At 38.8% G+C, this 133,557-nt stretch overlaps 8 protein-coding genes across 19 annotated transcripts; 5 read left to right on the forward strand and 3 right to left on the reverse strand.

The window, feature by feature from the left end:
- The first annotated feature begins 4,104 nt into the window (after positions 1-4,104).
- On the forward strand, positions 4,105-9,271 carry LOC103458813 (cannabinoid receptor type 1B-like). Its single transcript, XM_008399883.3, has 2 exons — positions 4,105-4,476; positions 6,388-9,271. Exon 2 carries the CDS (start codon positions 6,435-6,437, stop codon positions 7,842-7,844), a length of 1,410 nt encoding a protein of 469 aa, XP_008398105.1. The 5' UTR covers positions 4,105-4,476; positions 6,388-6,434; the 3' UTR covers positions 7,845-9,271.
- Positions 9,272-10,368: 1,097 nt separating this feature from the next.
- Positions 10,369-14,170, forward strand: LOC103458811 (akirin-2-like). 4 transcript variants are annotated; one of them, XM_008399881.3, is made up of 6 exons: positions 10,369-10,552; positions 10,818-11,019; positions 11,106-11,246; positions 12,215-12,364; positions 13,406-13,477; positions 13,583-14,170. In XM_008399881.3, the coding sequence occupies exons 2-6, from the start codon at positions 10,848-10,850 to the stop codon at positions 13,591-13,593; spliced, it is 546 nt and encodes a 181-aa protein (XP_008398103.1). In that variant the 5' UTR covers positions 10,369-10,552; positions 10,818-10,847; the 3' UTR covers positions 13,594-14,170. The 4 variants fall into 4 exon arrangements, with proteins under 4 accessions (XP_008398103.1, XP_081459139.1, XP_017157852.1 ...); XM_081603013.1 differs by having other exon boundaries at positions 10,369-10,528; XM_017302363.2 differs by having other exon boundaries at positions 10,369-10,528; positions 10,846-11,019.
- Positions 14,171-15,697: 1,527 nt separating this feature from the next.
- orc3 (origin recognition complex, subunit 3) lies at positions 15,698-26,463 on the reverse strand. The gene is made up of 20 exons (XM_008399882.3): positions 26,316-26,463; positions 26,186-26,240; positions 25,998-26,095; positions 24,755-24,893; positions 24,573-24,677; positions 23,589-23,761; positions 23,369-23,508; positions 22,706-22,865; positions 21,790-21,903; positions 21,577-21,710; positions 20,869-20,932; positions 20,666-20,782; positions 20,487-20,566; positions 19,620-19,753; positions 19,465-19,556; positions 19,290-19,387; positions 18,886-19,027; positions 17,549-17,665; positions 17,341-17,420; positions 15,698-15,882 (listed from the first exon to the last, which is right to left on the reverse strand). The coding sequence occupies exons 1-20, from the start codon at positions 26,337-26,339 to the stop codon at positions 15,777-15,779; spliced, it is 2,172 nt and encodes a 723-aa protein (XP_008398104.2). The 5' UTR covers positions 26,340-26,463; the 3' UTR covers positions 15,698-15,776.
- Positions 26,464-27,642: 1,179 nt separating this feature from the next.
- znf292a (zinc finger protein 292a) lies at positions 27,643-44,119 on the reverse strand. The gene is made up of 8 exons (XM_008399878.3): positions 43,773-44,119; positions 39,149-39,303; positions 38,244-38,322; positions 36,313-36,448; positions 36,019-36,221; positions 35,012-35,148; positions 34,377-34,518; positions 27,643-34,132 (listed from the first exon to the last, which is right to left on the reverse strand). Exons 1-8 carry the CDS (start codon positions 43,920-43,922, stop codon positions 28,082-28,084), a joined length of 7,053 nt encoding a protein of 2,350 aa, XP_008398100.2. The 5' UTR covers positions 43,923-44,119; the 3' UTR covers positions 27,643-28,081.
- Positions 44,120-45,483: 1,364 nt separating this feature from the next.
- cga (glycoprotein hormones, alpha polypeptide) lies at positions 45,484-48,255 on the reverse strand. Its single transcript, XM_008399877.2, has 4 exons — positions 48,151-48,255; positions 47,955-48,066; positions 46,488-46,675; positions 45,484-45,744 (listed from the first exon to the last, which is right to left on the reverse strand). Exons 1-4 carry the CDS (start codon positions 48,151-48,153, stop codon positions 45,667-45,669), a joined length of 381 nt encoding a protein of 126 aa, XP_008398099.1. The 5' UTR covers positions 48,154-48,255; the 3' UTR covers positions 45,484-45,666.
- Positions 48,256-54,036: 5,781 nt separating this feature from the next.
- On the forward strand, positions 54,037-62,600 carry LOC103458808 (heterogeneous nuclear ribonucleoprotein Q). 3 transcript variants are annotated; one of them, XM_008399875.3, is made up of 12 exons: positions 54,037-54,194; positions 55,682-55,841; positions 56,594-56,712; positions 56,907-57,014; positions 57,140-57,253; positions 57,481-57,657; positions 57,814-57,949; positions 58,342-58,547; positions 58,968-59,117; positions 59,206-59,327; positions 59,497-59,822; positions 61,038-62,600. In XM_008399875.3, exons 2-12 carry the CDS (start codon positions 55,694-55,696, stop codon positions 61,064-61,066), a joined length of 1,635 nt encoding a protein of 544 aa, XP_008398097.1. In that variant the 5' UTR covers positions 54,037-54,194; positions 55,682-55,693; the 3' UTR covers positions 61,067-62,600. The 3 variants fall into 3 exon arrangements, with proteins under 3 accessions (XP_008398097.1, XP_008398098.1, XP_017158120.1); XM_008399876.3 differs by having other exon boundaries at positions 61,041-62,600; XM_017302631.2 differs by lacking the exon at positions 55,682-55,841 and having other exon boundaries at positions 54,041-54,194.
- A 2,201-nt stretch (positions 62,601-64,801) lies between these two features.
- LOC103458807 (sorting nexin-14) lies at positions 64,802-94,927 on the forward strand. 7 transcript variants are annotated; one of them, XM_008399870.3, is made up of 31 exons: positions 64,802-65,048; positions 65,132-65,273; positions 65,382-65,502; positions 65,864-65,937; positions 66,366-66,444; positions 66,520-66,563; positions 67,051-67,138; positions 67,209-67,293; positions 67,377-67,533; positions 68,815-68,890; positions 68,967-69,011; positions 70,595-70,675; positions 70,766-70,880; positions 71,552-71,707; positions 72,317-72,441; positions 73,165-73,223; positions 74,252-74,278; positions 76,630-76,776; positions 78,207-78,339; positions 78,921-79,107; positions 80,041-80,124; positions 80,282-80,382; positions 88,581-88,692; positions 88,776-88,816; positions 89,704-89,823; positions 90,488-90,611; positions 91,384-91,548; positions 92,129-92,224; positions 92,304-92,395; positions 92,517-92,573; positions 94,556-94,927. In XM_008399870.3, exons 2-31 carry the CDS (start codon positions 65,137-65,139, stop codon positions 94,592-94,594), a joined length of 2,967 nt encoding a protein of 988 aa, XP_008398092.2. In that variant the 5' UTR covers positions 64,802-65,048; positions 65,132-65,136; the 3' UTR covers positions 94,595-94,927. The 7 variants fall into 7 exon arrangements, with proteins under 7 accessions (XP_008398092.2, XP_008398091.2, XP_008398095.2 ...); XM_008399869.3 differs by having other exon boundaries at positions 64,803-65,048; positions 94,553-94,927; XM_008399873.3 differs by lacking the exon at positions 76,630-76,776 and having other exon boundaries at positions 64,804-65,048.
- A 17,393-nt stretch (positions 94,928-112,320) lies between these two features.
- Positions 112,321-117,560, forward strand: LOC103458804 (5-hydroxytryptamine receptor 1B). The gene has a single exon (XM_081602886.1). The coding sequence runs from the start codon at positions 112,822-112,824 to the stop codon at positions 113,977-113,979; it is 1,158 nt and encodes a 385-aa protein (XP_081459012.1). The 5' UTR covers positions 112,321-112,821; the 3' UTR covers positions 113,980-117,560.
- The last annotated feature ends 15,997 nt before the right edge of the window (positions 117,561-133,557 follow it).

Genomic DNA, 133,557 nt, shown 5'->3' on the forward strand with positions numbered 1-133,557 from the left:
AAGAAGGGTGCCTAGGAAGTCTAGGGAGAGTAACCCAAAATACAGGAAAGTATCTGGTAAGTTTTGAGAGAGTAGCCTGTAAACATGGTACTTTCTTGAATGGTTAAACCTTAAAAAAAGTACCTCGTAGGTTCTAGGAAAGTAGGCAATTAGTTCCATTAACTGTTCTCAAGTTTAACCAGTAAGTTCCAACAAAGTCCCAGGAAAGTACCTGGCAGGTTTTGGAAATGTACTTGGTTAGTTAAGAGTAACTTGTAAGTACTGTTAAAGCTTCAGGAAATACTTTGCAAGTGTTAGTAACTAGTTAGATACTAAGTAACTAGTTAGATCTAGGTACTTTCTGGGATTTAACCAGTAAGTTCCTAGAAAGTTTAACGAAAGTAAGTGTAAACATGCTTAAACCTTCAAGAAAGTTTCTGGTAAGATCTATTAAAGTACCTAGTTAGTTCCATGAGTTTTCACAAATTTAATCAGTAAGTCCTAGAAAGTTCCAGGAAAGTACCTGTTAAGTTTTGGAAAGGTACCAAGAAAGTCTTGAGAGCATAACCTGTCAACATTGTCAAGAAAGTTCCAGAAAGTAACATCCAAGTGAATTCTTGAACAGAATATTACAGAGAGCTACAATAAAAATAAATGTTTGGACCATTAATCTGAGTCTGAACATAAAAACGTGAACGTAAACAAACGATGAAGCAGAAAATGCTCTACGGTCGTTTCCAGATCAATATCTACCTCTCATGAGAAAATCTGGTCAGTCTGTGAACTGTCTTCCCAAAGAGAGCCTCCTCTGCCACAACGAATCAATAGCTGCTCGCACGCGCTTTAAACCCGGCATTATGAGTCCACAAGAAGATACATGTAATTTGTGAGCCAGCGCTGCGGAGGGAGCACAGGGGAAATAATTGTGCAGCTGCGCAGGGCAGGAAACAAACTCATGTGTGCTTATGACCCACAACTGCTGCAAACAGATAAATTATAGACTGAGCAGCACTTTGAGGTCCAAATTGCACTGCATGGTGCCTATTCAAAAATATATGAGCGTGAAATTACCGGAACATTTATTTGTTGTTGTTAAAGGTGGACGAGGAGCTCAGGAGGATCATGCTGAAGATTTTTAAATGAAACTGAAAACAGCTAAACAAATGGACACCAGGAAATATGGAGCAACAGAGCACAACAAGGAGAAATTTACACAAAAATGGCATCTAATATTATTAAAAGCAACTATTTCTAAAAGCAATTTGAGAAAACTCCATTTTGTTTGCGTGTGTACATGGGAAAATGGAGATTTATGGTAAATATTGCTTATTTTGGCATGATTCCCAATCAACATTGCCTTTTGTTATATTCTAGTATGCTGTAAATATCCATCCACCCACCCTTGTCCCTTGGTGGGGTCGGGAGGGTTGCTGGTGCCTCTCCAGCTAATGTTCCGGGCGAGAGGCGGGGTCACCTGGACAGGTCGCCAGTCTGTTGCAGGGCAACACAGAGACACACAACCATGCACACACACACTCACACCTTGGGGCAATTTGGAGAGGCCAATTAACCTGACAGTCATGTTTTTGGACTGTGGGAGGAAACCGGAGTACCTGGAGAAAACCCACCATGCACAGGGAGAACATGGAGACTCCATGCAGAAAGACCGGGGCCAGGAATCGAACCCAGAACCTTCTTGCTGCAAGGCAACAGCTCTACCAACTGCGCCACTGTGCAGCCCCCTGTAAATATATATGTCCAAATAAATGAAGCTCTGGACGCCATGTTTAATTCCTAACAAGAAGTCGTGGTTGTTTTGAACTTCTGAAGCAATCTGATTGGCTGACATAGGTTTTAGTTTCGCACTACACTGCCCCCTATGGGTTTGGCATGTTTTTGCGGGGTCATGTTGATGAAAACTTCTCTGAAACCGATCGTGTGTGTACAACATTTTTTTAAGTGATGTGGCGTAATTATTTTATTTTTATAAAGACCGGGCTTTAAAATTACGGAGGAACCATAGATGAAACTAATATAAACAGCAAAGAGAAAAGAATGTTAATCTAAGAAACCCAATTCTAATACCAAATAATAATTCAAGAAGTAAACACACAGAAGATTGAACCAAGACCAGATCTAAAATAAGAAAACAGAAACACAATCTGAGTCTAAGGCTCAAACATCAACGCATTATGATATTTTCCCAATGTGGTTGAGGAAGAACAAACCTTTATTCCTAAATCAAGCAAAAAAATCTGTTTTAGTCCTTTTGGGATTATAGAACAGAATTTCATATGTTAATTTGACTTCAAGTCAGCGTTACAATTATCAAGCTCATTTCGTCTGAGCTTGAGAGAGTAGCAGCCTTGAACAAATGTTGACTCGTGTTGCTTCACAACGTCTTTCTTTCTGAGCTATGCAGAGATTTTTACTGCAGGATTTTTGCTTCTTTAATCCTCACAAATACTTTTCCTTCTGTCTCATACGCTGTCATATGGGGTAAGTTTGAAAAGGGAACAAACTAAAATGGCAAGAAATAAAGAAAAGCAAAGAAATGATCAAAAGAAAATAACTGAAATTAAAAATTCAAATAACAAATAATCATAACATACACAGTTTAGGATTTATTTTAAGATTCTATGTGATAAACCTGGAAATTTTATTTTAAGAAATTTTCCCAGAAAAGAAAAGAAATTTTATTCAAAAAAATGTGAAATATTCTTATTGTATTTTTGGCAGAGTAAACAGTCTGTATTATGTACAAAATAATAAGATAATAAGACAATGATAAAATTGGCTTACATTATGTTACTAATAAAAATAAGTATACAGCTTTATACTGGACCAGTGCTTAAATAAATCTGGTCAGATACACTGCAACTAAATTAACCTAAAATCAAGGGGAAAACATTCGTAAAATTGCCTAATGTAATTAGCATTTAGGCTAACAGTAGTTAGCATTTAGGCTCATGGCAGTTAATGGTCACATTGACGGTAATTAGTATTTAGGCTAATGGCGGTTAACAGTCACACTAACGTTAATTAGCATTTAGGCTAACGGCGGTTACCAGTCACACTAACGGTAATTAGCATTTAGGCTAATGGCGGTTAACAGTCACATTAACGGTAATTTGCATTTAGGCTAATGGCGGTTAACAGTCACACTAACAGTAATTAGCATTTAGGCTAACGGCGGTTACCAGTCACACTAACGGTAATTAGCATTTAGGCTAATGGCGGTTAACAGTCACACTAACAGTAATTAGCATTTAGGCTAACGGCGGTTACCAGTCACAATAACGGTAATTAGCATTTAGGCTAACGGCGGTTAACAGTCACACTAACAGTAATTAGCATTTAGGCTAATGGCGGTTAACAGTCACTTAAACAGAAATATCTAAAAAATTAAGTTGACGACAATAAAACACTGTCCTGAACTTAATAACAACGGTACTTATTTGTTGTAAATATTACTCAGTTATGTTTGAGTTTTGAAAAAAATTTACGCTTAAGTTGTTTTACTGCACTGTATTTCTTACTTACTTGAGTCATTTTATAATAAAGTATCGCTACTCTTGTTTGACAAAATTTTCTGGTTACTGAACTTCACCTAATGAAGAAAAAACAAAACATGCATCTGACACTTACAGTAGACTTCTTGTTTGTGTACAAAGTATGTTTTCATAATCTTATAAGATTATAATGGCATTATAATTATAATGCTGAGCCTGAGCCATTTACTGGAAGTAAACATTTGCACTATCGACCGTAAAAATTAAAAGTTTCATTGTTTCTTTTTATGAATAGGAAAAGTGTTGACTCTGTGTTTTAAACATATTTATTTGCATTAGTTTTGTTTTTAAAATGCCAGAATTTATACATAACTTTACACTTTTATCTGCCGTTTTTAAATCGGACGGTCTGATCAGGCTACTTATCCTCCAGATACTTTTGTACTCTTGAGTAATTTTTTTAGACTGTTAATTTTTACTTTCACTTGAATAAAAACCTGTTACAATTGGATACAAGTTTTGGGTATTCTCTAACACAACCATTTAATAATCACTCTAAATTCACATTAAAAGCTTGCACCCGTAAAAAGCTGTAAAAATATTAAAAAGCGCCTTCTGTCTTGTGCGATTCATTAACGGAGGGGAGGTAAAGCTCATCCGCAGCTGTTAATGTGTTTATTTATAACAGATAGTGATGAGAACCGTGAGCTGCGCTCCAACACCTCAGGTCACGTGACCATGCGGCTGGCGCACAAAGCGCCGCTTTATAACCGCCCCTCTCCCAAACCAGCGCACAGCCAGCCTGGCTCTGATGCTCACCGCGTCTGTCTGAAGGCTCCAAACGGGATTATTCTCCTGCAATCATCCCCATAGCAACCACTACTGCTAATTAACTCTCACTTCTCAGGTTTTCCTCACCCGGACTTTGCACTTTTTATTTCCACGGCATGGATCACTGCGGGATATTTGGAGCGAAACAATGAAGGTTTGTGTTTTTCAAACTTTACTACATCTATAATTAAAAATAATAAATTATTTCTCATTTTCATTTTTTTATATAAGTGCTGCTCCTGAATCATTAGGTCTTCTTGATGTATTATTGCTAAATAATGATGTGAATCTGAGTGTAAATAATTAATATCCTGAATTCTGTCACCAAATTTTAAAGGTTCATTGATCAGATATTCTTAATCCCCCGAGCTGGCCCCATGATGCCTAATTAATCCGGTGATTACTGGATTAAAAAACAGCTTCAATGCGTAATGACCTGATTTAATTAATAAGAATGCCCCTGGTTTCCTCCATGCCCGGAGGCTGCAAAGGTTCGTCAACTGTTCAGTTTCCCACTATTGTCTGGGATGCAACTGTGTGAGTCAGCTGCGCCCCTAAGTTTTATTTTTCCTTCAAATTTGAAACTAAAATCACTTTAAATAAAAAAATAATTGCATTCTTAAAAGGGAGTATGATGTAAAAATTGTTTTTTTTTTAGCTTTACATCATGTTATAATGTTATTCCCTCATCAAAAACATACCTGGAGTGTTGCCTTGATTCTTTAATGCATGTTTGAAAAATTATTTAATCGCCATGGCAACCATTAAACACCTGGTTGGACCTAGCTCCGCCTCAGAGGATAAAGCTCCTCCTCGATTTTTTGAAATCTGTTTAAAATGAAATGTTTTTTTTTTACCTTTGCATTGTGTTATAATGTTATTCCCTCTTCAAAAACATACCTGGAGTGTGTTGAATGCATGTTTGAAAAATTATTTAATTGCCATGGCAACCATTAAACGCCTGGTTGGACCTAGCTCCGCCTCTGAGGATAAAGCTCCTCCTCAATTTTTAAAAATCTGTTTAAAATGGAATTCTTTTTTTTTACCTTTGCATTGTGTTATAATGTTATTTGTTCATCAAAAACATACCTGCAGTGTTCCCTTGATTCTTTCATGCATGTTTTATTAATCCTTTAATCTCCACGGCAACCATTCAGCTATCCAAAAAGCCTGAGTGGACCAAGCCCCGCCTTCGAGGACGGAGGTCGTCCTCAGAGCGGCAGTTTCCAAACTAACAAGCTTCTGCTTCACAGACCAGCAGCTCCTTCAGACTAGACAGCATCAATTAGCAAACATCTGGTGGAGCTGCACATCAGCTGAGCTCACTATAGGACAAACTTTTCAGTGAAACACTGGTAAAAATGAACATGATGGCTTCCTGAAGTTGGAGTTTCAGAAAGAGCAGGAGTTTTTAAAGAGGCAGAGGCCCAATTTCAAGGCGTTACATTACAAAGTCAGATTTCTTTTAAAGCTGCATTATGTAACTTTTACTCCAAAAAAATATCATTTTTTTTACATAGGCTATTTGTTTAAACTATCATTATGTCATGAGTCATGATAGTTTGTTATGAGACAAATGATCTGATAAAAAATTTAACTCCTCTGCCTTCTAGTGTTAACTAGAAACAACCAATCATAGCCAGGAGGCGGGTCTTAGCGCTGTCAATTACAATCTCATATGGCCCATCCTTCTTCCACCTGGCCTCCTGCCTGTCTGCTATGCTGCATGCTAGTTAGCATAGCCACTCCGCCATTAGCACATTTAGCAGTGAGTACATATGGATGATGGACAGCGCTAAGATCCTCCTCCTGGTTCTGATTGGCTGTTTTTGCATTTCTTCATATGGTAATAGCAGCTCAGGGAGGACATCGATCTTTTTACAGATTGTCACAATATGGTGACAGAACAAATAAAAGTTACATACTGCAGCTTTAAGTCATATTTAACATATGTAATATTTTTACAACTGAAGTTACCATAGTTAGCTGATTGTGCTATAAAATGGGACTTACTGGAAAACACACCACCCCTGTAACGGAAACCAAACATTCTTTTGTCTTGTAGGTGTTCTTTCACCTGATGCTGTTACGCAACTCGCCTCTTCACTGAGCATGTCCGCGGCCATGAAGCTGGCTGCGCACCGGATGGCTGGCACGGCTATGAGCGCGCTCACGACAGGTGTGCAGTACCTGGGCTCCAACGACGCCAGCTACGATGACCTCTCCGTCGACTCCGACCTATCAAAGAACGGCTTCGTCCTTGGAACTAAGGAGGTGATTTTCACTGCCATTGCTCCGGTTTTTCCCACCAACATCTCGGGATTAGCGCTGGGTAACGCCACCGCCGTGGAGAGCGTCGATGCGCCGCAGTGTGCGGAGAACGTAGCGGACAACCTTGAGTGCTTCATGATCCTCACCCCTAGTCAGCAGCTTGCGATCGTCATCTTGGCGCTCACTTTGGGTACCTTCACCGTGTTGGAGAACTTCATGGTTCTGTGTGTGATCCTCCACTCGCAAACGCTTCGATCTCGGCCTTCTTACCACTTCATCGGCAGCCTGGCTGTGGCCGATCTCATTGGAAGCATCATTTTCGTCTACAGCTTCTTGGACTTCCATGTTCTCCACAGGAAGGACAGCCCTAACGTTTTCCTCTTCAAGCTGGCCGGAGTCATCGCCTCCTTCACGGCCTCCGTCGGGAGTCTCTTCCTCACCGCCATTGACCGCTACATCTCCATCCACAGGCCTATGGCGTACAAGCGTATCGTCACCAAAACGAAGGCGGTGATCGCCTTCAGCATGATGTGGATCATCTCCATCGTCATCTCGTTGCTGCCGCTGCTCGGCTGGAACTGCAAGCGGCTCGGCTCCGTCTGCTCGGACATTTTCCCGCTGATTGACCGGAGGTACCTCATGTTCTGGATTGGGATAACGAGCGTCTTGGTGTTGTTCATCATCTACGCCTACATGTTCATCCTCTGGAAGTCGCACCACCACGCCGTCCGCATGCTGAGCCGGACCTCCCAGAGGAGCGTGATCATCTACACCGCAGAAGGCGCCAAAGTGCAAACGGTGAGACCCGAGCAAGCCCGGATGGACCTCCGCCTGGCCAAAACTTTGGTCATGATCCTGGTGGCCCTCATCATCTGCTGGGGCCCGCTACTTGCCATCATGGTTTACGACCTCTTCGGGAAGGTGGACGACTTCATCAAGACCGTGTTTGCCTTCTGCAGCATGCTGTGTCTGCTCAACTCCACTGTGAACCCCGTGATCTACGCCATGAGGAGCAAAGACCTGCGCAGAGCCTTCCGCAACATCTGCCACATGTGGCGCGGAGGCTCCCAGACCCTGGACAGCAGCGCCGAGAGCGACTGGACCAGCAGGAGCATGAGAGCAGCCGCCGCCGCCGCGGCAGCAGCTGGCAGGGCGGAAAGAAAACGCGGCCGCCGTGAGAAAACTGAAGCGAAAGTAGCTCAGGTTAGAGTTTCTGGAGGCACGGAGTCTTCTACTGCAGAGCCCGTCTGAAACCAACGATGCTTCTGCACAACTGTGAAACTAATAGTGTTGTTTAGTCCCTGATCTGTTAGCTTTGTTACTACAAAATGTGCCAAAAATAACAAGGAAAAAAAAAGAAATAGGGTTTTATGGATAAAAAAAGATGATGGATACATTTAGACCTCGGTGATATGACCGATTTTCGATTTTAATCGATTTTTTTCTTTTCTAAAAGATGGACGGAATATTAGGGCCATACTAAGAAAAAAAATGAAAATAAAAAAAACTACAAAAATAAATTCATAATATTTAGAGAATTAAGTTGGAATACTCTTATTTTTCACATAATACTATGACTTTATTCTTGTAATTTTATGTTTATTCTTGTAATTGTATTTATTATTTTCTTGGCTTACTCTGTAAAAACTACAAATGAAAGACAAATATTTTCAAAAAGTGGATTTTTTTTCAATCATCCCTTAGGTGATTAGGGCCAGGCTGAAAGAATGTTTTGTTTAATTACGACAACAATATGATCATAATATTAGCAGAATAAAGACAATTTTACCAGAAAAAAACGTCTTAAAATTCCAAGAAAATGTTGTTTGCTCAGAGTTATCAGTGTCTGAAGTGACTCAGTTGTTTGCACGATCGTTTCACTTCTGCTACTGAATAATTTGATTTGATGCTGTGAAAACATTAAGTATTATGTGTGAAATTTACACCAAAGTAACTTCACGAGGTGCTCAGCATTGCTCATTTTAATATTTGGTTATTTTTCATAAAATTACTACTTTATTCTTCTAAAATTCTGATTGTATTCTTGTAGTTAAAAGAAAATAAATGTTAAATCAGTCCTAATATTCTGACTTAGAGTTGATATGAATTCACAGTCCAAATAAATAGAAGCCTTAAAATGCGCTTGTCAAACAAAATGGCGGCTTTGGACAAGCGGACAAAACTCTGGACTGTAGAAAATTCCGATTTTCCAAGAATTAAGAATTCAAACATTCAATTAATCGATCAAATCAATTTATTGCCCAGGTCTGGATTTTTTTTTAATAACTAAAAAACATTTTGATGAAGGACATTTTTGTGTTGGAGGATCTACTGATGCTTTGTTGCCTTTGCTCCTGCTTAAAAAGTGAAGATCTTTTCAGCTGTGATGTGTTGTATTTTATTCATTTTTACTACATAATGCTGCAACATTTTGACAGTGATCTGTTGTGAAAATATTTTTTTTATTTTTTGTTTCAGTAATTATTAATTGTACTTACAAAAAAAAAAGTTTTAATCTTGCACTGCATCATTCCTGTGCAACAGCTATTGTGCCACTGTGTCACATAACAGTATTTACAAGCAAGGAAGTACTTGGTAAGGTGTGAATTTTATCTATTTTTGTCCTAATTTGGTTCAAATGTTGGGTGTCTTTTTAAAATAAACTGAATATCCCAGTTTATCGCCTTCTGTTGATGTTTTATTAGTTAAAAGCTTTGCTAGCTTTGCCTATTTAAGGCTGCGGTTTGCAGCCTTTCCTTACAAACTGCCTGATTAACAATGCAGTAAAGTTAATTTTATTACTTAAACTGGTTTAAAAGTTTTAAATGAAAGGAAACCTAAGAGATTACAGGATGTGACTGACCAGCTCTCTTGCTGTGAACTCTTTTAATTTCAGGCTTCAAAGCCAAAAAATGTGTCTCCCTGGAACTAAATTGTGACTAAATTCATCTTTATATTGTTTTTAAACATATAAATGTTTGTTTCTGACGCATCACCAGATATATCAGTTAATCAATTTTAGCTTTTTTTATGGGTAACGTTGCCATCTTGTGGACATATGTAATTGAAAACGAATAATTGTCAGAATATGGTAAAATAAAAGTGTTTCGTTGTTTTGATTAAATTTAAGAACGTAAACGCTTAGATTACAGATTTATTGCACCTTTTGTGTCATTTTTTATGTTTCAAATTTACAGTTAATAAAACTCAAAGGTCAGTTTCTCACAAAATAATGTTTTAGTCGCAGATATGTTATAATTTAAAATCTCTGACTTTATGGTTAGAAAGCTAAGATACTATGGAGTAGAGGTTTTGGGGTCGTAGTTGAGGAATTAATATGAATTACAACAACATTTAATATCCTTTTGGGGTCAATAAAGTATCTTTGAATTTGTTAGCTGCTCCAAGTTGTAAAAACAATAACTTGTTGTCATGGTTACGCATCACAACAAGTGGCTAAAAGTAAAAAAAAAAAACAAAACAAAAAAAAAAAAGTAACAGCAAAATCCGTCAGAAACACAGCATCCACTAGATGGGATAGTCACCCAATCATTTATTAACAAGTCTAGAAAAAGAACCAATCAGAACTAACCTAACAAGGCTATTCGAATCTTTTTAGTTTAATCTTTTTATTTTATTTTTTTTACTTTTGATTTTCCCATATTTTTATTATTTGACAATTTCCCCACAATATAATTAATCATCTTTATTCTCCTCGCGGCATGTCACTACATAGCCCAGAATGCCTAGCTTCCGGGTTTGACCTGTGACGTCAGGAGGCGGAGACGCCGACAGCCTCGTATCAAAAACAAGCAGCTAAGTAGCGTTAGCTCGCAGCAACGCTATCTGCAGACCAACAGTTGGCCCGCAGCTGGCTGCTCGGCACCTAACTTCTGGAAAACAACTCTCCCAGCAGAACCAAGTCAACACCTCTGGTAGGAATTATTTTCGCTTAACAGGTAAAACAAATAATTTATATATAAATGTAGGAAGTAGTCCAGGGTCAGCGGTAGTCTAAGCTAGTGTTAGCTCTGTTTTCTTTTTGATTATTGGCTTCCAGGCGAAGCTAGCGGCGGATCGCTGCTGTTAAAGCCTTTCCAGCACAGGGTGTTCAACACGTATCCCTTTAGGAAAAAAGAAAAGAAGAGAAACAGTTTTAACTATTAAAGTCGCTGGGTGAAATACCTGGCCTCATTATTGTTGTTTTCCTGCATTTTTTAAAAGCCATTCTCTTTCTTTGACAACTTCCAAGTCATGGCGTGTGGAGCCACCCTGAAGAGAACCATGGATTTTGATCCACTGATGAGCCCCGCGTCCCCCAAAAGACGGAGATGCATCCCGGTGGCCCCATCGGCTTCCTCCCCGAGGCGGTACCTCAGCATGGAGCCCTCGCCATTTGGAGAGTCGTCGTCCAGACTCAGCGCAGGTAAAAGCTCCGGCCTCCGGAATGACCAGTTTAACTGACAACCGGTGACTCTTGTTGTTCTTCTCTGTCTTTGATTGAATCACCAGAACAAATCCTGAACAACATAAAACAGGAGTACAAACGTATTCAGAAGAGGAAACATCTAGATGGAGGCTACCAACAACCAGAGAGCTGCTACTCTCCAGAATCCCCCTCCCAGTTATCCTTGAATGTATCCAGCATGCCAGGTCGGTCTGGAAAAGATGCCAAATGTTAAAAAAATATAAAAGGAAAATGGACGATTGTGTGTATTTAGAAGCTTTACTAGCTTTACTGCAACTGTTTATTTTAGTTATTGATTATTATGACAATCTGATTAAAAATGGCCCATTCTGCAGCTTTTTCACATCTTTTTTTTTTTTGTGTGTGCAAGTTTAGAAATACACTAAACAATTTAATATTTTTAATACGATTTTAGCTAAAGTGCAAGAAAAAAATTACTGGGTGAACTGATAATTGGACAGTAAAAGTTTCTTGCTGGATTTTAACTATGTGAAGTTAAAAAATGTCACTGGAGTTTTGGGTAGAACATATTTCCTTTATTTTTTTAAATGTTATTCATCAGCCCTATATCTGTAAGTAACAATTATTTATTAATATATCGATTATTCTTATGAATAATCAGCTAAAAATTAGGTAAATTGGATTAACTGATTTTATTATTTGAACCATATTTTTGCACAGTTTTGGCTCTGCAATTGGCCGTTTTTTGCATCTGTATACTTCAGTTAACGATTAATTGATTAATAAATTACCATCGTTTAATCATAGTCGACGATTACTTCAGTAATCGATTGATCAATTTCGCCCTAAACTTAATTATTATCCTCTTAAAAACCTGGAAATATTTTGAACAAAATGCTGATTACAGTAAACTTTCCCCACCCATCATGATGAATACAAACTTTTTGTTTGTATTCATAAATATCTCATTCAATCTGCCTGTTATGGTTTCACAGCCTCTTCCACTCATCCCTCCTGCCTTTATTTAACGCTCCGTATTTAAATACAGTTTTCTACAAACGTCTATCTGCTACGGATTTGTGAGGATTTGTTCCAGCGCTTTCAAAAATAAAGTAGTAAATTTGTCTGGGATTAGCATGATTTTAAGCCCGCCTCATTCCAAAGGATTTATTTTATTTTTTTCTCCTAACAGGGGCGTCTTCAGGCGGCGTCTCTCCGACCAGAAAAGAACAGCCGCTGTTCACGCTCAGGCAAGTCGGGATGATCTGTGAACGCTTGCTCAAAGAACGAGAAGACAAGGTGCGGGAGGAATATGAGGAGACCATGACTTCAAAACTGGCAGGTAAAGACTGTCAATCGACTGCATAAACTAAAATATTGTGTTATAAATGTGAATATTCTTCAAGTAGAAACGCCAAGAAAGACGATTTCTCACTGAACGTTTATTATTAAGTCTTAATATTCACAAAACACCAGCGGGGTCCAAACCCTTCAAGTTCAGAGCATTAGGGTCAGTTTTAAATGTATTTTTTTCTTATTAAAACCGAAACAATTTCTGGAGACATTTGTTGCTTTTTATCTCTTCATGAACACATGAAAGATAATATTTTAAAAGCAACGTAGTTTTTAGCTTTTGTAGAAAAGGAGTTATTATCGTATCGTTTGTCAAGGTAAATTTCTTATGATGAGATTTGTGATTTATCGCTGCCACAAAGTCCAGATAATGTTAAAAACTGACTAAAATGTTGTTTTTACACAAGAATATTGATAAATATCAGTAAATTCAAAAATATGATTGAACAAAGTCTCTATATAAATCACACTTTAAGAATCATGAAGACGTTTCTATCAAACAGAAACGGCAATACAAGTCGGAAGCTTGTTAATAAATGAAAATACTTTGTTTTGTACTTAAATATTTAAGATTGTATTTGTAAAAATCCTGAATTATTTGCGATAATGAACTTTATTTAAAAAGTGAAAACTTAAACATAAATGTCACCGTTTTGTGGGCCGTACCAGATTATAGCAAAAGCTAAATCACATCTGCAATCTCCTGACGAGTTACAAAATCCAAAAAATGGACATCAGTCCACAAAAAATATATTTATCTCAACAAAAAATAAACACGTTCCACAAAAAATATAAAATATTACTATATAAACATTTTATCAACAAAAAATGTGAACTGATGGGATAAAATAAATCATCTAGAGGCTGTAAGTGAACCGCAGGTCGCTTTAAATGCCTTCAGTAAAATGTAGATGCCGTTTATCGTCAGCTTTCTGGCTAAATCAATTTGTTTACTTCAGCAGGAATCCATTTTTTCTTCTCCTTGGTTTCCAGATAAACTAAAGTCCAAAATGTTCTGCTCATTTTCCAGAACAATACGACACCTTCGTGAAGTTCACACACGACCAGCTAATGCGGCGGTTCGGGGAGCAGCCTGCCAGCTGTGAGTTTTTATTTTCACATTCCTGCTGCGCTGGCAGGCAGATCTGAAGTCGAAGCTAACAAATCTGGTTTCTGTGTTTCAACCCGACCTCTCCTTTTTCTCCAGATGTTTCCTGAGTGTGGCACCGGACCGTCCGCACCGAGACCACCTCCTCCTCCTGCTGCAAGCTGTCATGTGATATCTCAAAGAAAAGAAAAGTTCTCATCCCAAGAGATTTAATTTAGCTAGTTTAAATGAAACTTTTCTGACTGTGCCATTTATCCGTCTCTGGGCGACGACGCGAAGCGGCGGCTAGCAGCTAGCTGCTTCCTGGTGTAAATTAATGGACCCTATCTCTACGAGTGGCCTCTGTTCCCAGTTATCTCACTTTTTGTATCGATTCCCAGCATTCCAGGCTTTCTGTTGTTTCTGTTACGTGTAAATACAAAAGAGGCGCTGGAGAGTTTTACAAGGTTTGCTGGTCAATCTGAAAGGAAGAGAAACAAGTCGGTGTTTTTCAGCCGTTTGTCCGTCATTTAATGCTTTTTAAATTAAACACAGTAGGCAACTTCTGTTTTTTTTTTGTTTTATTCCCACCAGTGTCTGTATTTATTTTAAAGTTTTTTTCCCAGCTGGTATCAGTTTGCAACCGATGTACTTTAGTGGAGAAAAACAAACAAACAAAAAAAAACAATAAATCGAGAGTTGAGAATCTTTGCTTGTGGAAATTTCTGAATTTTCAGTGATTCAGTTCTTTTCTGCGTCACACTTCAAGCTGCATTATGGAACTTATTACTATTTATTTTATTTTCCAAAAGTTGACATGCATGTTGCTGAAAAACAGAAGACACCCAGCAAATGACATCTGGACCTGAAGTGTAATTTCAAAACAAGAGCCCATCTAAATAAGACAATGTGATTTTTTTTTTTTTCTTCCAAAGTTGCGATGCTTATTGTTGAATCAATATGTTGCCAGTGACGTCTCTCTCCTCAGGGTGACGTCGGTCCATCCTTTGCAGCTAGAACAGCTTCAGCCCTCCTCCAGGTTTAGGTTGTTTATGGGGATTTTTTACCATTCTTCCAGAAGTGCATGTGTGAGGTCACACACTGATGTTGGACGAGAAGGCCTGGCTCTCAGTCTCTGCTCTAATCGATCTATTGGGCTGAGGTCGGGTTTATCCACGCCAGACTCTGAGCAAATACTTGAACAATCGACCCACCTGAGGGACTGCCAGTATGAAACAATGTTCCCAGTTGCTCCGTGAAAACCAACTGCTCTACTAACTGAAACTATAAATCACCAACTTCTGTAGTTGAGGGAAAAACCAAGAGCAGCACTAGGCAGAAAATGCTGAATCAAATATTTAAAAATTACTGGCAAAATAAAACATTTTCTGCAATAAACACTTAGTTATTTACACATATATATATATAATATACATTATATGATAATGTATTAACATGAATAGTAATAATAGTTATTGATTGTGCGCTATTATCTAAAGCACTATGTATATGTAGCTGGTGAGAACCTGCAAACAGGAAACTGGTGAAAACTTTTTCCCAGTTGTTAAAGCTGCCAAAGCTTAGCTTTAAAAAACTGATGGCAAAACAGAAGATTGGAAATACCAGAAAAGTAAAGAACAAGACAAGGAAGTAACATACAACACATATTAAAAACAAAAGCATTAGCAAACATTTATCCCATAAACTTTGTTTTCTGGTAGTGAATGTTTGGCATTCAGTTCTTCAGGATGCATATTTTCTCTAACGTTCACTTCTCCAGCCTCAAAATGGCCGCTTGTTTTGTTTTCTCTGATACTTTCTTCTACAAAATGGTTTCTTAATGTTTGTGGCTCCATTCAAAAACGACATTTGTTGCCTTGTAGAGGAGAAACCATAATATTTGGTGTAAAGGCCAACTGAATGTAGTTACTTTGTTTCTTGTAACTGCAGCTAAAGTTTCATGCTTTTATTTTGGCAACGATCTGTATAAGGCATCCATGGTAACAACAACAGAGACACGGGAGAAAGTGAACAGGAAGGCAGAAAAACGCATAAAAAGCAACTTAAATTTAGCTTCAGTAGATAAGGTGACGGCTCTACTGTCTGAATAGCCGGCTAGCTTTGCCGCAGTGAAATTTGAGAGCAGTTTACCGCTTCTTTACAGTCCTGGAATAATAAACTTAATTTAGAGTAAGAGAAACACCTTTCAGCAAAACAAATACATAAACGAAACACTGAAAAATAAATACATGCCTTTTATTAGAAAGAAATTGACCCAAACTGGTTGTGAAAACAAAAAGAGCGGTACGTTTTGTTAGCATCCTCCCCAGGTGATCCGGGCCACATGATCCGTCTTCTTCTTGGTTGCTTTGATGAAACCAAGAAACTCCAGCTCCGACACGGCGCGGATGAAACGAGCGCTGAACGGCGGGTTTAGGAATTAAACTCAAGACCACATCAAATCATCGCGAAGACACTTTTGTAAAGGGGACCCATTATGAAAATTCACTTTTTTCAGATTTTTGTACCTCAGTGAGGTTTGCACTTCAAATTCACCGCTTCTAAAAACAGCCAGACGCTCAAAAAACCGACCCAGCCACTTTAGGCAATAGGTTCATGATTTTTACCTAGCAACTCAAGCTGAGCCCAGCCCCGTTACCTAGCAACTCAAGCCGAGCTCAGCCTCGTTACTTAGCAACTCAAGCCGAGCTCAGCCCCGTTACCTAGCAACTCAAGCCGAGCTCAGCCCCGTCACCTAGCAACTCAAGCCGAGCTCAGCCCCGTTACCTAGCAACTCAAGCCGAGCTCAGCCCCGTCACCTAGCAACTCAAGCCGAGCTCAGCCCCGTCACCTAGCAACTCAAGCCGAGCTCAGCCCCGTTACCTAGCAACTCAAGCCGAGCTCAGCCCCGTTACCTAGCAACCCAAAAAGAATTCCACCGCGTTTGAATGTGACGTCACGCTCTTCAAACTCCGCCCGCTCCGCCATGACGGACACCAAAACAACCAATCTGCTCCGGTAAAGCCTGTCAAAACACAGACGTCTGGGAGCCGAATACTGTGTCAATTTAGCCGATTTCTCCTTAAAAAAAAATGGTGATATGGAGCTACGCAGCCACGAACAGACATTTATCACATTGCGATATAAATCATGTGGTGCGAGACAAACTCTGCAATCTGATCAACACGTCGGGAGTTATGGGTCGCTCTCCAAGCTAGATAATCTAAACTTTCGCCGTCAATGATTCCCAACGAAGTGCGTTACGTTCACAGACAAATTGGCTCCACTTCAAGAAGTTGGTCAAATCAACTTGGGAAAACAGTTTCTGACGCTCCCTGACGTCCATCATGACCAATGAGCCTGTATGGATTATTTCTACGCTTGGTGGATTAGGTTGAATTTACTAAGAGAAATTAGAACGCAAACCATCATTTCTGAAATCGTCAAACTCTGTAGTGTGGCTACTGTCTGTACAAATAAGTGATCCTGGTTTTAACAGGATAAACTGCTTTTTTTTTTTTACAGTTTTCTGTTGTTGTGCAACTGTAGAACTAATAAAGTTGGTAAAAACAATAAAGTACGACAACGTTTTGGGGTTACTGCAGATACAAAACGAAGGAGTACATTTCTGCCAAAAAAAAAAAGACATTTAGCTCAGAAAATTTATAGAAAAAACTTGGATATTTCTCAGCTCAAAGTCAAAAAATGTGCTAAAAAAATAATAAAAAATTTTGAGACTAATTTAAGAAATTTTTTAAGTTCCAAAAGTAAAACAAAAACAGTTTTTGGGCAGAAATGTACTGTTTTCTTTCTATAATGTCCCCAATACGCCATTATAATAAAGAGTGGTTATTAACTCATATATATAAAAAAGATACTGTTTGACTTCATCCATTTTTCCAGAACCATGTGGATCCGGATCGTTGCCCTCTGCAGCAGAAACAACAGTAGAGTAGGCCTGGACACAAAAAAAAACAAAAATGCAGAGAATCCAGGCCCGGATTTGATCTTAAAATCAGCAACATGAACCCAGCCTCCTACAGAAATGGTTTAGACGTCATCGACCCAAACGGATAAAAAACTCACTTCCAGCCAGTCGTACAGGTTGATCAGCCGGCCGCACTCCAGGTGCAGCTTGTGAGCGATGCAGATGTCAGGAGCCGCGTTGGACACGGAGCCGTCCTCCGACGTCAAGCTGTCGTTCTGGAGGGGAAAACAAAAACATCTACAGGCTTCATTCCTGTAACAACACAACTTCATTCTCCTGAAACTTTATACTGTTAACATAGTCGAATATTAATGTTTATCACAATAATTACTGGGACGATTTATCGACCGGGCTGCACAGTGGCGCAGTTGGTAGAGCTGTTGCCTTGCAGCAAGAAGGTTCTGGGTTCGATTCCCGGCCTGGGGTCTTTCTGCATGGAGTCTCCATGTTCTCCCTGTGCATGGTGGGTTTTCTCCAGGTACTCCGGTTTCCTCCCACAGTCCAAAAACATGACTGTCAGGTTAACTGGCCTCTCCAAATTGCCCCTAGGTGTGAGTGTGTGTGTGCATGGTTGTGTGTCTCTGTGTTGCCCTGCGACAGACTGGCGACCTGTCCAGGTGACCCCGCCTCTCGCCCGAAACGTTGGCTGGAGATGGGCACCAGCAACCCTCCCGACCCCACTGAGGGAAAAAGGGTGCAAGAAAATGGATGGATGGATGGATTTATCGACCACCAATCTACAGGAAGTTGGCCCCCCCACCTTCTTCAAATCAGACAAAATGGGTGTCAATCAAATCCGCTACGTTTGTGAAGCAAAAATTTTTGTTTGTGCTGCTTTGGCTTTGAAGATATTAATGAAAGTGTAAAGGTCAAAAGGTCAACCAGCCCCCCCACTTTTATGAAATCAAACAAAATTAGTGTCAAACGTTAGTGCTAGGTTTGTGCAGCAAAATTTTTTGTTTGTGCCGCTATCATTTTAAAGATATAAAGAAAGTTGGATTTCATAAAGGTTGAGGGCCTGGTTGACCTTTTTCCCTTTACACTTTCATTAATATCTTCAAAGCCAAAGCAGCACAAACAAAAATTTTTGCGGCACAAACCTGCGCAAACCAGCACGAACGTAGCCGAGTTGATTTTCTGATTTGAAGAAGGTAGGGGGGCTGGTTGACCTTGGATAACCTCTAGAAACATTTCTTTATATCTTTAAAATGATAGCGGCACAAACGAAAATTTTTGCTGCACAAACCAGCACAAACGTAGCAAAAACATTTGACACCAATTTTGTCTGATTTGAAGAAGGTGGGGGGGCAACTTCACTCAGGTACAGGAACCTGCTGGTAAAATAAGACGCAGCCGCATAAAAACTACCTTTATGTTTGTTTTTGACATGAGGGACATAAAGAACGATCAATAACTGTCGTGCTTCATGTTGTACCTGGATGTAGCAGTGGGGGCTGCTGAGCGCCGCCTGGATGGAGGTACGAGGCGTCGCGTTGAGGTGGCGCCTCACGGTGGCCGACGAACTGTAGTAGCAAACTTCGTACAGCGGCTTGGACTCCGGCGGCGACAGATGATCCCTGGACAAACGTCAACGGAGGATCTGATTAGGGCACCAACTGATAATTAATCATTCGATTGGTTATGCTGACAATTAACTGATTATTCAGGTTTTTAAAACTGGCACATTCTGCAGGTTTTTAATTTAACCACAGAAGATTTTTATACAATATTAGAAACACATTAATTCCTTTTTTTAGTAATAAAATACACATTTTCAGGGCTAATTAATCGGTTCAGTCCTACTTTTGATGTTTTCTTCTGTAACTTTAGTTTTCTTACTTCACTAAACCGTCGACAAACTCCACGGCTTCGTTCCGGAGAACCTCAAAGGGATTCATCCGCTTGGCCCTGCGGGACTCGTTCATCTCCAGCAGCGTCTACAGAAGCATTAAGTTTGAGTTTCTCCTGAAGAAACCCGAGTGCTGCTTCCTGGACGGACCAGAGGAGCGTCTACCTTCTGCAGATGGAACAGATCCGTTTTCTTCTGAAGGTTTTTCACCGGACAGGTGAGTTTCTCCTCCACGCTGGGGGCCGATTCAGCAGCAGCTGAACAAACAAAGCGTTCACTCTAATGCGTGTCACACAGAAAACCACATTTTCACAGCTCACCGTTCAGCTGCTCAAATTTATCAAGTAGCTCCTCCAGCTGGACCAGAGCGTTCTTCATCTCCTTAGACTTGACCCGCTGCAGAACCTCTGCACATTTCTGGAGCAAAGAAATCAGCTCATCTTTCGCCAGCATCCTGGAGAAAAGACACCGGTTGCAGAAAAACACAGCTGAAACGATTAATCGGTTTAATCGATTTCTGAATTAGGGCTGCACAGTGGTGCAGTTGGTAGAGCTGTTGCCTTGCAGCAAGAAGGTTCTGGGTTCGATTCCCAGCCCCGGTCTTTCTGCATGGAGTTTGCATGTTCTCCCTGTGCATGGTGGGTTTTCTCCAGGTACTCCGGTTTCCTCCCACAGTCCAAAAACATGACTGTCAGGTTAACTGGCCTCTCCAAATTGCCCCTAGGTGTGAGTGTGTGTGTGCATGGTTGTGTGTCTCTGTGTTGTCCTGCGACAGACTGGCGACCTGTCCAGGTGACCCCGCCTCTCGCCCGCAACGTTAGCTGGAGAGGCACCAGCAACCCCTATTCAGTTCTGGACTGATGCAGTATTCAGACAAAAGGATAGTGAACAAAGCTTAGCGATTAATCGATTACTTCAACTAATTTAGTAATCGATTAATCATTAATTAGAGTATGAAGATCCAACAAAAATGCCAATTGCTTAAAGAACAGCACACTCAGATAATCAAGCCAAAATATACACATTTTAAAGAAAAAAGAAATAACGTCTTTACACCATTCTCAAGAATATCCCTGAGTATGGCGCCATCTAGTGGCAAAACTAAACTAACCCAGGTGGAAGGCGCCAGAATAATAAGTAAAAAGTAGGAACAAATGTAAACAATCAGCTGAATCTTTGAGCCTTACTTTAAAAGTTTCATGGCCGACTGGTATTCTTCACTCTCCCACACGTTCTTCTCCAGACAGATCAAATGAAGCTCTCTGATCTGGAAAGCAAAAACATGATGTGTAGAAAATAAAAGGGGCAAAAATGCTAATAAGTAGCAAGCATTCTAAATGCAGCTAATGAGGGAAATGATCTTTGCCTGTTTGCCCAGAGGGTAGCGAGGCAACGAGGAGGTCAGAGAGTGGAGACAGCGCAGGACGGGGTAATAGTTCTTGTGGTATTTATGAAGCCCCTTCAGCAGTTTCTGACACGCCTCCTAAAAATGAATTATTTGAAAATCTAATTCAGGCTAGGTAGCATTTATTTCCTGATTTTGATAAAGAGATATTGCAAAGAAATCACCTTTAAATAAGTGTCGTCTGTCTGCAGATTGTCTTGTTCCTGTTGCTCTTGCTCCTTCAGAAACCTACAAGCGTAAAACAGCTGTTGTTTAAAAGAACCTGGATAACACACTTCTGCTAATCTGCTAATAGCGGAGCTAATTCTTAGCTTAGCAATTTAGCTAAATGCACTCAGCTTCCCCTACATTAATTTTTCAGGATAAAGTCCATTGATCTAATAGCAGAGCTATTTCTTAGCTTAGCGCTTTTGCTAACTGAAAAGGTTTAGCACACTTAGCTTCCCCAGAATATTTTTTTTTCCAAATAAGCTGCTGCTGGAGGAGCAGCTGAACCTGCTGAATCTTCTCCTTTTGCAAAAACTTGGTTAGAAAACTGATATACGCCGTCGGTGGTTCTTTTATGTAGGTCCAATGACTGAAATTAAAACCTCTTTTGGGAAACATTTTCTGTCATTTGTGATTTTTTTAAGAAACTGCAAAAAAAATCTTAAAATTCTTGGTAAAATTTTAAGAAATATTACATTTTTAAATTAAAATTTTACAACAGTTTCCTTAAAATTCAACCAACATTTTCTTAAGATATTACAAATAAATTGTTTGTAATTTCTGAATTCTTTTTATTTATTTAACCAAGTAAATCAGAATTTTTCTTCAATCTGATTTATATGAAAATAAATCAGATTTTATTTGTGAGATGAGCGTTTTTGCACCTGCTGAACGACGGCAGCTGCCTGATCCTGTCCAGGTCTGCGGCGCCGAGCTGCTGCAGCTGAATCTGAGCTTCCTTCTTCCTGCAGCACAGTGAGCTCAGAGGCTGGGAGTGGAAATGCTCCAACAGGGCCAGCTGCACAAAGCAGGGGCCAAAAGTCACTCCACTATGTTTGCAAAAAATAAAAAAACAATGGCAACCTTCTGATTCTGACCTGGAGACCCTTTATGAAGTTTCTGACTGAGAAATCGTGGTAGAGGAAGATGCTGACCAGAACTTGCATCACTTTCCCGTTGAGTTTGAAAGGAAAGGAGTGAGTCAGGATGAGCTGCAAGGAAACCGGATCAATCAGTAGCCATAAACTCGGCTGTATCAATTATCAAAGCTTTGGTTTCTGAAGATTTAATTTTTTATTTATTTTTTTCCACCAAGCGATTTTAGGGCCGCCATTTTGTTTGATAAGTTTATCTTCAGTTTTGTAAAGCACTTTGAAATGCCTTGCTGCTGAAATGTGCTATACAAATAAAATTTGATTGATTGATTGATCTTATAATTTATCCGGACAACTATATGACGGGGGCTGCACAGTGGCGCAGTTGGTAGAGCTGTTGCCTTGCAGCAAGAAGGTTCTGGGTTCGATTCCCGGCCCCGGTCTTTCTGCATGGAGTCTCCATGTTCTCCCTGTGCATGGTGGGTTTTCTCCAGGTACTCCGGTTTCCTCCCACAGTCCAAAAACATGACTGTCAGGTTAATTGGCCTCTCCAAATTGTCCCTAGGTGTGAGTGTGTGTGTGCATGGTTGTGTGTCCTGTGTGTCTCTGTGTTGCCCTGCGACAGACTGGCGACCTGTCCAGGGTGACCCCGCCTCTCGCCTGAAACGTTAGCTGGAGATGGGCACCAGCACCCCTCCCGACCCCACCAAGGGTGCAAGAAAATGGATGGATGGAACTATATGACGGCGACTTGGTGCCATTTTTTTCTCTTTATCGGAATAAAATCACAAGAATAAAGTGGTACAACGAAATATTATGAGAATAACGTCAAAGAGCTAGAAAAACCCTGAACATGCAGCAGAAGCTACACTGACCATCACATACTGATGCGTTAGGATGGCCTAGTCAAAGTCCAGACCTTGTCGATGACGGTGGTGAGGTGCTGAGTGCAGGACAGAGACTGGAAGAGCTCGATGCAGAGCAGCGAGGACACGGAGTGAGGCAGCATGCGCTGGACGGTGCTGGGCGACGTGGCGACGCCGAAGATGAACATCAGCGGCAAACGATCCAGATATCGACTGGAACAGACAATAAACACGGCTGAGCTTCCCTTTACACTGCAAAAACAGAGCTTTTGTGGTCTAGTTTCTACTACACATATTTTAGTTTGCTTGAAATAAGACAAAACTGACTTATAAGTTACTTTTCAACAAGATATAGGAGCTTATTTTACGTGAATAATTCCTTAATATGGATTAAAAAGCATTATTTTCATCAGCAGATTAGTTCACTTATAACATGACGCTTTTCCCATGTTAGTAAGATGTTTGCACTACAAAACAGACCAATACTTAGTAAAATGTTGTGTTTTTGCATTGTGGTTTTTTATAATTGCTAATTTGTAAAACTACTGATCATTTCTTGTAATTATCTGTAAATGATTTGTGTGTTCATCCAGATGAAAATTAGCCTTTCTGGCCAAATGTGTCATATTTACGTGGTTGTTTTAATGCACTCATGTTGATTAATACGCATTATGTTTTATAAAAATAACTTCAAATTTCAAAAAATAAGTAAATACCTGCAGATGAGTATGAAGTTCTGCAGAACCTTTGGGTTAAAAGCCTCCAGATCCTTGAAAATGATCACAACAGGAGGCAGCTGCTGCTCATCCACAGCGGAGGAGCTGCGCTTCTTTCCAGAAGAACTGCAGCTGGATTTCTGTCAACAAACATCTGTAGTGAGTAAACCCATAACCACCCACTGAAAACATGCATGATCAATACGCTTTGCAGCCTTGCCTTCGTTTTTGAGCTGTACCAATCACAGAGAGCTCTGAGAGAGCAGTGGACGCTCTTATGGAGCGGAGCACCGCTATGCTGGACCTCCTCCTCCTCCTCCTCCTCTTCTTCTTCATCGTCCACAACAGCATCCATCAGTCTCTCAAGGACTCTTTTCATCAGATGTTTCAAAGCTGAAATGATCGAAAAGAACAAAACTTAATGTAAGGCTGGGGGGTAAATCTATTTTATTGATTAAATTAATTAAATTTTTGGAAAATCTGAATTTTTTCCCACACCAATACACACTTAGGGTTTCCTTTTTTATTTTCCTTTTTTTCCTATTTGGACTTTGCTTCCTAGTCAACTGCATGGGTAATGGTCAGGCTCAGATTGTTGTTTTTGTTTTTGGTTACAAGAAAATTCGATTTTGTAAAGTAAAAACATATTTTATGAAAAATTTTGTAAAATTATATTGTAACATGTTCATTGTTGAACATTATTCTAACATTCCAAGAATATTGTTATTTTTGCAATATTACAAAGTCATAACGTTATCAGTAAAAGGTCTAAATAATTTGACAATAAGAGCAGAATAAAGTCCCAACAGTAGAATAAAGTAGTAATTTAATGGAAACTCGAACACAGAAAACAAAATTCCTCATCCCAGCTTTGTTCTCATTAAAAAAAACTTCTTCCTCATAATTTTAAAGACATTTTTCTGGGCAAGTTTTGTCTTATTTCAGCTACTATCGTACCCTGGCCCTACTACTCTGTCTGTCGTTCGGCTCACAGAAGGAATATTCGAAATAAAAGTCACTTATTGAAAACCTTTCCTGTCATTTCTAATTTATTTTTTTTAGTGAGCAAAAAAAAAAAAAAAAAGACAAAAATTTGCTTCCAATCGGAAATCAAATCTGGTGTGAGAAAAACTCTGAGACTTTATGTATGAGTCATAAATGTGCTGTGAAGTCCAACACAACCCGACTGCCTGCCAGTTTTTACCTCCACACTCTTTGGCCTGTAAAGACGCAACGTGAGGCGTGACGGAACCACGGAGCAGCTCCGACAAACTCTGGAACGTGATGTCGTGATCGGGAACGTTCACCCCTTCAGAAACGGCATCGCAGATATTAGAAGTAATGCTGGTTTTATCAGAAACGACACTCTGATTGTTGCCTGCTTACCCAGGACGAGCGCGGCGGTGGGGATCTCACTGGCCCTCATCTGGGAGGCCCAGTCGCCGTGACGACGGGTGGAGGAGCACTTCCTGGTGAACTCCAGCAAGCTGTCCAAGATGTTTCTGTTGAGCTCGTCCTGCAGGTCCTGTTTGAAACATTTCGTACATCCTGTAACATTCTGGGAACCACATTGTGACAGAAAACAAACGTCCAGCTGGAAGGTGATTCTCATGGAGCCTTTTGATTACATCTCTTAAAGTCTGTACAATTATTTCTGCTGGTTTTACGCATTTACTTTCCGACACATTTCATGATTAATTTCTGCGACTTTCAAAGTCAAAGAGGAGCAGCAAAAGCAAATGAGAAGGATTAGCAGTGAGGGCCGACAACTGATTTTTGTCTCTGCTGTGGAGAAATTGAGCTGTTGGCATGTTTATTTAATTCATTTACAGTTTAATTTATGTCATGAGAGTCAGGAAACCATCATACAGCAACAGTGTTCAGTCAGAGGCATCTTCAGATGTGTTTCAAGACTGACTGCTACTGGAGAACACGTCAGTTTTTCTTCATGCTTCCATCTTTGGATACAAGATTGCAGAGTGAACAACTACTGCTTGTCCCGATCAGAGTTGGGTAACAACTTGTTACATTTGCTTTAGTATTTTAGTTTTTTTACATACAAGTACTTTTAGGTGTATTTCTACTTTGACTTGAATAATTTTATTACGAAGTATCGCTACTTTTCCTTGAGTGAAATTTCTGGTTAATCTACTCTATGAGTAACTTCACTGAACAAAGAATAAGCTTGATATCAAATTTTTTTAAATAAACTGACTTGGAAAAAGTTTATTTTGCCTGATTGTGTTATTTTGTAGTTATGTTATTTATATGATTTTTTTTTAAACACGTAACTTCCACATAAATTTACATTTTGGTCCATCTGATATAATTTTTCACCTATTAAATTATGTTTTGATCAGTTACTCAGTACTTGACTAGTCTTGTCTACTCTTGCTTGAGTAATTCTTTGTATCTACTTTTTACTTTTACTTGAGCAAAAATGTTTTAAAAAACTTAAATAATTTTTAGTGTAATTTATTTGGGAAATAAACTGAATATAAACCCGTGGCATTCTTCAGATTTTTATTTGTGAATATTGTTTTACTTGAAAACCAGATGTCATTTATTTCCATTTTAAAATAATGTTTTGATTTGTTTTTTTTTTTTTTCTGATAAAATCTGTTCTTACCTCCGTTTTTGTTTTGATTTTGTTCCACAGATCCAAACAAAGCTTGAAGCGCGTTTTGCTGCTCTCGGCACCTTCACAACCGTCGGTGAAATAACTCTCTGTGCAGAAATTATTCAAGATTTGAGCACAAAAAAATCCCAAAACAAAACAAATTAATCTTCTTTAGCTGAACAGCTGATGTGTCTCACCAAGATCAACGGTTGTCTTCTTCTTCTTTGCGCTGGGTTTAAAAACGAAGCAACCCTTAATGGAGGACATAAAAACTACGTTAGTTTGTAACAAATATTTATCGATTAATGTCTCATTTAAAGTTGTTACCCTTGAGAAAGAAGACGTCGCCATTGTTGAGTAAAGCAGCAAAAGAACAGCCTCTCGGTAGCTAGCAGTTTACACGATTTCAGATGTTTTTAAAACTCCGGTCGGATTCTGGTGACGTTTCATTGCTTTCCCGCCAATGTGACGTAAACGGAAGAGGTTGGTGTTTTTAGTGAGGCGTGGTTTGCGTAACTTGGAACAAAAATGTTTGGGTTTCCCAATAATTTAGTTTAATGCGCCAGCTCCTCCGTTTATTATTAGTCTACTGATTCAGAAAATGTCCACTGTTGGAAAATGAGGCAGAAAGTGGAGAGAATAATGACCACAAATGGAAGAGTAAACGAAAAATTAGCGACGTGTCGCCGTAAAGACGTGTGGGCCGCCATCTTGAGAGTGGCAAATTCTCCAACGCTTAGAAATTGTTCTAAATGAAGTAATATTTTTCCTTGATTTATTTTTGATTCATCTTTAGAAATGACCATACTGACTTGCATATTTATTTTCAGCAGAATATGCCATTTTTAATTACAATATAATTTTTCTTATGTTGTTAATTTGCCCTTACTTTACAGTCTCTTATTCTTCTGTTTTTCTATTTTCTACCCAAGTTTGAATATATTCTTATGTGAGGGTCACCTGAAGTTCCCTGCTTTGGTACAGTAAGGGATATATCTATTCTATTATTTACATAATTTCCCATTTGGAATCAATTTGTTTTTTCTTTTCTGTTTTTCCCCCTTCTATCCATTAAGCCTAATAATTTAATCTAAAACAGCCTTGTGCTGCCAAGTCTATCTAATCTATGATCATGACGTTGCCACATTTCAAGAAACAGAAATTATATAATAGGTGAAGTTCAACAATCATTTTGCCCATAAATGTAGCACAAACAATAAAGTCATAGTTTGAATGGTTTTGGATAATTTAAATTGAATCATGATTTTAAAAAAAATTTTATTAGCAGTGTTAACATCCTTGTTTAATGTTCCCTTTTACTTTTCCGTTGGGTTGTTCTTTATTTATTCCTCATTATTTCCCCTGTTTCTAAATTTATTTTCTAAAATTATTTACTTTTGCATTACTGATACAATTTAATCATATTTAGCATGTCTGGATTACTGCGAAGGGTACATAAAGTGCATTTTGGTACATCATACCCATTTTACTTTGAGAATGACTCTTAAAAAGAGTCAAGACATTACTATTTTGCAAATTTTTTGAAATTAAATTGTAATAATAACTTAGCCATTTTCTTGTGCTTGTAGATTGAAGACTCTTGCTAACCAGTATATTGAAATAAGAAGGAAAAATATCAGATTTCCAGACAGAATTTTACAAAAAGAACCAGTAACATTTTATTGAACACTTTGTGGAAGACATGTAAATATTACAGATAGGTCTACTAGTGTTGAAAAAGGATGAAATAAATACAAACAGAACTTGAAATCCCATAGGGATATATTAAAAACATAGTTTTCTTTAAAAGTGTCCATTTAGCAAAAAAAAAAAAAAAAACGTCTTCAATACTAAGCATAAATACAAACATGATCCTAAAATCTATGCCCTATAGAATACCTGGTTATTATAACTAACATACATACTTAAAATCATCCGAGACATTATGTAATGAAGTATAAAATAGGCCATTTCATTGTCACCTGTGGTAATGACTGTTAACAGTTGGAAATCTGATGCTTTGTGAAACAAACCATTCTGCAGCATAACATCTCAGATCCTGAGTAATTTTGAGTTACAAACAAAACACTGGGCTATGATCCGCTATAAAGCCACCTCTTAATAATAACCATCGGCTTCATATGTTGTAACTGCTTAAGCACAGAATCTGCGCCGTCTGAAAATGTTTTATCCATAACAATTTTTACATTACTCACAGATTTAAGATTTAGTGGATTTCTGAAGTCTACAACCCTGCTGCGGTTTCTCAGTTCATTAGTCTTTTTGCTCCTGGACGCAGCTTTCTGTTTGTTAATTTGTTTTCGCTTGGGGGGCACCTCCACATTACCTTTCTCGTTTAGTTTCCGCTTAGAAGCGTTCGTTGCCTCAGAAGTCTCCAAAAATGTGAGGAATGAGTCCTCTAGCCCTAAAGGCTTGAATGAACCCGGAGGAGTGCTGTCGTCCCGTTGCTCCTGGGGGGTCGGCGACCCAGGATTTGAGTTCTCTGTTGAGCTGGTAACAGTCAGGCGGTTTCTAAGGGTTTGCATCCTTTGTGGACAAGCTGGTGTGGGATGTGGAGGTTTTCTGGGTCGCCCTCTTTTAGCGCCTCCTTCTGTCACATTGGAAGCTTGGGATTCTACAGTATTGTCAGCGAACACCTTGGTTTCGTCTTGGGTGAATTTCTCCTCAGGATTTTGCTCCTCAGAGTCCTGGTCACCAAACATTTGCTCGCAAAGCCCTTCCCCTTCGTCCGGCTCCGTCTCAGAGGAACTTGATGCACCTTCTGACTTGCTTGTATCTTTAAATCTGGAGCGTGAATACTTTTTGCAGAAGATGAACTGACTCCTCTGATCTTCAATGTACCTCTCTGTGAGGCCGTGAGTTGCATAATGCTTAAATATACTTCTCTCAGCCCGCTCCACCGTGTCGCATCCTATGATCATGCATGGGTACTGCAAGGCGGACTTCTTGGTGCACATCATAGACGCCTCTTCGTGGGATTTTAGTGTAGGCTTACCAAAACTGGTCCAGTGTTCAATGGCCTTCCCATCTTTCTTCTTAGTGTTCTTCTTCTTCACTTTAATTTTGTTTTCCACGTTTTCTTTTCCATTGTTAATTCCCGGAAAGAGTCCAATCGATTTAGTCCGTCTCCCATCGGTTGCTTTCGGATCATAGACATAGTCGTGCTTTTTGATCAGGTGACGGAGCAGATTGGATTTTGTAGTGTACACGCGGTCGCATCCGTCATACTCGCACCGGAATGTCGGATCGACCGAGCCTCTCTCAGAAATGGCGATCTCCTTGTGGAAGTTTTTGATGTGCTCAATGTACTTCTCCACAGAATCGAAGGGGAGGGCACACTCTGGCCGATCGCAGTTGAAGGTCCCCAAGCTCATGCTGGCCATCATGGCAGTGGCTTTGTCGCATGTGAACTTGTGAAGCAGGAGGTAGTGTTGCACCAACCTTGTGATTCCCATGAACACCCTGGAGCAGTTCCTCACCTGACACCTGACTTCATCGTCTTTTCCAATACTGGGGATGATCTCCGGTTCAACCTCCAGGACCATTTTCTCAGCCTCTGGCTCGGCTTTGAGGGGAGGAAGCGATGCCTGATGCATGGCCCTGTAGTGGAGAATTAGATTCTGCTGGATGGTGAACGCTGCGGTGCATCCTTCATGGACACATCTGTATGGCCTATACGGACTGAAGGCGTTGTCCGTCTCACACAACTTGAGGCTCAACCTTTTTGGAAGCTTGTCCTTCCTTTCCTCCTTCGTTGGTGTGCTTTTGGAGCTGCTTGGCTTCTCTGGGGACGGGCAGGCAGACGCAGAGGAGGACTTTGGTTCTCTTATCATATTCTGACACACGTCAGATTTTTCTTGCTGCTCATTTGCTTTGGTTACAGGACTCAGTTTCTCTTTCTCACTGGAATTTACTTTCTTTTTGGGACTCCTGTGTATGACAGCCACTTTAGGATGCTCTGGAGTTAATTTAGGTGCTGGTGGTGCCCCCTCCCCAAGCGGCCTTTGAGTCTGATAAGTTTGAGGTGATGGGAGTCGTGTAACAGTCGATATCTCAGGTCTCGAGAGCTGTTTTGCTGCATCTCCTGGAGTGATTTGAGCAACTTCTGGAGGATTAGCATTATCTGGTTCAGGTGCTATGGCAATGTCGATTGGTTCTTGTTTTAAAATAGGCATAACAGGCGCAGACGCTGCAGGCGGATTGGTGTTGCGTTCACTGTTTGGTTGACTGTTCAACGGGCCATCTTTGTTAAGTTTGAAGGCACGCCGATTACGAGCACTGATTTTTAACTTCTGCATTTCCGCCTTCGACAGCCGGTGAACCTTTTCATAGTGGATTCTCAAGCCTGTTGTTCTTGTGAATGTTTTTGGGCAGATCTGGCAAGGATATGGAGACAGTTTGGATGGGATTCTTTTGAGCTCTTCAATCATCTCCGTGGAAAAATCATGCATTTTACTCAAGTGCTTGAATAAGGCTTCCTTCGTCATGAAAGAGAACTCACAGTCATCCTGGTCACATTTAAAAGGTTTAGGTACCTTTTCAATGGGTTTCTCATCACTTTTATTTTGCATTTTACTTTTATTTTTCTCTACTTCAGAGGTTTTTTCCTTCTGTTCTAAAGCTAAAGCGTTCCGCATTTTCTCCTGCGCTGCCTCAATCAGGTCCATCCTTTGAAAGGCGCTGGACATTTCCATCAGGTTATCCTCCCGATAAGGTCCAGGAGGTGTGGGATTAGTCGTTTCTGCCGGTTTGTCCTGCTGGTTTGCCGAGCAAACCGGGAAGGAGTTTGAATCATCCATTATGTTTGTACTCTGAGGCTCCTGCTTTAACATTGCAGGTGAAATCAGGGTGGTGAGGTTGCAAGATCCGTCTGAGAAATCTCCGTTTGGCACGTTGAACACCGAGCCGTTCGTATCAGGTACATGAGGGTCATTGAGGAAATCCAGGAACGACGTAGGAAGGTCCGCTGTAAGGTCAATTTCATCCAGAGGTCTGCACTGTGAGCGCTTCGAGAGATGACCACCGAGAGATTTGGTGCTTGTGAACTCTCTGAAGCACCTTCTGCAAATAACTTTCCCATCCTTGATGATTGCAGGCCACTTGGTACGCTTGCTCAGCCGGCTGCGTTTCGCTTTTAGGGCGTCGGTGTCACTGCCCTTCTCATCTGAAGGGTTAGGCTGGCAGTCAGTATCAGGGCACTCCTCATCATAAGGGAAAATGTTGTGAGTGGTGCTGTGTGGACTGACCACGCCATCAGCGGAGTTGTCCACCTGTTCGTAAGCAGGGGCTGACGTTGTCTCTGTTTTGCTGATTTCGCCGCAGTCCTTTAAAGCAACCTGTGCCTCAGGGGTCGCACATTTCATGGGCACATCAACGGAAGAGCACTGGGTGAGGCAGGAGTTTTCGCTCTGTGCGTACGGAGTGTGGTAGCTTCCATCAGGAAGGCTGTCGATGGTCGAGAGGCTGTTCCCATTATCCAATTGTCCACTTTTCCTCGCATCCGGATGGTCTCCGGTACTATCAGCATGCATCAGCCCATATTGGTGTCCTCCATTATGCATGTGTCCACCGTTGTCAAGCATGAGAGAACTGGAGACGTACTGAGACATCAGAGTTGATTCTGAAGGGGCGGGGGACATAGAGGAGGAATGTATAGCTGCCATTGAAGGCTCTCGGTCCGAAGAGTGAGGCAAGGGGTTGTGGTAGGGGTCTGCTTGCCAGGGGGGGTAGCTCCGGGACGAGTACTCACTCATATTGAAGCTATCAGGGTAGGGGTTATTCATAGGAGGAGACCATGACTGTGACATGTCTGACTGCATCACTGTGTTGGGATTGTTGTGCCCCCCCCAGTTGGGGTACAATGAGGGGTTGACCATCGGAGTAATGGGCACAGGCTCAACTGATCCAGGGTAACACTGAGAGGGCGAGGCTGAGCATCCCATTGGATAATCCATCTGCTGCACCACTGGTTTGTTGCATAGTATCGCTGGCGGGTTGGATCGCTTGCTCCCCTTCTTGGCTGTGATTTTAGCAACTTTGTTATATTTCTTTGCCAATTTCCAGTCTTCAAATATTTCAGGATGCTGCTTCTTAACGTGCCTGGACAGACTCTTGTTTGTGCTGTATGCCCGGGAACAGTCATTGCTCGGGCAGCAGTGCAGGTTCTCCTCGTTTCCGGCAGGAACAGCGGGGGTGCTGGAGGGATACCCCTGCATGGAGGCAGGAATCTCGGTCTTGATTTGCTTTGGAGACATGATTTGTGGGACCATTTTTGGGAATTCGTTGCAGTGCACCTCCTTATGCTGGTGTTCCTGTGGAGCTGCTACGGGAACAGGATATGCCGGAGGAATATCTCCTTGCCTGGTCACATTATGCTGCGCTGGTGGTAGGTTTGCATCGGCAGGTGCTGGAGCGGGGTTAGTCAGTGGAGTGTAGCATTTCTCCGGTTCTTTTATCCCATGACCCGCCATTGAATTCAGCATGTTTTCAATTGAGTGCTTCACTTTAGCGGCCTCTGGTGATCTACATGGCGATGCATTTGCCTTTGAGACGTCGTTCATGAACGCCTCTCTGTTGTTCCTTTCAAAACCAAACTCGGCAGGGCGTGCGTCTTCCTTCATCAGGGTGCTCTCAGGTGGAGGATCAGGCATCGCAGATACAGCAGGGTTTTGATTAATTACAACAAAACTGTTTACAGCATCATTTGGTCTATGATGCTCCTGGTGAGACAGAAATTCAGACTGTGAGTAGAAGATCTTGCCACAGTTATCGGTTTGGCAGGTGTAAGTGAGGTAATGCTGAGCCTCATGATCATACAACAAGTAGGCCTCACTGAAAACTTGGCCGCAGTTTGGGAACATGCACTGGGCTTTAAATTCGGGGTGTGTTTTTCTGTGCATGAGGAGCTCAGAGTTGGAGTTGAAGTTGGCCTTGCAGTCCAGCTGAATGCATATGTACGGTCTGGTGCCACAGTGCATCTGCAGGTGATCGTTGAGGTGTCTGACGTTGACGAACTGCCTCCTGCAGTACTGGCACACCACCTTCTGTTTCTGGATCTCTAAGAACCTCATGGCCTCCTCGTCGTCCTTGTGGGATCTGACGTGAGCCATCAGGTTGCGGAAAAACTTGAAAGCCTTTGTGCAGTTTGTAACAGGACAGTAACAGTCTTGACTGATCTGAGGGTCAGACGTCGGTTGCTCTATCTTAAGAGGCGTAGCAGAAATGTTGCCAACTTGAGGGATGATTTTAACGGGACTCATGCTCGCCTTGGCTGCAACTTTCACCATTTTTGTTGGACTTTTAGGCGACTGAGGTGGTTTGGTTACCTTCCGTGCAGCTTTCATCGCTGCCAGTCTCTCTTTGCATGATTGCTTTACATGTGATGCTACATGGGGTTCCAACACCTCCCTGCTTTCAAAACTGTCAGCACAGATCGGGCAGAGATACACTCCATCTTTGAAATGTTTCTGGGCATGACGGACGATCCTGTGGCCCAAGAACTCCTTGTCACACAGAACACAATACTGCATGTAGGCCCGCCAGTTTCGGAAGCGGGCGGACACAAACCCTTGCTCCCTAAGTTTTTTAGCCTCTCTGTTCTTTTCTTTTTCATCTGTAATCTCATTGAGTTCGTTTGTAGTTGTGAGCAAGAAGTCCTCCAAATCCTTGTATTCGGGAAGTTTTCCAAGTGCGCTTTCCATCTCCTGTTCATCCGTGTCATTGAGCGTGTCGATGGAAGAGACGATGGCCGCCTCCTCGCCCATCAGGGCCAAGCAGTTGCGCTTCAGCGTCTTCCAATCCCAGAACTCCGGATCAAAAGGCCATTGTGTCTTCAAGGCCAGCAGCAACTCGCAACGCAAAGAGTTCGGCACCGGCAGACTCCCGTCCTCCTCCGGCTTCTGGTCGGGTTCGTTGTACAACGACTCCACGGCGTAATACGAGTCAACGGTTGGCTGCAGGAGGAACTCGGTCAGCTGACAAGCTCGTTTGACCTCTAGATCAGTTGGCAGGAGGCAGGAAATGGTCTTACAGATGGTAGACTTGCTTTCTTTGTGATCACTGGAGGTCATTTTTAGAGCTTGAATACACATTTCTACGCACACTGGAAGCCCCACCTCTCCAACCTGGGAAAAAAAAAGAACATATGATAAATGCGAGACTTCAGGCAACATTTAACATTTGCACACACACACAGATCATAATATTACCAGAATAAATGTAGTACAAGATTAAAGAATCATAGTCATAATATTACCAGATTAACGTGGTAATAATATAACAAATCAGAAAATGATCAGAACAAAATAAAGTCGTATGACAATGAAGTAATAATATTAAGTTCTGCACATGCAGTATTTTTTTTCTTACCTCATTTTGGATAACTTTGATGAGAAACAGAATGTGGCAGACGTTTCCGCACTGCAGTGCCATCTCCTTGCTGCGGCTGAGGAACGAATCGGCAGACGCCTCCAACCGCATAAGCAGTTTACTCCAGAACAGCGTAAGTTCCCTGAAAGAGGAAGAGAATAAGGCCAGATGAGATTCTGAAAATAAACAAAGAAAACATTAGGACAAATTAAACTAAGGACCTAGTTAACATTTAACACAGGGCGTCAACAATGGAGTAGGATTACAGGCTTTGCCGGCTATGTGGAGCCGCAGGCCACAGTCTTCAGCTCTGCTTTTGTTATTATTAATCATCAAAATGGTGACATGAGCCAAACTGCTTCAGGGCGATTAACTCGTCTTCATGTTACTGATTTTTGTTTCTGATGGCAGCTAGAAACTTGATTTAAATGTTAAGCAGACTTAAGATAAAAACAATAGCAACTTGTGTGCCAACTGACAGAAATAAAATCTGGTTTTACCTCAAAATATATTGAAAATGTTCATCACTCTCAGTTATAATAGTAAGAGAGTCCAAATTCACAGATTTTAATAAAAATGTGATAATTGCCCCAGAGTTTCTTGTAGGGACAGATGAGGTGCGGTTTGGGACTCACCAGGCACAGTAAACGTCTTCCTGAAGGAGCTGTCGCTTCAGAAAGGCCGTACACAAACACAGAGCCGCCTTCTCGTCGCCCTCCGACTCCAGGTTGCAGATCATTTCAAGAGCATCTTTGCAGTCTATCGACGAAATCTATAAAAGACATTAAAAAAAACACGGGATACAGAGCTATTCCGAGTCCTGTTCCTCTAGAAAAGATAAAAGCAGCAGCTCAGGTCGGATAAAGTAAAATCTAGTTGTGTTTTTCTATTCATTTCATGAATAAAAACTTTAAACATCAATTACTTTTGGTTAATTTATGCAAAAAAAAAACATTTAATAAGGGAAAATTCCTTCCAAAAAGCTACAGCATGTGCCATTTTTCAAAAAATCTTAAAAATCATCAGAATAATCAATTACTAAAATAATTGTAATGCTATAAAAATAGTTCACTTAAAAAATGTAGGCGAACTTGTTGCCTCACGAAACAAAGTTTTCAAAACTTAAACATGTTAGTATCTGCAAGCTGTACATCTTAAGTTTACACAACTTGATCATTTTGACATAATTCTAATGATAATTGTACAAATAACTTCAATCTATTCTAAAAGCAAATTAGATTAATTTATTTAAACTCACGTCAAAATGTTAGTTTTCATTAAATTACCTGGTGCAATTTAGTAAGCATAACTTAGGTTAACCTATAAATATGAACATGTAATTAATTAAACAACAAAAGATATATTGTTTTTAACTTTGATACCTTGTTGCCCAGTCAAATACTTAACTTTTTTGCATGAACTCAACTTAAATAGGTTAAATTTTCAAGCATTTCTTATCCAAATATTCACACCACTTGTTTCTCAACAGGTTCATGAGACTTAAGTTAAGTTCACATGAAATCTTTTATTAAACAGGATGTTTTGTTTCACAGTGTAGCTGAAGCTCTACTTGTTTTCACTTGAATTGTTAAGGTGGAAACTTCTGGAAAGGATTGGTCGTTTTAACAGGATTTTTTCTTACCTCTTCCATCAGCTGCTCCTGGCTTTTCGTCATGCAGATGCAAACCAAGTAGGTCTGCTTGAAGTTGCCTTTTCCTTCATACCCTGGGTACTCTGAGCAGATCTTTGCTAGCACAGCCGCTTTGTCGGTGCTGTCCGCTTTGATAAGGTGCTTGATTCGCATGTTGAGAAGCGCCGGACCTTCCGATTCGAGATATTCGTGCACTAAGACACAAAAAAAGACACTTAGCTAAAAGTTATTCCAAGTTATTCCATGGGATTACAGCAGCACAGTAAGTCATGACGGAGCGCTAACCTTGTTCAGTCCGAGGAATTTGATTGGACAGGATGCTGCTTAGCGTGGCGTTGGTCCAGACGCCGTCCTGCTGAGCCAGAACCGAGAGCAGACGGAGCTGGGTGCTCCCACTTTCTTGCAAAAGGCTGTGTGCCAACTGCAGCAAAACACCAAAACGGAACAAAAACTTCACAACTAAACCTTTAGAGACGAGGTAAAATGAGCCACTTTTCATATCAAGGCAACGTTAGCTTAGCTGTTACTTATGTACCCTCATATATTTCAATCAATGAGTGTAAACAAGTTAAAAAAATGACTCAAGTTACCAAGTCAATAAGTCACTTTTTCCAAATCAAGCATATTTTAATTACAGAGGTGGGTAAAGTACCCGAAAATTATACTAAAGTAAGAGTAGTACTACTTCGACATATTTTTACTCAAGTAAAAGTAAAAGGTATTTGGTAAAAAGTCTACTCAAGTAATTAGTAACCGATCAAATTATCAATCATTTAATGTTTAAAAATTACATCACCAGACAGATCAGTTTAAAGAGTTACGTGGAAATGTTGGTATTTTAAGGACGAAAAAAGGACAATAATTTCTACAGTAAAAGAATAAAATCAGGTAAAAGCCGAAAATTTACCAGAAAAAATCTGAAATTTTGATACTAATCTCTAGAAAAAACAATTTAATTTCTGAGCTTCAAAAGTTTAAAATGTGCAAGAAGAAAAACACTCAGAAATTTTGAGATTAATCTGAGAATTTTTCTAGAAAAAAAGGAGGACATTTCTGATTCTCGCAAATTTGAGACTTGGAGTTCTAAATTTTTTACAGATTGATTTAAAAAAAATTTGAGTTTTCGACTTGAAAACTTTTGACTTTTGGAGCTCAGAACTTTGCATGGTTTTTCTGGAAAATTTCACAGGTTCATCTCCAAATTTCTTAGTCTTTTTCTTGCAAATTGTTTTACTTTTGGAGCTCTGAAATGTTCTTGTGTTTTTTTTAAAGAAAATTTGGACGATTAATCTCAAAATTTCAAATTTTTTCTTGCAAATTTTCATCCTTTGGAACTCAGAAATGTCCTTTTTTTCCTAGAAAATTTCAAAGTTTCAAAAGTTCAATAAAAAACTTTTGAAACTTTACCTAAAAACTGCAGTTGTGTGTCTGAGTCTGGTGAATTTCTGGTTAAACTATGTTTGTTTTTCATTCAGTGGGTAGAGCAGTGACGCTTAATAATGAAATTACTCAGTAAACATTCACTTTAAAGAGTGAAGAAACATTTTGAACAGATAAAAGTAACAACTTTACCAACTAAATGAAATTTTGCCTTCCTTCTAAAGGCCCCGACATACTGGGGGCCACTTCAGGCGGACATGTCTGCGCAAGGCCAGATTTTAATGACTCTGTGTTTCACGTTAAAACTCCCCGGTGGAAACAGAGTTCACATCGAACTGGTTTTCATGTGACACCGGGCTGATAAGGTTGAGAATAAGGGTTATCCGAGTTCAGATTGTTGCAATGTTGAGATCAACATGATAAAAGTCAACATAGAGTTGTCACGGGGACGTGATGGACACGTGAGCGAACATGCTTCACAGCAACAGGCTTTATGTATTCACGCAAAAGTTGACATGGTGAATTATGCAGAATTATAGGAACAGAGCCAGGCGTCCAAATAGTTCATCAAACCTGCTAGTTCTCATAAAGGAATTTGTTATTTTAGGTAATCGGTACGCCCGAGTATGTGGGGGGGCCCTTTACGGTTTGGTCACATGATCAGCGGTTTTCACCGTTGCCTAGCAACAAGGAGTGCCTCAGCAGAAAATTCCAGAATCTGACATGTGGGCTATTATTTTACTGATGTGAACCAGCTTTTATGAGCTGTATTTTCCTAATTAAGCGACTTGTTATGATTGCGCCAGTGCAGCGGCGACGGCCTGCGGGATGCTGACCTTCACGGAGGACTGGAACTCCTCCCATAAGGCACCAGGGACATGCTGGGGCACCGAAAGCAGCAGCTCCGCGCAGCTCCTGTGAATCCAACACAAGTCGTTTGGTAAAGCCACATTTAGGTCAAGGATGTGCACACATTCAACAAAAACACATCCTAAGATAGCTGTGAAACCTGTGTGCTGATCAGGAGGGGGAAAAGGTGATGAAGGGAAGAAATATCGTCGTTAAAGCCACTAAAAAACACAAAAAATGGCAGAAAGAGTTTAAATCTGTATGGTTTCTAACTAGAGGTGCACTACTTCAACATATTTATACATGAGTAAAATTTTTGACATAAAATTTTTCTAGAAAAAGCAAGTAAAACCCTGAGTTTGCTAGAAAAACCCCCAAGAAATCTGGAAATGAATCTGTGAAATTTTCTAGGAAAAAAAGGACATTTCTGAGTTCCAAAGGATGAAAATTTGCAAGAAAAAATTTGATTAATCGTCCAAATTTGGATTAATCGTCCAAATTTTCTCTAAAAAAAACAAAAAAAAACAAGAACATTTCAGAGCTCCAAAAGTAAAACAATTTGCAAGAAAAAGACTAAGAAATTTGGAGATGAACCTGTGAAATTTTCCAGAAAAAACATGCAAATTTCTAAGCTCCAAAAGTCAAAAGTTTTCAAGTCGAAAACTCAATTTTTTTTAAAATCAATCTGTAAAAAATTCAGAACTCCAAGTCTCAAATTTGCGAGAATAAAATCTGAAATATTGATATAAATCTAAGCAATTTTCTAGAAAAAAGAGGAAATTTCTTAGCTCTAGAAGTAAGAACATAAAGAGTTGAAATAAATGACTGCTATTTCCCAGTGAAATCCAACAGGAGAGCGTTTATTCGCTCAAGTTTGATGTTTTTCACTCACAGCGCTAACTTTTCAAGTAGGAGTGGCACGTTTTCACAATCGGAGGAGAGACAGGAAGCAGCCTTAGCGAAGCTGAGGATGGCCACGGTGTAAACCTCCAGCAAAGGCAGCGGGTCTTCATCGGTTTTCCAGCGCCCGGCATGTTCCACCAGAACCTGGGAATCAAAAAACAAACCACACACAGGCATCAGAACCGGCTAACAGCAGAAAACATGCACAAAATGTAAAGAAACACCAGAAAAATAACAAAAACATGGATTTACTACTGAATCTTTAATAATTCGGCTTGAAAAATAATGTGAAGTATATATATATATATTTAATTTTGAATAGTAGATTAGGCTATTCTCAGATGACGGAACAAAAATCTGCTTTTTAAAACCAAATGATTCGTATTTATGTATTAATAAATATGCATTAAAGTCCATGCTGTTGGTTGGTGCATTTATGAACCGAAAACGATGGGAAATCTCAGCTTTGACCCATTAAATAAACTGACAGCTGAAGGGAAATCTGGTGGCTGATGATCTATAGATCCACTTTTCATATTTTCATTACACTAAACCTCATTTAGCAGAACCAATACGAGTTAAAACAAATGTTTTAGCATCTTTATGAAACTTTTAAAGCATTTTACTAATCTGAATTTTGTTTTCTATTCATTAAATGCATCAAAACTAAACTAGTTAAATTATTTTCAGTCTATAATCAACAAAAAAAATTACACTTTCATGTACTTTTTATATGCTAAGAAGCATAACTAGGAATGTTTTTTGCTTGGTGATTAATGGGTCAAAAGCTGAAAATAAATCTTAAAAATTAAACTTTCCTATGAATTTAATGCATCAAAACCCAAAGCCTCTATTATTTAGTCTGTAAACATGTCATTAAAGTGAATATTTACACAAATACGAATATAATAAGCTGAATTATAGCAGTTTAACATTCTGTTCATAGGAATCAACAAACTATTAATATTTCTTTCTTATAATTGCTGCTTATTATTAAGCAGTAATAAAACTGAAAGACAAAAAAAGGTTCACTTTGTTTTTATACTTTAATCAGATAAAGTTTAAGGTTGTTACTATAACACATAATGGAGACAATATTATATTTGTTTTTAGGCCTGTAACGATAAATTTTGCTGGACGATTAATTGTCTAAAAAATTATTGCGATAAACGATAATATTGTTTCAAGACCTTTTGACTCTGATTTAATGGAAATGACTAATAATACGTGCGATTTCCTGATACACCTTATTTTCAAAAGAACACGTAACACTGGAACTGATAAACTAAATAAAACAACCAAAAACAAAAATAAAATGGATTCTCAGCTCAGACTCCATTAACAAAAAACGTACTTGAATAAAAACTAGACAACATAAAGCCAAAGTGGAAATAAGTACAGCATTCAGCCAAAAGAGTGCAGATTATGAAGCCTGTATACTATATTGCCCTTCAGTAATCACTATATTTAAATAGAGAAAACGGGCACATCCGTCTACCTGATGCAAAAGTTCGTACTACACCATTTTTGCCCCTATTTTCCCCTTATGACAATCTTAGATCGTTGGCCGAGCCAAGATTGTCGCTGGTGATTTCGTAACCGATCAACCTATAGTGTGAGGTGTGTTACGGTAGATCGTCGTGGCCGCTCCGATCTAAATCGGGGTTTTTCCCCGACTGGGAGCTTAAAGCTGAATGTGACAGGTAGCCAATCAGAAAGCGCGGATTCTCCTCGGTGCTTTCTGAGGGGAAATCACGGAGGGGAATCCCAAACAGCTGACACGGCGCAACATGAAGTCCAGCGGACATTGGAGATGATATGTGGAAACAACATTAATGTTTATTCAACTTTTCGTGCAAAGAATAAAGAAATGACAAGAGGAGGAGTTGGAGCCAAATTCCTACCGCAGATAAACCCGGTAAGTTTTCAACTGCTGTTCGTTAACGTGACATAAATAGGTTATAATGATTTTCATTCAGTCAGGACTTTACGTAGATTCTAGTAAAACATTGATTAATGCCTGGTTTTAAAATGAGTTAACTGGACTTGTAGCCATTATTTTGTGCCCATGTGGCTGGACACCACACTGCACGACGAACCCGATCGAACCGTTATACCTGGGATTTCTGTCGGCTAATGTGTCTCTCAGGGTTTGAAGATGGGCCGACAGCTCGTGTCATGTGCGCTGGACATTAGACTAAGGAAACGAGGAAGGGAGGGTCAGTGGAGAGCACCGGAGCTGAGCCTTTTTCATTCAGTGCCATCAACAGAAAGAAAAAGGCCGGAAGAGACGATAAAGCCGATAATTAAAATGAGGTCGATAGGTTTAATTTATCGTCCGATTAATTGATTTATCGTTTATCGCCACAGGCTTATTTGTTTCATTTTCTTTTCTTCCTGCTTTACACAACCATCATTATTTACATACATTTTACTATTCGAGTTGTTTTTCTGATTTCAAATAACACTCCTGCTATTTGCACAATTTTTTATCCACTTCTTCTAAATAACCTGTTTTTATTTATTTACATTATTTTTTAAATGTATTCCAAGCCGATACACTTATTTTTTCCTTTCTTTTTTGTTCTCCACGGTTTTTAGAGGTGCAGAAAAAAACTGATTCGAAGGAGAATCACAATTTCTAAACCTGGGAATCATGAATGGATTCCGGTCTAGTTGCATCATATTTTTAATAATTCTTTGGCATTTTCTTATTCAACAGAAAACCAAGCTGAGCTAACCTTAAGTTACAGAATTTTATGCAGAAACGTATTTTAATTTAAATATAAACTGGTGGGATTTGATGCAGTATGACTTAAATAAATGTTTTATTCATTTACACTGCATTTTCCTCTCGTCTGTCACGTAATTTAAACCGAATATCGAGATCGTCTGAATAGACAAAATGTTTCTGAAGGTTAAATATTCGCATCTCTACCATTTCTAATAACTGCAGAGTATTTTCTTTTGCCGTGAATTTGTCCTTTCTATACAGTCTGTTATTCTTAATTCCAGTTTAGATGAGCAATGCACCGATCCAATATTAATATTGGTATCACTGAAAAACTGCTGGATTGAATAATCAGTATAATTCTGATTATTCTGGTTATTTATTTTACATTAAATTTAAAATTACTTCAAATGCTTCTTTCTGAAGTTGCAGTTTATTTTAGCTTCTTTATTGTTTTTTATTTTACTTTTTTTGTTCTACTCTTAATTGCACTGAACAAATTAAACAAACTGAAAAGTTAAAGTTTTGTTATTTTTACATGTTTGACCAAGTTTATGAAGCTACTGGTGTATTTGAGTGAGCTGTACTGGTGCAGAGTTATCAAATACATTTGTAATTCAGTACATTTATGTCTGCGTTTAAAAAAAAAAATAAACGTTTTAAGTCGGTTGTGTCGGTTGATGGTAAAACTCAGATTTCAGAAGTAAAAAAAGTAGATTGTTTGCATTCCTGGTGTTTACATTTTTATTTTTGTGTAACTAAATGCTTTGTCTTACTGTCACTCCCCACTGAGGAATAATAAAAGTTATTTCTATCCTATTGTTTTGGGATTTATATCCTAAAACTATACTGTTTTTCTTCTGATACCGAAGAAAAATCGGTATCAGCTGGAAAAACATGATAAAATGTAAATTTTTGCTTTGGGAGTGTAACTAACATGTAGCCCAGCAGCACTATGACGCTATCATAACCTCTAATACTCCATTAAAACCAAAAATAAAGCAGATTTTTATTGATAGGAAACAACTAAAAAGTAAAAGTAATGACTGAAATGAGAAGATGACTTGTGCAGCATGGAGACACTTGGAGGTTTTATTTAGGTAGCTGCAGGCTAATTAATGAGTAGGATGTAATGGAGTCAGTGACCACTGACACACTGTTCCCTCTAAATCAGCGGCTCTGATGCAGATGAAGCAGGATCGCCTCATTTCAGACGTAAAGCGCGTTAATGGCGATATCTATAACACCGTAATTAACATCTGCGCTGATGTAATTAGCCGGATTAATTAAGATGGAAAAGGCCCGGGCCAGCGTCCTATTGAAGAAGAAAAAAAAAAATCACAGCGATCAATGAAGCACCCTCAGAAAGTAACCCCATTTTAAAACACTCCAAAACCCACAAAGGAAGATTTGTAGCTTTTTTTAAAGCGTTTATTTTAGTGCACTTCAATGCATTCGCAGCCGCTAACGCAGCTATACCGTTTTTTTTTTTTTTTTTTGCACAGCATGACCACTGCACAGGACAGGGGTCTCTGCCTGCATACCAGCTAGCAACATTCATCTGCTGAGGGCGATCTGGCCTGGAAAATACGAGCTATATTTGCACAGTTGGCACACTCTGCAGCGACCGCCAATCTACTTCACAGCCACAGTTTGCAAATAACTGCACGTCAGAGACGTACATCAGTTTGAAAACGGGAAATTAGTTTTTTTTTCCTCCCCGCTCTCCCTCCCCTCCTGCTACATCTAGAAATGCAGCCGACTAGCTTGGATGCTAGCTGCTTTAGCTACATTGTTGTAGCAAACGTAGACGCGCATCCTCGGCCAGGAAGCCAGAGGGGCTGCAGGCTGGCCGGGATGAGCAGCGGGATAGCGGGCTAACCTGGCAGAAATCCTGGCAGAAGTGAAGGGAGGCTTCCGGCGGAGGCTGCGGACTCTCCTTTAAAGCCGCGGTCAGAGCCTGGAAGCGATCGCGGAGCTCCTCGGTGGCTTTCCGTGTATCATATTCCTTTTCTGTCTCCCCCTCCGCCATCTTCACAACAATCACGACCGCGTACGCACAGATGTTACGCTGCCAGACCCTGCACACGCACGCGCACGCAGGAAGGGGGAAGGGAGAGCTCACAGAGGGAGGGCTCCTCCTAAAAAAGAGGACCCCTCATGTCAAGAAAGCGTCCACCCAAAGGCGGATCAAAGGAGAAAACAGGCCCCAAAACAGGGCCGCTCCAACACTTTTTTGGGGTCCGAAGCAGGTTTTCATTCGGGGTCCCTCAATATCAACCCGAGGTGGGAAGATTACCCAAATAAAAGTAAGTAATACTAGGTAAAAAATAAAAGTACTGAGTAACTGATCAAAACAGGCATTATTTTATATTTTAAAATGACATAATGAGGTGGACCAAATTATAAAGTTAAGTAGAATTTTTGTTATTTTAACAAAAATAACAAAATCAGGCAAAATTTACACTTTTCTAAATCAGTTTTCTTTCAAAATGAAACTTGTGAAACTAACAAAAACTGCAGGTTTGTGGTGATTTTTTTTCTTTTGGGTTAAAACAAGTTGCTTATACAGTGGAGAATCTAGAAATTTTACTCGGGTAACAGATGTGTGACCCTTCATAGAAAAATTACTCAATTAAAAGTAAAAAATACTGCTATATATATATATTTTTTTTTGTTTTATTTTTTAAAGTTAGTCAAGTAAGTAAATATAACTACCAACTCTGTTAGTTATTTGTTTTTCACAAACAAAAATGGAGTGGTGTCATATTTTAACATTTGGGTTAGCTCAGTTTTATCTGACAGTCATTTCTATGCAGCTACAGCCCAGCAGGGGGCACTACACAGTTGCATAAATAGCTTATACTTCCTGTTCACATTTTTTCTTGTCTTTTCTCTTTTTTTGGATTAATGGATGTTTTACAGATGTTTCTTTGTATCAAACTCATGGGTCCATATTATACGAGTCGTATTAATATTTTTTTATTTAATTTTATGATTATAAACAGTATTCAAGTGTTTGAAAACTTTTTCTATTTGGAACAATGTGGAGTTAGGGGATATAAAAAAACCTACCATGCAGCAATACATACTTGCTAATGTATGGAACTACATATTAAAGTACTGCACATTAGTAAAATAGTATTTTCTAGTAGAGCCCCATCTACTGGCCCCACATCCTTGTAAATCAGAGCCAAAATTCCCAACAAAAACAGAAAATTTATTAACGCTTAATATATAAAACTTTTTCTATTAATAAGATGGGAAAGTTTGAACAGAAATGGGAAAAAAATTTTTTTGTAAAGATTCAGGTTTTCTGCTATTTTTAGTACATCGAACTGAATTAGTTGTAAGAAGAACCCCAGAAGAATTTATTTAAAAAATACCAATAAAATATAATTTTTACAGAAATTAAAAAAACGTAAACCTCTTTTTTTTTTTACATAAAATGTTACTAGTTGTTTACATAAGTCATTTTAGATCCTATAAAATAATTTATTTTGAACATAAAGTTTGCAATCGCATCACTTGCCCTGAAGTTTCACATCACATAAAACAGTTTATAAAATAAAAAAGACACCAGACTTTCATGATGACCTCTTGGTGCACTTTTTTAATTAACTTCAGGTCCTCAGTTATTGATACGCAGTTATCAATGCAAACACAAAGGCTAGTTACACATCACAAACACAGAAACGCTAACATAAACAACACCTGCTTCCAAACAGAGAGCAGCTTGTGCATTTCAAAAGAGACAGCCTGCAGGTTTCCACGTTTCATATCAACTTATGGTAATAGCAGGTGCTGCAGTGACACTCTGTGTGGTTTCTCACTGGGAAGGTGTCTACCGTTGTCTGCAAGAAGGTAAAATGAGCAGGAATGAATAAGAAAGAGATTAATTGTGTATTTTATTTATTTTTTAAGCTGAATTTTATGAAAAATCAGCATAGAAGTAGACAAAAAACATATAAAAAGTTATCAAATGCTGACGTTTAGCATTTGATAGTTTAATCTTAGCTACATTTGCTATGAAACATTAGCATTTGATAGCTAACGTTTGCTAATGTTAGCCACCAAAGCTATATGTTAGCTATCAAATGCTAACGTTTGCTAGTGATATATGATATAAATATGTGTTAGCTAACACATATTTGACAGTGAAATATGAATGAAAGAAATCAGAAAAATACCTTTTTGTATAAAATATAGAGAACAACATAATTTATGATATAAACATATATGAAATACAGCTTAAGCACACATAAAATAGATTTTATAATAATAATAATAATAATAATAATAATAATAATAATAATATACTGTATAATAGCATTATGCAATACATTATTATATATTAATTGATATTTTGATGTGTAAAAATGGCACTGGACAATTGTTGACTGTGTTCTTTAACTTTGTGTGTATATATATATATATATATATATATATATATAGTATGTATAAAATAAATACTTCCATAATAACTGCTTGCAAGTGTGCTAAGTTATTTGCACTAGGAATTAGACCAAAAGTACTTGGTATGTTTTTGCAGTGAAAACTTTATGCATCTAGTTTAATTAAATGAATAATTTTTTACCTCGAAGCTGTGCTTTGCAACGCAGCACGTTGCCTCTGAGGTGATGTTCTTGGGGACCGCCATCGTCTGCATGGCCGTCTGCGGCGTCGGGTACGCCCGGGAGAAGCAGCAGCCCATGCACTGGTAGATCGGCGCATGGTCCCGTGAAAGAATCCGGTTCAGGCCCAGGCTGCATTCTCCACAGCCCACTGCAAAACCAAACAGACACTGTGAAACACTACAGGGTGGTTTAAAATCAAGGTTTGAAAATTCAAATATAAAGCATTTGTTTCCAGCTTTAAGTTAGAATTTAAAGTTTAAAAATTTTATTTAACAGCAAAAGTTAATTTATTTAAACACCGATTTTATGTTCTGATGCTTTATTAATCTTCAATTATGAGCTAAAGCTTTATTTCAAATAATTATTTCACATTATGCCAGGAATCTGCCCTCACCTAGTTGAACAAGAACACATCGCAGCATTATTTTCACTCACGTTGAAATAAATACTTTTTACTACAATTTAAATTCATGATTCAATTTGCACAAACAAAATATATTTTAATGCATTTTATTAAAAATTACACTGAATTCTTTTGAACAGAGCTAAAGCAATGTCAGAAGATATTTTCCTTAACGATTTGGTCAGTTGGATAAAAATTTTAAAAAGAGCCAGATAAACTTAACACAAGATACAAAAGCATGCAGCTAAGCATCCTGGGAAATAATCTCTTTATCTTTTTTCAGTTATTTTTAATTGCTACCTTAAAAACCATAATATTCCTTTGGAGTTATGACAAAAGTAATAAAACGTTAACAAAGCTTATGTTGTATAAACTCACGAAATTTAAGTTCAAAATCCAAAACTTGAAACATTTATTTTACTTAAAGAGTAAAAGTTAGTAGATACAATTAAATGAGGCTCAAATGGTTTTACAGTGTAGAAAGGCAGCGAAGGAGTGAAAAACACTACAAAAACACAAAACCTACTTTTAGTTTAGTTTAGTGGAAATATGTCAGTACACTTGAAATGAGACAAAAACAATTTATAAGCAATGCTGATTTGGAGCATTAGTCCTCAACATAAAGGATATAAACAAGATTTAGAAACTTGTTTTAAGTTAATAATTCCTTAATATTGATGGAAAAGGTACAAATTATTCCACTTTTAACATGGGAAAATCAATATTAAGGAATTATTGACTTAAACAAGCTCCTATGGCTTCCTTACATGTTAGTTAGTTTAGTCTTAATTCAATTGTACTAAGATATTTGCACTACAAATTAGACCAAAGATACTTGGTAAGGTTTTTTTTTTTTTTTCAATTGTTTTAAATTGTTTTAAATTGTCTCCTTTGTTCTTTAATTTTTAGCTGAAACTCAAATAATGTTATAAATGTTTATTTTTTTAGCTAACAGCTTGTTTGTGTGTAGCTTGTCTGTTAGTTAAAATATGTAAAAAAAATGTATCTAACAAATCATCCTTACTGCTTGAAGAGTCGAAGTTGGGATGAGAATCAGCTACGTTCAGAAGAAAAAACAACAGAAGAAGAGTCACTGCGGCCGACTTCATGCAGCCCATAGTCGTAACAGCAGACACCTGTAACACGGAGACAAAAAGACATATTTATTAGAGAATATGTTCGGTTTTAGAGCAATAAAATAGAAAGATGCAGGCTGTTACCATGTTGCGATAAAGCTTGTCTTCATTCCGCTTCTTTTCAAGACTCCTTTATATTGAGGACTAACCACCGAAACAGCTAATTTTATACCTGACTACTTCCTGGATTAGGTGATACCTGCTGACCTTATCGCTGATCTCTGTGATTCACTGTTTACTTTGCCCCCTTTCCTCTAATCCATTTAGAGCCCAGAAAGATTGGAACAAGTTGTGGAAACTCATAATATACTTCCCCCATCCTGGCGATGGCCGTTCTGTTTAATCCCTGGATTTTTGTTACCTGGTAACACAAAGGTTGCTGTCGTACATCAGATCAGGACAGAAAGATTCCCATTAATTAGGGATTTTGTCCAACCGTAAACCATTTATAGAGTTATTTTACCAATAAAGAAAGTGTTTTTTTATCGGAATAACAGGACGTTTTATGCCTGTAAGTGTTGTGTTTTTAGGTTAAATGAACTTTTACTCATGAGTCACATCCACTGAAACATGGAGTGGGCGGCAGATTGAGCTCAACATGTGGCTGGAATCAGACAACCTTTCGATTGCAAGATAACGTTTACTTCCAAATTTAATGTTAACGGCATCATTTTGAAATGTATCTTGATTTGCTAGAGGCAAGTTATTAAGACGCCGTTTTAGGACCTTTGTAGACTGAAAAAATAAAAAGGTGAGTAAATTTCTGCCCAAAAGCTCTGCAATGTTGAGATTAATCACAGAGATTTTCTAGAAAAAATGTGAATGTCTGAGCTCCAAAAGTCTAAAATTTGAAATCTCTGAAAATTTGAAATTATTATGAGAAATCTTCTATAAAAAAAACAAGAACATTTTGGTGCTCCAAAAGTTGAAAATTTTCAAGAAAAACTGAAATCTCCAAGAAAAAAATTCTCGAGGTCCAAAAGTGAAACATTTTAGGGAAAAACAACTTTGACGTTTTAGATTAATTGCAAAATTTTTCTGGAAAACACTTGGAAATTTCTGAAACGGACGATGATTGACAGCGCTAAGACCCGCCTCCTGACTCTGATTGGTTGTTTCCAGATATTGCCACTTTATCATTTGTCACAAGTTTTAATATGTTTTAGGTGGAGATTCATTTATGAAGCCACTTCATCAAAAATGATCCACTTTCATAGCAGTGCAGCTCTTATTAGCTATTTTTTGGCATTTATAAAACTGCAACATAAGTTTTTATGACCATTTTCATGACCACATCAATTTTTTACGGAAACAAGAGATGTAATACTTCATAATAAGATTAGTTTAAGTTAAAATAAAAATCACAGTGTAGTAAAAAATACCTCTAACAGTCAATATTTTCCTAAAAGTCACTTAAATGTCATCTGCCACGACCATCTTGGGTTTTGAGAAGACTATGACTGATGTAAGATTATTTTCTGTTAATGAAAAGCAAAAAATACTTTGTTATAAGTGAATTAATCTGCCAGTGTAACTATTACTTTTTATCAACACTAAGGAATTATTGACTCTAAAAAAGTTCCTATATGTTGCTGAAAAGTAACTTGTAAGCTAGTTTTGTTTCATTTCAAGTGCACTGAGATATTTCCATTGGAAACTAAAAACTACTTTGTGTTTTTGCAGTGTTCTCTCTGTGTTTTTTCCTGTTCTTAAAATGATTTGATTGCATATCCAGGATGGATTCCATGAATAAACGCGCAGCAATTTGATATCTGATAAGGAGTTTCCATTTGTCCTCCCGCGATCTCTGAAAATGTCAAGGATGAATAATTTATTTTAGGTTTAATTTGCGAGTTCCCTTAAGTGCCCATGTTCCGTGTCCTTGGTTGTTTTGGTCATAAATCCTCCCTCAAGCAGTGAGAATACAAGAGACAACACTATAAAATAATAATTTGTCATTTTGTAGCCTTATGCTTTTTTAAAGTAGCACTTAGATGTTTTTTTTTTCCTCTTTTCTTCTAAAAAGTGCCTGAAATAGCAAACAGAAATGTTAGTTTAAACAGAATCATAATAATTAAAACACAAACCTTTAATAATCTGGATCTTTTATTTAAAGTTCATTGGAAAGTAAATCTCCTTCTGATTGGACAGAAGCCCATCTTGATAGTGAGCATGGCTTAACTTCCTCTGATGTTGCCATGGTTTCATGTTCACCTTGAAGCAGGAGTGTCTAACGTGCGGCCTGGGGGCCATTTGTTGCCCTTGGACTGACTTTGTGCGGCCCCCAACTGCAATTCAAAAGTGATGTAAATTTGTCTTGTAGATTCAGATGGAGAAAAATTGTAAACAACATAATTTTCTTACACAAGAAAATATAAAGTACAGCACAAAGTATTCATGTTTTTATAACCAATTTTTAACAAAAGTAAAACCAGTAAAATCCAGAGAATTTTACTGAAAAGCCAACTTTGCTGCAACCAAATCAGCTTTTATTTTCTCTTAAACTTGGCTAAATATGGCAAGCATTTTGAAATAAGGTGGCACAAATTGCTGAAAATAAATTTATTCAATCAAGCCAAATAATTTTGTTTTATTACAGCTAACATGCTAAATTAAAGAGGTAGTAGTGGCCTATACAAAACCTTTTCTTTAAATTTTTTGTACAAAATCATTCTCATACAATGAGATTTTAGTCTGCTCAGTTCTACCTATTGTCACTTTAAATCCAAATAATCAGTTTACACACGCACGTGAAAATGGCTGCAAATAGATGCACAATTATACAATCGTACAGCTTTGAAAAGCAGAAGTGGAGCTTCCTGCACAACAAGCAAGAATGCAGCAAGCGGTTTCTGGATGGTAAGACAACAACAAAACACTTTTTATATTTTCCAGCAGCCATTTTAAAGTGCATACAATGGTAAAATCAACTGACCAAACATAATGGAGCTCAGCTTAGGTTGCTAGGTAACGGGGTAAGCTCTACTGGGGTTGCTAGGTAACAGCGCAGAGACCAAATCTGACTTAACAATCAGGAAATTTTTGAAACGGCTCATTTTCCAGACATAAAAAAAAGATTAACTTATTGCCAAAAAAATGGCTGTGTATTTTTTTTTATAAGCGTTTGTACAAAAACGTGCAAATTTTTGTCTAACAAGCAAACCAGCAACAACAGAACAAAGTAGCAATCCAGTCTCTATACAATGAATAACTGTTTTAAATCCACACATTCATAACCAAATGTGAAAAAAAAAGAGTTCACAGAAAAACAGAGAAAAGACATCTTAAAGTCTATTCTCTGAGCTACAGGGAGTCGTGGTAGCGACTGGCGATGTGCTCCATCTTCCTGGTTTTAGTCAGAACGCCAGCAGCAGCATTCTGGATCAGCTGCAGCTTTCTCCTTAGATAGATCTGTGAAGACACTGTTGCAGTAATCAATGCAACTAAAGATAAATGGATGAGTTTCTATAGATCTTTCTGGGACATTATTCCTTTAATCCTGGAAATGTTCTTCTGGTTATAGAAGGCCGACTTTGTAACTGCCTTTATGTGGCTCTGAATGTTCAGGTCAGAATCTGTCAATAATATGGAACATTTCTTGTTGAATTGTACCTAATAAAGTGGCCAGTGAGTCAAAATTACTGGACTCAGTTTCAGGGTATAGAACTGAGTTCATGCCAAAAATAATCTGCAAGAAAAATATGTACTTCCTGTTACCAGTTTTTTAAAATTTCTGTTATTTTTCTTCTTTTCTTCTTTTTATTGCTAAATGGCAAATCCAAACTATTGTCTATTGATGCATCAAAATGTGTTCAATACAACTTGAGTTTGAAAAATATTTGTTCAAAACTTAAATTGAATAGAAATGTAAAATTATATTTGATATATTAGATCATTCTGTCAGGGGCTGCACAGTGGCACAGTTGGTAGAGCTATTGCCTTGCAGCAAGAAGGTTCTGGGTTCGATTCCCAGTCTTTCTGCATGGAGTCTCCATGTTCTCCCTGTGCATGGTGAGTTTTCTCCGGTTACTCTGGTTTCCTCCCACAGTCCAAAAACATGACTGTCAGGTTAATTGGCCTCTCCAAATTGCCCCTAGATGTGTGTGTGTGCATGGTTGTGTGTCTCTGTGTTGCTGTGGTACAGACTGGCAACCTGTCCAGGTGACCCCACCTCTCACCTGGAACGTTAGCTGGAGAGGAACCAGCAACCCTCCCAACCCCACCAAGGGACAAGGGTGCAAGAAAATGGAAGGAGATCACTCTGTCCCTGCTTGGGGAAAGTTTTGTACTTCTGGATTTCTTTTTCACCTATTTATTATTTTAAATCTTATAATTTACTGTTTGTGGTTTCCTAACGCTGGATGAAAGAGAGCCAGACAGTTTCACCACACGGTGGCATGAAAGATCTGTTACAGGGTCGGTCCTTACAGGTCCATAAAAGTCCAGAGGTCATCAGAGCAGCTTGTCGTAAAAGTCAAGATTCAGGAAAATTAAGAAATTACACTTCTTAGCAATAATTTTATTGTTTAAAAATGAGAAATGCATAAAACAAAAAAAGTTTGACTATATATAGTCTTTTTGCATCTCATGAACACACTCCTGCTATGTACTAAATATTTTTTGCAGCATATTTACTCACTTTCACATATAGGTGTGTATCTATGTTTGGTACAATTTTGGTAAAAAAATTATAATTATAATAGAGTAGAAAAGAATAAAATAGAATAGCATCTTTAATATCTTTGTAACAATAAACATTGTACAATGAAATCTGGGTGCAATTCTCCAGATAAAACAATTTCTTACTTTCAAAAAAGACTATAAATAATTACTTATCAAATAGCAATCAGCAAATGATAAAAAGTGAATTGAAAACTAAAACAGACATAAAAATAGACATGGTCAAAATGACCACTTAGCAGTAAATCAACATGGTGATGGCTGATGGGTAAGAAATGTCTCTTGGTCATAATAATATGACTAAAATAAAAGTATGGTGCAGGAAAACTACTCCTAAAACTATCTTTGTTTGTCAAAATATTACACAAGTAAATGTAACTAGATACATGCCATCTAATATTAATTGTAAAAAGTTTAGAAAACCATGTATAATTTTCCTTTCAGAGTACAATTATGGCCTATTCTATGCTTTTCTATGAACATGGGCGGTTCTAGACAGGGGCCACCAGGGGGCCATACCCCTGTTTAACTGTTCCTTGTCTCTGTTATAACACCTGCACATAATAGATTACACTGAATAAATTCCTTATAATAACATGTGCTGGCACATAAACTGTATCTTAATTCAACTTTTTTGTTGTTTTAATCTTTAATAGTTTGTGAATTAAAAATTAAGATGTTGCAGATTTAGGTTTAGCCATATTGAGATGGAATTGCAATTTTCATTTGCAAGATCAGGGGTCTGCAATCTGCAGCAGCAGAGACACTTGGTGGCTCTTTAGCTCACTTGATATATTAAACTATGAAATATAGCCATACATACATATTTATTAATCATTCTTTGTTCTGTGTCCCCATTAAAAAAATAAGTGCCCCACCCTGCCCCCCTTGCAAATTTGGCCTAGAACCGCCCTTGTCTGTAGTTGTGACTTGTGATTTTCAAGAGGTATAAATATTTCTTGCAAGACACTGTAGTTGGCATTAAAGCTACATTGTTTTTGTATCTTTTTCGGGTTTTTTTCATTATATTTCTTAATATTTTTCAAAATTTACGTTTTTATTTGATGTACCGGACTCATTTAGTCAAAGTTACATTTTGTCTGTAAATGTTTCTTTCACTGTCTTGGTTTAAAGAATAAAAAACGTGGTTTTAATAGTTAAAATGCCGTGGTTGGGAGACAAACCCGTCCGTTGTCCTCGCTGTAATTGTGTCGGATGATGCTGCGGATGACCCGCCGCTCTACAAGGCAAGCCCGTGCAGGGCTGTCCAAGAAACCCCATCGACGAGACAAAACTCGAGGCGTGAACGTGGCAGCCATTTTACATCATCAAGAGTGAATGACTGAAGTCGGACCATTGCCGGGAGTTTTACACTTTTTCCGTCTTTTAAATATCACGTTTATCTTCCTATACAATCAGCACCACACTCATTGGTGTGCCAGCGGCAGGTAGGGCGAATGCTTCTGAAAAGTCTCGTTAATGTTGTTTTATTCAGCGCTAAACCCCCCGGAATCGTGCGGTGCTGTTTCAAACAATGTGGAAACTGGTGGTGGTTGGGAACGAGTTGTCCAGACCGGCTTTTTGAAAATGGACTCTTCCTATGTGGCGGCACGTTGACTAACCACGCATCCGCTGAGCTAAGCACTTAGCTTTCCAGGCCTCGTTAAGTCATATTAAATATAAAAAGCGCGCTTTGTCACTTGGTGAAGTCTACCAACAAATGACGTTCTAACAATGGCCTCAGTGGTAATACCGTGCGAGTTAGCATGCTAGCTCCAGCTAGCTCATTTTGACAGATCATGGATCTGACATGCTCATTGTCAATTTATGCTAATAAGGCTCAATAGGGGAGCTTGGTAGATGCGCAAAAGATGTTGACAACGTCTTACAACTATACTGTAAGCCCTATCTTCTGTTTATTAAATCAATGACGGTAGTTTCTACTAAAAACGCACACATGAGTCTCGTGTTATTGTCCCAAAAAGGGTCCGTAGTTAGCTGTGCGCGCTAGCCGGCTAGCCTGCTAACAGTATCTTTAGTGTCAGGCGCTAAACACAACATCTTAAACACATTAAAAATAACCAACTATAAACATCTCCATGCATTTATGCACTAAAATTCAGCATAGTTTGTTTCCGAGAGTGAAATACACATTTGTAATTGGCATTTATCCTTTGACTACAGACAGCACGTGTTTGTGAGATTGATTAGCCAAACGTTTGAAGAAATAATTTAGACATCTGTCCACCCAAATCAGAAATAGCTTTGCTGAGTTTTGAAATGCGAAGAGAACAGTTTGATCTTAAATCTGCACAAGTTGTCTGCTTATTACCGTACAGCAGTACAAATTGAACACCACGAATTACAGATTGAGTTTGAGTGAAATTTGGAACATTTATTTTGTGCCACCCAAAAATAAAGCAGCACATTTGTACTCCACGGTCAGCCACCGGAAGCCGGGGAACATTGTCTGAACACGTATATCAGCTGAAGTCAGCAGTGAGAAGGTCGGCTAACATGCAATTAGGAGAGCATAGCGGATCCTGCGAGTAAAACGAAGCCAAACCAAATCAGAATGCCACAATAAGACGCAATTTTCTGTTTAATGTGTAACAATTTGGTATGTGCGTTGTCTGTCTTGTGCACACTGTCCACGTTTGTTACTTCTTCCAAGCTGGAAGCTGCCAGTAAAAAAAAAAAGAAGAAAAAAGAGTCAAGATAGGAAGAAGTTTCCAGCCACAAAAAGCAAAGTTTATTTCACACTGGAATGCCCCTTGTAAGATATTTTGAACAAAAGTGTAAAAAATGACTCCATATACCAGGATCACATTTTTTTGTTTGCATTTCTGTATTTTTAAGATGATATTGTTGACAAATCTGAGGCTTGAACACATCCAAAGACCCAGGATTAATTTGGCTCATTGCATTTATACAGATTTCTGGAGACATGGCCACAGAACATATAAATGGAAATGGTCCAGAAGAGCCAATGGACACCTCTGCTGCAGTTACCCATTCTGAGCACTTCCAGACTTTATTAGAAGCTGGTTTACCACAGAAAGTTGCTGAAAAACTAGATGAAATTTACATAGCAGGTAAGGCATTATGAATACACTTGCATATTCAATATGCAATTCTTTGTATGAATTCATGCATGTATTGTCATTTTATCACCTTTTTGAATGGGGGAATTGGGATCCTGAAGCAACTTTTTGTGGTTTCCAACCAAAATGGGTACTGCAGTGCTTCAAAAATATTTAATTATACACTATGTGATTAAAGTGTGTACTAAAAACACAGGATATTCATTCCCAATATGGTGTCTGGATTGATAAATAATCCCCCAGAGTTTTTTTTTTATGACCCCACTCGTATATCCAAATGACTTTAGATTTTAAGCTAGATTTAGATATATATTTTTAATTTTTTTGGGAGGGGTTGGTCACATGTTAGCTGCTAGTTTGGGCCAGATGGGGCTGAAACAGAAACAATGGTGGCAGCTGTCTGGTGTGGCTGCCTTGGACAGGTGATGGCCCGCCATACAGGGGAAATGTATTATGGTTCAGTTAAAATCTCCTGTAATACAGTGTGAAAGACTTGCAGCGCATCACATTACACTTTTGCATATGTTGTGATTAATTCTTCTGAACTTGTCCACAGCTTCAGTCCCATTTGGTTAGGCTTGTGCAGTCCTCCCCCCCACCCCATTTTCTTTCTAGCTGTCATAGTGATTTATTAATAAAGGAGCTGCTGTAGAAAAGTTTGCACATGGATTTTTCTTTCACAGGTGGTGAAAGTTTTCAGTGTTTACAGTTGGTAGCACATGTCTCTGTTGTCCATCCTGCAGGTTTGGTGTCACACAGTGATTTAGATGACCGAGCAATCGAGGCTCTGAAAGAATTCAACGAAGAAGGTGCTCTCCAAGTCCTTTTACAATTCAAGGACAGCGACCTCTCACATGTTCAGGTATGCAGGACGTGTTGCTGAAAAAGAAAACACTACTTTATTCGTATTTTGTAATGTAGAGCAAATCCGTTTGTTGTTGCTTTTAGATGAGTGTGAAAATAAAATGTCACCTACATAAATGACAGCCTCTGGTTTCCTCATGATGTTTTTTTTTCTGTTATTTCCTCGTTCTTGATTTTTCTGTATCTTTCCAGAACAAAAGTGCCTTTCTTTGTGGCGTGATGAAGACTTACAGACAGAGAGAGAAACAAGGGACCAAAGTGTCGGACACCAACAAAGGACCAGATGAAGCCAAAATCAAAGTGAGAATCGATGCTTTGAATCAATATGTTAGCAGTTTTTGTTTTGAACAGTGAGAAAATTAAGCAGTGTAATGATTTTTTTAAGTGTTTATTGTTAAAGTTGCTTCTTTTCTGTTTCATTTCAGGCTCTGCTGGATAGGACTGGTTACACGCTTGATGTAACAACTGGGCAAAGAAAGTATGGGGGTCCTCCACCAGAGTCTGCCCATACAGGAGCCCAGCCCACCATCGGTACAGAGGTACATAACTTCCATCTTTATTCTCTGCTTTATTCGTATTTAAACTGCTTGAAGTGTTTGTTTTCACTCCAGGTGTCCAAATGATGACTTTTGTTGTTGTCACCCGTAGTAACCAAGGTTACAGTGATGTTTTACCGCTAAGAACTGACTGGGTGCCTTCTCCAATATGTCGTCCGTACTTCTGCTACTGTTTTAAAGGAAAATGATTGTTTTCATGATCCTGGCAGATATTTGTGGGGAAGATTCCCAGAGACCTGTTTGAGGATGAGCTGGTTCCACTGTTTGAGAAAGCTGGCACCATCTGGGACCTGCGCCTGATGATGGATCCTCTCAGTGGCCTCAACAGAGGCTATGCCTTTGTCACTTACTGCACTAAAGAATCTGCACAGCAAGCTGTCAAGCTGGTATGCATGCTCCTCTACAATTATGATACTTATTATTTTATTGAGGGAACATTATGTTGCATTCATTTTGCTATTATTTTACAGATGCACCTAGATAGGTTTTTTTTTCTTCTATCTATTCAGATTTTAACTTAACTGTTTTCTGAACATCCACAGTGCAACAACAATGAAATTCGACCGGGTAAACACATCGGCGTATGCATTTCCGTGGCCAATAATAGACTGTTTGTTGGCTCCATCCCCAAGAGTAAAACAAAAGATCAGATTGTTGAAGAATTTGCTAAAGTTACAGGTGAGTCCGGTGGTTTTTCTGTGTAGCTCAGCAGTATTTCTGCAGCTTAATGTTTGTTTTTCTCCGTTTGTTGCAGGTACAGCTTTTATGTTATTGGAGAAAATAAAAATCATTTGCTTGCTTTTGACTGAATAGTTGACTGGATTTGAGTTAGTGTTGCACATTTTGCAGCTTAGAACAGATTGACTTAAAAATAAGTCGAGATTTAATGTTTGTCAACTAAATTTACACATTTTAAATTATTTGCAAATGCAGCAAGGACAGTTTCGGTAATTTTCTTGGTTGACCACCATTAATTGTAGTATCTGTATTTGTTTGCAGGCAGTTGTAAACATGTTTTGTCTGGAAAAATAACTTGGTTTTTCTCTTCTTCTTGCTTTTTGTCTCTGCAGAAGGTCTAAATGATGTCATATTATACCACCAGCCAGACGACAAGAAGAAGAACCGAGGCTTTTGCTTCCTGGAGTATGAAGACCACAAGACGGCGGCTCAGGCTCGCCGCAGACTCATGAGTGGAAAGGTCAAGGTGTGGGGAAACGTGGTGACGGTGGAATGGGCCGACCCGATTGAGGACCCAGACCCAGAAGTCATGGCTAAGGTGAGCCGCAGAGATTTAACGAAGCTGCCGTGTTATCGCCAAGTTGCGGAAGATGATTAGGGCCAATGGGGGTTAGGGTTATGAATCGGTTATGAATTCAAATTTAAGAATTATCACATTTTTCCTCATAATTTGCATTACTTAGATTTTTTTTTCTCTGAATTATTCTATTAAATTCTTTCTCTTGGAATTTAATTTATTTTTCCTCTGATTTCTTTATTTTTCTTCTTTCTCGAAATTTTTTTTCTCTGAATCCTTTTTTCCCCCTCTAACTTTAATCATTTGAGCTTAGTCAGAACTCTGAGGGGAAAAAAGTCCGTTCTGTTTTTCTTTTTTTTTTTTTTCACCCCCCAGTGGCCCTAATCATGTTTTGTCCCAAATTATCCATTTCATAAAAACTAAAAACCTCCTCTTTCACAGGTCAAGGTGCTGTTTGTGAGGAATTTAGCGAGCACTGTTACAGAGGAGACGCTTGAAAAAACGTTTAATCAGTTTGGAAAACTGGAGAGAGTCAAAAAGTTGAAAGACTACGCCTTCATCCACTTTGAAGAACGAGACGGTGCTGTGAAGGTATGAAAGAAAAAAACCTAATGAACGCTACAAATTAGCCTGGTAACCACGGGTTAAAGAAAAACAAACAACCTTTTCCTGTTTTTAGGCGTTAGCCGAGCTCAATGGCAAAGAACTGGAAGGAGAGCACATTGAAATCGTGTTTGCCAAGCCGCCTGACCAGAAGAGGAAAGAACGCAAAGCCCAGAGACAAGCCGCCAAAACGCAAATGTAAGCAAGAACAATGCTACTCAGGCTAGGGTTGGCAGCTTGTAATTAACTCTGTTACAAGTGAGACCCTGCTTTATTTATTTCATTCTGCTTCAGCTAAAATCATACCAATAAATCACTAAGTTGTCACTTTCTGTAAGAATCGTTGAACGCTGGTGTTTCTCCCCAGGTATGATGAATACTACTACTACGGGCCGCCTCACATGCCGCCGCCAAGAGGCAGAGCAAGAGGAGGGAGGGGCGGCTACTCTTACCCCCATGATTACTACGGCTATGAAGATTACTACGATTACTACGGTTACGACTACCACAACTACCGGGGAGGCTACGACGACCCCTACTATGGCTACGACGACTTCCAAGGGTCTGTGCGAGGTGCCAGAGGGGCCAGAGGAGGCGTCCGCGGAGGAGCCAGCCAGACCAGAGGCCGCGGGGCCATCACACCCAGGGGCCGATTGGGCTTCACCCAACGCGGAGGCCTTGGAACAATCAGAGGTACCGGAAGTTCAGCTGAATGTTTCAGTTTATTATGTTACGTTTCATACGCAGAGAGGGAGACAAAAAACGGCAGGAGGTCTAATCAGGAAAACTATTTACAGTTAAAAGAAGAGGCTGTTTGTTGAAGTAATGGTAATGATGAAACACTAGAGGGAGACAAAACCTCCAACATGAATTTTAAAGCAAAATGACGTTTGAAATGGTTGCTAATGCAAATTACAAAATAAAGCAGCAGAAAACAATTAGATGTTAGAAAACCACATGAAAAATAATGACATTTTGTAAAAGTGGTAAAGCAACAAAAATGTTTTATAAAAAAGCAACTGTTACAAAATTTACAGGAACAAAAAAGAAAGCAACAATAAATGGCTACATTTTGTAAAAAGCAGCAAGAAAAACCTTTACAAAAAGATTTTTGTTTAGATTATTAGTAAAAAAAAAAGCCTAAAGTACAGTAAAACTTAAATCACTAAGCTGTGATTAACTACAGATGTGATTAACTTACATTTAAATTGTGAATTAATTATAATTTCATTGAAAAACAAAAACATTCATCTTAAGTTTGTTTTTAAAACTTAAAATCTGAGCTGGCCTCAGGCCTTACTGTTGTTAAACAGATGGGGGCAGAGACGTATATGGAAATGCTATTTTACATCACAAAAAGGTCAAAGCAGAAAATGAAATTCAACGTCTTTTTTGTTAAAGTGATTTAAGGGAACCAGAATCTCTTGGCAACATTTTGATGTGAGGTAATAAAAACTAGATTCAATTAAACTATTTTTTAAAGAGTTATTAGAAATTATTAAACCTTCAGTTTGGTCCTGATTGACCTGAAAAAAGAAATTACCCTCCATGTAAATAGATTTAATAATTTACAATTTGAATTTTTATGGATTTTTCATAGTGGCTGCATGTATAAATTTTAAGTGTAAAATATAAAAAATGAAAAATTTAAGGCTTAAAGCTGCAGTGTATAAATGTAAGTGTGTAACATGTTAAAATTGTCATGTCATGCACCAAAAACAACCAATCGGAGCTGGGAGGAGGGTCTTGGTGCTGTCAATCAACCTCATGAATGCACTGCTAAATGTTCTAATGGTGGATAAACGGCTGTACTACCTCGCTGTAGTGCAGCATTTATGTTGGATGCATTTGGCCGTTCCGAGGCTGTCCTAGTCCATACCTGGTGTAATTGTTTTGTTCTGCGTTCAGCAGGGAAACGGGGCCGAGGGCGTTCCTGACCTGTCCCAGTGGAGACTGACTCGATGTGTGGGTTTACACCATAAGCTGCAATGGATGTTGAAATGACGAGAGCGACAACAAAGGTCCAGTGAAATTCCAGCCTTACAGAAGAAGAAGAAGAAGAAGAAACATCTCCCTTCCACCCATTTTATTTTCACTTCTCCCCCAGAAACCGCCACCCTAAAAGAAAACGATCAGATGATTTTTGAATATAAACCCATGTCAGCCTGTACGTCGCCCTGGTTCTCAGGGCTCTATCTATGAATTGCCCTTACAATCTGCCCCTTCCCTGCCCCCGAACATGCCATTTAAAAGTAAAAAACAGAATAATTATTGAAGAAATTGCACTTTTTAAGTTGTTAGGTTTGAAGTGGCTCAAAGGAGCTTGATACTATTGTATATTTTTGTGCTAATCGCAATTTTTATTGTCGAAATATCCATGTTATTGTTTGATCTGGATGTTTGAAATAGAACATTTGCAGGGTTTTAGGGTGTACCCACCTGGCATGGATAAGTCAGGCATTCCAGGAAAGTGGTTCTTTTCAGAACTGGTCTTTAAGGGTTGGTTGACTACCTCAGTACAGAGGACTAAACTACCCGGCCTGTACTGTAAATAGGGAAACTATATAGATGAAAGCAGGGCTTGTTTGCAAACAATATGCACAAGAGCTGCAGCGCTAAAACGATGTACTTAATGTAATATACTCCTTTTCGCTGCAGCTCTGCAGGCTGTAAACAGTCAAGCTGGGCATGCAAAACAATCTCATAAGATGAGTTAAAAACGAGCCCTGCTTTTATCGTATTTTGAACTGAATTAGCTGCCTTGCTTCTTCAGAGTATGTAGTTACTGGTTGTATAGTTTTTCGGAAAATGTTACGTTTTGTAAAGGCTTAAAATCAGAAGGCATCCAAATGCCTTTTGATTTAAAAAACAAAAAAAAAAAACAAAAACAAAAAAATACAAAAATTAAGGCCCTGCAGTGTCCCTTTTGTGCCACTGTTTTATTCCGCTGGGAGGGTTTTTATATTCATGAAACACATTTTCAAACACCATCAGAATAATGTCAGCAAACTCTAAACCATCATGTAAAATCATGATCATCTCGAATGATCCCTTCCTGCATCATAAATGGCGCCCAGCGTAGTCGACCTGATGACTGAATTGCCATATTTTGCAGTCAGAAAGCGTGCCTAACTCCAGCTGCTGTGGTTGTAGAAGGGATCCCAGACCCACAGTGGTAGAAGGGATACTGCAGTGAATGATTTGTTTCCAAGTATAGCATAAAGGAAACTGTTTGTCAATCCCAGTTTTCTATACAGTTAACTCCCTCAGTAAAAAAAAAAAAAAGCATAACAACCACCTTTTGAAGAAAAAAAAAACACATACACGCATAAACAAAAAAAAAACATGTTAGCAGTTTTAAACTATTGTTGGTGGCCAACAACATTTTTTGCATTCCTGCAAATAAATTGTTTTATACTGTAAAATGGAGGTGAGTGTAACTTATTTTTGTAATAAAGTTTTTGATTTCTATCTGCGTCTTACTCTCTGGGTAAATGTTGGTGGTGAGCGGCTGTGAGCTAACAAAAGCCAATTATTTTAGTTTGGAGTGTAAATATTTAGCCAATATAAGCCATTATTTTTATTTCTTTGAATACTCGACTCATTCAGTTTGATCCAGGAAATGGAAAAGTTGATTCTTTAAAATTAAGTAGCTGTTTTTGTCAATATTTTTGTTTAAAATTTATATTCAAATTTGAAAAAAATGTTAAAACATTTTATGGAAGTTCAAAAGTACTCGGGCCAAAATTTAAAATTTCTAAAAATATGTTGGATTTGAATGTGAATAAAGTCAAGATGGGTCATTATGAGACTAGTTGTAACATGGCTTCTCTGCTGTTCTTGTGATCTATTATAATTTGACTTTTTGTATAATTTTGACTACTTTTGTAGTTTTATGAATTTGTAATTTGAATTTATTCTCATAATTTCATAACTTTTATGTTTTTTATTTCGTGGCCTAACGCTAGTGATCAGTAAACTAAGGAACTATTAAACATTTTTTTGTAAGAATGGAATCATAGATCCAAAACTTCAAATATTTTTTCCGTGTTAAATAAAATTTTTCGAGTTTATTATTTTTGGGCTCCATTTAAGAAAACTGAAAAACGCAACGAAAACGGGATCTAGGTCGATCCTCATTTGCAATTAAAAGCTGATTTGGGTGAACCAAGATGTACTTTTAGAGTACAAGTCAATGAGTAGAGGAGGTCCTAGTTACCATGACAACAGAAGGTTCCCAGAACACTTGGGAAAAAATTAATTTGAGTTGAATTCAACATTTGGATTTAAAAGTTGTAGTTGTGCCCTTGAACATGATTCTGTAGAGGGTGTGTACATAGTTCCTACAAGTCTGAACCAGAAGGAATCTGCGCCATCTTGGTAGGCAAGTGCAGCGCAAAGCCTAGATGAACCACAACGTTTCAATGGATTTCAAACTCTTCACATGAATAACAAGGTTCTGGTGACTGTCAGTACATGTAGTAACATGCTAGTAGGCTACATGTCCATTTTAGCTCAGTAAGTACTACGGTAAATATCACAGATATTTTTGTAATACTAGAGGTACTCAAACATTTTGATCAAATAAGTTATAATAGGAATGAGGAGAGAACTACTGAGCTTGACTTTTTTATTGTTGTCATAGCAACACCATAGCAACTGTCATGACAGTTATTTTGGTACCTACTAAGATGACTGCCAGATACAAAGTTCCTGGAAGTGACATCACCTGAAAACTTTCTATACATCAGTTCTCATGTGATGTGCCACACTTTTGGGAACTTTAACTGGCAGCCATCTTGGCAGGAAGTTGCTATAACAACAATAAACAAACCACAAGCTTAGAACTTGCTCTCACCTGGTTCCTATTTAACTTACAAATAAGATAAGTACATAACTATTACTAGATCACAATTTTTGAGTACTCTAACCATTATTTACTGTTGTACTTACTGCTGAACTACCAAAATTAGCTTAGCTAACGTAGCAACAAGACACTTTGAATTACCTTGTTGAAAATGTGCTATATAAATAAAATTACCTTTTACCTGCAAGCTAAGGCGGACATGCAGCCTATGTGTATGTTACAACATGTACTCACTCTGCCAGTCACCAGAACCTGGTCGTTCATGTGAAGTGGTCATATATCCTTTACAAATCCACTTAAACATTGATTGTATACGTCTGTGGATTTAAAGCTGCAAAGCTCCTCCATGGTGAAGTTTTCCATGTGCACACTGGTGAAGAGTGCCCACATATTTTATTTTTGTTGTGCGTACCCTTGCCTACTAAGATGCCATGAATCACTTTCGGTTCAGACTTGTGGGAACTAAGTATTGGGTGGCAGTGTTTTTCAAGCAGGGGCCATGGCCCCACATTGCCACCCCTTGGAGGCACCACTGAATAATGTTTATTATTATTGTTTAAAAATATTAAAACGAATCAAAACAAATATTATTTTCGTATCTTTTCTGAACACAAAGAAGAGAAATAACTTATTTAGCTTAAATTTGTATGACTTACTTAATGGAATATCAACTTTTTAAAACATGTCCGGATATTTTAGCACCTCATGATTTGACCGCAGTCATGATTTGCGAACATACCCAGATGAAGAAAAAAAGTCCTCATGGGATGGTGTAGTGTTTGGTGTTGGTGAGAACTACAGGAGCCAGAGGCCGGACTGGCGGCGAGCGCGGTGACATCACGCGTCTCCGGTGTTGACAACCAGGCAGCAGCCCCTCCACGGACCGGGCTGACAGCCAGCACCGCAGCCATTAGACCCGCAGCTCTCGGAGGAACCATGCTGCGTGATCTTAATCCCAACAGCTGCAGACGGGCACCACGCCTGCGCTGATCATCCAACCATCCAGCAACCTTTGTGTCATTTTCCTGCCTCTGCTCGGCCGTAAACCGGCGGTAAGTGTTGGACTGATGAATAAACTGCAGTAAATTTCCCAGAACCCGACGCTGCAGCGTGTTTTTGTTTTCATGGGTTATAGGGAAGATGGGCAGCATCAGAGCTTTTCTGCAGCTGACGAGCCGCGGGATGAAGCTGGACCGGGTCAGGGAGCTCGGCAGGCAATACCCAGTTTTCTGTTTTCTCCTGCTGCTCTTACTGCTGACCACTCTGCTGCTAAACAGGCAAGTGAACGCCGCTCGGGGTCCCTGAACGCATCACATGTTGACCTGGGATGACGTAATGTTTGTTTGGCATGTGATAACTAATGATGTGATTTGTTTTGTTTGTAGATATATTCATATTATCATGGTGTTTTGGTCCTTCCTGGCGGGTGTGGTTACATTTTACTGCTCACTGGGTCCCGAGTCGCTGCTGCCAAACATATTCGTGTCCATTAAACCAAAAACAAAGGTTGGTCAGACTTCTGCGACCTAGATTACAAAATCAAAAAGGAAGAGTAAATTTTCCACCAAAAATTTCAGAAATTTTGATACTGATCTCAAAAATTTTCTGAAAAAGAAACGAGGAAATTTCTGCGTTTTAAAAGTTGAAAATTTGTGAGTGGAAACTTAGAAATTATGAGACCAATATCAGAAAATTTCCAGAAAAAACACGGGAGACTTCCAAGTTTGAAAAATCAAAAAGATTTGAAATTCCCATATTTTTTTGCTGGAAAAATGTTTCATCTAATGACCCGGACATGCTGTTGTAAAACTCAGATTTCACTTTGTTACTGTAACAGGTTAATAATGTGAGTAAATTTCTCCCTCAGTCCTTCCAGCAGGAGCTGTTTCCTTTGGGCCACAGCTGTGCTGTATGTGGAAAGATTAAATGCAAAAGACACAGGTATGACTTCATCACATCTCGAGTAAAACTTGAACAAAACTTGAGTGAAAAGCCGACTTTGCTGCACCCAAATCAACTTTTATTTAATTTATTAAACTCGGCTAAATATAGAAAATATTTTGACCAAAATCCTGTTTTTGTAATCAAGCCAAAAAGAATGTGAAATCTAAATACATTTATTTTAATACAGCAAACTTGCAAAATCAGTTTTACATTTTGGATGTATGATGAATCCCCTTCTTACAAAAAAAATAAAAATTTGATTACTGTCTGTGCTTGATTGATTTATGGAAACATGACAAAAAGTTTGGACATCCCTGAAATAAAGAAACTAATTTGGAGACAAAGAAAATAAAAACTACTAGTAGTGGTCAGAAATGACTTTAGCTCTTCTTTGTGTGTAATTCTGTGATTTTTTTGCTTCCCAGACCGACTTTGTTGCTGGAAAACTATCAGCCATGGCTTGACCTGAAAATACCCTCGAAGGTGGACGCTTCTCTATCTGAGGTGTGACATTACAGTTAAACAATAAAAGCTGCTTTGAATCCACTGATCTCATGTCATATTTTTTATTTTTCACAGATTCTGGAGCTTGTCTTAGAGAATGTGGTATATCCCTGGTACAGGTAGGTTTTTTTTTTTATGCTAAAGGGGGACGTATTATGAAAAATACATTTTTTTTATTGTTTTGTTATACTTCCATTTGGGTCTCAACTGCTTCTAAAAACAGCCAAAGTGCTTAAAAATAAAACAGCCAGCCATTTTTTTGGTAATAAGTAAATACATTTTGTTTGTTTCAAAATCCCAAGAATGTGACCGCACACTGTGGCGTCACCTAGCAACCCCAGCAGAGCCCAACGTCGTTGCCTAGCAACCCCAGCAGAGCCCAAAGCTGTTACCTAGCAACGTTTGTTCAGCCGGTTTTACCGCTCATTCTGAAAAGAGCTCAAAATAGGCAGAACTAAACAGACTGAAATCTCATTACTTGGGTAAAAAAAACTTGATGAATATGTTTTGAATCACCCATAGAGCCATTCTAGTACCTTTAACATTTATATTTGGGTGTAAAATGCGATGCTGCTCGATTTGAAGTGACTGAATGACGTCTTCCAGAGAAATCACAGATGACGACTCATTTGTTGATGAGCTGAGGGTGACGTTGCGCTTCCTCGCCGCTGTCTTGGTCCGCCGAATTCAAAAGGTAACAAATCCTAACATTATTACTATTTTTATTATTAGATTTTATCTTATTTCTCTCTGTTTCCTCAAAGGTGGATGTGGCTTCGCTCATCACTAGAAAGCTCCTGAAAGTTTCCATGAAACACATTGAAATCATCAGCAAAGCCAGGCAGAAAGGTATTCCCGGTTTCAGCACACTGCCTCCTGTAGGTGGCGATCGGTACTGCAGGTGTAACTTTACGTTTTGTTGTCCGGAGCAGTGAAGAACGCAGAGCATCTTCAACAAGCGGCGCTGGACGAGTTCGGTCCGGATCTCCACGTGGCGCTGCGCAGCCGCAGAGATGAACTCCTCTACCTGAGGAAGCTGACTGAGATACTTTTCCCCTACATCCTGCCGCCCAAAGGCACAGACTGCAGGTAGCGCACCGCTGCGGCACAAAATATACAAACTGCCACGTAAATGAATCCTTTTTTATTTAAATTAATCTCCAAATAAGAATGAGCAAAAGTCTATGTGTTCAGATGGAATTACAACAAAATGTGGATCTATAAAAAAGATGGCCGAATTCACACACATGCAACGTAATGTGTATTTTTATTTAAAAATAATACATTTAATATCTTCTTTCCTTCACATTTTAAAGCTTGCATTGCTTGGATTTTTTTCTTTCATAAAATCTAACAAAAATACATTAAAGTTTGTGTCTCCAATGCAAAAAATGTGAGTTTAATTACCAAATAAAGCAGGGTGTCCAAAGTGCGGCTCCTGGCCCGTTTGTGGCCCATGGACTGATTTATTCTTTGGTCCACAACTGCAGTTCAAGAATGATAAAAAAATAATTACTTTAATCAGGGTAAAATTATTTTTGACATCAAATTTAAGTACAGCACAAAGTATTTGTTTTTATAACCAAACTCTTATAATAAGTAGAATCTCGTAAATCCAGGATTTTTTACTGAAAAGCCGACTTTTCTGCACCCAAATCAGCTTTTATTTGACTTATTAAACTTGTTTAAATATATCAAACGTTTTGAAAGAAACCAACCTGAATCCTTCACTGCAAAAACAAAAAAATCTTGCGAGATATTTTTGTTTAGGTTCAAGAACAAATATCTTAAAATAAGACAAAACTAAGTTACAAGTAACTTTTCAGCTAGCTATGTGAGTTTGGTTAATAATTCCTTAATATTGATGGAAATGTACTTGATTCACTGGTAGATTATTTCTTTAATAAGACATCTTTCCAGTGTTATAAGTGAAATAATCTGCCAATGGACGTTGAGTTTTTCATCTTAAAACAAGCTCCTACATGTTGATGAAAAGTTGCTTGTAAGTTAGTTTTCTCTTATTATAAACATATTCAGATATTTGCACTGGAAACTAAACAGAAATATGGATACTTTAATAAGATTTAGTGTTTTTTGCAGTGAAATTTCAGTTCCCTTCAGTTATAAAGTTAGATTTGATCCCACCTGATTCTTCCTCTACTTCTTTTGGCTGCTTTTCCCCCCTAATTTTTCCATAAAGTTAAGATATTTTACTATTACAAACATGTCAAACCCATACAGCCAAACTGTTTAGTCTATTTTATTGTAATTTATTCATCCCCCTCAGAAGAGCAACAGTCTGCCTGCTGAGTGGGTGTGAACACTCGGCTGTTGTTGTCTTGAAGGATTTCGTTTTATCGTCTCCAACAGATCTCTGACTCTGCTGATCAGAGAAGTTCTGGCCGGTTCTGTCTTCCTGCCTTCGATGGACTACCTGGCCGACCCGGTGAGTTCAGATCCATTTGGAGCTGCTGTCACTTTAAACCTCCTGCTGATAGAAAATATGTTTGTTTCCCTTGCAGGACACAGTGAATCATTTAATTTTAATATTTATCGACAATTCCCCTGTGAGTACGTTCAACCTTTGATCAAATTTCACCAACGTGTTTTTTATTTCTGATGTTGCAGAGTGGATGTAGTTTATGATTTATTTACAAACTTATTTAATAAATAAGAATACAGTTAATTTATTTGAGTGAGAAGCAGCCTTGCCATTACAAATGTAAGCAAAACACTGTTGATAAACACTAATTTTACATTTGTGGTGCTTCTGTTAAATGCGATGTGAAAAAACTTTTCCCATTGCCACAAAACACACAACTTTGAAACTTTTTAAAAAAAATTTCCGTGTTTCCATTAAGCAAATTTATTTTCAAAATTACGAATTATACAGTCAATAAAAACACATCTATTGAAACCCATGCTATAGATTAATTACATAGACTGCGTTCAACCCTTTATATCTGTTAATTATGGCCGTTTTTTGCTTACAGTTAATAGAGAATATGACATTTAGGATCAGAGGTGCACCGGCTGCAGTTTGCTGGCTGATCACAGATGTTTGAAAAACGATCAATACAGTATTTATCTAACTTTGTAGCTAGTTAACTAGACAGCTAGCTAATCTGATTGGTGGATTCAGATGTTTTTTTCTAATTGATACTGTCAGGTCACTGTAATGCAGAGGTTCCCAAACTGTGGGGCGCCGTGCCATTGCAGGGGGGGGGGGGGCGAGGAACCGTCTGGATGAAAAAAAAAACATGAACGCTGTATGCGCTGGGTTTTTACCTTTGAATGGCCAACTCTCTGTTATTCCTATGTCAATTTGATACAGTAGGGGCTTCCGCACTTCCCATATCTGTGTCCTCTGTCACTTTTATCAGCAGTTAAAAGTAGTTCATCAGTTGTTAACATGTGGTAACCTGTTTTTCCGAGCCACCTTTAAACGCAACATGAGCGCCATGACGCTCGCGCTGGGTTTACACCTGTGCGGCAGTGAAGGAGACCTGCTGCTGCTGTGCGGAGCTGCACAGGTGTGTTAGGATCATGGCAGCAAACCAGCAAAACGCAAAGAACTTTTCAGTTTTTCCCCCAAACTAACCGACTGAGTTGAATAAAGGAATAAAGTTGCTGGATGCAGGTAAAGTTAGCTAAAAGATGACTAGCTAGCTAATATCAATACAGCTTGTCAACAAGTAGCCTGTAGGCTACTGATGTTGTTGTCCATGTTCAGCTACCTACATTCATTTTGCCCCCAAAAAGTCGTCTTCCCCCCTCCTTCTCCCACACGTCGTTCAACCAGACAGCCATTTGTAATCCATAGGGGGGGGGGGGGGCAGAAAATGTTTTTCTCCTGGGGGGGCGCAGGAGAAAAAGTTTGGGAACCACTGCTGTAATGCAAGAACACATGATCAAAGATCATTAAATTCTACTGAGCATGTCCACTGGAACTGAAAGACATTTTAAATGTCCAAAATAAATAAACAAAACAACAGAAATAACAACTAATCGATAAGTGAATCCCTATTTTTAATACAGAAGTGTGCATAAAATGTAAAGTATGTTTGTATTGTACTATAGTTATAGTTTAATATCTGCCAACAGGAAGCCTTTGTGTAATAATGAATTTACTGTATTTTTGCCTCTTTAGCCTGAAGAAGCAACAGAACCAACTTCAGCACTGGTTCCATTTTTACAGAAATATTCAGACTCTCGTAACAAAAAGCCCTCAGTGAGTGTTTGTTCTTCATTTTGAATATTGATAAATTATTAGCTATATCACCAAATAAGCACCTAAACCGTCTGCTTCTTCCTGCACCAGGTGCTCAAGCTGGAGCTGAAGGAAATCAGAGAGCAGCAGGACCTCCTCTTTCGTTTCATGAACTTCCTCAAACAGGAAGGAGCCGTTCACGTCCTCCAGTTCTGTCTCGCCGTAGGTGAGTGTTTCCTGTTCACACCTGGACACAATCAGGTCAATTATTTCACCTTCTGCAGGGAGGAGATCATTGCAATTTTTCTGACACCAAGTATAAGAAAAATACAGGGCCAATATATCCAATATTGAAAAAAATGGCTTTGTCATTGAATAATTTGAAAATGTGGAGAATAAATTCACATTTTGCACATTTTTGTACTTTCGTTTGGGTCTTGACTGCTTCTGTATGCTGTATGCGCTGTACAATGGCTTCTGGAAAAAAAAGCCGTTGTGAAAATGAATTTGTGAAAAAAGTGTAATGGAGATGTTTTGTGTGACCTGCAGACCTTTCCTAACCTGTTCAAGGTAGAATGTTAGGCCAGTTTTAATTTTAGGTATGTATCTTTACAAAAGTGTTTTATTTTTCAGCTGAATAGATGATGATAAAATTGCACTTATGGGGAAATTAGACAGATTGTATTTGAAAGAAAGCAAACATTTTGAATGCAAACATTTAAATGTAAGCTCTTGATATTTGCCATTTTAATTTCTGCATATGGAAGAGAAACTGTAAATAAAAATGTTTATCCGATACCAATACTTACCTTGGTATCGATATTCGATCGATGTGCCAGCTGCTGTTCAGTCTTGCACACAGTGACTCGGTTGTGTCTGACTTTCCCGACTTCCCAGAGGAATTCAACGACAGGATTTTGTGCCCGGAGCTGTCGGACTCGGAGAAGATGATGCTGCATGAAGAGGTGAAGAAGATCTACGAGACTTACTGCTTGGACGAGAGCATCGACAAGATCCGCTTCGACCCATTCATAGTGGAGGAAATCAGGAACAGTACGTAACCCTGAACTCTTTCAGAAAAGCACATTTAATTTACCTTTAGTGGATTTAAGTTGCTGTTATGGACTCTTTGATATTTTTTCTTTACTTTTGCCAAAAACTGTCAGATTCTCTGACGCTTTAAGTCTGTGCTCAGATTTTCTCTCTTGTTTTTTTTATTAAAAATTTTACTGGTAGGATTAGGTGTTTTTTTGGCCGTAACAAAATTGATTTTATTTTGCAAAACTGCAATAGAAACTCTTTTTTCCACAACACATGAGTCACATGATTCAACAGGATGTTACTACTGGCTGAAAAGACGAAGAAGACGACAGGAAATGGGTGGATGAAGATGGAGTGACATGTTTCTTGATGACTTAACTTGTGAACAAACTTATTCACATGTTTCTTATTTAACGGAAATGCCACAATTATGTTTTTTTTCTTTAAATTAGTAGAATATTGTCAAAGTTTTGCGCATATTTGTAATGAAACTCGCTTTTCTGGCCATTGTTATAATCATGTGAGTCTGATAAGACGGTAAGTTAAATGAGATATTTTATTCTTTTTATATTAAAATCTAACAGATCAATTGCATGCATCTCTTTTTCTGTGTGGTCGCAGTTGCGGAGGGCCCGTATGCAGAGGTGGTGAAACTGCAGACCATGAGGTGTCTGTTTGAAGCCTATGAGCACGTTCTGTCGCTCCTGGAAAATGTTTTCACCCCGATGTTCTGTCACAGCGACGAGGTCAGTAACTGAAGCAGCAAATCAAAGGTTTCACCACAGGCCTTCAATCTTAAGTCAATAAAAAGATTTTTAATGGAGACATATTTTGAAAAATTCACTTTTTACACATTTTTGTACTTCCATTTGGTTCTAAACCGCTTCTAAAAACGGCCCAGGCACTTAAAAACAAACACCCAGCCCTTTTCTGGCAGTAAGTTACTGTTTTTATGGAATATCAGCAGAAACTGTCCCTCACCTAGTGACCCCAGACAAGCAAAGCTTGTTACCTAGCAACCCCAGCAGAGTTCTGCCCGCTACCTAGCAACCCCAGCAGAGTTCTGCCCGCTACCTAGCAACCCCAGCAGAGATCTGCCCGCTACCTAGCAACCCAAATTGAGCTGCAGCACATTTGGTCAGTTGGTTTTACCGCTGTGTGCTCTGTACAATGGCTGCTGGAAAAGACACGTGTTTTGTTGTTGACTTACTATCCAGAAACCATTTGCTGCATTCTTGCTGGTTGTGCAGGAGGCTCCACTTTTGCTTTTCAAAGATGTATGTCTGTTTCCAGCCTTGTCATCAGACATTGTCCGCAGTCAGCAGTTATTATCATATTTCTTTCAGGTTAATAATAATAATAGAATTTTTAAAAATCTGATTTCTAAATACTAGACGATGTAGTGCTTTAGTTTATTTGCTGTACCAAACCCACAAAGCGGTTTTTACTCACTTAGTTTTTTCCTGCAGTACTTTCGTCAGCTTCTGAGGGGGGCGGAGTCTCCGGCCAGGAACTCAAAGATGAGCAGGTAGGTTGCAGCTTCCCATCGGTTTCTTTTTAAAGCTCTAAAGATCAATAGAAATTAACTATGACTTAGTGTAACAGTTTGATGGGGATGTTAATTAATAAATCAGATACAACGAAGCATCCAAACTCAACATGCGGGATTTTGTTTATCATAGCAATCTCCACTAAGAGGTCACGACCCACTGGATCTCTGATTTATTATCTGCTGCGTCGTTTATGTTCACATCATTCGACTTTAGTCTCAAATATTTACGATTACATCTAAAATACAGTTAAAACTAGGATATTTACATGCACTGTAAAAAAGACAAAACATTTTCTCAATATTTAACATTAAATCAGACTAAACTTTCCTGTTTAGATCAGCTAGGATTACCAGAATAATTTATATTTACTAAATCGGAATAATGAGATAAGTGACAAAGTCAGATTTCTTCAGTGTTTGGCAGAGTTGCCTTTAAAACCGCTCAGCGCTAACATTAGCATGTTTGGTCTGTTTTTATACATCTGGTTGATAATTCAGTATGTCACAGTTAATCAGATGAAGACTTGGCTTACAAAATAAGTTTATAGAACTAATATTTTCATTTTTATGTTGTAATTATGTTGTGTTTCAGCTGCTTTCTGTGGAGCTCTTCCAGACATAAACCAGTTTAAATTAGCTTTTGTGCTAATTCCTCCATATTTATGCTGCCATGAGTTGTGGTAACGTTGACTAACGTGCACTGTCCTAATCAAATAAATAAAATTAAATAAAAACCAATCTAGGAAAGTCCCAGGTCACACGACAGAAAGACGGGGTGCTGCAGCAGCCAAAACAGTCTCTCTGTGAAATTCATTGAGACGAGTCAAAACATCTTGATTGAAGGAAATAATGTGTGCATTAAAAAAGGGTCTGTGTTTTGTAAAACCACAGGCAGTGCACCAACAGAGTTTTACCAGAGACTTGGGGTTGGATCGCTCTAGCTCTACTTTAACGTCACGGCGTATGGTATGTAGGTAGCTAACTCCTTGTGCATATTGTTCCAGAAATAGCGTCAGTTTGGATGACATTCGGTGAGTATGAGGCATCAGTGTGCTGACCAAACCCGTGACTGGCTTAACAGGGATGCACGCAACATATAAAAGACGCTTCTTCCTTGCCTGACCAGGGCGCTGGCTCAGAATACTGTCGAATGCATTAGCATTAGCATTTTAGCTGTATAATAATCATTCATAAATTCATTACATTCTACATTTTACTCCTAAATAAGAGTTTATTTGGTGGGGAGATTCAGAAAGATGGCTGTTGTGTGTGTGTGCTTCACTTATTGATTGATATTATCTATTAAAAACCTAAATATGAATGATAAGAAAGTAGGTTTACTGGTGTATTCATTGATTCTCATTGGTGTAAAATATCCTATTGAAGGACTTGTGAAAGTATTTACACCCATTTAACTTTTCCAGTGTATTTTACTGGGATTTTATGTGATCGACAAACAAATTGGGGATCTGAATTAAAACCATGCACGTCTGAAAAGTGTGAATTGTTTCCAGCCTCTTTGAATCATATAGCATCAAGCGATCAGCGCCATGTTGGTAGGCAAGCGCAGCGCAAAACTATATATATTTGTCTTAGCTCCATTAATTAAGTACTTTTTTCTAGTTTGGCAGCAAGTACTACAGTAAATATTACTGATATTCATCTAAGTATTACAAAGAGGTTTGTGGAGTACTTAGATTGTTAGGAACAAGGTGAGAGCTACTTCTAAGCTTGTTTATTGTTGTCATAGCAACTCCATAGCAACTGCCTACCAAGATGGCTCTCAGTAGCTACAAAGTTCCCAGAAATCTGACCTCACATGAGAACAATGTGTGGTAATTTATTGTGTCAAAGATAAATCAAATTCTTACAATGATCGAAAATTTATGACGATAAATGATAAACGACACAATAAATTTCCGCTCCTACTTGCAGATAAATGACAACGAGCAAAACAAAACGCTGCACCAAGCTGCAAACATTACCAAACAAAATGTCGGGATTTAGAAAACTGGCGTCTGTTTCTCACGTAAAATCCCAATGAAATGGATTAAATTGGTGGTAAAATGTGGGAAAGTTGATGAGTGGTGGATACTTTTAACCGTCCTCATAAATGTGGCGGGGAAACCTCCTCTGCTCGGTGTCCGTCCACCAGGAAGCGCCGTGTCCTGTTTGTCACTGAGGGCGTTTCCCACCTGAGGGTCCAAGTAGAATCGGTTCGATTGGGGACTAAAATCACAGCATTTGCTAAAGTTTCAGCTGCTGCAGTTCGCTTTCACACCGTGTTAGGGCTGAGCGATGCGGCTTAAACATAAAATCTCTGATTTTATTCACACCAGGTACGATTTCATTTACATTTTCTTGCTTTATTGGATAAGAAAGACATTATAAATGACTGAAAATATTTTTAACAAGTGGCTTTTATTTCAATTAGCCCTGATTTAAGTTGTGCGATGATGTAACAGGGCCAGGCTATGAGGATTTTTGTTTAATTTCAAGAAAAAAGTCACAATATTAGCAGAATTAAAATGGAGTTTAATCAGAAAAAAACATTTTGAGAAATTCTTTTTAATAAGAAAAAACGTGAATAATACACTTTTTGTAACTTTTTACAAAAATGTTAGTTCCCATACATTTACAACTTCATTCTGCTAAAATTATGGCTTTATTCTTGTATTATTTAGACTTTAGTCTTGTTATTTCTAATTTATTCTCGTATAACTCTGACTGTACTCTAGTAATATTATGACCTTATTCTAGTAGACTTAAGACTAGACTTTATTCTCGTAGTACTATGATTTTATTCTTATAATAAAAAAGAAAAAACTGTAGCCTGACCCTCATTTTGTGTTGTTGAGTTGACCTCTGTGTTGTTCCCCTCCCCACCTGTGGGGGCGCTGCACCAAAAACCCACTGACGGAAATTACATGAAAACCTCAGAAGTAGACACTGATTGTGAAATGTAATCAAAAATAAAGTAGCATCAGATTTTAGCTGTTGGAGGATTTCTCTTTTGCCGTTGGTAAAAGGCTAGCATTAGCTTGCTAGCGAGTTTGTTTTGGTTTTTACCCAGAATGCCTTGTGCTGTAGTCCGCTTCCTGGTTTTGGAGCAGTCTCTGGTCCACTTGGTGTTCATGTATAAATTCGAACGGCACCAGAGTTCACCTCAACCGAACCGAGGGTTTCTAGATTTGTATTTCGCGCGCTCACCTCCCCAACCGAACCGGACTTTCTAGGCAAACGGACTGGAGTTAAAGCGGCCCAAACAGGGCTCGTGTCAATGCACCCTGAATGTCCACTGTGATTCCCTGACCACCATACTGCCTGCCCTGTCCTCTCCCCCACCGGCCCCGCGGGGGACCCGGCCCTGTTCTGCCTGTAGCTCCTGGGACTGGAGCCCCGAGTCCCCGTCCTCACTCTTCACCGCCTCTGGCAGCTCCTCACCTGCATCCTTTAGCTCCCTCCATGCCCAGTCCACGTTCACAAACTTCCCATACGGCTCGCAAACCCACCGCCACTCATCGCCCAAGTAAGTCAGGGTCCATCTGTGTGATGTCATGCCGTCCATGTCCCCTCCATGTCCCCTCATGTGACCCCAGTCCCACCCAGACGCCTGCATGGAAGGCCAACTGCATGGAAAGCTGTTTTTATCCTATTATTTCTAACAATGCAGTGACTTGTCTCTTTAATTGGGTTTGATCCCATGTGCTCTGTTTCTCAACCTACACTGCAAAAACACAAAATCTTGCCAAGTATTTTTAGTCTAGTTTCTAGTGGGAATATTTTAGTGCTCTTAAAATTAGACACAAATTTCTTAAAGGTAACTTTTCAGCAGGAAATATGGGCGTGTTTTATGTCAATAGTTGATTAATATTGATAAACATTACTAGTTCCACTGGCAGGTTATTCCGACAGCGATTTGGGTTCATTGTAGACAGAAAAAAGGAGAAAATTTCAACCAAAAAAATTAAGAAATTTTAAATTAATCTCAGAAATTATTTTAGGAAAAAACAAGGACAGTTTAAAAGTCCAAATTGTTTTACTTTTTTTTTTTTTTTTACTTTTTGTAGAAAAAACCTGAACATTTCTGAATCTAAAAAGTCAAAAAATTTTCACAAATTTTAACACAAAAAAAATTGTGGAAAGTTTTCAACATTTGAAACTTGAGTTTTTCTCAAGAAAAATTCTAGAATTTTATTTTTTTATTTTTTGTGCAAAATTTAAACTTTTCAAACTTAGAAATGTCCAAGTTTTTTATTTAGTTATTTAATTTCTGAAGTTAATCTCAAAATTTTTGAATTTTTCTGGAAAATATTAGACTTTTGAAACTCAGAAAGTTTAAGTTTTTTCTAGCAAATTTTCATATTTTCTAATGTCCAAGTTTTGTTTTTTGTGAGTAGTCTAAATATTTATCAGTTTTTTGGCTCCTATGTGTTTCCATATGCAATGGCCCTGATATATTTCATAATTTCATGGGAAAAACTTCTTGTAACAAGTGAAATAATCTGTCAGTTGAACTAACATTCTGTTTAATCAACATTAAGGAAGTTTTGACTTGAAACAATCTTCTTCATGTAGCTGAAAAGTTACTTTTACTTTTGTTTTATTTCCAGGTATTTGCAGTAGAATCCAGACCAAAGCACTTGGTGATGTTCTGTGTTTTTGCCAGATTCAGAGTGTCTGCTTTGTTTTGTGATTAATACCAGCATAACTCCTTTGTTACTGATCGAAGCTTCCGGATCGGACCGTGTGAAGCCAACATTCTCACTGCTTTGTAACTGTTTTTGCTTTGGGCCAGCAGAGTTTTTGGCATTGTAAGATAAGTGGCATTTTGTCTTGGGTAGCTTCGTCCCTCCTCTGCTGCGTCGTTCTTCCTCTCTGGCTGCATGCGCTCTGCTGAAGCGGCGCCTCGGTCGGTCGGTCGGTCATCATTCGCTCTCCGCCCTCTTGGCTCTGCAGGAACACGTCGAAGAGGGGCGAGTCGTTCGGGATCAGCCGCATCGGCAGCAAGATCAAAGGAGTGTTCAAAAGCACGACCATGGAGGGCGCCATGCTGCCGTCCTACGGGCTGGTGGAGGGAGAGGACGACATGGTGAGACCGGCTGCCTCAGCTGGAAAACACTGGGCACATTTCATCAAGTACGGCTCATTATCTGCAGGCTGGCAGATCACTGCCACCAGGGGGCGAGACTGAGTGCAGGAAATCAGACGCTGTTGCAAGTTTTTCACGGAGAATATGTCAGGTTTTAGTTTCTCCTTTCTTTCTTCTCTCCTTTCCTTCCTGAAATTCTGATATTAATCTTGGATTTTTTTTTTTTTTAAGATTGAAGAGTGGAAAATTTGCGAGAAAAAAATCTCCAAAATTTTCTAGAACATACTTGCAAATTTCTGGGTTTCATAGGTGGAACATTTTTTGAGTTTTGAAACTCAGAAATTTCCAAGTTTTTTTCTAGTCAATTTCTGAAATACATCTCAAAATTTCAGATTTTTTTTTCTGGCAAAGTTTTGACTTTTAATATTTAGTGTTTTTGCAGTGCAGATTTGTTTTTAAAGGTTTTATTGGCTGTAGTGGATTTTATTTGATAGGGAAGTGACAGGAAAACTAGGTAATGAGAGAGGGAGAAGACTGAAGCGTCACAAAATGGCTGACACCTGCTGCATCTTCAACTGAAGGTCGAGGAAGCCATGATGGTTCTGGAGGACGACTCGCCGATGGAGGCGGCGTCCACGCCCAGCACGCCTCGAAACCTCTCCGCCTGGAACATCACCATCCCGTACATCGACTTCTACGACGACGACGTGAAGCGAGAGAGGATTCCCGTCTTCTGCATCGACGTGGAGCGCAACGACAGGAAAGCAGGTCAACTCAGGGAGTTGGCGCCATCGTTCAGGGAAATTTATGCTTCTGGTTCTGTAAACTTTGTGAAAATTTAAGAAAAACATTGTCACTTATACACAATGGCGCATTGTTAAAAAAAATAAAAATAGTAATACATTTTTGCCAAAAATTTCCCAAGATGAAAAGTCCTCCGGGCCACTAGGGGGAGAAGAACAATCTAAAACAACAATCTCAAGTTTTCGACTTGTCCAGTTTTGGACTTTGAAGATTTTGGACTTTTTATAATTTCCTTGTTTTTTCTATAAAAAATTTCTTTGTATCATCTAAACATTTCTGGGGTTTTTCTTGCAAATTCTCGACTTTTGAAACTCAAATTTCCAGTTGCCATAACCCAGTGTGTTGGTCAAACCGTCAACCCAGTTGAGTTAAAACTCCCCAGCATCGGGTCGGTCCATATTTGACCCAGCAGTTTTTACTGTGTAAGTTATTTCTACAATCTATCTGAGAACAATTTAAAAACATCCGAATCTCGCAGGTTTTCGACTTTGCAACTCAGAAATGTGCTTTTTTTCTGAGAAAACTCATGAATCTAAAAATACCTGAGTTTTTTCTTGCAAACTTTTGACATTTGAAGCTCAGAAAGTTCCAGATTTCACAAAAAATTCATGAGATTAATCTCAATTTCAGATTTTTTTTCTGCCAAATTTTACAATTTTCAAACTTTAAAATATCCTTTTAGAAAATTTCTGAAATCTAAAAATTTCTGAATTTTTTCTGACAAATTCAGAAATTAACTTCAAATTTTTTTTCTTTATAGATCTGTAAATCTCAACAGTTTTTTAAATCAAATTTGTGTTGTAAATTGTACTCAGAATAATTCATTTGACAAATTTTAAGTTTTGATTAAAAATTTCTCGTCCAACTTCCTGATTTTTAATATTTGGTTTCCAATAGTGGGTCATGAAACCGAGCACTGGTCGGTCTACAGGAGATATCTGGAGTTTTACGTCCTCGAATCAAAGCTCACTGAGTTTCACGGTAAGTTATTGTTATTTTTTATTATTTGGAGTTATTTTTTTAAAATAATTTTGTCTAAAAAAGACTTCCAACTGCAGCCAGAAGTAAACCACTGAAATGTAATTTCTTCTCAGTTTTTTATATATTCACTCACTCTTCAGTTTTATCCTCCTTAAAGGTTCATTTCCAGATGCCCAGTTGCCCTCCAAGAGAATAATTGGCCCCAAGAATTACGAGTTTCTGACATCCAAGCGGGAAGAGTTTGAGGAGTATCTTCAGGTAGATAAAGGAGAAAATTCAAAACCACCCTGATATAAATGACTTTGCATATAAAATCAATAAATCATCAGAATAATTGATAGATTAAAGCTGAAGTAGCCGCTGGTTGCAGCCTGATTTAAATTGCTGTGGATCTGAAATCCCAGACTAATGTTGCAGCATGGTGAGAACCCTGCTGCGTTCCCCATGCTGCGTTCCCCATGCTGAATGTTTCGCAAGTTTCTGCTCGAGCAGAACGGCTCAAGCAGAAACTCGAGCCGTTCTGCTTTTATCATCCTAGCGTTGCGTTCTCTCCAGACTAACGTTGCATTCTCTCTAGACTGGCGTTGCGTTCTCCCCAGACTAACGTTGCGTTCTCCCCAGACTAACGTTGCGTTCTCTCTAGACTGGCGTTGCGTTCTCCCCAGACTAACGTTGCGTTCTCTCTAGACTGGCGTTGCGTTCTCCCCAGACTGGCGTTGCGTTCTCCCCAGACTAACGTTGCGTTCTCTCTAGACTGGCGTTGCGTTCTCCCCAGACTAACGTTGCGTTCTCCCCAGACTAACGTTGCGTTCTCCCCAGACTGGCGTTGCGTTCTCCCCAGACTAACGTTGCGTTCTCTCCAGACTAACGTTGCGTTCTCTCCAGACTAACGTTGCGTTCTCCCCAGACTAACGTTGCGTTCTCTCCAGACTAACGTTGCGTTCTCTCCAGACTAACGTTGCGTTCTCCCCAGACTAACGTTGCGTTCTCCCCAGACTAACGTTGCGTTCTCTCCAGACTAACGTTGCGTTCTCCCCAGACTAACGTTGCGTTCTCCCCAGACTAACGTTGCGTTCTCCCCAGACTAACGTTGCGTTCTCCCCAGACTGGCGTTGCGTTCTCCCCAGACTGGCGTTGCGTTCTCCCCAGACTAACGTTGCGTTCTCCCCAGACTGGCGTTGCGTTCTCTCCAGACTAACGTTGCGTTCTCTCCAGACTGGCGTTGCGTTCTCCCCAGACTAACGTTGCGTTCTCCCCAGACTGGCGTTGCGTTCTCCCCAGACTAACGTTGCGTTCTCCCCAGACTGGCGTTGCGTTCTCTCCAGACTAACGTTGCGTTCTCTCCAGACTAACGTTGCGTTCTCCCCAGACTGGCGTTGCGTTCTCCCCAGACTGGCGTTGCGTTCTCCCCAGACTGGCGTTGCGTTCTCCCCAGACTAACGTTGCGTTCTCCCCAGACTGGCGTTGCGTTCTCCCCAGACTGGCGTTGCGTTCTCCCCAGACTGGCGTTGCGTTCTCCCCAGACTGGCGTTGCGTTCTCCCCAGACTGGCGTTGCGTTCTCCCCAGACTAACGTTGCGTTCTCCCCAGACTAACGTTGCGTTCTCCCCAGACTGGCGTTGCGTTCTCCCCAGACTAACGTTGCGTTCTCCCCAGACTGGCGTTGCGTTCTCCCCAGACTAACGTTGCGTTCTCCCCAGACTAACGTTGCGTTCTCCCCAGACTGGCGTTGCGTTCTCCCCAGACTGGCGTTGCGTTCTCTCCAGACTGGCGTTGCGTTCTCTCCAGACTGGCGTTGCGTTCTCTCCAGACTGGCGTTGCGTTCTCCCCAGACTAACGTTGCGTTCTCCCCAGACTAACGTTGCGTTCTCCCCAGACTGGCGTTGCGTTCTCTCCAGACTGGCGTTGCGTTCTCTCCAGACTGGCGTTGCGTTCTCCCCAGACTAACGTTGCGTTCTCCCCAGACTAACGTTGCGTTCTCCCCAGACTAACGTTGCGTTCTCCCCAGACTAACGTTGCGTTCTCTCCAGACTGGCGTTGCGTTCTCCCCAGACTAACGTTGCGTTCTCTCCAGACTAACGTTGCGTTCTCCCCAGACTGGCGTTGCGTTCTCCCCAGACTAACATTGCGTTCTCCCCAGACTGGCGTTGCGTTCTCCCCAGACTAACGTTGCGTTCTCTCTAGACTGGCGTTGCGTTCTCCCCAGACTAACGTTGCGTTCTCTCCAGACTAACGTTGCGTTCTCCCCAGACTAACGTTGCGTTCTCCCCAGACTAACGTTGCGTTCTCCCCAGACTAACGTTGCGTTCTCCCCAGACTAACGTTGCGTTCTCCCCAGACTAACGTTGCGTTCTCCCCAGACTAACGTTGCGTTCTCCCCAGACTGGCGTTGCGTTCTCCCCAGACTAACGTTGCGTTCTCCCCAGACTGGCGTTGCGTTCTCCCCAGACTAACGTTGCGTTCTCCCCAGACTGGCGTTGCGTTCTCCCCAGACTAACGTTGCGTTCTCCCCAGACTAACGTTGCGTTCTCCCCAGACTGGCGTTGCGTTCTACCCAGACTGGCGTTGCGTTCTCCCCAGACTGGCGTTGCGTTCTCCCCAGACTAACGTTGCGTTCTCCCCAGACTAACGTTGCGTTCTCTCCAGACTGGCGTTGCGTTCTCCCCAGACTAACGTTGCGTTCTCTCCAGACTAACGTTGCGTTCTCCCCAGACTGGCGTTGCGTTCTCCCCAGACTAACATTGCGTTCTCCCCAGACTGGCGTTGCGTTCTCCCCAGACTAACGTTGCGTTCTCTCTAGACTGGCGTTGCGTTCTCCCCAGACTAACGTTGCGTTCTCTCCAGACTAACGTTGCGTTCTCCCCAGACTAACGTTGCGTTCTCCCCAGACTAACGTTGCGTTCTCCCCAGACTAACGTTGCGTTCTCCTCAGACTAACGTTGCGTTCTCCCCAGACTAACGTTGCGTTCTCCCCAGACTGGCGTTGCGTTCTCCCCAGACTAACGTTGCGTTCTCCCCAGACTGGCGTTGCGTTCTCTCCAGACTAACGTTGCGTTCTCCCCAGACTAACGTTGCGTTCTCCCCAGACTAACGTTGCGTTCTCTCCAGACTAACGTTGCGTTCTCCCCAGACTGGCGTTGCGTTCTCCCCAGACTAACGTTGCGTTCTCTCCAGACTAACGTTGCGTTCTCCCCAGACTGGCGTTGCGTTCTCCCCAGACTGGCGTTGCGTTCTCCCCAGACTAACGTTGCGTTCTCCCCAGACTAACGTTGCGTTCTCCCCAGACTGGCGTTGCGTTCTCTCCAGACTAACGTTGCGTTCTCCCCAGACTAACGTTGCGTTCTCCCCAGACTGGCGTTGCGTTCTCTCCAGACTAACGTTGCGTTCTCTCCAGACTGGCGTTGCGTTCTCTCCAGACTAATGTTGCGTTCTCTCTAGACTAACGTTGCGTTCTCCCCAGACTAACGTTGCATTCTCCCCAGACTGGCGTTGCGTTCTCCCCAGACTAACGTTGCGTTCTCTCCAGACTAGCGTTGCGTTCTCCCCAGACTGGCGTGGCGTGCTCCCCAGACTGGCGTTGCGTTCTCCCCAGACTGGCGTTGCGTTCTCCCCAGACTAACGTTGCGTTCTCCCCAGACTGGCGTTGCGTTCTCTCCAGACTAACGTTGCGTTCTCCCCAGACTAACGTTGCGTTCTCCCCAGACTGGCGTTGCGTTCTCTCCAGACTAACGTTGCGTTCTCTCCAGACTGGCGTTGCGTTCTCTCCAGACTAATGTTGCGTTCTCTCTAGACTAACGTTGCGTTCTCCCCAGACTAACGTTGCGTTCTCCCCAGACTGGCGTTGCGTTCTCTCCAGACTAACGTTGCGTTCTCCCCAGACTGGCGTTGCGTTCTCTCCAGACTAACGTTGCGTTCTCTCCAGACTAACGTTGCGTTCTCTCTAGACTGGCGTTGCGTTCTCCCCAGACTAACGTTGCGTTCTCCCCAGACTGGCGTTGCGTTCTCCCCAGACTAACGTTGCGTTCTCCCCAGACTGGCGTTGCGTTCTCTCCAGACTAATGTTGCGTTCTCTCCAGACTAACGTTGCGTTCTCCCCAGACTGGCGTTGCGTTCTCTCCAGACTGGCGTTGCGTTCTCTCCAGACTGGCGTTGCGTTCTCCCCAGACTGGCGTTGCGTTCTCCCCAGACTGGCGTTGCGTTCTCCCCAGACTGGCGTTGCGTTCTCTCCAGACTGGCGTTGCGTTCTCCCCAGACTAACGTTGCGTTCTCCCCAGACTGGCGTTGCGTTCTCTCCAGACTGGCGTTGCGTTCTCTCCAGACTGGCGTTGCGTTCTCCCCAGACTAACGTTGCGTTCTCCCCAGACTAACGTTGCGTTCTCCCCAGACTAACGTTGCGTTCTCCCCAGACTAACGTTGCGTTCTCTCCAGACTGGCGTTGCGTTCTCCCCAGACTAACGTTGCGTTCTCCCCAGACTGACGTTGCGTTCTCCCCAGACTGGCGTTGCGTTCTCCCCAGACTGACGTTGCGTTCTCCCCAGACTGGCGTTGCGTTCTCCCCAGACTAACGTTGCGTTCTCCCCAGACTAACGTTGCGTTCTCCCCAGACTAACGTTGCGTTCTCCCCAGACTGGCGTTGCGTTCTCCCCAGACTAACGTTGCGTTCTCCCCAGACTAACGTTGCGTTCTCCCCAGACTAACGTTGCGTTCTCTCCAGACTAACGTTGCATTCTCCCCAGACTGGCGTTGCGTTCTCCCCAGACTAACGTTGCGTTCTCTCCAGACTAACGTTGCGTTCTCCCCAGACTGGCGTTGCGTTCTCCCCAGACTGGCGTTGCGTTCTCCCCAGACTAACGTTGCGTTCTCCCCAGACTAACGTTGCGTTCTCCCCAGACTGGCGTTGCGTTCTCTCCAGACTAACGTTGCGTTCTCCCCAGACTAACGTTGCGTTCTCCCCAGACTGGCGTTGCGTTCTCTCCAGACTAACGTTGCGTTCTCTCCAGACTGGCGTTGCGTTCTCTCCAGACTAATGTTGCGTTCTCTCTAGACTAACGTTGCGTTCTCCCCAGACTAACGTTGCGTTCTCCCCAGACTGGCGTTGCGTTCTCCCCAGACTAACGTTGCGTTCTCTCCAGACTAACGTTGCATTCTCCCCAGACTGGCGTTGCGTTCTCCCCAGACTGGCGTTGCGTTCTCCCCAGACTAACGTTGCGTTCTCCCCAGACTAACGTTGCGTTCTCCCCAGACTGGCGTTGCGTTCTCTCCAGACTAACGTTGCGTTCTCCCCAGACTAACGTTGCGTTCTCCCCAGACTGGCGTTGCGTTCTCTCCAGACTAACGTTGCGTTCTCTCCAGACTGGCGTTGCGTTCTCTCCAGACTAACGTTGCGTTCTCTCTAGACTAACGTTGCGTTCTCCCCAGACTAACGTTGCGTTCTCCCCAGACTGGCGTTGCGTTCTCTCCAGACTAACGTTGCGTTCTCCCCAGACTGGCGTTGCGTTCTCTCCAGACTAACGTTGCGTTCTCTCCAGACTAACGTTGCGTTCTCTCTAGACTGGCGTTGCGTTCTCCCCAGACTAACGTTGCGTTCTCCGCAGACTGGCGTTGCGTTCTCCCCAGACTAACGTTGCGTTCTCCCCAGACTGGCGTTGCGTTCTCTCCAGACTAACGTTGCGTTCTCTCCAGACTAACGTTGCGTTCTCCCCAGACTGGCGTTGCGTTCTCTCCAGACTGGCGTTGCGTTCTCTCCAGACTGGCGTTGCGTTCTCCCCAGACTGGCGTTGCGTTCTCCCCAGACTGGCGTTGCGTTCTCCCCAGACTGGCGTTGCGTTCTCTCCAGACTGGCGTTGCGTTCTCTCCAGACTGGCGTTGCGTTCTCTCCAGACTGGCGTTGCGTTCTCCCCAGACTAACGTTGCGTTCTCTCCAGACTAACGTTGCGTTCTCCCCAGACTGGCGTTGCGTTCTCTCCAGACTAACGTTGCGTTCTCCCCAGACTAACGTTGCGTTCTCTCCAGACTAACGTTGCGTTCTCCCCAGACTGGCGTTGCGTTCTCTCCAGACTAACGTTGCGTTCTCCCCAGACTAACGTTGCGTTCTCCCCAGACTAACGTTGCGTTCTCCCCAGACTGGCGTTGCGTTCTCTCCAGACTGGCGTTGCGTTCTCTCCAGACTAACGTTGCGTTCTCCCCAGACTAACGTTGCGTTCTCTCCAGACTAACGTTGCGTTCTCTCCAGACTGGCGTTGCGTTCTCTCCAGACTGGCGTTGCGTTCTCCCCAGACTAACGTTGCGTTCTCTCCAGACTAACGTTGCGTTCTCCCCAGACTAACGTTGCGTTCTCCCCAGACTAACGTTGCGTTCTCTCCAGACTAACGTTGCGTTCTCCCCAGACTAACGTTGCATTCTCCCCAGACTAACGTTGCGTTCTCTCCAGACTAACGTTGCGTTCTCCCCAGACTAACGTTGCGTTCTCCCCAGACTGGCGTTGCGTTCTCCCCAGACTAACGTTGCGTTCTCCCCAGACTGGCGTTGCGTTCTCCCCAGACTAACGTTGCGTTCTCTCCAGACTGGCGTTGCGTTCTCCCCAGACTAACGTTGCGTTCTCTCCAGACTGGCGTTGCGTTCTCTCCAGACTGGCGTTGCGTTCTCCCCAGACTAACGTTGCGTTCTCTCTAGACTGGCGTTGCGTTCTCCCCAGACTAACGTTGCGTTCTCTCTAGACTGGCGTTGCGTTCTCTCCAGACTAACGTTGCGTTCTCCCCAGACTAACGTTGCGTTCTCTCCAGACTAACGTTGCGTTCTCTCCAGACTGGCGTTGCGTTCTCTCCAGACTGGCGTTGCGTTCTCTCCAGACTAACGTTGCGTTCTCCCCAGACTAACGTTGCGTTCTCCCCAGACTGGCGTTGCGTTCTCCCCAGACTAACGTTGCGTTCTCCCCAGACTAACGTTGCGTTCTCTCCAGACTAACGTTGCGTTCTCCCCAGACTGGCGTTGCGTTCTCTCCAGACTAACGTTGCGTTCTCCCCAGACTAACGTTGCGTTCTCCCCAGACTGGCGTTGCGTTCTCCCCAGACTAACGTTGCGTTCTCCCCAGACTGGCGTTGCGTTCTCCCCAGACTAACGTTGCGTTCTCCCCAGACTGGCGTTGCGTTCTCCCCAGACTAACGTTGCGTTCTCTCCAGACTGGCGTTGCGTTCTCTCCAGACTGGCGTTGCGTTCTCCCCAGACTAACGTTGCGTTCTCTCTAGACTGGCGTTGCGTTCTCCCCAGACTAACGTTGCGTTCTCTCTAGACTGGCGTTGCGTTCTCCCCAGACTAACGTTGCGTTCTCTCTAGACTGGCGTTGCGTTCTCCCCAGACTAACGTTGCGTTCTCCGCAGACTGGCGTTGCGTTCTCCCCAGACTAACGTTGTGTTCTCCCCAGACTGGCGTTGCGTTCTCCCCAGACTAACGTTGCGTTCTCTCTAGACTGGCGTTGCGTTCTCCCCAGACTGGCGTTGCGTTCTCGCCAGACTAACGTTGCGTTCTCCTCAGACTAACGTTGCGTTCTCCCCAGACTGGCGTTGAGTTCTCCCCAGACTGGCTTTGCGTTCTCCCCAGACTGGCGTTGAGTTCTCCCCAGACTGGCTTTGCGTTCTCCCCAGACTAACGTTGCGTTCTCCGCAGACTGGCTTTGCGTTCTCCCCAGACTGGCTTTGCGTTCTCCCCAGACTAACGTTGCGTTCTCCCCAGACTGGCTTTGCGTTCTCCCCAGACTAACGTTGCGTTCTCCCCAGACTGGCGTTGCGTTCTCTCCAGACTAACGTTGCGTTCTCCCCAGACTAACGTTGCGTTCTCCCCAGACTGGCTTTGCGTTCTCTCCAGACTAACGTTGCGTTCTCCCCAGACTAACGTTGCGTTCTCCCCAGACTGGCTTTGCGTTCTCCCCAGACTAACGTTGCGTTCTCCCCAGACTAACGTTGCGTTCTCCCCATGCAGCAGAAACATTGTGTGAAACTCGAGCCGTTCTGCTTTTATCATCCTAAATTGAGCTTTACGTTTTGAAAGCCATTTTGATCCCATAAATCATCCAATGCTGCTTTGTTTCTGTGAGATTTGTGTTTAAACGTTAAATCAAAACCCACGCGATGCATTTAAAACAGTTTGGAAATGGAGAATCTAATTTGCTGTCTACCATCTGTTTTGAATAATTTGCCTTTCTTTGCTTTCTGTTTCCTCACACGCTCATGTTTTTTTAATTCACCCCGGCGATCCTGAAGCCAATCATTTTAAATGGCCTCAATTTGGATAATTATTGCACAACAAACTGATTCAGGCACCAAAAAACCTGAACTGGCTACACGTATTTATGCTAAGCTAAAGTAGTTAATCGTTAAAAAGCTCCTGCAAGCCTCCGAAACCTTTAACTTGTTTTATTCGTAGATGTGCTTTAATCCACTTTTCATCTTGTGCTTTTTGCAGAGACTTCTGCAGCATCCAGAGCTGAGCAACAGCCAGCTGCTGGCCGACTTCCTGTCTCCTCACAGCATGGAGTCTCAGTTCCTGGACAAGATGCTGCCGGACGTGAACCTCGGTGCGACCAGAGAGGGAAGCTGCGTCTGGGCAAAGCGGAGAAGAAATGCATCATAAATTATGTTGTTTTATTTGTTTTCACAGGGAAAATCATCAAGGCAGTGCCCAGCAAACTGATAAAAGAGGTATGGAAGAGTTTCTATACATTTCTAATTCATCAAATGTCAAAATTTTGTCTCTTCGTTTTTTGTTTTTTCTGTTTCTTGTTCTTGTTCTTGTTTTCTTCAACCTTTTTTTATTTCTTCCTTCTTTTCTCTTTTTTCCCTTTTTCTCCTTTTGTCTTTTTTCATCCTGTTTTCTTTTTCTATTTCTCCTTTTGTCTTTTTTCATCCTGTTTTCATTTTCTATTTCTCCTTTTCTGTCTTTTTCCATCCTGTTTTCTTTTTCTATTTCTCCTTTTCTGTCTTTTTTCATCCTGTTTTCTTTTTCTATTTCTCCTTTTGTCTTTTTTCATCCTGTTTTCTTTTCTATTTCTCCTTTTCTGTCTTTTTTCAGCCTGTTTTCTTTTCTATTTCTCCTTTTCTGTCTTTTTCCATCTTGTTTTTTATTTTATTTCTCCTTTTCTGTCTTTTTTCATCCTGTTTCCTTTTTTCTATTTCTCCTTTTTTCTATTTCTCCTTTTCTGTCTTTTCATCCTGTTTTCTTTTTTCTATTTCTCCTTTTGTCTTTTTCATCCTGTTTTCTTTTCTATTTCTCCTTTTCTGTCTTTTTTCATCCTGTTTTCTTTTTCTATTTCTCCTTTTGTCTTTTTTCTTCCTGTTTTCTTTTTCCTATTTCTCCTTTGTATCATCGACCCATTGAGTGAAATTTATGGAGCTGAAGCTAAAAAAATACATTATTGATGTTTTGTTGCCCAGAACCGTTAAACACTCAATTTATTTATTCTAAATAAAACATACTACTTTACAAATGAAATGTATTTATTTATTTTAACACAGTTCATTACATTTTGTAATTAATTCTGTAACTTTTTGTCTCCTTTGTGTGTTTTTTATTTGATTTTCCTGTCCAGAAAGGGCAGCATCTGGAGCCGTTCATCCAGTCCTTCTTCAACTCCTGCGAATCTCCCAAACCCAAACCCAGCCGACCCGAACTCACCATCCTGAGTCCGACTTCAGAAAACGATAAAAAGGTTCAAACTTTTCTCACTGGTTTCATTTCAGGGCTGTAAGTAACAAATATTTTATTTACTGATTAATTGGTTGTTAATCAGATTTAAAGTATTCGACAGATTAAAACATGAAAATCATGTCTTTACTACGGCTGCAAGTAGCAAATTAATCTAACTCTGACCATGGATTAATCAGATGTAAAAGAATTTAACCACTTAAGCCTTTTACACAGTATTAGAAATACAGAAATAAATTAAAACTTTCAAATAAATAATTTCATTTTAACATTTTATTTCATTTCTTTAGAGTTCTCTATCAATTGGATCCATTTGCAGCTAAAAATGTCAAACTTTCAGCTTGACTTAGCATTAATAGTTATTATTTATTGATTTACTGATTAATAATTGGATAGAAAAAATGTTTTTTCAAAGCTATGCTACACGAGGAGTTTTATTTACAGTTTTTTTCCATCTTAAATGCAAAATGTTTATATTTTTTTGTAAAGTTTTGCCTTCATTTCTGCTCTGATTTGTTTTTAGGTTGGTACATTGCAGTTAGCAATTAATCGACGATTATTTCAATAATCGGTTCACCACGATGAATCGCTTCAGCCCTTTTTTAACCTAAATGCATGCGTCCTCACAGAGACTCATTTTAATCTCTTCAGTCTAAAATGTGTTGCAGCTTTTCAACGATCTCTTCAAAAACAACGCCAACCGATCAGAAGTGACAGAGAAGAGGCACAACCAGAACTACTTCATGGAGATGATCACTGTTGAAGGGGTGTACGATTATTTAATGTATGTCGGTAAGTTAAAGTAGATTTAATCAGTCCAGCAGAACCGCAGATCAAATCAGTTTTACATTAACTTTATTAAATAAATAAAAAATCAGAGAAAAAAAAAGTGTTGCCGTTTAATGTAGTTCCATTTAAAAAAGGCAAATATTTATATTTAAATTCAAACACTTGAATTTGAGCAGTTTGCAGAGAATTAAAAAGTAATACAGTTAATTAGAGAATAATATAAGATTGTCTAAAGTGTGATATGCTATTTAGCTAATGCTAAGCTAATGCTAATTGCTCAATGTTTAACATTAGTCACAAAAATGTGAGGAGGCTCTCAAAACAATTCATGTATGTAAATATCTGCATGTGTTTAATTAACTCCTGTAGTTTGTTCATGTTGTGATCTTCTGTGTTTGTTTGTTTGTTGTAGAGGAAACAGATCTGCTGCGTAAACAGACTTCAAAATAAGAGCATGAATGTAACTAGTTTGAACACAAAAGTCGAACTTTACTCAGCTGAAAGTTTGAAAAACTTCCTAGTAAATTAGCGGATTATAATTTATCTGGAAAAACTTAAGTGTGCTAAATGTTGTCAAAGCTAGCAAAGACACTAAAGCGCTAAATTAAAACGTAGCTGTGCCGTTAGCGGATTAGTGACCTTCATCGGTAACTTGAGACAGAAAATTACTTTCAGAAATATAAAACAGTGGGGTCTTCCTGAAGCCTCCCAAAACTTTGTGCAAGTTTAAAGTTTTTGTTTAATGTTCTAAATGTTTCCTGCGTCTCTGCGGCAGGTCGCGTCGTGTTTCACGTCCCTGACTGGTTTCATCACCTGCTGATGGGCGGCAGGATCCTGTTCAAGAACAGCCTGGAGGCCTACACAGATTATTACCTGCAGCACAAACTGAACCAGGTGGTGCAGGAGCACCGGCTGGTCTCGCTCATCACCCTGCTGAGAGGTAAGCAGGAAACACGATGAGCCACTTCCTGCGGCGCCGAACCCGGGCCGATGTGGAGAGAAAAAAGGACATTTACACTCAAAATCTCGGAAATTTGGAGATTAATATCAGAAGATTTCTAGAAAAATAAGACATTTCTGAGCTTCAAAATTGAAATATCTGCTAAAAAAATAACTACAAAATTTTAAAATTAATCTCAGAAATTTCCTTGAAGAAATGAAAAATATCTGGGCTGAAAAGTTGAAATTTTTGACATTTGAAACCAAGAAAAGTTTTTTTTCTAGCATATTTTTGACTTTTCATGCTCATAAATTTCCTTTAGAAACCTCAAAATTTCTGAGTTTAAAAAGCCAAAAGTTTTTGCCATTTGAAACTCAGAAAATTTCCTTTTTTCCATAAAATCTTTGACACTTCAGAGTGAAAAATTTGATAGAAAACAGATGAAATTTTGTGATTGATCTCAGAATTGATATCAGAAAGTCAGAAAATTTCTGCGATTAATCTCAAACCGTCAGTTTTTCTGGCAGAAATCTACTTTCTATTAGCATGTCTGTGGCTAACAGAGCCGATGTCGTTCCAGACGCAGTTTTCTGCGAGAGCAGTCCGCCGCGGTCGGCGCAGGACAAACAGAGCAGAGCCAAGCGGACGTTCGAGGAGATGATGAGCTACATTCCAGGTCTTTGTTTCATTTTATTTTTAGTGAATGCAGCGCGCTTCCGTAACAAACGATTGTTCAACGGGGTAAATCTCTGTAGATTTTCTAGGAAAGTGTATTGGAGAAGAGGCGAAGTATGAGGGAGTTCGCCTTCTCTTCGATGGGCTGCAGCAGCCGGTTCTCAACAAACAGGTGCAGGAAACACACACAGTGTATTTGGTACATAAATGTATATGAAAACTGGTTTACACACACTTTTTTAAACAACATTTTTGTTTTAACGTTTATCTTTTTGTCTCATTACCTTGATTAGCTGACCTATGTGCTGCTGGACATTGTCATTCAAGAACTTTTTCCAGAACTGAACAAGGTAAGCATAATTATAACAATTATTGCCATCTCTATTGTCTTGAGTTTATAAAATTATTCTAAGCTAGCTATTGGCAAGTGTCAGAATTGTTCAGATGTTTGCAACAAATCACCCAAACTGGGATAAAATGTGAAGTAAAATCAATATTGAAATGATTTTCAACACTAAATCCTAGTTTTCAATGAAAATTTCAGTTTCAGAAAAATGCATTTGTTCAGAAGAGCACACACTTAAAAATCTGCTAGCGACAACGAGGCTATCGAGAGAAAACCTGGAATACCCAAACTGCTGCTTCAATGCGTTTTATAAATCAAGAGAATTTGTCCTGAAAGTTCACAGAAGACGCCATCGATCTTCACAAATAAGAAAAATAGTACAAAAAACACGACGAAAGCCCAAAACGATCCGACAGACACAAACTGGAGTTCACAGATTTCAACTTAACAGATAGATCAATGGCCTATACAAAACATGCTCTTTACATTTTTTGCACAAACTAATTCTTAGATAAGATTTTAGTCAGATTGAGCTGTTTTAGGGAATCTTGTCACTTTAAATAATCTGCTGCTGGCCACGCCCCCCAGCTCAACGTTTACACTCGCGCATGAAAATGGCTGCAAACAGATGCATAATTATACAAACGTACATCTTTGAGAAGCAGACATGGAGCCTCCTGCACAACCAACAAGAATGCAGCAAGTGGTTTCTGGGTGGTAAGTCAACAACAAAACACTTGTCTTTTCCAGCAGCCATTGTACAGCGCATACAGTGGTAAAACCAGCTGACCAAGCGTGCTGGAACTCAGCTTAGGTTGCTAGGGTTTTTGAAAAGGCTCATTTTCCAGACACAAAATTCGCCTTTGACGGAACGTTAGCTTCTTCTGGAAATAGGCTAGCAGTTAAAGAAGCCCGTCATGAAGTGGATGAAGTTATTTACGTTTCATGTGAAGAAACTATTTGGAATATTAATTTAGTTTTGCTGTTTAAATGTTTTTTTTTGTTAGATTTCTAACAAGCAGCTGGTAATGTGAGCTCAGCCATTAAACCCACTTCACAGCTGGCTGTAAATGTCCAGAGTTGTTTTTGTGCAGCTTCTGTTCAGCCGCAGTGGATTCAATGCCCTCAACCTGCTCAGATTTAAGACGAATCAAACTAAAAGCGTTAAATCGTGTTGATGTGCCACAAGCAAAACGATTCTTTTGCTTAGAAATGAAATGAAATGCTAAAGTTTGACTTGCAGTTTTAGCTTTTTCTACATCCTGAAGATGTTCTCAAATCACTCTAGAGGTTTATTTTGCTTTTATGTGACAGATCAAAACAGTCCAAGTTGTCAGGAACGACAAATAAACTCACTATTGCAAATAAAAATACCAGAAATTTGTTTGAATTCACTGCAAAAATACAAGTTTTTGAATATGTTAGTGCTTGAATTAAGACAAAACTAACTTATTAGCATAATCAGAGCTCATTTTAAGTCGATCATTTCTTCATATTAATAAAAAAGTATTTCATTTATAAGACGTCTTGCTATAAGTGAAATAATCTGCCAGTGCAGCAGTACCTTTTAATGAAAATTAAGGAATTATTGATTTAAAATAAGCTCTTATATCTTGTGGAAAGTTAATTGTAAGTTAGTTTAATTTTATTTTAATATATTTGCACTAAACGTGACCAATTTTGGTAGGATTTTTGTGTTTTTGCAGTGATGGAGCAACAAAATCACATTTACCGTCCAAATTCCTTTCAAATATTTATAAAGTAGCTCCACAAAATCAATTATTTTGATCATTAAAAAAAGACGCTGTGAAAAGACGCTTAATGTTAAGAGGTTTTTTAGTATTTGGGTTTCATCATCGTGTTCTGGAGTAACCGGCCCTTTAAGAGCCGTCATGACCTTGTTGTGGCTCAGAGTGAAAATGATAATTCAGGTGTTGCAGCCGAGTTATCAGCGTCTCTGTGTGACGCTGTGTAATTTCCCAGCAGGTGCAGAAGGAGCCCTCTGCTGTGGCTCCATGGATGTAAAACGCTCGGCGCTGATCGACCAGCTGGACCCGGTTCGGTTCGACCCGCATCCTGGGAGGCTCTGGGTTCTGGCGGGTCGCAGCAGGAAGTCTCGGCGTGGATCCAAAAGGACTGAACGGAGGCGTCAGGAATCCTGGACGGGTGAATGAACGCGCTTCTGGGTTTTAGCCGCTTTAGCGCAGAATGTTGCCGACATGTTTCTGATCCGAGGCGGAAAATCTGCAGATTTGCACTTTTTAATTCTTACCAGTTTTTCACTTGTGTGTTTTTTTTTTTTTTTGTTTTTTTTTCCTGAAATGTGAAGATAAAAATAAAGTATTTGGATTCAGTTCAGCAGCTGTGTGCGAGTTGATTATTCTGATTACTGTCAGACTATTAAAGATTCACTTTATTGGTTATTAAGAGGAATATAAATAATTTCCAATATGACGGTTTATGAAATTGTTAAAAAAACAGATTTTTATTCTTCAAACTGATCGTTTCAGATCAAGAGCGCCCCAAATTTTTAAAGGGGTGGCCAGACCAGATGAGTAAAGAGTTTGAGGTTTTTTTTATTATGTTTGCACAAAAAAATTCTTTTTTTGTCTTTGTAAGGATGGTAGAGATAAAAAAAATTATATACAATTTAGAAATTAAAAGTTTAAAAAATCCATCTTTCGTTTTTTCACAGCAAACAAAATATATATAATTTCTTTTAACATTTGTGTTTTATATATAAACTAGACATTTCCCCCCGTTATAAGTGAAATAATCTGCCAGTGAAACCAGTAATTTTCATCTATATTAAGGAATTATTAACTTAAAACAGACTTCTATTTCTTGCTGGAAAGTTGCTTGTAAGTAAATTTTGCTAGATTTTGTGTTTTTGCAGTGCGTTCATCCAAACTTGGTTTCCTAATGTCTCCAGAACAGGTCCAGAAGTTTCAGAATTTGCTCTTTGGCTGAACTTTGACTCCTGTCGTCTTCCTGAGAGGGGTTGAGACGGAACGGCAGCTTACCGAGTCCTGGAGAAATGTCCATGCCCTTCGGCTTATCGCGTTTTGTCAGAGCGCTTTGAGGGGCGAGGAGCAGCAGAGCGTCTGCAGCGTGAAGCCAGGCCTGCTGGGAGGCGTCCAGGGCCTCCTGGATGCGTCTGCACAGCAGGGTGCACTCGCTCCACATCCAAGATGGCCTGGAGGAGAAACGCATCTGTGCCTGCAGGAAACATGCGTATGTGCTCAGACATTTTTAACGACCAGGTGAACTAAAATATGTTGTTTTAGCCAATATTTCTTATTCTTCCCTACATTTGGCTTGAAACTGAGAAAAGTCAGAGACAAGGGGATTAAAATGCACTGAAATCCATTTTATGTACTTTACTTGTTCTAAACATGCAAAAATATCCTTTTAAATAAATGTTAAAGTTCTCTAAACTCAGTAACTCGTTTTGAAACTGTTGGGACAAAATAATCTTCTCAGAACGTGTGTGAGACTTTTCACACGTTCCAGTTCTGAGTTAGGATTTTAGATCTAATGCCAGAACTCAGCATAATTGTCAAATGGACGGCAAATTTACATATTTACACCTCATGTAAGTATTCAGCAGACAGATTTGATTAAAGAAAAGTGTAAAACCTGAAGAGAGAGAAAGACGGAGGTGAAAATATTTTACATGGAGCCAAATGGAGGAAGAGGCGACATCCCGCACTTTGGGAGAATTTTAAAGAAAACTGTGAGATAAACGGAAATTATGTTTATCAGTGATTCTTGAGAATAGGGACAAAACAGGTCCTAAGGATAAAGCACAAAATTTGAATAAAATATACACAAAATATCCATCCATCCATTTTCTTGCACCCTTGTCCCTCGGTGGGGTCAGGAGGTGCTGCTGCCTCTCCAGCTAACATTCTGGGCGAGAGGCGGGGTCACCTGGACAGGTCGCCAGTCTGTCACAGGGCAACACAGAGACACACAACGATGCACACACACACTCACACCTAGGGGAAATTTGGAGAGGCCAATTAACCTGACAGTCATGTTTTTGGACTGTGGGAGGAAACCGGAGTACCTGGAGAAAACCCACCATGCACAGGGAGAGCATGGAGACTCCATGCAGAAAGACCGGGGCCGGGAATCGAACCCAGAACCTTCTTGCTGCAAGGCAACAGCTCTACCAACTGCGCCACTGTGCAGCCCTACACGAAATATAATTTTTTCAAATATCTGACTAACCTAACCTGGGTCATGTGAGCACAACGATGAACTCACTAGTTTGTCTCCACCTTCAGTTCTGAGTCGACTCCGTCAGATGGACTTTTGTTGTTTTTTGTTTTAAATATTTATTTTGTTTCTTGAGAAGCATTTGTCTGTAAAATGAGTAAAAATATCACTAATAGTGTCATTAAAAATTATTTTATATTTATTTTTGTCAGATGGTGATGACAAAGTTCTGGGTCAGGTCGATTAAAAATGCAATTTAAAAAAAAAAATGTTGCAACTGGGAGCCTGTACCTCAGCATCTTTACATTTCCAAAACATTTTTTGTCATATTTGCATACATAAGGTTGAAAAATGACAAAACAAAGGGGAAAATTAAAACCCATTTTGTCCCTATTCTCAAGAATCGCTGTTATATTTCCTCAAAGCAGAAGCCTGTGGCCATGTTCTGATGCAGAAATTATGTCTGTAGAGAGAAATATGTGCAAACAGCAGCAATTTGTTTGTGAAGAATCAGTGAAGTTTGAAAAAGCAAACGGACAAAAATCTACATGAAACTTGAATCACAATTTTAGAAAAACCGTAAGAGATGTCCAAACGCTGAAGCATTTGAAGATGGCTACATGTGTTGGGATTTGTTTAAAAGTTGAATAAACGGTCAAAGAGCGCAAAGATTTTGTTGAATTTTGAGGGAATCTGAAGAATTTCAATGCATTTCAATGGAGCTGAAATGTGCAGAAAAGTTTAAATATTTTAAAAGCTGAATGTTTTGATATATTAAATTGGTTTAAGTGTGCAGAAGAAAGCAAATATTAAAAAAAACAGTCATGTTAAAATCTTTTTAGGGGAGGTTATGTGCAGCAATTTCAACTTTTCTGCAAGACCATGTTATGGACAAAAAAATAAAGCTTAAAAAATGTGAAACTTTTTCAAAATGTTGCTGCAAAATCAGTAATTTTAGGTCACAACAATCACAAGAAGCATCACTGGAGGGACATAACGTGACAAAATACATCAAAGTTAGGATAGTATGAAAACTTCAGCCAGCAGAACGAGACGCGAGGATCACATTATTAAATCATTTGGTGTGAAAACTGCAGCTACCGAACAGATGAGCTGCTGTCATGTTATGGTTATGTTTAAATCATGTTACACACAGATTTACTGACACGTCTCCCTCTGCGCTCATCCGTAATGTGTTTATACACTCGCTGCTCTGTGGAGAAATACTGAGGGAGCTCTTAGAAACGGCACCACAGAGGACCGATCAGCTGCTTCCCCTTCAGATGGAATAATTCACTTAGTCGTAACCGTCCAGCACCCTGCGCTGCGTCCTCTGCTCCATTAACAAAAAGCCAACAGCTAACCATGTAGCTGATGTGCAACATGTCACTGTGTTTCTCCAGCGTGCCAAAGGCTGCGTCTGATGCAGCCTGACACATGCGCTAACACAGACGGACAGATGGCATTGTGCTTGTGAAGCGTAAACATTCTTCCCACACAACACTCAGTTGTTCCTCTCTCCTCTGTTCTGTCTGGTTGGGACTAAAAGCTTAGACAAGAGAGCTTTCTGTGATTATACTGAACTCTGGACCTTCGTTAGCAGAGACATTTCAAGACAAATTACTTGTTTGCTTTTTTCATGATATGGTTCCTGAAAGTATGTCGCAGCCATGCAACTCCATCCATCCATCCATCCATCCATTTTCTTGCACCCTTGTCCCTCAGTGGGGTCAGGAGATGCTGGTGTCCGTCTCCAGCTAACGTTCCGGGCGAGAGGTGGGGTCATCCTGGACAGGTCGCCAGTGTGTCACAGGGCAACACAGAGACACAACCATGCACACACACACTCACACCTAGGGGCAATTTGGACAGACAGTCATGTTTTTGGACTGTGGGAGGAAACCGGAGTACCTGGAGAAAACCCACCATGCACAGGGAGAACATGGAGACTCCATGCAGAAAGACCGGGAATCGAACCCAGAACCTTCTTGCTGCAAGGCAACAGCTCTACCAACTGCGCCACTGTGCAGCCCCGCCATGCAACTCTGAATTTCTAAATGTATTTTTGTATAATTACTAACAATTTATCTCTTTTCTTGATTTACAAAGTCTAACAATTACTTTAGTTCTGAATTATTATTATGATTAATCAATTAATCTGATTTTTAAAAATGGTCACAATGTGCAAAATTTTCATTTTCTACACAGCATCAGAAATACATAAATAAAAATTCAAATAAGTAAAAATAAAAAAATTATTGGCAAAATGCATAGAAATGTGCTGATAATTATTGGATTAATTAATAATTAGATAGAAAAATGTGCTTAATAGTAAAGAGAGAAAATAAAACATATTTACAGATAAAAAGGTAAGTTTTTTTTTATTTTAAATTCAAAATGTACATTTTTTGTACAGTTTTGTCTTAATTACTACTGTGACTGTTCTTTTAACAAATGGCGTTTTTGGGTTTATATACTTCAGTTACCAATTAATTAATTACTAAATTATTTCAGTAATTGATTAATCCGATTAGCTGTTTGAGCCCTAATAAAATTAAAACATATATTTCCGTAGAGTGCCGTGTTCTTGTGTTTTCCTCTTTGGTTAATTATCTCCCTGGTTTTCTTTTGAGACTTTTTTTCACGCTGTGTTTTTATTTTTCTAGCTTCCAGTGGCCGTTGTACTGGAGCAGCTTTTCTGCTGCATTATGTTTTTATTCAGTCAAACTTACAGCACGCAAGCTAATGTAGCACCAAGTGCTTTTAAAAAAAGTAGAAACGTAAAACAAGCAAACAGTAAATTACGTAAAACATAATCAAACATGATGAAAAAGGTCAAAGTCAGTTTCAAGTCCCAGCCTGTGGAACAGCAGCTTTTAGCATATCCATAAAAACTCTGGTTGGTCCAGAATGGAGGGTTATTATCACCGTGTTCTGACCTTAATGACAGACGCTGGCGGGTTTTATGGATTTTTGATCTCAGCTCTAATGAATTTGGTGAATTTGTGTTTGGTTTCTCTGAAAGCTAAACTCTGTTTGAGCTCATTGTTTTTCCTTGTTAGCTCCTTTAGATTTGCCTTCAGCTCTTCTCCTCACAGCTGGTCCTAATTTGCTAATCGCTCCCCTGCTGTGTGACGAAAAGCTAATTTGATGACAAAGTATGGAAGAATAGAAAACAGATATGATAAATGATTAACTATTATCCTGTTTTAGTTTACTTCACTAATATTGTGTGGCTCCATGAGAAAGTGCTCACTTTTGTTTTACAATCTCACCAAACAATTAAATGAACAGTAACCAAAACACAATGAAAGCTATAAAAATCAATAGATTTGTAAAAACTCTCTAGTTTATTATGTTCTATTCAGTCAAGTGATTCAGATTTAGTTAAAAATCTAAACATTTGGTAAATATTTGCATTAAACTTTCAAACTAAATATTTAGTTTGAAGCTAAATGTTTAGCTTGCTAATTAAATATTTAGTTTGAAGCTAAATGTTTAGCTTGCTAATTAAATATTTAGTTTGAAGCTAAATGTTTAGCTTGCTAATTAAATATTTAGTTTGAAGCTAAATGTTTAGCTTGCTAATTAAATATTTAGTTCTACTAACTAAATAATTGGCATGTAACTATTTAGCTTGCTAACCAAATAATTAGTGTTGCCAACTACATGTTCAGTCTGGAGTTAAATATTTAGCTAGCTGACTACACTTTTAGTTTAAAGTTTAATATTTGGCTTGTCTGCTAAACATTTAATTTCAAACTAAATATTTAGCTTGCTAACTAAACATTCAGTTTTACCAATTAAATATTTAGAACTAAATAATTAGCATTACTAACTATGCTTAGACTGTGCTAACTAAATCTCGTTTGTAGTTAAATGTTCAGTTTTTAACTAAATATTTCCCTTGCTAACTAAACGTTCTGCTTTACTAACTCGTTACCTAATTAGCTTGCTGACTAAATAGTAAACGTTGCCAGCTACATGTTTAGTTTGGTGCTAAATATTTAGGTTACTAACTAAATGTTTACTTTGACATTGTGATATTTGTAAACGATTAAATAAATGGTGCAACCCCAAATTATTAATTTTTTACAGTGTAATTTTACAAATAACACCCCTCACATATACATTTATATTTAATGCGTACATTAAATTTATTTCATGTTCTGATTACCCTTGAAAGGGTCTTTGCTGTGTGATCCCCAGCAGTCTCCACAGTTACTGGACACTCAGAGGTGTAATGTCCCCTCAGGATCGTCCACAGGCTTCATTTTCATTCATCAAACATTGTTGACAAGATGATGAAATTTCAGATGACTTGTGCTCGTCCTGCAGCTTTTCACAATCCACAGAGCTTCACCCCACAGTCCAAATGGCTGCCATCACACTTGTGTGACCAAAGAGGATTTTGGCACCACGGCAACGTCACCAAGCATGCAAACATAGAGAGAGATTTTCTAACACAGATACATTCATCTGAGCCGCTTGAGTTTTATAATTATTACTACTGTCATTGTTAACCAAGGCTACGATCACACTGGATATGTGGTTATAAGTAAATATCTGATATTTTCAAACGTGACATCAAGCTGTACGGCGAACGTCATTGATACGCGACAAACGTCATTATTCTGCGTCCTGATATAAGCGGGAAGAAAAACAACATCCATGGGGGACGATGATGAGGATTAGATGCCTCCGGTCGGAAGATAACTTCAAAATCGTAAGATATGTTCCACCATTAGCATCCACGTTTACTTCCGCAAACACTGAGCACTTCTTCTTCTTCTTTTTTTTTTTTTGGCAGCCGGTAAAACGCTGAGCACGCTCTCTACTGCGCATGCGGGACACTTTCAGGTCGTTTGCAGTTCACACAGGAGATCACGTAAGCAGGATATATTTGGAAGTGTGAACGACCACTCAATCAATCAATCAGTCAATCAATCAATCAATCAATCAATCTGAATCCACAAAAAAACCAGAAAAAAAAGTCGGAATTGAGATTTAAGGCCTGCAGTGGTGTCGTAGCCTCAGACATGATTTTCTATCCATATCCACGTAACAAACCTTTATGGCTGACACTAATGTTATCCTTGCATGTGTGACGCATATTATTGTTTAAAATACACTCAGTACTTGTGTTGTTATACTTAAAGTGTGGCCACTTTAGATTTAAAACTAATAACTGGCTAAAGTGAGTTTCCTGTACGAACCTTCAGTTTCTAAATGGACTTCCAGTCGAGTCAAAATGAGTCAGACCACAGTTTCCAGTTATCAGCAACACTCAGCTCATTTCCTGTTATGTGTTTAGCTCAAGGGAATAAAATAGAGCTTTACTCGGTGCATCCAGGATACGTTTCCCGCCTCTCCTCTCTCGGCTGTGCTGCTGTTCCAGTGAGCAGAGCCGCAGACTGAAGCACAAATAGGACACAGCTCTCCAAAAAGTAGCACAATCCCCAACATGGTGGCGAGGGTTTGATGATACGATCATCCGATTTGGATGGTCCGCGCTCAGAAAGCCCCCAGTTGTACATAGAAGCACACTTTTCTCTGAGTACATTTTTAGCTGGAGAGCTGATTGGCGAGGCAGAAAACACCAGATCCCATCAGACCTGGCTCGGCCGCAGAGCAGAGAAATGGGTTCTGCAACATGTCAACATGTGTCCTATTTTTTATTTTCTCATTGTACTTGAACATCCACACGATCTGAAGAATCGAGGCTGGCAAATTTTGATGTGTTTTAAAAGGGGATCTATTGTGTGAAATTCAGATTTTGCATGTTTTTGTACTTGCATTTGGAGTTCTACTGTGTCTAAACAGGCCAAGCGCTTTAAATAAAACCATCCAGATGGTTTTTGGCACTAAATTAAAAGTTTTTTTGGTGTCTGGTAAATGAGCTGTTTCAAAATCTTCTGGAATGTAAAGTCACAAAACGGCAGGCACTGCCTGTTGCTTAGCAACCCCAGCAAAGCCTAGCCCGTTCCCTAGCAACCCAAGATGAGCTCCAGCACCTTTGGTCAGCTGGTTTTACCGATGTGCTGTATAATGGCTGCTGGAAAAGTGTTTTGCTGTTGACTTACCATCCAGAAATAATTTGCTGCATCCTTGTTGGTTGTGCAGGAGGCTCTACTTCTGCTTTTCAAAGATGTACGGTTATATAATTGTGCAATAAAAAAATGCAAAACTGAGCAGATTAAAATCTCAGCATCTAAGAATGATTTTGTGTTAAAATTCTTATGTTTTGTGTAGCCCGTAGACCTACTCTAACCCGTTTAAGAAGCATTTAGGCCGCCTTTAAATAGAAATAAAACATAAAACAATGGACAGTCCCTGCGACAGACTGGCCACCTGTCCAGGGTGACCCCACCTCTCGCCCGGAACGTTAGGTGGAGAGGAACCAGCAACCCTCCCGACCCCACTGAGGGACAAGGGTGCAAGAAAATGGATGGATGGATGGATGGACAATGGACAGTAAAAGTTTAACTAACCCCAAAATCTAATTATTTTCTGATAAACTGTCTACATCGGTTATTTAAGGTTATTTAGGTTTCTTGATGTTTGTTTAAATTTCTTTACTCTTGCAATATTTTGCCTAAAACTTTTTTTTTTCTGTCTCCAATAACACAAATAAAAGTTGCTAAATTTGTCTCCAGCATGATTTTTAAAAATAAAAACTGACTGCAGGATTCCAACAGGTGGCACTAACTGTGTCTCCACTGGCCAAATATTTACTGGAAATACGGCAATTTTAGGAAAACAAACTCGTGAAAAATATGACGTTTTGGCGTTAGGATGAGGTGGGTTTGTTTGAAATTGGTTTATTTCACAAAACTGCTTTCACTTTTTTCACATCACAAGTCACATGATCATCACCAACAGGAAACTGCTGGCATGGAAACCGTGAAGAAGACGACAGGAAGTTGTAGGAGGTTTTTAAATGACTTATTCATGTGATTTTAATTACCGTATTTTCCGCACTATAAGGCGCACCTAAAAACCTTCAATTTCCTCAAAAGCCGACAGTGCTCCTTATAACCCGGTGCTCCTTATATATGGACCAATGTTGAGCCACAACAGGTCTAGCAGCTACGGTAAGCAGCCGCAGACTTCATTTTCGCCCGTAGAAGAAGAAGTGCGCGGTGCATGCTGGGATAGTTGTCAGAACCTGGTTTGTTAATAAAGTTTGATAATAAATTTAAAGCCAGGGGGGAAAGAGAGACAGAGACTGCGGCGGCGGCAGCGTGTCGGTTGGTCTGTTACCCAGAATGCAGTTGGGCACAATATCACAACACCGTGAGTGAAACAACGACTGGGGCGGATTACTATATAAAGCACTCGGGGACCATTTCTTCACAAATGTAGATGTGTAATATTAGAGTATGGAACAAATTAGCAACCCAAACTAAAGTGTCTATTCTATGCGCCTTATATATGAAAAACGTTTTATCCATTCATTGAAGGTGAGTCTTATAATCCGGTGCGCCTTATAGTGCGGAAAATACATTATGTTTCTTACTTAATGGAAACACTATAATTGGGTTTTTTCAACATTAGTGGAATATACTCAGTTATAAAGCAGGTGCAGCATCTTTTAGTGAGAAGGTCTGGGTTTGAATCCTGGTTTGAGATTTTTTTGTATGTCCTGCTTTGCATGTGTTGGTTTTCTCTGGATGCTCTGGCTCCTTCCCACAGTCTGTCTGGTTGACTGGTCTCTCAGTTACACGTTGGTATAAATGAGCTCCTGTTTGTCTCATCTGTGCTGATTAAAAAATCTAAACCATGATTTTCCACTCGCTCTGTAAAGCCGAGCCCGGTCTGAAGGTTACATTAGATGATTTGTGGACGCAGTGAGGCGGAGGGGGAGATGTGGACGTGGCCGGTGGGCGGGTCTGCTGGGTCCCGGCCCGGGTCCACCCCGTGTCCTGTGCCGAGGCTTCTGCCTGGCGCTGCGGGGGGTTTTTGTCCGCGTCCGTCAGCGGCTCCCGGGGCCGGTTGACGTGTCCAACCCCCTCCACCCTCACGGCTCCTCCCACCACCTCACTGCAGACGACCGCTGGCGCATCCAACCACGCAGATGGACGCAGATGGACAGTCTGCATGTAAACGCTAACAGGCAGTTTTAGCACAACACTGAGCTGAGAGGAAGTATTTATTACTTCTTTTTTAGGTAACTGTGTGTCACAGCAGTTATAGACCCACAAACACAACATTCCCATTAGTAATGTGCTTCTTTAGCGCTGCAAAAACACAAAACGTTACCAAGTAATTCCGCTGTTTTAGTGCAAATATCCTAGAAGATAAAACTGACTCATACAAATAATTTTTCAGCAAGATATAGGAGCTTGTTTTAAATCAATAATTCGTTAAATTTTAAGAAAACGTAGCTCCATTAGAAGCTTATTCCACTTTATCAAGGCATGTTTCCCATATTATAAACGAAGCAGAATTAGTGCCTTTTTAATCAATATTAAGGAATTATTGAGGAAAATTTCACCTAATTTTTCACAGCCTTCAGCATCTTTTATGAGAGAAAACAAAAGGCTAAAATTTTACACAATATGAAAAATAATGGGGCCGCACAGTGGTGCAGTAGAGCTGTTGCCTTGCAGCAAGAAGGTTCTGGGTTCGATTCCCGGCCCCGGTCTTTCTGCATGGAGTCTCCATGTTCTCCCTGTGCATGGTGGGTTTTCTCCAGGTACTCCGGTTTCCTCCCACAGTCCAAAAACATGACTGTCAGGTTAATTGGTCTGTCTAAATTGTCCCTAGGTGTGAGAGTGTGTGTGCATGGTTGTGTGTCTCTGTGTTGCCCTGCGACAGACTGGCCACCTGTCCAGGTGACCCCGCCTCTCACCCGGAACGTTAGCTGGAGAGGAACCAGCAACCCTCCCGACCCCACTGAGGAACAAGGGTGTTCAGAAAATGGATGGATGGATGAAAAATAATGGACATTTCAGAGTCCAGTTATGTGATGCAGATGCAAAACGAGGGCTAAAAATTTCACAAACAATGACGGATTCATAAATCACACACTGGGATTTATTCTGCTGCTAGCTGATAATAATCTAGTCCAGGTTTAATACCTAGCCGGGAGGAAGGGGCAGGATCTTTTGCAGGGCTCCATATTAGCATATAATTCGTTATTTATGTATTTTTTTCTGTCAGGCACGTTTGAGACTCCCCATCTGAAGCCTTGAGATGCTTGTCAGGTGCTGCGATGGTAGACGTGCAGCAGATTGTGCTACAGCAGACTCCAGATTTAAGTGCGCAGCTGTTGGTAGACCTCCAGGTCCCAGACTCCAAACGAGGCTGACCTAGCTGCTCAGCTTGGTCATTTCTCCCATGTCTCATCTCATGAGCGCCTGGATAAGAAGGAGCCGTTCCCCGCAGCGAGGGTTTCGGGAGGAAGGGAGGGTGAAATCTTGCAATGACATGGGATCTGTCCTGGTTTTCGCTCTGCCCTATTTGCTTTGGCTTCTACAGCTGTCGATTGGTGCAGACAGAAAGAGGTGACCACAATAAATTAACTTGGTTTTAGCGGTTTTGTTCACTTTGATTTGAGCAAACAAGATAGTGTCTTAATTTGAACATTCTAGTCTGATTATTTGATCTTTTTAACCAGATTTTGTCTGTGTATATTCACTTTTGAGCTTTTAACTCCTTTAAGTGTTTTTTTTATTGCAGTTCGGTTTTAATTTGTTGTGATTTTTGTTTGTCTAATTAATTTTGCTTTAATTTAGAGTTTTAGAGCGTGTTTGCTAGTTTTTATTAGTTATTTCTAGTTAAATATTGTTCAGTTTTAGTTTCTATTAGTTATAGTTTTAGTTTTTTCATGCTTTGGTTAATTTTTAATTGGCGAATACAAAAAAAATCAATGTATTGTGATTATATTAACATCAATTGGGTAATAAATACTTGATAGATGACACTATTTTAAAAAAATAATTAAATTATTGCTGAACAACTGACTTGTGTTTTCTAACAACGTTTGCTCTCCATTTTGTGGATTAGCATAATTTGCTAACAGCCGACATAAACAGCTTGGAAAAAAAATATTATTCCTCATTAAACCATCATTTTCTCTACTACCTAGATCCACTGCGTCTGTCTCACCTTTCCTCAACCAACAAATCATTACAAATTTTGCATTTAGGATAAAAAAAAAAACATCTTTGTCAGTAAATATATTTTACCCCAAACTCCTCAGGTAGCGTAGCTTTAGCTTCAAATTCACTAGAGGAACAGTAAGTTACTGCATTTAGGCAATAAAATGCAATAAACAAACTGTGCATGTTTATTTTCTTATAAAAATTGAAATGGTTTGTTTAGGCTTAAGTAGTTAAATGAAACAAATCTGTACAATGTGCCCATTTTAAAAATCAGATTAACATCAGAATAATATTTAGATGCAGAATAAAACTAATAAATAAAGGTAATAGTCTTATCCATTGTGCAGAAGGAAAACACAGACAGGCGTCTCTGCAGACACTCACCCACACAGTTAATGGTACATAATGCTGTTTTGTTGTGTTACTTTCCATCTGCTGAGATTTCAGTTCCTCCATCAGTCTGGATTATTCTAAAATATATAATTTACCATCTGTTGGTACAGGGATTGTTTTTTACTGTTATTATCGTCAGGACCCTGCAGTGTTTGGGGTTGAATTCCTTTTTTGTTTGTGTTTTCATAATTTCCCTGTGATTTATTTCTGCTCTATGTTTTGCAGTATTCTGTTTTTTTTCTCCGTTTCATTATTGTTACTAATGTGTTGCCAGACTGTCCCATTCGTTTATGTTTAGTTTATTTTAGTTTATTCCCATGTTTCTTGTGCATTTGCATTTATTTCCCTTGGATTGTTGTCAGGCTTTTCCTCTTTTGGTTTTCACATCCTTGAGTCCTTGATAGTCAGTCTCCTCCCTCAGTTTTCCTGCTTTAAAAAAAATGTAAACCTTTAAAATGCAGTTTTTTAGTGGCAGTCTTGTCTCCGCCTCAAATGCACACAGCATGACAGTAAACAATTTGATTGTCTTTAACAGTAGTGGGCACCGCCAACTAAAATGTTAGTTGCGCTAACCTAATAGCGCTATCATAAACATTAGTTCTGCTAATGCTAAAGCTCTTCACCAGCACAGTATTTAGCAGAAGCTAAAACTAAAATGCTAACTTTAAGTAAAATAATTTCCCAGTCAATACCAAAACGTCAACACAGACACCAAACTTTAGACGACTGAAAGTTTATAAGACAACCAAATAAATGATTGGTTTAGAATTTAGGGAAAGCTAAGTATGCTAATATTTTCAAAGTTAGCAAAAGAGCTAGTAGAGGCTAATCCTAAACCACTAATTTAAACAAAACCCCCTGAGAACCAATTTAATTTTAACATTACATGTTTTATAATAACCTTAAATATAGTATCTATGTTTTTATGTTACTTTGTTCCTGAATGTTTTTGTTTGAAATAGTATTTTTCCTAAATTCTTCAGTGACTTCAAACAAAAGCATAAATATGAACTACTTGAAGAATTTCTAACAGCCAATAGCAAAACTAAATCATAGACATCAAATTTTATCCAGCTGAAAGTTTACAAAAACAACCAGGTGAATTATTACTCTCGTGTTCAGGACTAGCTAAGCGTGCTAAACATTTTAAAAGTTAGCAAAAGCGCTACCGGGAGCTAATCCTTAAACGATGACATTAATTCAAATAAAAATCTTTGAGAACCAAAAATAAAAATATTTTCAAAATTATCTGAAGTGCTAGATGAAAAATTAGCTCTGCTATTAGAAGATTAGCATTTTTTCTGAGTTTGTCATGTCGTTTAGCTGCTTAAAGGTTATTATTTTCAAATGTACTTTTAATCTGACAAACTATTTGCATCTTCCAACATATCTTAGCTCTTTAGGAAATACCTCAGGCAAAACTTGACCTTTGTTCTAACCCAATCAGAAAACAGTATGTCACAGAAACCCAAAAGGCTTTGAAACAAAAACTAGCGCTAAAGTTCTCACATTTTTGAACGATTCTTACTGATTATGTGAACCAGCAGCTTTATGTAGTGAACACTATAAATGTAAAAGCTCTCTGGATCCCTTATTAAATGACTAAAAATAGGAGTTTGGGGTCAGAGTAAGACTGGAGGTCTCTGTCTACTGCGCCGCGCTGCTCTGCCCTGTGTTTGGAGATGAGGGCAGATAACACAACAGCCTCTGAAAGTGGCACATGCTGCTGCTGCTGTCAAAGTGGGTCACACTGAAACTTTTCAATCAGAAAGCGACCACAGAAGCCACTTGTATTTCCTTCAACTATAAATATTTTAATTATATTTCAGAGAATCATAGCCTACAAATCTTGAGAGTATGAAACACAATCAGCATTGTCATTGGTTGCATTTCCATTACAAATGTCTGCAAAACTTTGTAAATATTCTACTAATGTTTAAAAAACACAATTTCGCGATTACTGTTTCTGTTGCATAAGAAACGTAATAAAAATCAAGAGTGGGTAAGATAGTTCACCCGATAAGTCATTAAAAACATCCTCTGACTACTTCCTGTTGTCTTCTTTGTCATTTCTGCCAGTAGTAACATCCAGTTGTTGATCCCATGACTTATCGGATGTGATTTTTTTTTTTTCAGTTTTCAGAAATAAACCAATTCCGATACAGCCGATAAAACTCTCATGCTAGCATAAAAACCTGTTTCCATTGAGCAAATTTATTTTTGTAACTCCATCCATCCATCCATCCATCCATCCATCCATCCATCCATCCATCCATCCATACATCCATCCATCCATCCATCCATCCATCCATCCATCCATCCATACATCCATCCATCCATCCATCCATCCATCCATCCATCCATCCATCCATCCATCCATCCATCCATCCATCCATCCATCCATACATCCATCCTCTAACACCCTTGTCCCTTAATAAGGTCAGGAGGTGCTGCTGCCTCTCCAGTTGGCGTTCCGGGCGAGAGGCGGGTCACCCTGGACAGGTCGCCAGTCTGTCACAGGGCAACACAGAGACACACAGGACACACAACCATGCACACACACACTCACACCTAGGGGCAATTTTGAGAGGCCAATTAACCTGATAGTCATGTTTTTGGACTGTGGGAGGAAACCGGAGTACCCGGAGAAAACCCACCATGCACAGGGAGAACATGGAGACTCCATGCAGAAAGACCGGGGCCGGGAATCGAACCCAGAACCTTCTTGCTGCAAGGCAACAGCTCTACCAACTGCCCTCTTATTCCACCAGTGGGAACTGAAATATATTTTTTCTAGTCAAACAGACATAAAGATGAAAGCATCAGTGCTCTTGTTATTTCCAGCTGTGGGAGTTTTTCCTGTAATTTTGAGGGTTTTTTTTGTATTTATTGTGTTTTATCCTCTGCTGTGATGGACTCGTGTCTGCTGCAGAAAACAAAACGTAGCAGGCATGTCAGTGTGTGTCAGTGAGCGCGCATCGGATGTGCCAGACGCTCTGGCTCAGCCAAGGACTACAATCATGAATTTACAGGAAGGTTTGGTGTTGCTCTCTGCAAGGCTTTGACACAGAACATCAGCCGCCGCGTAACCCATGCATGAGCATTAAAGCTGTTACATAAACAGCTTTAAAACTTGTCGTAGTTTGATTATTTAGCATCTTTTTAAAATATTCATCTATAGTCACTCAGTAGCAACAAAAGGATTAATTAAAAGACGGATATTTTAGTGTTGGTGGAAGAGAACCTGGTGTGAGCGCTGATCAGAGCAGGAGGTTTACGGCCTGCTGGTGACCCAGTGCCGACGTTAATGACGGCTCCTTTCACACATCCGACGTGCCGACACTGGCAACAGATCAGCAGCTGTGAATGTTTCACTCCACACTGCAAAAAAAACAAAGTCTCACCCAGAAAAACAGAGCAAATAAAGGCCAGAAACTGACATGTACACACTGCTGTTGATGCAGAGAGGATGCAAATCCCTGACTTTATAAATTAATGTCACTTTTCATCTCATCGTGTAAGAAACAACTGGATTTAACTTTCAGACTGGATCGATGCACAGATGTGGCTTCTACTCACATTTATGTGCTAAATAATCAAATGAATCATCAATTAATATGAGTAAAAATGGCAGAAATATAATATTGACACATTTTTCTTGTGCAGATATTGAAGCTGCACTGCAATTTTTTTCTAGAGTTCTTTTCAATCTCAAAAATTTCCAGGTTTTTCAAGAAATTTCTGAGATCAATCTAAAAATTTCTGGTGCAAATGTTCAACTTTTCAACCATATAAATTTCCTAGTGTTTTTTTTAGAGCTTTCTAGGATTTTCAAGATTAATAAAAACATTTTTTTTAGCAGTTTTTAGACTTTTGAAGATTCATGCATTAATTTTTTTCTAGAAAATTTTAAAATTTCAGATTTTTATGGAAAATGTTCTACATATCTAGCTCAGAAATACTGTATCCTTGTTTTTCTAGAATATTTGTTTGGTTAATCTAAAAATTTCTGATTTTTTTTCTAGGATATTTTTCACTTTTCAAGCTCAGAAATTCCCAGGTTTTTTTTCTAGAAATTTCAGAGATCAGGCTCAAAATTTCTGAGGCTTTCGGTGCAAATTGTCAACTTTTCAAGATCAGAAATTTCTAAGATCTTTCTAGAAATTTACACTTTTTTAAAGATTAATCAAAAATAATTTGAGTTTTTGTTAACAGATTTTTAACTTTGAAACTCAGAGATTTATGTTTTTTTTTGTATAAAATTTCTGAGATTAATCTCAAAATTTCTGATTTTCTTTGGAAAACTTTCGACTTGTCCAGGTCAGGTAAGCTTGAGTCATGGTCAGACGTGGGATACAAATATGGTATTGAACTTAATTATTTCAAGTAAAGTCAAAGTAAAAAGGTCCTTTAAGGAAAAGATTTGTAACTTTTAAATTAGAGTATATTTAGAGGACGCTGTAAAAAGAGTTTTTCAAAATATTTAGTTTGAAACTACTTAAAAGTTTGAGTTGACTTTCTGTAGAATTAAGACAAAGATATTTTAAATGTTTATTAGAAGAAAATAAATGATTTGAGTAAGAGTGACTTAAATCTGTTATCTTAAACACACTTAGTAAATTTGTCAAATAAAATTAACAAATTGAGTTGGATGATTAGTATATATTAAATTGGTTAAACTTAAATTAAGTTGGATGAACTTAATGAATTAAGTTGGATAAACTTAATTGAATTGCTTGTTACCTATGGAAGCAATTCAATTAAGATGGTTCAACTATTTAGTGTAAGTTTTGAGTTAAATGAACACAAACATGTAAGTTGGCATAAAAAAAAGCAAAAGAATTAAGTTAAATTAATGTAAATAAGTCCATAAGATGAACTTAAGCCCAAAAAACACTTTTTAGAGTGCATCTCCTTGTTTTTTATAATACAATTTCTGAGTTTAATCCCAAAATGTGAACATTTTTATAGAAAATTATCACCTGTTCAAACTCAGAAATATTTCTGGGATTAATCTAAATATTTTGGGCGGAAATGAGCTCCTCCTTTCTTCTATCTCCTGAACATTCAAATATTATTTTCTTGACTGTATCCAGATGGAAACCGTGGGCGCTATGACCCAGCGGAGATCCTTCTCCAGAGAGAGAGAGAGAAACAGGTTGTGATCAGTTGCGCTTGTTTGATGTCAGAGTATAAAACGAGTCATCAGCTCGGATCTCCATTCAGCCACAAGGGGCCCAAGGAGCCACGACTCTGGAAAACATCTGACCTTCATGCGGATCCACTGCGACTTCCTCCCAGATGTTAAAACATCCGGATCGACATTCAATCTCCAACGTTTTCTGTCTCTTTCAGCGCGATCGGAGTTAGAAATTTACTTTGTGGATTAAAAACTACATCTAATAATAGTAATAATTAATTAATTAATAATGGAAACGATATATGGACTTCTGGTTCTACATTTTTCCAGCCGAACGCGAATAAAAAAGAAACAATGAAGACGAGTTTCCATGTTTCTCTGACCGGATGGCCGCATCAGTGGCTGAAGTAAAAGTGGAAGAAGTGATGGAGCTTTTGGAACCGACTCAGCAGCCGGTGAACGCCTCCAATGACAGCTTCGTTTCTCTCCTACCTGAGAGCGCGGAGAGCCTCGCCTATCGGATCTCTCTGGCGGCCGTCCTGTCGCTCATCACGCTCGCCACCACGCTCTCCAACGCCTTCGTCATAGCAACCATTTCCCAATCGAAGAAGCTGCAAACTCCGGCGAACTTTCTGATCGCGTCGCTAGCGGTCACCGACCTCCTGGTGTCCATCCTGGTGATGCCCATCTGCGTCCTGTACACGGTCATCCACAGCTGGACGCTCGGCCAGATCGTCTGCGACGTCTGGCTCTCCTCCGACATAACCTGCTGCACCGCGTCCATCCTGCATCTGTGCGTAATTGCGCTGGATAGGTACTGGGCCATCACGGATGCGGTGGAGTACTCCAAGAAGCGCACGCCGGGACGCGCGGCCGGGATGGTGGCCACCGCCTGGGTCATCGCCATCTCCATCTCCCTGCCGCCTCTGTTCTGGAGGCAGGTGAAGGCGGAGGAGCTGACCAGCTGCAGCGTCAACACGGACCACATCTTTTACACCATCTACTCCACCTTCGGGGCGTTTTACATCCCCACCCTGCTGCTCATCGTGCTGTACGGGAGGATTTACGTGGAGGCCCGGAAGCGCATTCTGAAACAGTCTCCAAAAAAGGTCGGGAAGAGGCTGACCTCTGCGCACCTGGTCACCAACTCTCCCGGATCCGTGGCGTCCACGACTTCGCTGCAGTACGCGAGGCACGACACTCCGTCCAGCGACACCGGGTCGTCGACCAGCGAGAACCAGGTGAAAGTCACGGTGTCCGACGCGCTTTTGGAGAAAAAGCGCATCTCCGCGGCCAGAGAAAGAAAAGCGACCAAGACTCTGGGGATCATCCTGGGCGCGTACATCGTCTGCTGGCTTCCGTTTTTCATTTACACGCTGCTGGTGGCCACATGTGAGACATGTTTGAACCCCGAGCTGTTCGACTTCTTCACCTGGCTGGGATACCTGAACTCTCTGATTAACCCCATCATTTACACCATGTCCAACGAGGATTTCAAGAAGGCTTTCCAGAAACTAGTGCGCTTCAGATGCTGCAGGTCCTGAACTGAGCCTCCAAACTAAATCTCTGTTTTATATATGTATAAAAAACAAAAACTCTCTTGCCATTTCGTCTTTAACTGTTTCCGTTTCATACCTGTAGACTGACATGGCATGACGGAGACGTTTATTTTTGGAGTAATTCAATATTTTGATGATTCATGGAGATAACACGTCATTCAAAAAAGCTTCAAGTAATTCAATACAATTCCATAGGGCCAATCCAATTCTATTTATTTTGATTATTTGCTGGTTATTCCACCATTTTGTCATTTCAGACCTCAATTGTTTCCTTTCTGGTACAGAATTTATTTATTTTTTTGTTATTTATTATTGTGTAATGTATGGAAATGCATTAATGCACTAAAAATACCTAAGCAGGAAGTCACTTGAGGTCATAAGGGGTCATATTATATGTTAAAATGTTGGGAATAGCAAGAAAGAGGATTAGCGGAGTTAAAATCAGAAATTGACTTTTTTCTTAGAATTTTAACTTTTTTCTCAGCATATAGATGTTGAATTTGGACATTAATCTCAGAATTCTGAGTTTAATCTAAAAAAAAAAAATTGACTTTAATCTAAAAATTTAGACTCATACGTCAGAATTTTGATTTTCTTTCTCAGAATTCTTTTTTTCCTCAGAATTTAGAAATTTTTCTCAGAATTTTGACAGAATTTTGACCTTGATTTCAAAGTTCTGATTTTAATCTAAAAATTTTGACTTTTTTTGGTCATAATTTTGATGTTTTTTCTTAGAATTTTGCCTTTTTTTTCTCAAAATGTTTAAATTTTTCTCAGAATTCTGACAGAATTTTGACCTTGAGCTCAGAGTTTCACTTCAATCTCAGAATTTTGACTTTAATCTAAAAAAAAATTGGACTTTTTCCTCCAAATTTTGTTGCGGAATTCAGAATTTTTTAAAATAGAATTTTGACTTTTGGCCTCAGAAGATTAAAGTCAGAATTCTGAGATTTCAACCAGATTAGTTTTTTCCAGTGGCCCTAATCCTCTTCCGTAGAATGGAGAAGAATTGACAAGCGATTAACTTACACAATGAATTTCTCAATTTTTATAACTTTTTATCACTTTAAATAATGAAAATAATAAACTATAGCCAAGAATAAACTCCTTCCCAGTAGTTGAGGAACATGGATATGAAACTGTTTATGAAATGGAGGAAGGAAAGAAGGAAATGGCAACAGGTGGATACATTATGAGGGAAGGGATTGGAGAAAATGACACATTATGACCCCTATGAAACCTCCTGCCACCTTTATTGGAGTCTTATTATCATATTTCCACAACACAGTAAACGTGCGCAACATAAAATAATTACTTTGTGGTTTGTGGATGAAAATGTGCAGCACATTTCCAAGACTACAAAGGGACGAAGTGGCAAATGAGCCACGTTGCTATTTATGACCTTGTACAGGTTTAGTTACAAGAGGAATAGATTCAAAATGTGAATCAGAAAAATCCTTATGATTTACAGCCGTGTAATAAAATGCAGGATAATCGATTTTGATCTGTCGTGAATTTGAGCAGATTTTAAAGAAGTGAATGGAACTGAAAGCTGCTTTTCTGGATGAGTCACTGTTTTCATCAGTGTGTGAAAATGGATCAGAAGGGAACGGTTCCGGTTCTGGTTCCGGTTCTGGTTCCAGTTCTTGTCCCGGTTCTGGTTCTTGTCCCGGTTCCGGTTCTGGTTCTGGTTCTGATTCCGGTTCTGGTTCCAGTTCCAGTTCCAGTTCCGGTTCTGGTTCTTGTCCCGGTTCCAGTTCCGGTTCTGGTTCTGGTTCTGATTCCGGTTCTGGTTCTGGTTCTGGTTCTGGTTCCAGTTCCGGTTCTGGTTCTTGTCCCGGTTCTGGTTCTGGTTCTGGTTCTGGCTCTGTTTCTTGTCCCGGTTCTGGCTTTGGTTCTGTTTCTTGTCCCGGTTCCGGTTCCGGTTCCGGTTCCGGTTCTTGTTCTGGTTCCGGTTCCGGTTCTTGTTCTTGTTCTGGTTCCGGTTCTTGTCCCAGTTCTGGTTCTGGTTCCGGTTCTTGTCCCAGTTCTGGCTCCGGTTCCGGCTCTCAGCCCAGATCAGGAAGGTTCTGTGACTCTGCGGTTTTTGTCTCAGTCAGAAACATTTATTTTGATTAAATGTTCAGCCGGTTTGTTCCTCCACACTAACAGGATTCACAGACGAACATTTATTTTCTTAACTTCCTCTTTAAAACAGTGAGAACTCTAATTATTTATCTGATTGTTGCTGAAAGAGCATTTTATTTCACACATTGACCACTGACTGGATCAACCAGCAGGAAAATCTGGTCGATTTTGGTATTTTTCACATTGATTGACGCCTTTTCTGTGTTTTTTTGGCTCAATAAAACAGATTTATTTTAATTAAATCTTCTAATAATGCTCAGAAACGCATCAATCAACCCAGATCCAGATTTCCTCAAAGTCTCATTCTGACATATTTTTAATCTGAGTATAATCCAAAACTGCCCATTTTCATGCATCACAAAATGTATTGATAACTTTTAATATATCCTTATGTATAAAATTCAACAAGCTGCACAACAGAACATGCTGCTGATTGATGCTGAAAGAGCATTTTATCTGAGATATTGACCACTGACTGGTGCTAATCCCAGGAAAATCTGGTCGATTTTGATCTTTTTCACATTGGTTCACATTAGTTGATGCCTTTTAAACCTGTAAATGTCAACGTTAAAGTAATCCAAGGGTTTGCTTTAACGTAAACCTTTGGATTTACGTTAAAGTAATCCAAAGGTTTGCTTTAACGTAAACCTTTGGATTTACGTTAAAGTAATCCAAGGGTTTACTTTAACGTAAACCTTTGGATTTACGTTAAAGTAATCCAAGGGATTACTTTAACGTAAACCTTTGGATTTACGTTAAAGTAATCCAAAGGTTTGCTTTAACGTAAACCTTTGGATTTACGTTAAAGCAATCCAAAGGTTTACTTTAACGTAAACCTTTGGATTTACGTTAAAGTAATCCAAAGGTTTGCTTTAACGTAAACCTTTGGATTTACGTTAAAGTAATCCAAGGGTTTACTTTAACGTAAACCTTTGGATTTACGTTAAAGCAATCCAAAGGTTTACTTTAACGTAAACCTTTGGATTTACGTTAAAGTAATCCAAGGGTTTGCTTTAACGTAAACCTTTGGATTTACGTTAAAGTAATCCAAAGGTTTACTTTAACGTAAACCTTTGGATTTACGTTAAAGTAATCCAAAGGTTTGCGTTTGTTTTGATCACAATCACAGCTCCACTCGATGATCATCTGGTCAGAAAACAGAGAAACCAAACGCCTGCAGGAGGAAAACATTCACATAAAATCAACGTCAAACAAAAAAAACCACTTCGTCTGATATTTACCATGATGACTTTGAACAAACATCCCCCCGTTTTACTGAGCATGTGTATGTAAAACCTTACCGCTGCAGACGGGAAAAAATGTTTCTCTTTATTCAAAAACTAAATATTGTGGTGTAAATTCGTGAAATGAAAGCTTTTTAATGTCTGTAAATGAGAGATTACTGCCCTCGGAATAATAAAAATGATGGCAAGAATCATGTTAAGCAGCGTTTTGTGGCTCTAAATGCTTTGGGAAAATATGAAGAATGAAAACAGGAGATTTCATTTTCACGCTGTTTGGTTTCTCCACCGACTTCCAGTCCGTCTAATTTCTCTGCTCGGCTCCCTCTGGGAGGAGCTCCCATCTATTTGATCAGCAGCTGTCAGATATCACTGAGATATGATGGTGGGAAAAGCTCCTCTGCCCTCATAATGTCAGCAAACGCACAAACACACCCCGCCCCTTTTAATATGCATGAAAGATGAGTATATTTGAACAAAGCTCTTCCTTGGAGAAATAGTCTGACTTGCACAGAAAGGCTGGGAAATGGAGCAGCAGATGCAGAATTTGAAATTGTCCCGCAATAATCGCTATGATGTTGTGTTTAACAGGATTAATGATGCAAAATGCTCAGTTTTTCATGACGTCTTTAGTTTTTATTTGAAGACCGGATTAAGAAAGCATCAAAACCTAGAAGATGTTAAAGTAAAGCCTGAAGAGAGAAAATCCACGTGCAGAAGTGACTAAAGTTACAGGAAATACAGATTAAAATCTTACCAAATTTATTATTTAACTTGAAATAAGACAAAACTAACTTTTCAGAAAACGTCAATAATTCCTTAAAATTGATGAAAAGGTTTTGGTTCTATTGTCAGATTATTTCACCTACAAATGTCTTGTTATAAGTGAAATAAATGTGCTTTTTAATCAATATTAATTGATCATTTATTGAAAATAAGATCCTGTTTCTTGTTGAAAAGTTACTTGTAAGTCAGTTTTGTTTTATTTCAAGCACTAAGATATTTTTTGCTAGAATCTAGACGAGATTATTGTCCTGAAATAATTGTTTGTGTTGACGTTCTTGTGCTGAACAAGATTGACACAAAATGTTCAGTTTTTTTACGACATAAAGCTAATTTTTATTTAAAGAGCAGATTAAAAATGCAGAAAAGATTTACATAAAACAGATTGAACAGAGAAAATCCTAACTTAATGTTTCCCTCAATGAGCTAATTACGGATGTGCAGAAGCGACTGAACTTACAGAAAATTTACCAAAAAAGAAAGTGCACCCTCTAAATGTTTAAACTTTAACAGTTCCAATCAGACGACAGAACAATTTACATTTTTTTACAGAATTTTATTGGAAATTCTTACACTGAAAAGCATTAGCTCCCTCATACATTTGCTTTTTTTTGTCAAACTGAAATGTTTCAGATCAAAAATAAATAATTAATATTCTAACATTCTAACATTTTTTCCATGTTCTGACAGAACCAGCACCTTTTCGTCAGTGTTTTGGCCTCTTGCATCTTGATGAAAAGTTAGTTTTGTCTTGTTTCAAGTGCACAAGAATATTTTGCACTAGATGAAAATGACCTGCTAAGATTGTGAGCTTTTGCAGTGCAGCCATCTGTAGTGCCAGAGTTCAATTGGCCAGAATGGGACTCCGTACGTCAGGTGTTTGGGGAAAATATCCAGCTTTGTTAAACAAAATGAGAACTCATAGATATGTGTATTATCAGAAATGATACCTTTGCTGTTCAGTCGTGCAGCAGCGGGACAATTTTCCAGCGCATGAGTCACCGAATCATTTTTAAGCTCAGTAAAGGGTTTGTGATTTACTGAATGACTCATGCACAGCAGCTGCAGAGCACATTATCTGATTATTCAAACACAACAATTGCATCGTGCAATAATCCTATCGCTTTGTTTATTTATTTTGATCATCTGACGGCTAGTGAAGGACGACGCTTACCGAGGCCAAACACACTGATGACGAAGCCGTAAAATATGAATTTATTGCGTGTAGTTTGGTTAGCAGCTTTATTGTTTCACCCTTTCTGATTAGGGAAGGTTTAAAACATTCATCACCTGAAAAATGGAGGCCACCTGCTCTTAATGACGAAGCGGGGCTGGGCGATCACAGCTGACCTTGGTGGTTAGTAAACGCAGAAGCAATCTATTAGACGGCTTTGGAGAGAACGGCTGCAAAACAATGAAACGCCACTTCTGATTATAACTTTCAGTAATCTTTTATCTAACAGCATCAAACTTCATAGACCAGGGGTGTCAAACTCCAGTCCTGAAGGGCCGCTGTCCTGCAGTTTTTTGATGTGCCACAGGTACAAAACACCTGAATCAAATGGCTTAATTACCTCCTTCTTGTGTAGGTCAGTTCTCCAGAGCCCTGCTAATGACCTAATTATTCTATTCAGGTGTGGTGCAGCAGAGGCACATCTAAAAGTTGCAGGACACCGGCCCTCGAGCACGACACCCCTGTCATAAACTTTGACGGAAATCCATCCATTTTCTTTACATCCTTGTCCCTCAGTGGGGTCAGGAGCTGCTGGTGCCTCTCCAGCTAACGTTCCAGGCGAGAGGCAGGGTCACCTGGACAGGTCGCCAGGCAACACAGAGACACACAACCATGCACACACACTCACACCTAGGGAGAGGCCATTTAACCTGACAGTCATGTTTTTGGACTGTGGGAGGAAACCGGAGTACCTGGAGAAAACCCACCATGCACAGGGAGAACATGGAGACTCCATGCAGAAAGACCGGGGCGGGAATCGAACCCAGAACCTTCTTGCTGCAAGGCAACAGCTCTACCAACTGCACCACTGTGCAGCCCCTGACGGAAATGTACATTTTAAATCCTCAACACCTTTCAGATTATGAACATCTTTATTGCAAAGCCCTGATAGATTAAAGTTTACATAATTAATATGATTCTAATCTACTGGTTGGATACCAGAAGGTGAAGCTAAGCGCCTGGTTTACAGCCACAGACAGCTCAGCCGCTTCCTGCATTTTATCACTAGTGTGTTATTTTCTTTCCTTACAGCATCTCAGCCGCCTTATAGTGTTTAAAGGTTCACAGCACTTTGCATTAGTTTCTCCTCCGGCTCACCTACACGTCTAATAATACACCGCTCCGTTCAACAGCGGGAACTCTCCACCACAACTGGCTCCGTACAACAATAACTCGCCTTGCAAAAGAGGTTATTGAATTTTTTTCTGCGTTTGCTCACCTTGAAGCTGCAAACTTCAATGTGTTTCAGTGGGAATTTATGATTGAAAAGCAAAAAGAAAACGACACACATGTCACGCAAAAATGATTCAACAGCAGAAAATCTGAAAAACGTGTTTTCCGTTTGTTTTCTGTCCTCCTGAATAACATTTTGTAGAAATGGCTTCTGCTGCAGCGGCGGCGGCGGGATCATCATGCATCATGGGGAAGCGGCGTATTCCCATTATTTAGTTAGTCTGCCAATAATTTAGTTCTATTTTGGTTTCATCTTCTTCCACTTGTTTGTTTCCTGGATCGTAGAAAACTGGAAACAGGATTTATTTTGACTTTCTGGAGGAAATACATTTATTCTAGATCCTCCAGAGGTAACATGGCGTCACAGCTTGGTGTGTGGATTTACACCCACATCACCAAAATACATGTTTATTTACTAAACATTAATTTAAAATTTTTAATTAAATGTTTAGTTTGTCAACTAAACATTTAGCTCAGACATAAACATTTAGTTAGGAACTAAATATTTATTTTGCCCACTAAATATTCAAGTCACATACTAAATATTTTGTTTATAAACCGAATAAACTAAGAATTTATAAATGTGAGTGTTGCAAACTAAATATTTAGCTTTCAATTTAAATATTTAATTTAGAAACTAACTGGTTATCTCAGACTTAAATGTTTAATTAAGAAGCTAAATATTTAGTTTGCAAACTAAACATTTAGCTTGTGAATTAAATATTTAGTTTAGAAGTCTCACATTTATAAATGTTTGAATTTTTGGTGAAAATATGACATGATAAAAAAGGGCATTTGTTTCTCTGATAGACTAAATAAAAAAACGTATTTGTTAGTTTTTTAGTGTAATTTTACGAACGGCGCCCGTAGCTGTAGCTGTCCAGACTGGAAACAGACAAACCACAAAGCAAACGAATAATCCGATGTGTAAAGGGAACAAAAACTGTTGGCAGTCAGACGTGTTGTTTTCTGCTGACATTTGAGCTCAAAGGTCAGCAGGCCCACTGAACGTCATGTTTCCGTTGGGAGGCGGACATTAACAGGAGCGATTGTTGTTCTCCATTAGCTTCACTTTTTCATTGCCTTAATTACCTCAATATGTGCATTTTATTTAGAAATCGGGTCCTGAATGTTTCGCCTCCTCGTTGTTTGAAGTTTTGAGTCGACCAGCTGCCATCATCTTCACCACGTTTCATGCTTCAAGCACTCTAACCCAAGAAACCTCAGATCAATGAGCAGAATGACGGCGGACATATTGACTTAACATCTGCGCTCCCAAAGCCCTGTGAGAGATCGGCCCGGCCCGGTGGGACCCGACTGGAACCGGCCCAGTTAGTCAGCGGGAAGCAGGTCAGTGGAGGATGCCATCGACTTCACATCCTGCAACAGCTCAACCGGCAGAAAGACAATTGGTTGCTTTGTGTTAGGTTGAAAAATAAAAAGTTTTAAATTGGAAGCAAAAAAGCAGCCAAGTTATGAGACTGGTTCTCATATTATTACAACTTTATTCTCATATTATTACAACTTTATTCTTATATTATTACAACTTTATTCTCACATTATTACAACTTTATTCTTATATTGACTTTATTCTCATATTATTACGACTTTATTTTCATATTATGACTTTATTCTCATATTATTACAACTTTATTCTTATATTATTACAACTTTATTCTTATATTATTACAACTTTATTCTTATATTATTACAACTTTATTCTCATATTATTACAACTTTATTCTCACATTATTACAACTTTATTCTTATATTATTACAACTTTATTCTCATATTATGACTTTATTCTCACATTATTACGACTTTATTCTCATATTATTACAACTTTATTCTTATACTATTACAACTTTATTCTTATACTATTACAACTTTATTCTCACATTATTACAACTTTATTCTCACATTATTACAACTTTATTCTCACATTATTACAACTTTATTCTTATATTGATTTTAGTCTCACATTATTACAACTTTAGTCCCATATTATTACAACTTTATTCTCATATTATTACGACTTTTTCATATTATGACTTTATTCTCATATTACAACTTTATTCTTATATTATTACAACTTTAGTCTCACATTATTACGACTTTATTCTCACATTATTACAACTTTATTCTTATATTGACTTTAGTCTCACATTATTACGACTTTATTGTCATATTATAACAACTTTATTCTTATATTATTACAACTTTAGTCCCATATTATTACGACTTTATTGTCATATTATTACAACTTTATTCTTATATTATTACAACTTTATTCTCACATTATTACAACTTTATTCTTATATTGACTTTATTCTCATATTATTACGACTTTATTCTCATATTATTACAACTTTATTTTCATATGACTTTATTCTCACATTATTACGACTTTATTCTCATATTATTACAACTTTATTCTTATACTATTACAACTTTATTCTTATACTATTACAACTTTATTCTCACATTATTACAACTTTATTCTCACATTATTACAACTTTATTCTTATATTGATTTTAGTCTCACATTATTACGACTTTATTGTCATATTATTACAACTTTATTCTTATATTATTACAACTTTAGTCCCATATTATTACAACTTTATTCTCATATTATTACGACTTTATTTTCATATTATGACTTTATTCTCATATTACAACTTTATTCTTATATTATTACAACTTTATTCTTATACTATTACAACTTTATTCTCACATTACAACTTTATTCTCACATTATTACAACTTTATTCTTATATTATTACAACTTTAGTCTCACATTATTACAACTTTATTCTGATATTGACTTTATTCTCATATTATTACGACTTTATTTTCATATTATGACTTTATTCTCATATTATTACAACTTTATTCTTATATTATTACAACTTTATTCTTATATTATTACAACTTTATTCTTATATTATTACAACTTTATTCTCACATTATTACAACTTTATTCTCACATTATTACAACTTTATTCTCATATTATTACAACTTTATTTTCATATTATGACTTTATTCTCACATTATTACGACTTTATTCTCATATTATTACAACTTTATTCTTATACTATTACAACTTTATTCTTATACTATTACAACTTTATTCTCACATTATTACAACTTTATTCTCACATTATTACAACTTTATTCTCATATTATTACAACTTTATTTTCATATTATGACTTTATTCTCACATTATTACGACTTTATTCTCATATTATTACAACTTTATTCTTATACTATTACAACTTTATTCTTATACTATTACAACTTTATTCTCACATTATTACAACTTTATTCTCACATTATTACAACTTTATTCTCACATTATTACAACTTTATTCTTATATTGATTTTAGTCTCACATTATTACAACTTTAGTCCCATATTATTACAACTTTATTCTCATATTATTACGACTTTATTTTCATATTATGACTTTATTCTCATATTACAACTTTATTCTTATATTATTACAACTTTAGTCTCACATTATTACGACTTTATTCTCACATTATTACAACTTTATTCTTATATTGACTTTAGTCTCACATTATTACGACTTTATTGTCATATTATAACAACTTTATTCTTATATTATTACAACTTTAGTCCCATATTATTACGACTTTATTGTCATATTATTACAACTTTATTCTTATATTATTACAACTTTATTCTCACATTATTACAACTTTATTCTTATATTGACTTTATTCTCATATTATTACGACTTTATTCTCATATTATTACAACTTTATTTTCATATGACTTTATTCTCACATTATTACGACTTTATTCTCATATTATTACAACTTTATTCTTATACTATTACAACTTTATTCTTATACTATTACAACTTTATTCTCACATTATTACAACTTTATTCTCACATTATTACAACTTTATTCTTATATTGATTTTAGTCTCACATTATTACAACTTTATTGTCATATTATTACAACTTTATTCTTATATTATTACAACTTTAGTCCCATATTATTACAACTTTATTCTCATATTATTACGACTTTATTTTCATATTATGACTTTATTCTCATATTACAACTTTATTCTTATATTATTACAACTTTATTCTTATACTATTACAACTTTATTCTCACATTACAACTTTATTCTCACATTATTACAACTTTATTCTCACATTATTACAACTTTATTCTTATATTGATTTTAGTCTCACATTATTACAACTTTAGTCCCATATTATTACAACTTTATTCTCATATTATTACGACTTTATTTTCATATTATGACTTTATTCTCATATTACAACTTTATTCTTATATTATTACAACTTTAGTCTCACATTATTACGACTTTATTCTCACATTATTACAACTTTATTCTTATATTGACTTTAGTCTCACATTATTACGACTTTATTGTCATATTATAACAACTTTATTCTTATATTATTACAACTTTAGTCCCATATTATTACGACTTTATTGTCATATTATTACAACTTTATTCTTATATTATTACAACTTTATTCTCACATTATTACAACTTTATTCTTATATTGACTTTATTCTCATATTATTACGACTTTATTCTCATATTATTACAACTTTATTTTCATATGACTTTATTCTCACATTATTACGACTTTATTCTCATATTATTACAACTTTATTCTTATACTATTACAACTTTATTCTTATACTATTACAACTTTATTCTCACATTATTACAACTTTATTCTCACATTATTACAACTTTATTCTTATATTGATTTTAGTCTCACATTATTACGACTTTATTGTCATATTATTACAACTTTATTCTTATATTATTACAACTTTAGTCCCATATTATTACAACTTTATTCTCATATTATTACGACTTTATTTTCATATTATGACTTTATTCTCATATTACAACTTTATTCTTATATTATTACAACTTTATTCTTATATTATTACAACTTTATTCTCACATTATTACAACTTTATTCTCACATTATTACAACTTTATTCTCATATTATTACAACTTTATTTTCATATTATGACTTTATTCTCACATTATTACGACTTTATTCTCATATTATTACAACTTTATTCTTATACTATTACAACTTTATTCTTATACTATTACAACTTTATTCTCACATTATTACAACTTTATTCTCATATTATTACAACTTTATTTTCATATTATGACTTTATTCTCACATTATTACGACTTTATTCTCATATTATTACAACTTTATTCTTATACTATTACAACTTTATTCTTATACTATTACAACTTTATTCTTATACTATTACAACTTTATTCTCACATTATTACAACTTTATTCTCATATTATTACAACTTTATTTTCATATTATGACTTTATTCTCACATTATTACGACTTTATTCTCACATTATTACAACTTTATTCTTATATTGATTTTAGTCTCACATTATTACAACTTTAGTCCCATATTATTACAACTTTATTCTCATATTATTACGACTTTATTTTCATATTATGACTTTATTCTCATATTACAACTTTATTCTTATATTATTACAACTTTAGTCTCACATTATTACGACTTTATTCTCACATTATTACAACTTTATTCTTATATTGACTTTAGTCTCACATTATTACGACTTTATTGTCATATTATTACAACTTTATTCTTATATTATTACAACTTTATTCTCACATTATTACAACTTTATTCTTATATTGACTTTATTCTCATATTATTACGACTTCATTCTCACATTACGACTTTATTCTCATATTATTACAACTTTATTTTCATATGACTTTATTCTCACATTATTACGACTTTATTCTCATATTATTACAACTTTATTCTTATACTATTACAACTTTATTCTTATACTATTACAACTTTATTCTCACATTATTACAACTTTATTCTCACATTATTACAACTTTATTCTTATATTGATTTTAGTCTCACATTATTACGACTTTATTGTCATATTATTACAACTTTATTCTTATATTATTACAACTTTAGTCCCATATTATTACAACTTTATTCTCATATTATTACGACTTTATTTTCATATTATGACTTTATTCTCATATTACAACTTTATTCTTATATTATTACAACTTTAGTCTCACATTATTACGACTTTATTCTCACATTATTACAACTTTATTCTTATATTGACTTTAGTCTCACATTATTACGACTTTATTGTCATATTATAACAACTTTATTCTTATATTATTACAACTTTAGTCCCATATTATTACGACTTTATTGTCATATTATTACAACTTTATTCTTATATTATTATAACTTTATTCTCACATTATTACAACTTTATTCTTATATTGACTTTATTCTCATATTATTACGACTTTATTCTCACATTATGACTTTATTCTCATATTATTACGACTTTATTCTTATATTATTGATTTTATTCTCTTACAGTTATTACTATATTCTTGTAAATTTAGGTCATATTATTTAAACTTTATTTCTATATTGTTATGACTTTATTTGTAAATTATTATGACCGTATTCTCATAGTATTCCAACTTTCTTTATTGCAATTTTATTCTCTTACTGTTACGTCTTCATTCTTGTATAATCACAACTATATTCTTGTTTTGCTGCATTTTAATTCTTCTATTACTTTATTTTTGTATTATTTAGACTTTACTCTGAAATCATTACAACTTCATTCTTGTTTTACTTTATTCTCACATTAATGCAACTTTTAGAGCGAAGAAGGAGAAAAAGAGCCAAAGTGAATATAATAAAGCACTTTTTAATTCATCAAATTATAACATCTGTCTCTTTTTCCCTTTGGGGAATCAAACAGCAAAGCAGGAAAGCTTCAGAAATGCTCCTCGACTCTCAGCTCCATTAAACCTTTGTAGAAATTGTGGCGCCAGCCGAACCAAACAACGTCCACCTCCTCCACCTCCTCCACCTCCTCCACCTCCTCCACCTCCTCCACCTCCTCCACCTCCTCCACCTCCTCCACCTCCTCCACCTCCTCCACCTCCAAATTATAGCCACCATCACAGAGCGAGTAGGAGGAGGATGCAGACGAGTTTATTTACCGAGCGTGCTGCTTCCCACTTTCAGCTGCTTATCCAGGTCACCTTTCTCTCCTTTCAAGACTCAGACAAGATTTCAGCAGATGCCAAACCATCTGAGGATGAAGTAAATAGTAAAAGCGAAAACCTTAAGCCCTGTTTTGGTTGCTTGCTCAACTAAACACATTTAATGTCTTAGAAGTAATTGGTTTGACAAGATTTTAGCACGTTGTCCACGTAATCGCCTAAATGTTGCAGGCCTGTGAAGTGACGGTGGGGAACCCGATTGATTCGATTTGGTTCTTTTCTGATCTACCAGGTGGTTTCATTCCGCCTGTCTCAGCTTTGGCAGGTTATGAGGAGAAAAAGCTAAGTTTGATCTGAGGCTATTTTCATAAAACTGATCTCTCTTTGTGGAAAATTACTATGCTAGGATGGATGTGAAATGATTGACAGGTTTCATTTTCTTATCTGGATGTTTCCATGAATAAGAAGGTGCATAATGGTCAGAATTTAAAATTCAGCAGAGCAGAGTCTCTTTAAACTAAAAAGGGGAAAATCTGGTCTTTGGAGAGCTTCAGCAGCTCATTTTCAGTTTTTAAAATTCTTGTTTTAAACGTTTTTGTACTTTAATTTGGGTCTCAGCTGCTTCTAAAACAGTTTGTTTCTCCACATGAGCTTAAAAAACTCATCCAGCAGTATTCTGGCAATAAGTTAATATTTTTTTGTGTATGGAAGATAAGCAGTTTTAAAAACTTTTGTAATCTAATCAGTCTTTCACCTAGAAACCCCAGCAAAGCCCAGAATGTTACCCAGCAAACCAGGTGAAGCTCCAGGATGTTTGGTCAGCTGGTTTTCAAATTCAGTTCCAAAAAACTGAAACAAAATATTATTGCAATTCATATTAATTCAAAATTCATCAAAGATTTATTGTAGATTAATTGCTTTTATTGCTACATATGTTGTACAATGGCTGCTGGAAAAGACAAGTGTTTTGTTGTTGATAGGATCTTATTTTGTTATATTTTATAGATATATCTAAGTTTATCAATGTTAGAAAACCACAAATTTCAGTTTTTTTCAGTCAGTCTTTAATGCAGCATACCATGGAAAATGTAGCTCTTTATGTTATGAAACGTTTTTTAAGAAAATGGCTGCCAATCATTTTATCCAGCAACCACTTGCTGCATTCTTGTTGGTTGTGCAGAAGGCTCCACTTCTGCTTTTCAAAGATGTGCGGTAAAATAATTGCACGTCTTTTCGCAGCCATTTTCAGGTGCGAGTGTAAACGAGTGGGGGGCGTGGCCAGCAGCGGCTTACTTGGATTTAAAGAGGCAAGATGCTCTAAAACAGCTGAAAAGCAAAAAATCTTATTATTTAAAAATGATTTTCTGCAAAAAAAAAAATGTATGAACGTGTTTTGTTCCACCCATATTCTGACTTATTCAAGGAAGCAAAATAGATCAAATTTAAAATCTGACCTGCTTCATGTAAAATGAGGCCCAAAATCAGCAGGAACAGGAATAGAAATCACTAATCTTAGATAAATCTATGCTGCATAATTTGATTGGCAGGTCAGTTTCTAAATTTAAGTCATGTTCTCATGAATGCCTCTTTTCACGGTTTAAATGTGTCAGAGGTTTTCATGCTGCCTCCACCAAGCTGCTGTAAACAGGTGAGGATTAGCATCAGGGGCAGAAAAGCATCCCTGATGTTCAGTGGGTTGACCTGACCTCCTTCTCCTGTTTGTTCCCCCGCCACACGCAGCACCGTTCTTCCAAGTTTGCTTCTCCACTTTCATGTCCGTCTAAGATGCTCTTCTCCCTTTCCGTACTTCAACTGCTGTCTTTCCTGAGCACCCATCTTTTCCAAGCGGATGATATGAAACAAGCCAGCAGAGAACATGATGATCTGCTGCTTTTTGACCGGAAACGGGAGTTTCGGCTGTTTTTTTCCTTTGTTACGCCCCCAAGGTCTAGGGGTTCAGGGGCGATAACATAAAATGTGTCCAGAGGAACAAATGGTGTGTAAAATGATTTATTACAAGAAAGTTTTCCAAAACAATACAATTTAACCCAACTAATGCAAAACAAAAGGGGTCAACAAACTAAAGAATATTAAGTGCAAATTAAAGTTACAAAAGGGTCCAAACAAGTCACTTCAAAGTAAACTCAAAATAATCCAAAAATGGGAAAACAGGGAACACCCAAAGGGAATGTTAAGGGGAGCACAGAGCCTCCCAAACACGAGCTTCTAGCTTGTGAAGTGAAACTAAAGCAGTCAAACTACTTAGCAGAACAAGCAGAAACAAAACAGTTCAAAAATCGCCACAGCAGTTGTACAAAATAGTTAAAACAAACTGCCTAAAGCAGGGGTGTCAAACTCCAGTCCTGAAGGGCCGCTGTCCTGCAGTTTTTAGATGTGCCACAGGTACAAAACACCTGAATCAAATGGCTTAATTACCTCCTTCTTGTGTAGGTAAGTTCTCCAGAGCCTTGCTAATGACCTAATTATTCTATTCAGGTGTGGTGCAGCAGAGGCACATCTAAAAGTTGCAGGACACCAGCCCTCGAGGACTGGAGTTTGACACCCCTGGCCTAAAGCAATTGCTAACACCAAACAAGGGGGACAACTTTACAAAACCTCTTCAAACTAGCTGCCCCTCTAGAGGAAGGATTCAGGAGCCCTTTATAGGGTGCAGGTGGGCCTCATCAACATCTGATTGATTTGAAAATCCTCTGCTGGTCCAATAGTGGAACTGCTCTCCGACAGCCTTCAGACCAGCCAATCAGGAAGGTGTGCTCCCACAGCTGAATCTGCATAACAAAAGGAGCCTGCACAGCCTCAAGAGGCCAAGGGCCGTAACATCCTTGTTCCAGACGTTTTATTTTCCCCTGAGCTCCGACTGCTGCAGGCAGCCGCTGGGTGTCCACCGGCTCCTCGCCTGGAGAGCAAAGACAGAACGGATTATTCTCACTGCAGAAACACAAAATGTTTCAAAGACTTTTTGGTTGAGTTTCTACTGCAAACATCTGAGTACACTTAAAATAAGTATACTGGTAAGTTTTCCACAACTATATGGGGTTATTTTTAGTCAATAATTCCTTAATATTGATGGAAAAGTTTTAGTTCCACTGGCAGATTTTTCATTTATGACTAGATATTTTTCCATAAGTGAAATAATCTGCCAGTGAAACGAGTAGTTTTCATTAATATTGAGGAATAATTGTAAGATATTTACACTGGAAACGAGACTATGAATACTTGGTAAGAGTTTCAGTTTTTGCAGTGTAGCTTCACCTGGTTCAAATTCACTAATGAAATGCTATATTGTTACATTTGAGGCAATAAAATGTGTGTTTTATTATTTTAAAAAGAAATTTAATTATTTTTTTTGTTTGCATTTTTTTATGAAAATCTAATTTTGTATAAAAAATGCTTAAATGAAAAATCAGAATAATCAATTACTAAAACAATTGTTAGCTGCAGCCCTACATTTTTACAGTGCTCTCAGACTTGCAAATTCTAGTGATCAAAAAGTCACTTTATTTTTCTGAAAATCTCTGTTTTCCTGCTTCCAGTGCGTTTTGTTGTAGATAAGGTCTTTATTCTTAATGCTTACTTGTGTAAAACATGCAGAACTTAAAGTTTTAATTCCAACAAACAGCAACTATGTGAAGTTTGACCTTCTACCGGGATCATTGACCATGCTGCCCTCTGTTGGTGTTTTCATAATCTGAGTCAACATGATGACAAATGATCAACACGAGCAAATAAAGAATGTAACATAAACTAAAACAGAAGGTAAAGTAGAATTAAAACCACTAATTGATAAATTAATAAATAATTGTCTGTGAATTTGTTTCTGGGTGGATTTATGATTCTTCTGGCTGTGAGATGAAAATTTAAATTAAAAAAACTATAAATACAGCGAATAATTTTTAATTAGAAGACATGCAAAAACGGATCATTTTGAATATTTGTTTGTTCTTGTTAATTAAAGCAGGTGGGAATGAAAAAGTGCACATTTCTTGTGTTTTTGCTTTGTGGTCGTACTGAAATGTTCCAGATCAGCTGCCATCTGAAGTTTGTTTTAGCTGGAAATGATGCTGATTCTCAGGTATTTGAGTTTTTTCCATTTGTGGTTTTTGTCATCAGTTATTTATGTTATTTGTAATATTATTTCTTCCTGGTGGTTATTATGGTGTTCCACTTCCTGAAGAGTTGATGTGGGTTGTTTCTGTTTGTGTGTTAGATTATTCTCTTTCTGTTTTATTTTGTTGAATTTCTTTTACTCTTTGCTCATTAGGTTTAGTTTTGCTGGTTCTTAAGCCTACATTGATTTTATTTTTCTCAATTTCTGTTTATTTTGTCATGTTCTTCTAATGTTGTCTTGGTTTTCTTTTTGTTATCCATCCTCATTAGTTTAATCATTGCAATGTGTCATATGTTTATTTCCTTAGTGTTGTGCTTCCTTTGTATTTGTATCCATTTTCTTAGATTATCTGAATAATTTTTCATCCACTCTTCTTTGTAAAATTGCTTTAATTCAGCTACAGTGAAGGGTTTCCTGTTTAAGTCACTTTAACATGTGAAGCATCTCAGTCAGGTTTGTTCCCAGACTTTGAAAAAGCTGCATATTTATTTTTCTGGACCATTCAGAAGCAGATTGTTCAGCCCCACAGCTGTGATTGAGTTTAGGATTAAACTGATTGCCAGACTTTGTCTTTCAGGATTTCCATTATATAGAAAATGGTTTTGATTAGGGATGATTGCATTGTTTGTGATACTTGTATCATTTTATTGTGGAAATTTGCAAAAAAGCAAAGCTAAAATCTGCATTTTGTAAATAACTATCCATCTATATAGATAAAATGTCAGCCAAATATTAAGATCCATTGCAGAAGCTCCACAGATCCATTTAGCCAATAGTTTAGTTTGCTTTACTCTACAGCTGGTAATCTTTAGGAAACAGGGCACACTTTAAATCCCTCGTAGGATCCAGAAACCCTCTGATAGCAGAATTAAAGCCCAGCTTCATGACTCAGCTCAGCATGTTGTTGAGGTTAAATATGCTCTCTGACCAAAGGATATCCAGGCTGTGTTGAACCTGTTTGTGCAAGCCCTGATCTGCATAATAGGTTATGCAACCTCTGCTGCTGGTGCCAAGTTGCAGGATGATGTGAGCAAAAGGCACTTAGCACACTGACAGTGACACTTTTGCTGCTCAAGGTCTATTAGATCACAGCGATAATCAGCCCTGAGTGGATATTCCCAAAGACGTGTAAGTGGTGTTTGACGGCTAACGTGACTCAAATTTTAGATCGCTAACCCTGACACCTGCATGTCCTCTGCTTTCCAGAGCCTGGAAGGAAATAGTGTGGTAGAGATAACACTTTTAAATCTCCTAGTAAGATGTTTATATTTCTTGTTTATTTTTTGGAAAATCTCCAACGTGGTAGCAACTAGTGTTGTAGCAAAATGCATTTTATTCATAGTTTAACAGTGAATATTAGGTAATTAGAGCCAGCAGCTCATAAAATGTAACATTAAGAGCTAATTATGCTGGAAAGCTTTAAGGCTGATGATGATTTTGTCAGCTGCATTTGAATTTGATTGAACTAGGCCGATTTTATGTCACCACCCTAAAATTCAATGTAAATAAAATGTTACCTTCTAGACAAACAGATAGTTGTGAAGTCTCATTTTCACAAATCTTTAAAATTAATCTTGAACTGATTTGTTGAATTTATTCCTGATCTTCACCTTCAAACTGCTGACTTAAAGCTTAGCGGAGACCTGATGTGTGACTCCGACTGTAATCCTGAAGGATTGAGGTCACAAACTGGCCAGGTT

The sequence above is a fragment of the Poecilia reticulata genome, chromosome 22 (genome assembly GCF_904066995.2).
Source record: "Poecilia reticulata chromosome 22, P_reticulata-male-v2, whole genome shotgun sequence".
NCBI classification, from domain to species: Eukaryota; Metazoa; Chordata; class Actinopteri; order Cyprinodontiformes; family Poeciliidae; genus Poecilia; species Poecilia reticulata.

Bases quoted from the DNA above. Each gene is read 5' to 3' on its own strand.
- LOC103458813 (XM_008399883.3), top strand. From the start codon at position 6,435: ATGTCCGCGGCCATGAAGCTGGCTGCGCACCGGATGGCTGGCACGGCT.
- LOC103458811 (XM_008399881.3), top strand. From the start codon at position 10,848: ATGGCGTGTGGAGCCACCCTGAAGAGAACCATGGATTTTGATCCACTG. The intron at 11,020-11,105 runs GTAAAAGCTCCG...TTGAATCACCAG, and splicing joins GTCGTCCAGACTCAGCGCAG to AACAAATCCTGAACAACATA. The intron at 12,365-13,405 runs GTAAAGACTGTC...CTCATTTTCCAG, and splicing joins CATGACTTCAAAACTGGCAG to AACAATACGACACCTTCGTG.
- orc3 (XM_008399882.3), bottom strand. From the start codon at position 26,339: ATGGCGACGTCTTCTTTCTCAAGG. The intron at 21,711-21,789 runs GTCAGAATCAGA...TGCTTTGTGCAG, and splicing joins ACTTCATAAAGGGTCTCCAG to CTGGCCCTGTTGGAGCATTT. The intron at 19,754-20,486 runs GTAAGGCTCAAA...TCTTTTCTCCAG, and splicing joins TCGGCCATGAAACTTTTAAA to GATGCTGGCGAAAGATGAGC.
- znf292a (XM_008399878.3), bottom strand. From the start codon at position 43,922: ATGGCGGAGGGGGAGACAGAAAAGGAATATGATACACGGAAAGCCACC. The intron at 39,304-43,772 runs GTTAGCCCGCTA...TTTGATTCCCAG, and splicing joins TCTGCCAGGATTTCTGCCAG to GTTCTGGTGGAACATGCCGG. The intron at 35,149-36,018 runs GTAAGAAAAAAT...TGTCTTTTATAG, and splicing joins AGGAGCAGCTGATGGAAGAG to ATTTCGTCGATAGACTGCAA.
- cga (XM_008399877.2), bottom strand. The intron at 46,676-47,954 runs GTAAGGATGATT...TTGGTTTTGCAG, and splicing joins CAACTTCGACTCTTCAAGCA to TGGGCTGTGGAGAATGCAGC. The intron at 45,745-46,487 runs GTAAAAAATTAT...ACCTTCTTGCAG, and splicing joins TTGCAAAGCACAGCTTCGAG to ACAACGGTAGACACCTTCCC.
- LOC103458808 (XM_008399875.3), top strand. From the start codon at position 55,694: ATGGCCACAGAACATATAAATGGAAATGGTCCAGAAGAGCCAATGGAC. The intron at 56,713-56,906 runs GTATGCAGGACG...GTATCTTTCCAG, and splicing joins GCGACCTCTCACATGTTCAG to AACAAAAGTGCCTTTCTTTG. The intron at 57,254-57,480 runs GTACATAACTTC...TGATCCTGGCAG, and splicing joins AGCCCACCATCGGTACAGAG to ATATTTGTGGGGAAGATTCC.
- LOC103458807 (XM_008399869.3), top strand. From the start codon at position 65,137: ATGGGCAGCATCAGAGCTTTTCTGCAGCTGACGAGCCGCGGGATGAAG. The intron at 65,938-66,365 runs GTATGACTTCAT...TTTGCTTCCCAG, and splicing joins ATTAAATGCAAAAGACACAG to ACCGACTTTGTTGCTGGAAA. The intron at 90,612-91,383 runs GTAAGTTAAAGT...TCTCTGCGGCAG, and splicing joins CGATTATTTAATGTATGTCG to GTCGCGTCGTGTTTCACGTC.
- LOC103458804 (XM_081602886.1), top strand. From the start codon at position 112,822: ATGGCCGCATCAGTGGCTGAAGTAAAAGTGGAAGAAGTGATGGAGCTT.